This window comes from Pseudophryne corroboree, chromosome 4 (genome assembly GCF_028390025.1).
Source record: "Pseudophryne corroboree isolate aPseCor3 chromosome 4, aPseCor3.hap2, whole genome shotgun sequence".
Taxonomy (NCBI): domain Eukaryota; kingdom Metazoa; phylum Chordata; class Amphibia; order Anura; family Myobatrachidae; genus Pseudophryne; species Pseudophryne corroboree.
The window spans coordinates 485,291,974-485,413,869 of record NC_086447.1 but is presented as its reverse complement, the minus strand read 5'-3'; the positions used below and the strand labels follow the sequence as shown (position 1 = coordinate 485,413,869).

Genomic DNA, 121,896 nt, shown 5'->3' with positions numbered 1-121,896 from the left:
CCCCTGCATTTGGAACACTGCTACACCTTGCCCGGCCGGGCATTGATCAGTAAGCTGGGGGATCTGCACGGTGGTTTGACATACTCACTTGGTGCCGCACCGAAGGGAACGGTTGTCACCTGAATACACCGCTGACGGATGTCTCACCCATGCACAGGGTGATAACAAGCGGCTTCTCAACTACCTATCCCGTGCAGTAAGAGATCACTACGTCTCAGTGAGTAACAGCAATCGGTTGGTTTATTATTCACATTTTGCTCCAAGGAAACAGTATTTCTCGGACGTCCTAAGTGGATGCTGGGACTCCGTAAGGACCATGGGGATTAGTGGCTCCGCAGGAGACTGGGCACAACTAAAGAAAGCTTTAGGACTACCTGGTGTGCACTGGCTCCTCCCACTAAGACCCTCCTCCAGACCTCAGTTAGATTCTTGTGCCCGGCTGAGCTGGATGCACACTAGGGGCTCTCCTGAGCTCCTAGAAAGAAAGTATATTTATTTAGGTTTTTTATTTTACAGTGAGATCTGCTGGCAACAGACTCACTGCAGCGAGGGACTAAGGGGAGAAGAAGCGAACCTACCTAACAGGTGGTAGTTTGGGCTTCTTAGGCTACTGGACACCATTAGCTCCAGAGGGATCGACCGCAGGACCCGACCTTGGTGTTCGTTCCCGGAGCCGCGCCGCCGTCCCCCTTACAGAGCCAGAAGCATGAAGAGTCCGGAAAATCGGCGGCAGAAGACTTCGGTCTTCACCAAGGTAGCGCACAGCACTGCAGCTGTGCGCCATTGCTCCTCATGTACACCTCACACTCCGGTCACTGATGGGTGCTGGGCGGGGCGCCCTGAGGGCAATATATGACACCTTGGCTGGCAAATCTACATCATATATAGTCCTAGAGGCTATATAGATGTAAAATTACCCCTGCCAGTATTCCAGAAAAAGCGGGAGAAAGTCAGTTGAAAAAGGGGCGGGGCTTCTCCCTCAGCACACTGGCGCCATTTTCTCTTCACAGTGCAGCTGGAAGACAGCTCCCCAGGCTCTCCCCTGTAGTTTTCAGGCTCAAAGGGTTAAAAAGAGAGGGGGGGCACTAAATTTAGGCGCAATATATGTATACAAGCAGCTATTTGGGGAAAAATCACTCAGTTATAGTGTTAATCCCTGCATTATATAGCGCTCTGGTGTGTGCTGGCATACTCTGTCTCCCCAAAGGACTTTATGGGGTCCTGTCCTCAGTCAGAGCATTCCCTGTGTGTGTGCGGTGTGTCGGTACGGCTGTGTCGACATGTTGGATGAGGAAGGTTACGTGGAGGCGGAGCAGAGGCCGATAAATGGGATGTCGCCCCCTGTGGGGCCGACACCAGAGTGGATGGATAGGTGGAAGGTATTAACCGACAGTGTCAACTCCTTACATAAAAGGCTGGATGACGTAACAGCTGTGGGACAGCCGGCTTCTCAGCCCGCGCCTGCCCAGGCGTCTCAAAGGCCATCAGGGGCTCAAAAAACGCCCGTTACCTCAGATGGCAGACACCGATGTCGACACGGAGTCTGACTTCAGTGGCGACGAGGTTGAGACATATACACAATCCACTAGGAACATCCTTTACATGATCTCGGCAATGAAAAATGTGTTACGCATTTTCTGACATGAACCCAAGTACCACATAAAAGGGGTTTTATTTTTGGGGAGAAAAAGCAGCCAGTGTTTTGTTCCCCCATCAGATGAATGAATGAAGTGTGTAAAGAAGCGTGGTTTCCCCCGATAAGAAACTGGTAATTTCTAAAAAGTTACTGATGGCGTACCCTTTCCCGCCAGAGGATAGGTCACGTTGGGAGATATCCCTTAGGGTGGATAAGGCGCTCACACGTTTGTCAAAAGGTGGCACTGCCGTCTTAGGATACGGCCACCTTGAAGGAACCTGCTGATAAAAAGCAGGAGGCGATCCTGAAGTCTGTATTTACACACTCAGGTTATATACTGAGACCTGCAATTGCCTCAGCATAAATAGGGCTGCTGCAGCGTGGTCTGATACCCTGTCAGATAATATTAATACGCTAAGACAGGGATAATATTTTGCTAACATTGAGCATATTTAAGACGTTGTCTTATATATAAAGGATGCACAGAGGGATATTTGCCGGCTGGCATCCAGAATTAATGCAATGTCCATTCTGCCAGGAGGGTATTAGAAACCCGGCAGTGGACAGGTGATGCTGCCTGTAAAAGGCACATGGAGATTCTGCCTTATAAGGGTGAGGAATTGTTTGGGGATGGTCTCTGGGACCTCGTATCCACAGCAACAGCTGGGAAGAAAATTTTTTACCTCAGGTTTCCTCACAGCCTAAGAAAGCACCGTATTTTCAGGTACAGTCCTTTCGGCTTCAGAAAAGCAAGCGGGTCAAAGGCGCTTCCTTTCTGCACAGAGACAAGGGAAGAAGGAAAAAAGCTGCACCAGCAGCCAGTTCCCAGGATCAAAAATCTTCCCCCGCTTCCTCTGAGTCCACCGCATGACGCTGGGGCTCCACAGGTGGAGACAGGTGCGGTAGGGGCGCGTCTCGGGAACTTCAGGGACCAGTGGGCTTGCCCACAGGTGGATCTCTAGGTTCTGCAAATAGTTTCACAGGGATACAGGCTGGAGTTCGAGGCGACTCCCCCTCGCCGTTACCTCACATCAGCCTTGCCGGCTGCCCTCGGAGAAAGGTAGTACTGGCGGCAATTCACAAGCTGTACTTCCAGCAGGTGAAAGCAAGGTACCCCTCCTTCAACAAGGCCGGGGTTACTATTCCAAAATGTTGTGGTACCGAAATCAGACGGTTCGGTGAGACCCATTCTAAAATTGAAAGCCTTGAACACTTATATACGAAGGTTCAAGTTCAAAATGGAATCGCTCAGGGCGATTATTGCAAGCCTGGAGAATTTCATGGTATCACTGGACATCAAGGATGATTACCTGCATGTCCCTATTTACCCTTTTCACCAGGAGTACCTCAATATTGTGGTACAGGATTGTCATTACCAATTCCAGACGTTGCCGTTGGTCTGTCCCCGGCACCGAGGTATTTACCAAGGTAATGGCCGAAATAATTATCCCGTACTTGGACGATCTCCTTATAAAGGCGAGGTCCAGGGAGCAGTTGTTCGTCGGAGTAGCACTATCTCGGGAAGTGCTACAACAGCACGGCTGGCTTCTGAATATTCCAAAGTCGCAGCTGGTTCCTACGACGCGTCTACTGTTCCTGGGTATGGTTCTGGACACAGAACAGGATAAAAAGGGTTTCTCCCGGAGGAGAAGTCCAAGGAGTTGTTGTCTCTAGACAGAGACCTCCTAATACGTATACAGGTGTCGGTGCATCAATGCACGCGAGCCCTGGGAAAGATGGTAGCTTCTTACGAAGAAATTCCATTCGCCAGGTCCCATGCAAGGATTTTCCAGTGGGATCTGTTGGACAAGTGGTCCGGGTCGCATCTTCAGATGCATCGGCGGATAACCCTGTCTCCAAGGGTCAGGGTGTCGCTGTTGTGGTGGCTGCAGAGTGCTCCTCTTCTAGGGGGCCGCAGATTCGGCATACAGGACTGGGTCCTGGTGACCACGGATGCCAGCCTTCGAGGCTGGGGGGCAGTCAGACAGGGAAGGAACTTCCAAGGCTATGGAAAAGTCAGGAGACTTCCCTACACATAAATATTCTGGAACTGAGGGCCATTTACAATGCCCTAAGTCAGGCTAGACCCTGCTTCAACACCGGCCGGTGCTGATCCAGTCAGACAACATCACGGCGGTCGCTCATGTAAACCGACAGGGCGGCACAAGAAGCAGGATGGCGATGGCAGAAGCCACAAGGATTCTCCGATGGGCGGAAAATCATGTGTTAGCACTGTCAGCAGTGTTCATTCCCGGAGTGGACAACTAAGAAACCTCCACCCGGGAAAGTGGGGACTTCATCCTGAAGTCTTCCAAATGATTGTACACCGTTGGGAAAGGCCACAGGTGGACATGATGGCGTCCCGCCTCAACTAAAAGTTACAAAGATATTGCGCCAGGTCAAGGACCCTCAGGCGATAGCTGTGGACGCTCTGGTAACACCGTGGGTGTACCAGTCGGTGTATGTGTTCCCTTCTCTGCCTCTCTTACCCAGGGTAATGAGAATAATAAGAAGGAGAGGAGTAAGAACTATACTCATTGTTCCGGGTTGGCCAAGAAGAGCTTGGTAACCAGAACTCCAAGAAATGATCTCAGAGGACCCATGGCCTCTGCCGCTCAGACAGGACCTGCTGCAGCAGGGGGCCTGTCTGTTCCAAGACGTACCGCGGCTGCGTTGACGGCATGGCGGTTGAACGCCGGATCCTGAAGGAAAAGGGAATTCCGGAGGAAGTTATCCCTACGCTATTTGAAGCTAGGAAAGAAGTGAACGCAAACCATTATCACAGCATATGGCGGAAATATGTTGCGTACTGTGAGGCCAGGAAGGCCCCAAAGGAGAAATTTCAGCTAGGTCGATTTCTGCACTTCCTAGAGTCAGAGGTGACTATGGGCCTAAAATTGGGTTCCATTAAGGTCCAGATTTCGGCTCTATCGATTTTCTTCCAATATTGAACTGGCTTCACTGCCTGAAGTTCAGACTTTTGTTAAGGGAGTGCTGCATAGTCAGCCCCCGTTTGTGCCTCCAGTGGCACCGTGGGATCTCAACGTGGTGTTGGATTTCCTGAAGTCGCATTGGGTTGAGCCACTTAAATCCGTGGAGCTATAATACCTCACGTGGAAAGTGGTCATTCTGTGGGCCTTGGCGTCGGCCAGGCGTGTATCAGAATTGGCGGCTTTGTCATACAAAAGCCCTTATCTGTATTTTATATGGATAAGGCGGAATTGAGGACTTGTTCCCAATTCCTTCCTAAGGTGGTATAATTTTTTAATGTGAACCAACCTATTGTGGTGCCTGCGGCTACTTGGGACTTGGAGGATTCCAAGTTACTGGATGTAGTCAGGGCCCTGAAAAGTATATGTTTCCAGGACAGCTGGAGTCAGGAAAACTGACTCGCTATTTCTCCTGTATGCACCCAACAAGCTGGGTGCTCCTGCTTCTAAGCAGACGATTGCTCGCTGGATCTGTAGCACGATTCAACTTGCACATTCTGCGGCTGGACTGCCGCACCCTAATTCTGTAAAAGCCCATTCCACGAGAAAAGTGGGCTCTTCTTGGGCGGCTGCCCGAGGGGTCTCGGCTTTACAACTTTGCCGAGCTGTTACTTTGTCGGGTTAAAACATTTTTGTAAGAGTCTACAAGTTTGATACCCTGGCTGAGGAGGACCTAGAGTTTGCTCATTCGGTGCTGCAGAGTCATCCGCACTCTCCCGCCCGTTTGGGAGCTTTGGTATAATCCCCATGGTCCTTACGGAGTCCCAGCATCCACTTAGGACGTCAGAGAAAATAAGATTTTACTCACCGGTAAATCTATTTCTCGTAGTCCGTAGTGGATGCTGGGCGCCCATCCCAAGTGCGGATTGTCTGCAATACTTGTTTATAGTTATTGCCTAACTAAAGGGTTATTGTTGAGCCATCTGTTGAGAGGCTCAGTTATATTTCATACTGTTAACTGGGTATAGTATCACGAGTTATACGGTGTGATTGGTGTGGCTGGTATGAGTCTTACCCGGGATTCAAAATCCTTCCTTATTGTGTCAGCTCTTCCGGGCACAGTATCCTAACTGAGGTCTGGAGGAGGGTCTTAGTGAGAGGAGCCAGTGCACACCAGGTAGTCCTAAAGCTTTCTTTAGTTGTGCCCAGTCTCCTGCGGAGCCGCTAATCCCCATGGTCCTTACGGAGTCCCAGCATCCACTACGGACTACGAGAAATAGATTTACCGGTGAGTAAAATCTTATTTTAAATCTGGACACCTCTATGGTCATAGACGCTCATTACATCATTTTGCAGGATTTCATTTCCACTTGAACTGTTTGATATGGAATTAATGTGAGAGATTAACCCTATCCTACAGAGACGGGCTCTCCCGTATTTCAGCGTCCCTTTCACATATTAATACACGTTATGTGTGTATTAGAGGCTTATAATACCTCAGTTATATGCTCTGTGGATTGTTGTGGTCTTTTAATGAGTCTGTTATTGTTTTTATGTCAATAAATTGTTTTTTATCAACATCATTGGTACTGTGCGCCTACTTGGTGGTTTGCTCTAAGTTATCTATTTATATTAGAAGGGATTATGTACTTGGTTTGTCTATTAGGAGAGACAAGTATTATTTATATATTTTCTCTTACGTCCTAGAGGATACTGGGGACTCCGTAAGGACCATGGGGTATAGACGGGCTCCGCAGGAGATAGGGCACCTAAAAAGAACTTTGACTATGGGTGTGCACTGGCTCCTCCCTCTATGCCCCTCCTCCAGACCTCAGTTAGATCTTGTGCCCAGAGGAGAATGGGTGCACTGCAGAGAGCTCTCCAGAGTTTTTTGTGGAAAAAGAATTTTGTTAGGTTTTTTATTTTCAGGGAGTCCTGTTGGCAACAGGCTCCCTGCATCGTGGGACCGAGGAGAGAGAAGCAGAGCTGGCTTGTAAAGTTGGGCACTGCTTCTAGGCTACTGTACACCATTAGCTCCAGAGGGAGTCAGAACACAGGTCTCACCTGGGGTTCGTCCCGGAGCCGCGCCGCCGTCGTCCTCCTCACAGATGCCGAAGATAGAAGCCGGGTGAGTATTGAGGAAAAGACTTCAGGCGGCAGAAGACATCAGATCTTCATGAGGTAAGCGCGCAGCGGTAAGCTGCGCGCCATTGCTCCCAGTCACACACACACACAAGCAGGCACTGAAGGGCGCAGGGGGGGCGCCCTGGGCAGCAATAAACCTCAATTTGGCCATAAATACGATGGATTAGGCTGTGGGACAGTAAATCCGCAGACCCCCGCCATTTTATTTGTATATGATGATGGGACCGAAGCCTGCTGTCGGGTGGGCGGGGCTTGATCCTCAGCACTAACCAGCGCCATTTTCTCCACAGAGGCTGCATGAGAAAACGCTGGCTCCCTGTTCTCTCCCCTGCTGAGCTTCACAGGTTGGAAAAAGGAGGAGGGGGGCACTTTGGCGACGCAGTGAGTGGAGATTACAATTATAAACATATAACAGCGCTATCTGGTCATATATTCCAGGGTTTTTAAGCGCTGGGTGTGTGCTGGCATACTCTATCTCTCTGTTTCTCCTAAGGGCCTGGTTGGGGTTTTGTCCCCTTATAGGTAACTCCATGTGTGTGTGGGGTGTCGGTACGTGTGTGTCGACATGTCTGAGGCGGAAGGCTTCTCCAAGGTGGAGGTGGAGCAAATGAGTGGTGTGTCCCCGTCGGTTGTGCCGACTCCAGATTGGATGGACATGTGGCATACGTTGCATGCAAGTGTGACATCTTTACATAAAAGGCTTGATAAGGCTGGTTTAGGGGGGGGACATCAGGCGGTCAATCCTCAGATTGGACCGACTCACAGGGCCCGTCGGGGTCTCAAAAGCGTCCCTTAACACAAGACACTACTACCGACACGGATTCTGATTCCAGTGTCGACTATGATGAAGTAAAATTGCACCCTAGGGTGACTAAAACTCTTCAGTGTATGATTGTGGCAATAAGGGATGTGTTGCATATTGTGGATGAACTCTCTGTCCCCGACACAAGGGTACACATGTTTAAGGAAAAGAAACATATTATTAATTTTCCCATCTCATGAATTAAATGAGTACTTTGGAAAAGCTTGGGAGACTCCGGATAAGAGACCGCAGATCCCCAAAAGAATTTTTATGGCATACCCTTTCACTAAGCAGGACAGGGAGATTTGGGAATTACCCCCCACTGTGGACAAGGCCCTGACGCGCTTGTCCAAGAAAGTGGCGCTACCGTCTCCTGACACAGCGGCCCTTAAGGACCCTGCAGATCGCAGGCAAGAAACTACCTTAAAGGGTATTTATTCTCATACGGGTGCTGTGCTAAGACCGACGATTGCGTCGGCATGGGTGTGTAGCGCAATTGCAGCTTGGACAGATGAGCTGACAGATCAATTTGATACTATGGATAAGGATACTATATTCCTAACTCTAGCCCATATAAAAGACGCAGTCTTATTTATGAGGGATGCTCAAAGGGACATTGGATTGCTAGCTTCTAGGGCCAATGCCATGTCTATCTCCGCGAGAAGATCCTTATGGACTCGCCAATGGACGGGTGATGCGGATTCCAAAAAACATATGGAAGTACGACCCTATAAGGGTGATGTATTGTTTGGGGATGGGCTGACGGACCTGGTTTCCACAGCTACAGCAGGTAAATCAAATTTTTTACCATATATTCCCCAACAGCAAAAGAAAGCAACACCTTATCAGATGCAGTTCTTTCGGTCGCACAAGTCCAAAAGAGGTCGGGGATCCTCTTTCCTCGCCAGAGGTAAGGGCAGAGGCAAGAGAGCACCTGCTTCGGCAGGTGCCCAGGAACAAAAGTCCTCCCCGGCTGCTCCAAAACCCACAGCATGACGCTGGGGCTCCCCTGAGGGAGTCCGCACCGGTGGGGGCACGTCTTCGACTTTTCAGTCAGGCCTGGGTCAGATCGGACCTGAATCCCTGGGTGTTGGAAATAGTTTCACATGGTTACAAACTGGAATTCGAGGAGGTGCCCCCGCGCCGATTTTTCAAGTCGGCCCTACCAGCTTCCACACCGGAAAGAGATGTAGTGTTAGCTGCAATTCAAACGCTGTGTATACAGCAAGTGATTATCAAGGTTCCCCTGCACCAGCAGGGAAGAGGTTACTACTCGACCCTATTTGTGGTCCCGAAACCGGACGGTTCGGTCAGACCGATTTTGAATCTGAAATCCCTAAACCTGTACATAAAAAGATTCAAATTCAAAATGTAATCACTCAGAGCGATAATAGCCAACATGGAGGAGGGGGAGTTTATGGTGTCTCTGGACATAAAGGATGCGTACCTTCATGTCCCCATATATGCCCCCCATCAGGAATACCTGAGATTTGCTGTACAGGATTGTCATTACCAATTTCAGACGTTGCCGTTTGGACTTTCCACGGCCCCGAGGATTTTCACCAAGATAATGGCGGAAATGATGGTGGTCCTGCGCAAGCATGGAGTCACAATTATCCCATACTTGGACGATCTCCTGATAAAAGCGAGATCAAGAGAGAAATTACCGACAGTGTGGCGCTCTCTCTGAGAGTGCTCCAGCAACACGGTTGGATTCTAAATCTACCGAAGTCACAGTTGATTCCGACAACTCGTCTACCGTTCCTAGGTATGATACTGGATACGGAACAAATGAAGGTCTTCCTCCCAATAAAGAGAGCCCAATACATCCAGAACATGGTCAGAGACCTGCAAAAACCGAAAAGGGTGTCAGTTCACCAATGCACTCGGGTTCTGGGGAAAATGGTGGCGGCCTACGAGGCCATTCCCTTCGGAAGGTTCCATGCAAGGACTTTTTAATGGGACCTTCTGGACAAGTGGTCCGGGTCCCATCTGCATTTACATCGAAAAATAACTCTGTCCCCAGGAACCAGAGTGTCCCTCCTGTGGTGGTTGCAGAGTTCTCACCTGCTGGAGGGTCGCCGGTTCGGGATTCAGGACTGGATCCTGGTTACCACGGACGCGAGCCTCTGAGGATGGGGAGCGGTCACACAGGGAAAGACTTTTCAGGGTCTTTGGTCAGACCAGGAGTCCTGTCTACACATCAATGTGTTGGAACTCAGGGCCATTTACAACGGCCTTCGACAAGCGGAGAGTTTTCTTCTAAACCTTCCGGTTCTGATTCAATCAGACAATGTCACAGCAGTGGCTCATGTGAACCGCCAAGGCGGGACAAGAAGCAGAGTCGCAATGGCGGAAGCCACAAGGATCCTTCGCTGGGCGGAAAATCATGTAAGCGCTCTGTCGGCTGTCTTCATTCCGGGAGTGGACAACTGGGAAGCAGACTTCCTCAGCAGACACGATCTCCATCCAGGAGAGTGGGGACTTCATCAAGAAGTCTTTGCAGACGTAACACGTCTTTGGGGAACTCCTCAAATAGACATGATGGCGTCACGCCTCAACAAAAAACTTTGGAGGTATTGAGCCAGGTCTCGGGACCCTCAGGCAGTAGCAGTAGACGCACTGGTAACATCGTGGGTGTTCGACTCGGTCTACGTGTGCCCTCCTCTTCCTCTCATCACGAAAGTGTTGAGGATCATAAGACGAAGAAGAGTACAGACGATACTCGTTGTCCCAGACTGGCCTCGAAGGGCTTGGTACTCGGATCTACAAGAGATGCTCACAAGAGACCCCTGGCCTCTTCCCCTGAGGGAAGACCTGTTGCAGCAGGGGCCCTGTGTATTTCAAGACTTACCGCGGTTACGTTTGACGGCATGGCGGTTGAACGCCGAATCCTAGCAAAAAAGGGGATTCCGGAAGAGGTCATACCTACTTTAATAAAGGCTAGGAAGGAGGTGACGATAAAACATTATCACCGTATCTGGCGAAAGTATGTGTCTTGGTGTGAGACCAAGAATGCACCTACGGAAGATTTTCATTTGGGTCGTCTTCTCCACTTCCTACAGACAGGAGTGGATATGGGCCTGAAATTAGGCTCGGTTTAGGTACAGATTTCGGCCCTCTCGGTTTTTCTTTCAGAAGGAATTGGCTTCTCTTCCAGAAGTCCAGACGTTTGTATAGGGAGTGCTGCACATCCAGCCCCCTTTTGTGCCTCCAGTGGCACCATGGGACCTAAACGTGGTGTTGCAGTTCCTAAAATCACACTGGTTTGAACCGCTTAACAAGGTTGAATTGAAATTTCTTACCTGGAAGGTGGTAATTTTGTTGGCTTTAGCATCAGCAAGGCGAGTGTCAGAATTGGCGGCTCTATCACACAAGAGCCCCTACTTGATTTTTCATGTGGATCGAGCTGAATTGAGGACACGTCCGCAATTTTTGCCTAAAGTGGTTTCGTCGTTCCATATGAATCAACCTATTGTGGTGCCTGTGGCTACTGGTGACCTGGAGGATTCCAGATCCCTGGACGTAGTCAGGGCCTTAAAAATTTATGTAGCCAGGACGGCTAAAATTAGGAAAACAGAGGCTCTGTTTGTTCTGTATGCGGCCAATAAGATTGGCGCTCCTGCTTCAAAGCAGACTATTGCTCGCTGGATCTGTAATACGATTCAGCAGGCTCACTCTACGGCTGGATTGCCGGTACCAAATTCGGTTAAGGCCCATTCCACTAGGAAGGTGGGCTCTTCTTGGGCGGCTGCCCGAGGCGTCTCGGCTTTACATTTTTGCCGAGTGGCAACGTGGTCGGGGTCAAACACTTTTGCTAAATTCTACAAGTTTGATACCCTGGCTGATGAGGACCTAGCGTTTGCTCAGTCGGTGCTGCAGAGTCATCCGCACTCTCCCGCCCGATTGGATGCTTTGGTATAAACCCCATGGTCCTTACGGAGTCCCCAGCATCCTCTAGGACGTAAGAGAAAATAAGATTTTAAACCTACCGGTAAATTTATTTCTCCTAGTCCGTAGAGGATGCTGGGCGCCCGTCCCAGTGCGGAAACTCTGCAAGACTTGTATATAGTTGTTGCTTACATAAGGGTTATGTTACAGTTGACATCGGTTTTGGACCGTTACTGACGTTTGTTCATACTGTTAACTGGTTATGTATGTTCCAGGTTACATGGTATGATTGGTGTGGGCTGGTATGAATCTTGCCCTTAGATTGCTAAATCCTGCCTTGTATTGTCCATCTCCTCTGGGCACAGTTCTCTAACTGATGTCTGGAGGAGGGGCATAGAGGGAGGAGCCAGTGCACACCCATAGTCAAAGTTCTTTTTAGGTGCCCTATCTTCTGCGGAGCCCGTCTATACCCCATGGTCCTTACGGAGCCCCCAGCATCCTCTACGGACTAGGAGAAATAGATTTACCGGTAGGTTTAAAATCTTATTTTTTAAAAGAATATATATTTTTTTTACTGACTAAACTAGAGAGAGCATGGTTTTCAGTGGGAAGGGGTGGGAATGGGTTAAAATAAAATAAAAATAAAAATGCGTGGGGTCCCCCCTCCTAAGCATTACCAGCCTCGGGCTCTTTGAGCCGGTCCTGGTTGTAAAAATACAGGGGAAAAATTGACAGGGGATCCCCCGTATTTTTAGAACCAGCACCGGGCTCTGCGTCCGGTCCTGGTGCCAAAAATACGGGGGACAAAAGATGTAGGGGTCCCCCGTATTTTTAACACCAGCACCAGGCTCCACTAGCTGGAGAGATAATGCCACAGGCGGGGGACACTTTTATATCGGTCCCTGCGGCCGTGGCATTAAATCCCCAACTAGTCACCCCTGAAGGAGTGGGGACCCCTTAAATCAAGGGGTCCCCCCCCTCCAGCCACCCAAGGGCCAGGGGTGAAGCCCGATGCTGTCCCTCCCCCATCCAAGGGCTGCGGATGGGGGCCTGATAGCCTTGTGTCAAATAAAAGAATATTGTTTTTTTGCAGCAGAACTACAAGTTCCAGTAAGCCTCCCCTGCAAGCTGGTACTTGGAGAACCACAAGTACCAGCATGCGGGGGGGGGGGGGGGGGAGAAACGGGCCCGCTGGTACCTGTAGTTCTACTACAAAAAAAATACCCAAATAAAAACAGTACACGCACACCGTGATAGTAAAACTTTATTACATACATGCCGACACACATACTTTCCTATGTTCATACGCCGACCTCTGTCCACTTCTCCAAGTAGAATCCACTGTGTACCTGAAAATAAAATTATACTCACCAAAATCCAGTGTAGCTGTGTCCTGTTCTGTTTTGTAATCCACATACTTGGCAAAAAAAGAAAACGCATTACCCGGACCACGGACTTAAAGGGGTCCCATGTTTACACATGGGACCCCTTACCCCGAATGCTGAGACCCCTCGTGACTCCTGTCACAGAGGGTCCCTTAAGCCAATCGGGGAGCGCCACATTGTGGCACTCTCCTGATTGGCTGTGCGCGTCTGAGCTGTCGGACGGCACATCGCACAGCCGCTCCATTATCTTCAATGGTGGGAACTTTGCGGTCAGCGGTGAGGTCACTCGCGGTCAGCGGCTGACCGCGAGTAACCTCACTGCTGACCACAAAGTTCCCACCATTGAAGATAATGGAGCGGTATGTGCAATCGCGTCTGACAGCTCAGACGTGCAAAGCCAATCAGGAGAGTGCCACGACGCTCCCTGATTGGCTGAAGGGACCCTCTGTGACAGGAGTCACAGGGGGTCCCGGCATTCGTGGATTACAAAACGGAAGAGGACAGATCTACACTGTATTTTGGGGAGTATAATTTTATTTTCAGGTACACCGTGGATTCTACTTGGAGAAGTGGACCGAACCTCGTGTCAACATAGGTAAGTATGTGTGTGTCGGCATGTATGTAATAAAGTTTTACTTTCACGGTGTCTGTGTACTGTTTTTATTTGGGTATTTTTTTTTTGTAGTAGAACTACAGGTACCAGCGGGCCTGTTTCCCCCCCGCATGCTGGTACTTGTGGTTCTCCAAGTACCAGCTTGCGGGGGAGGCTTGCTGGGACTTGTAGTTCTGCTACAAAAAACAATATTCTTTTATTTGACACAAGGCTATCAGCCCCCCCATCCGCAGCCCTTGGATGGGGGGGACAGCCTCGGGCTTCACCCCTGGCCCTTGGGTGGCTGGAGGGGGGGGACCTCTTGATTTAAGGGGTCCCCACTCCTCCAGGGTACCCCGGCCAGGGGTGACTAGTTGGGGATTTAATGCCACGGCCGCAGGGACCGATATAAAAGTGTCCCCCGGCTGTGGCATTATCTCTCTGACTAGTGGAGCCCGGTGCTGGTGTTAAAAATACGGGGGACCCCTACGCTTTTTGTCCCCCGTATTTTTGGCGCCAGGACCGGACGCAGAGCCTGGTGCTGGTTGTGAAAATACGGGGGATCCGCTGTCAATTTTTTCCCCGTATTTTTACAACTAGGACCGGCTCAAAGAGCCCGAGCCTGGTTATGCTTAGGAGGGGGACCCCATGCAATTTTTTTCTGGGGTTTTTTAATCATTTTTGTGTTGTCCAAAAAGTCGAATCCAGGACGCACATATCCGTCAATTGGTCGGTTTTTCGACAGCGGGGCTGTCGAATCCGTTTTTTACTGAATATGTCGAATTGGGGTCCCGGCTGGAGGGTATGTGACTGTCGAATTGTGTCGAATTTAAAAACGGTCGAATTCCAGCTGGAATTCGACCGCAACTGCATATACCCCATAGTGTTCATAAATAATAGCAAAACATTTTTTTTAAATTCAATATATTTTATTCTCTGTAAAGAAATGAGCGCAACTTTTTAGGTTCACAATTAGAACAATGTACAAGAAATATTTTACTGCCTATGATAGTTGAAGTGCTTTGTTTTTTTTTTCTTAGTGCTAGACTCTAATCACACACCAAAAACTTAGAACATAAAGCAGATATTAACCTGAAGCTAAATGCAATGTCATGTGAATGAGCGCTCACTGAATTGGCGCATGTAGTTTTTTTTTTTTTTTTTCATGAGTGATTCTTCTACTGAGGGGTATGGATAATCCAGTCTATACATTTATTTTTTGCCTTTCATTGCCAAGTCACATTTGCCCTTGTTTTAAATACACAATGTCTTCGTTTTCTTGCATATAATCTTTGAATTGAAAATATGAATTCACATAGTTAGGCAACGTGTTCATGATGTCCCATAGTGCTTTGCTACCTTTGTATTATTGCCTACTTAAGTGTATGGGTAGCCATTATGGACTGAACCAATATTCCTGAGGAGCTAGACTATTAATTTTTTAGTAGTAAGTGACATCACTGAGTCCAAAATGCACCTCCGCATCTAGGCCCTCATTCCGAGTTGTTCGCTCGCAAGCTGCTTTTAGCAGCTTTGCACACGCTAAGCCGCCGCCTACTGGGAGTGAATCTTAGCATAGTAAAATTGCGAACGAAAGATTAGCAGAATTGCGAATACACACTTCGCAGTTGCCGAGTAAGTGTGGAGCTACTCAGAAACTGCTATCAGTTCAGTCAGTTTCGTTCCTGGTTTGACGTCACAAACACACCCAGCGTTCGCCCAGATACCCCCCCGTTTCTCCAGCCACTCCCGCGTTTTTCCCAGAAACGGCAGCGTTTTTTCACACACACCCATAAAACGGCCAGTTTCCGCCCAGAAACACCCACTTCCTGTTAATCACATTACGATCACCAGAACGAAGAAAAAACCTCGTAATGGCGTGAGTAAAATTCCTAACTGCATAGCAAATTTACTTGGCGCAGTCGCAGTGCGAACATTGCGCATGCGCAATTAGCTGAAAATCGCTGCGATGCGTAGAAAATTACCGAGCGAACAACGCGGAATGACCACCCTAGTTTGTACTGAACTGATAAACAGCCTACTCTTGGATATTGTCTCAGCACACACAATAGCTGCCAACAGTCTACAGCAGGCATTCCCAACCACGGTCCTCAAGGCACACCAACAGTGCAGGTTTTATTGATATCCAGGCTGCAGCACAGATGGTTAAATCAAAATAACTGAGCTACTAATTAAGTCACCTGTGCTGAAGGCTGGATATCACTAAGACCAGGACTGTTAGTGTGCCTTGAGGACCGTGGTTGGGAATGCCTGGTCTACAGTATATATGTGACTGATACATTTTAGGGATACCTTCCGCAGTTTATTTCTGAAAAATCACTAAAAATGCAATATGTTGCCAAAGATATCTATTAAACTGTAGGCTATCAAACCACTGATTTGTCTTTAGCAATCTGTAGTCACTGATCAAACCCAGCATATAAACATTACAGGTCATTTTGACGGCAAATAACTTAAAAGTGCATGACCGTAACCTATCACAATGTATTTGCTCTTTTGTAACGGTAGTATCTTGCTGTTAAGCTTTTTTTTTTTTTTTCCTTCTGTTCGTGCCATATCTTAAAATCACCAAAAACAATGCTCAATATTCTCAGAGGTGGGAAATTACTGCAGAAAATAAATGTGTCCCTACCATACACTTGTAAAAATGCTACAATTCAATCTGCTAGTTTTGTGGTTTTGTCCAAAATGACACAACTGCATAGAATACATACAAAATATGTATTAAAGGTTATATTTTAAGATTTGATTTTCATAACTTAATCTTTTCAGTAAGAGTGCACCTACACGAGAGTCAACTTTTTTTTTCTCTTCCCCCGTGTTTCTGTATATATTTTTTTTTTACTTTTGGGTGTACCACCAAAACGACAATCACAGAGGATTATATCCTGATACAGGTTGAGTATCCCTTATCCAAAATGCTTGGGACCAGAGGTATTTTGGATATGGGATTTTTCCGTATTTTGGAATAATTGCATACCATAATGAGATATCATGGGGATGGGACCTAAATCTAAGCACAGAAGGCATTTATGTTACATATACACCTTATACACACAGCCTGAAGATAATTTTAGCCAATATTTTTTATAACTTTGTGCATTAAACAAATTGTGTCTACATTCACACAATTCATTTATGTTTCATATACACCTTATACACACAGCCTGAAGGTCATTTAATACAATATTTTTAATAACTTTGTGTATTAAACAAAGTTTGTGTACATTGAGTCATCAAAAAACAAAGGTTTTCACTATCTCACTCTCATTCAAAAACGTCCGTATTTCGGAATATTCCGTATTTTGTAATATTTGGGTATGGGATACTCAACCTGTAGTCAATTTTGGTCTCTTAGATAGTTTATATTTATACTCAAACTATCCAAATACTAATAGACTGGTGCGGAATCATACCACGTCCTCATAGTAGCATACATGGTGCCAAACATTGGGCCAACAGGTGGAGATTGGTAAATGTAATAGTGCTTCAAACATGCTATTACATTTACACCTGGATAATGGATTCCTAATCGAACTGATGTTAAAATAAAAATATTTGCGATTGTTGATTGCTACATTTGTCACTTGGGATTTCACCAGCTGACTAGAATAAATGGACCCAATGAATGTGGTCATATGGCCCTGCCCATACCTGTATCAAGGTGTTCAAGTGTGACTTATAACTATAGAGCTGGTCATTGTGTTGGTAACTATTGGTTCTCAGACTTAGTCTTTGGCTGCATAAGAATTGAGGGAAATTAATTTACCCAAAGTGTTTGAACAACCCTTGTCCATAATAATAAAACTCTCAACGGGCTATGACTTTTCTTCTGTGGCTGTAGGACAAAAAGCAGCATCTTCTGCATTATGATGAAATGTAAGTGTTCAGGGGAGGAAAAAGAAATCTGTTTCTTGTATGTACATTGTCTGTCATGTTATTGGCAATATTGAAAATACATGACTGGTTTCCTTTTCCACTGGATTTGCCAGGCAAAATGGCTCTGAGCACTTGGTGTGGTTCAGTATAGTTTGATAGAGTGCACATCAATATGATGGCTGTTAACAAAATGTTAATTTTCCACAATAATTCTCATTGTTTTATTCCTCAGCAATGTACCGGTCTGTGGTCGTCTTCAAAAGTGAACATTTGAGGGTGTGGTCTCGCTCTAGATATCGCTGGATTTATACATATCTGATAGAAGCCGTGTGATGGGCACATTGCCAATGGTTTTCTTGAAAAACACTTCTTCTATTGTAGATGGGCTTATAGAACGTAAAGCTGGTAGAAGCAGCAAAAGTTTCCCAAAACGACAGGGTTGCGTAGGGTATCTGTGAAATACATAAAGAATTAGTAATTTAACAAGGAACTGGATATTCACATGTTTATATTTCACTGTATTTTAAAATTTATATGACCTATTAAAAAATAGTTCAGGTGAAAAGAGGGATTCCCTCAGTTACTGTATGTGGCTGGAGACTCAAGCCAAGTGACCAAGATGGCCACTGTGGCATGGGAAAAGTTAAACCCTGTTCTGTGGCACCATACACTTAATGGGCCTGAACCTCATTATATGTTTAAGTGTGTAGCTCTCTAAAGCTGGGTACACATGTTGTGACATTTCATCCGATTTGACAGATCGGACCGACATATTTCTCCCATCTTTGTATATTGGGCAGTTTGTATGTCTAAAGGCTTGATGTGCTTTACATTAAACTTGATTATATCACAAGTGACAATATGTATGCCAATAAAGGACAGAACAGTGATCGCTCCGTCCTTCATTAACATCGCTCATTGTGTACCCAGGTTCCGATATGTCGACCCACCAAACAAACATATCGGCTGGGTACACATCGCTCCAGTGTGTACCCAACTTAATAGCGGATAATAGTGATGGGACTGGAACGGTACCTGGTCACCGCAGCACTTGAATTAACTATTGCTTTAAAACTGATTGAAAGCACAGCAGGGATCTCCTGTCCTAACCTGTGTCTATGCTGTGTAAGTACAAGTGTACCCCCAACGGTGCATGTTTAACAGACCTCCTAGGTGTTGCACACGGGATCAGTACTAAATGCCGGCGGTCGAAATCCCGACGCCGGAATCCCGACCACACAATCCCGACAGGGGTGGCGAGCGGAACGCAGCCCCTTGCGGGCTCGCTTCGCTCGCCACGCTGTGGGCACGATGCCTCGCTACGCTCGGCACACTATTATATTCTCCCTCTATGGGTGTCGTGGACACCCACGGAGGGAGAATATGACGGGATTGTGGCGGTTGGGATTCCGGCGTCGGTATTTCGACCGCCGGGATTCCGGCCGGCGGCATCTTGACTGTATCCCGTTGCACACGTATTCCTTACTGGCTGACACATTTTAAAAGTTCAACAAGTGGAGCTCATTTCTTTAAATTGTGATACTGAGGAGAGCAGTTCATAACCGTACACAGTTATCCCCTCTGAGGGCCATGCTTGGCAGCAATAGGCTGCATGGCCCCTGTCTATGTATGGCCCATTCTCCAGTTCACTGACCGCAGTAGACCCTGCAGGACCTGCCTGAAAAGGCAGCAGCTTCCTGGGCACTGCTGTGTGGCTGCAACAGGAGAGGAGCAGATTCAGCAGATGAGCTCTCCAACTGTAACTTTGGGTATGGGGGAATTCCTGGAGAAGAGGAGTGGTTGGGTATAGTTTATGGTATATAATACTAAAAATAAGGGGTGGTAATGGGTTAATTATTTCATTGGGTAAATTAAGATTAAGGTGTTTTTTTTTATGAGACGGATGTTTAATGCTTTCTACATTATATGGCGGTGGCTAATGTCTAATATGTGGCGGTCAATGATACGATCTATATTATATGGTGATCATACAGGTTGAAGGCGAACACTATCAATTGGGACATGACACTTCCCACACCCCACCCCTGTTCACTCCTGCAATTAAAGATGCATACACGGTGAGCTTTGGGCTATCTTCTATTGACTGTGTGCTTGCGATATTGGCTATGTGCGATTTTGACTAAGTACCAATTTTGACTATACTTTAGTACTAGATAGTCAAAATTGACTTGCCTGCACAGTTTATCTAACCTTTCTCTTACGTCCTAGAGGATACTGGGAATCCATTTAGTACCATGGGGTATAGACGGGTCCACTAGGAGAATTTAAGAATTTGATAGTGTGGGCTGGCTCCTCCCTCTATGCCCCTCCCACCAGACTCAGTTTAGAAAATGTGCTTGGAGGAGCCGGTCACGTCGCATGGAAGCTCCTGAAGAGTTTTCTGCATTTATTTTATCTGTCTGTTAATTTCAGGTAGGACTGGATGGCACCAGCCTGCCTGCTTCGTGGGACTTAGGGGGTGGAAACGGCCCAACCTCTTGATGGGTTAATGGTCCCGTTCCCCACTGACAGGACACTAACTCCTGAGGGAGCTATTCGCACGCCCCACCACGGCAAGCGTACATTCCTGCAGAACGCCGCCACCCCAACAGCCAGAAAAAGAGTGGTGAGTACTAAGCCGGTGTCCCGGTTAGCAGGTCGCCGGCCATTATGGTGGCATGAGGGTACAGAAACACACTGCTTCTACGGGGGCGGCAGAGTTTCGAGACTCAGTACACAGTGCGGACACACCACTTCTGAGGGAGCGAACGGAGTCTAAGTACACTACGAGTGTACACAGTACCCAGACTGGCATTACAGACTTAAAAGGTGACTGACTCTATTTTAAGCATTAAAAATGACCTCACCCAGTATAAAGAAGTGGGAAGACCGCGCACCATTGAGGGGATCCAGCAGCTAACCAGCGCCATTTTCCCTCTGCAGTGGACACAGATGCTGACTGACAGGGACGCGCAGCTCCTCCGGAGAGATTCCAGATTACCTCAGTGGTACCCGGGGGTCATAGCAGGGGGGGAGCGCTTACTAGTGTACTAAATCCACAATCTGCGTACTTAGTCTGAGACCCGACTAAGCTTGGCATTAGCAGTAAGGGCGCTGTGTCTCTTTTGAAGAGCTCTTTGTGGGTTAATTGTGCTTTTAACCTGTTCCTGTGTGTGTGTGCGGTCACTATCACAGTATGTCAGACAAAGAGTGTGTTTCATGTAAGGCACAGTGTTTCTCTTCTCCAGGGGGTTCACTACAGTGTACTCAATGCAGTGCACCCTCCCAGGCTAGCGGGGCAGAACCAGCTTGGCTGGGTTCCATTAGGGGAATGATCTCTAATATTTCCACTAAATTGTCCCGCAATGAGAGAGAGACGCAATACTTAAGACAATCGATGACTGAGTTTATGAACAGAGACTCGGTAACCAGCGTCTCATTCCCCTGCCATTTGTCTGCAAAAACGTCCTTTGGCCCATATCCTGCAGTCTGACTCTGATGAGGGGTCAGACATGGAGGAGGGGGAGGCTATTCTGTCACAGGGAATAGAGGCTCTCATAGAAGCTATTAGAGAGGTTCTGCATATCCCTGATAAGGTGACAGAGGAGACTGAGGAATCTTATTTTAATGTAAAAAAGAAATCCTCAACCACTATTCCTGTGTCAAAGGAACTAAATACCTTACTCAGTATCCAGGCTGTCATGGAAAATTGTATTGCCTATCCCTGGTACAGCCTCCCTAAAAGACACGTCTGATCGTAGAATTCAGAATACACTCAAATCTTTGTATACAGCTGCTGGGGTGGCACAGAGACCCACTATAGCATGTGGGTGGATTACTAAGGCCATCACAAAATGGTCAGGCAACCTAATTGAGGGATTAGGTACCTTGCCTAATGGGGAGATTATTTTACTCCTGCAACATATACAGGACTCTGCAAATTTTAATGCACGCATCACTGCTATGGCAGAGGCTTATGTCTACGACAGTGGACTGCTGATGCGGACTCCAGGAAAGGCGTGGAAGTCCACGTATCTTCCTTCTGCAACTCCTCCAGCTAGGAATGCTTACTCAGGACCTAATCTACAGTCCTTTCGGACTGCCAAGTTCAAGGGCAAAACCAGAGGTTCTTCTACAGCCACCAGAGGCGCTAGAGGTAAACCACGAAAACCAGCAACAGCAGGTTCACAGGAACAGAGCTCAAGTTCTGCTTCCTCAAATCCTTCAGCATGACGGTGGACCGCTATGCCTGGAGGACTGGCAGGTGGGAGCCCGACTAAAATTTTTCAATCACGTCTGGACAACATCATGCTAGGATCCCTGGGTCATAGATCTTATTTCCCAGGGCTACAGACTTGAGTTTCAGGCACTCCCACCTCACAGATTCTTCAAATCAGGCTTACCAGTTTCACAGGAAGCAAGTATAACCTTACAGGACGCCATTCAAAAACTGATACAGACTCAGGTCATTGTTCTAGTTCCACCTCACCTGCAAAACAGGCGATATTGGGGGTAATTCCAAGTTGATTGCAGCAGGAATTCTGTTAGCAGTTGGGCAAAACCATGTGTACTGCAGGAGAGGCAGATGTAACATGTGCAGAGAGAGTTAGATTTGGGTGTGGTGTGTTCAATCTGCAATCTAATTTGCAGTGTAAAAATAAAGCAGCCAGTATTTACCCTGCACAGAAATAAAATAACCCACACAAATCTAACTCTCTCTGCAAATGTTATATCTGCCACACCTGCAGTGCACATGGTTTTGCCCAACTGCTAAAAAATGTACTGCTGCGATCAACTTGGAATTACCCCCATTATTCCAACCTGTTTGTAGTACTAAAACCGGACGGTTCGGTAAGGCCGATTTTGAACCTCAAGATGTTGAACCTGTACTTGCGAGTGTTCAAATTCAAGATGGAGTCTCAGCTGTGATCTCAGGTCTGGAGGAGGGGGAATTCCTAGTGTCTCTGGATATCAAGGATGCGTACCTTCACATTCTGATCTGGCCGCCTCATCAGGCTTATCTACGGTTTGCACTGTGGGACTGCCACTACCAGTTCCAGGCCCTGCCATTTGGTCTCTCCACGGCACCAAGAGTGTTCACCAAGGTGATGGCAGAGATGATGTTTTCACTCCGAAAACAGGGAGTGAACATAATTCCATACCTGGATGATCTTCTGATAAAGGCACCGTCCAGGGAGCGGTTGATGGACAGTATTTACCTCTCAACCACACTACTCCTGGATCACGGGTGGATTCTGAACTTACCAAAATCTCACCTGGAACCGATGCAGAGACTTTCCTTTCTGGGAATGATACTGGACACGGAATCTTAGAGAGTGTTCCTTCCTGTGGAGAAGGCTATGGAAATCCAGTCGATGGTTCGGGCTGTCCTGAAGCCAACCCAGATCTCAGTGCATCTGTGCATTCGCTGTTCGTCTACCAAGACTTACCGCGGCTACGTTTAATGGCATGGAGGTTGAATGGCTAATCCTAGCCAGGAGAGGGATTCCTGACAAGGTCATTCTGACTATGATCCAAGCCAGGAAAGGGGTAACGTCTAAACATTACCACCCTATATGGACGAAGTATGTGTCTTGGTGTGAGAACAGACAATATTCTGCAGTGGAATTTCATCTGGGACGTCTCCTGCTTTTTCTGAAGTCGGGAGTGGATGTGGGCCTACACCTAGGATCCATTACAGTCCAGGTTTCGGCTTTGCCTATTTTCTTTCACAAGCAATTGGCTTTTCTCCCTGTGGTCCAGACATTCTTGAAAGGTGTGCATATCCAACCTCCCTTTGTGCCTCCCACGGCACCTTGGGATCTCAATTTGGTGCTGCAGTTCTTCCAATCGGACTGGTTTGAACCGTTACAGGAGGTTGACGTAAAGTACCTTACGAGGAAGACCGTCACACTATTGGCCTTGGCCTCAGCGAGACGTGTCTCGGAACTAGGGGCATTGTCTCACAAGAGCCCCTACTTAATTTTCCATGAGGACAGAGCTGAACTCAGAACTCATCAGCAATTTCTTCCTAAGGTGGTGTCCGCTTTTCACATCAACCAACCTAATGTGGTTTCGGCTGTGACAGACACCTCTGCTACTTCAAAGTCTTTGGATGTTGTGAGGGCTTTGAAGGTGTATGTAAAGAGAACAGCTCGTCACAGAAAATCCGACTTGCTGTTCGTTCTCTATGATCCCAATAAAATTGGGTGTCCTGCTTCAAAACAGTCTGTTGCACGCTGGATCAAGCTCATGATCCAGCATGCTTATTCCATGGCAGGATTGCACACTGCGCTCCAACCTGAATTAGGCCCTAAATCCCGCTTTGATCGCACAAAGACCCAGGATTTTGAAAGTAGTGTAAAAGGGAATTTAACCTGGAGATTGGCATAGGCATGGTGCTATGAATTGCATGATCACATGGCGCCTTCCATCACGTTTTGCTGTGATGATGCAAATCGCATCTTCATGCCCCACTCGCTTCACCGGAGAAATGGCAGAAACCCACACTCCAAGGAGCTGAGAGAACTCCACCAAAATTCTAGGAGAGTAGGCAAGTATGCTATACAGGATACAAGAAAATGGAAATGAAATGGGATGAATTTCTTAATTAACTGTGATAGCTGGTAATACTATCACAGTGTATTTCTAAAAAGAGTATTTCTGTATATGTGTGTGTGTGTGTGTGTGTGTGTGTGTGTGTGTGTGTGTGTGTATATATATACACACTGCTCAAAAAAATAAAGGGAACACTTAAACAACACAATGTACTTAGGAAGCAACACTGATTGACAATTTCACATGCTGTTGTGCAAATGGAATAGACAACAGGTGGAAATTATAGGCAATTAGCAAGACACCCCCAATAAAGGAGTTGTTCTGCAGGTGGTGACCACAGACCACTTCTCAGCTCCTATGCTTTCTGACTGATGTTTTGGTCACTTTTGAAAGCTGGCGGTGCTTTCACTCTAGTGGTAGCATGAGACGGAGTCTACAACCCACACAAGTGGCTCAGGTAGTGCAGCTCATCCAGGATGGCACATCAATGCGAGCTATGGCAAGAAGGTTTGCTGTATCTGTCAGCATAGTGTCCAGAGCATGGAGGCGCTACCAGGAGACAGGCCGTAGGAGGGCAACAACCCAGCAGCAGGACCGCTCCTGCCGCCTTTGTGCAAGGAGGAGCACTGCCAGAGCCCTGCAAAATGACCTCCAGCAAGCCACAAATGTGCATGTGTCTACTCAAACGATCAGAAACAGACTCCATGAGGGTGGTATGAGGGCCCGACGTCCACAGGTGGGGGTTGTGCTTACAGCCCAACACCGTGCAGGACATTTGGCATTTGCCAGAGAACACCAAGATTGGCAAATTCGCCACTGGTGCCCTGTGCTCTTCACAGATGAAAGCAGGTTCTCACTGAGCACATGTGACAGACGTGACAGAGTCTGGAGACGCCAAGGAGAACGTTCTGCTGCCTGCAACATCCTCCAGCATGACTGGTTTGGCAGTGGGTCAGTAATGGTGTGGGGTGGCATTTCTTTGGGGGGGCCGCACAGCCCTCCATGTGCTCGCCAGAGGTAGCCTGACTGCCATTAGGTACCGAGATGAGATCCTCAGACCCTTTGTGAGACCATATGCTGGTGCGGTTGGCCCTGGGTTCCTCCTAATGCAAGACAATGCTAGACCTCATGTGGCTGGAGTGTGTCAGCAGTTCCTGCAAGACGAAGGCATTGATGCTATGGACTGGCCCGCCCGTTCCCCAGACCTGAATCCAATTGAGCACAACTGGAATATCATGTCTCGCTCCATCCACCAACGCCACGTTGCACCACAGACTGTCCAGGAGTTGGCGGATTCTTTAGTCCAGGTCTGGGAGGAGATCCCTCAGGAAACCATCCGCCACCTCATCAGGAGCATGCCCAGGCATTGTAGGGAGGTCATACAGGCACGTGGAGGCCACACACACTACTGAGCCTCATTTTGACTTGTTTTAAGGACATTACATCAAAGTTGAATCAGCCTGTAGTGTGTTTTTCCACTTTTATTTTGAGTGTGACTCCAAATCCAGACCTCCATGGGTTAATAAATTTGATTTCCATTGATAATTTTTGTGTGATTTTGTTGTCAGCACATTCAACTATGTAAAGAACAAAGTATTTAATAAGAATATTTCATTCATTCGGATCTAGGATGTGTTATTTTAGTGTTCCCTTTATTTTTTTGAGCAGTGTGTATGTATGTATATATGTGTGTGTGTGTGTATATATATATATATATATATATATATAATAAAACATTTTTATTTTTTACGTGTGTTTGTGGCAAAAGCAATATTTCCAGTGTTGGGAGTAATTCCAGTAAATTGTTTTACCAAGCATTATGAGTGGTCAGTGCGTTACTCCTTAAGTAGGCTGGACAAGGGATCAAGGAATATGTGAGTGCCACTGGACTCTTGTGAGCAGTTATTCAGTTTCTCCCTATAAGTTACTTGCAATTGCACAGTCCCATACATGATGTTTTTTGTATGTTGCATTTATTTTGCAATTTAAAAGTGAATATGAGTATAAAGTAGAGTACACACTATGTGGTGTGTACCCAGCTGATCCGACGGGCGACAGGACCTGGCATGTGGCAAGTGCTTCCCGTTGTCGGGTCCGAGAGGTGGAGCCACGTGACATGCTGCACAACCGATCGGGGATGTCGCTAGCAATCCGCGGGAGCGCACATATCATAGTTACACACTAGACTTTATACCCGATATGTCGCTCCGACCTGTGGGATCGAGCAACATTGTCTAATGTGTACCCTGCTTAGATTTTTTATAAAATAGCTCTAATTAGTGTATAAGAAGGTGATGGCGGAATGAACATAGTTTATTCATTGAGCTTTTACTGATGCGTATCTCCTTTAAAGCATATAAACACACCTTTTGTTCTGATGCCAGATACGTTTAAGGATAGATTTGATATGGATGTTAAAATGTAAACTTTAGAGGAGGTAAAAGTTTAGTGGCCTCCGTATTAAAAAAAAAAAAGTATAGGAAGGGGTAGAAAAATATATGCTCATTTGAAGTAGGACATAAATATCAAAGTGGTTTAGTTACCTAGTGTGTATGTAACTGTTGAGAGTCAGCTGAGCCTCATCTTGTAGGGCTGCAATGGCAGCAGCATTCCTGAAACTTCTCAGCTCAGAGCCACTGTGCGTAGGTACTGCAAAAGAACAACAGCATGTCTGTATACCACAGCACAAATGATGAATCATGAGATATACTGTAACACATCCATTGTATGGTAAAGCATATATTGGTATGAGTACCTGATGTATCCATATGTTTACTAACTTATCGAGGTTAATTTGACTGAATATTTATAAGATTGGATATAGCTAATGCCTATGAATCTTTTTTATTTTTTAAATAAAGTTTGACATTTACAAAAAAAAAGCATATTCTGAATGAATAAAATTGACTTTTACAACTGCTTAGCACAGTGATGGCTAACCTTGACACTCCAGCTGTTGTTGAACTACACATACCAGCATGCCCTGCATCAGTTTTAGCATGGCCAAATAGCAAAACTGTAGCAGGGCATGCTGGGATGTGTAGTTCAACAACAGCTGGAGTGTCAAGGTTAGCCATCACTGGCTTAGCAAGTCACGGTTTCTAGCATGGTATCTGTATGATAGATCGACCATGTATTGGTAGGCAGTCAATAGGTCAACATCATATGGTTGACATGTTTTTATTTTTTTCATGTTTTCGCAACATTTGCTTGATTTACTATCTACGCGAACATCTATTGGTAATAGTTACCTGTGGCGAGTGTCTATGTTTGTACGGATGGTGGACACAGAATGTGAAATATACAAGATTTGGCCAAAAAAACATGTTGACCTTTGTCATGTTGACTTGCTGACCCTTCATACGTCAACCTTTTGTACTTGTTGACTGTTGCTCTGTTATACCACCCCCTCTAGCATAGCAGTAAACAAGATGAACTTCCCTTAAATTGGTAATGCTCTCTATGCATCTAGTAACAGAAACATCAATGTGTATTTATGCAATTGCTTTAACACAGTAATGCAAATAAGCTCATGGAAAATACTGATTTATAATATAACTATAATAACTAGTGTTGGTATAGGCACTCATGTTCACTCATTTTCAACGCCACCAGGTGTTTTTTTTTTGTTCAAAGCATGGCTTCTACAAGTATTGCCCCTATAAATCCCCCTCCTCCGGTCTGAGTAAAATCCACCTGCATTGGGATTGGGGTGGGGCTCTGGGGTGTGAGAAAATGTAAAACACCACAAGACATAGGAAGGTGGAATAAGGAAGAAGAGTATTTTTGTGATTGTCCCTTTAATCCCACAGCAAAATTGCTGAAAAATTATTACATTTGGTCCTTTATGGCTTAAAAGTAAACCATCTACACACTGTTGGTTAATTGTAGATGGTTTTATTTTTCCTTCCGTGTATGTGTGTATACAGTGTGCGTGTGTGAAAATAAATAAATATATATATATATATATATATATATATAAGGTTTCTAAGGCATTAATTATTACGGGAGATTTCTATCAAAAACATCTGTTTCATCTCTCAAATGCTGTAAGCATCTCCATACCATGCAAACAATAGAGCGGTAGCAGGAATTCTACTACAGAGCAAGAAAGTTTGTTCCTGCATGTGCAGCTTTTTACAGGGAATTTAAATCATTGTTAGAATAGTTGTTCTCTATTGATGATTTTATTCATCCATTCTGTTTTAATACAAGGTATAACTAGTTTTCATATGTTTCTTTACAACCATCTGCTGCTTACCAGCCTTAAAAGTGACAATGCATTTGAGACAGGCAAACTCTGTTGCGTCTAGCCGAAGCTGCCGGAATCTTGCCACCACTTCCTGTAATGACTGAATTTCAGCTATAATTTTATTCAACTTCTGAGAGTCTGTGTTATCGTTGTTCATTCCTGAAATCAAAACATATCTTAAATGTATAATTTTCACACCTTTCATTTCTAATCCCCTTCAAATCCCTGTCGCATCACATGTATCTGTAAGCCTGGTATAAACTATCCTTGTAGATTTTATGAAACTGATAATAAAGCACTCCTTTGGCTCATAACAAACACAGTGATTAGCATTTAAATGACGGTACAAGCAGTTTTGAATACAAGACAACATTATTTGCATTTAAATATAGATTGATAAATGACAGGTATAGTCCATTGTTCACAGGGGATTTGTTATTCTTCACATGTTGTTCATATTCCCAGCAATGTATTTTCATGTTAATTTCAACAACAAAGTCATTAAATTGAGCAGTCCTTACCAGATACAGCCAGTAGTGTGCTAGCATCAATCGGGATGGCCCATTGTGCAATTCCTAGAACAAATAGCTCCCGCCATGCGTCTTCTAGGAGCATCAGCTGCCAAACAACATATGAATGATAGGTTTAAATCATATGAGTCAGGCATACTGCTCCTACATTATAAGCCCCATACACGTTCTTTAGAGCTCTTTACAACAGAATATTTTATCTTAATTATGCTTTTTCAATGATACTTTGTAATAGAGGGGTTTGTAGCACACTATGTTGTATAGATCAGACAAGTTGTTCTCCATAATAAGTCCTCTCAAAACTAAATTGGTTATAAAATATCTAATTTAAACACAATTGAGTATTGGCATTAGATATTTCTGTCACGAACCATATGCATCGATTATGTATACATTTTGTTAGTTACGCCATGGTACTCTATATGGCAGTGGTTCCCAAACTGTGTACCTAGGAACCCTGGGGTGCTGGGGTGCCTTGGGTTGGTGACCAAAGGAAAGTGACAGGCAAAACCAGTGCTAACGGCTGGCACTCATAAAACAGGGTTGGATAGAATATGCTGGCGCTCAGAATTCCAATAGTGTGAATATCGACAGGGGAAGGTAAGTATACTTACCTTCCCCCAATAGCTCCCTCACCTGCAGCCTAAACCTAACCCTCCCTCCCCCGCAGCCTAAACCTAACCCCCCTCTCAGCAGCCTAACCCTCCCCCGCGGCTTACCTCCTGGTGGCTGGCACACGATCGTTCGGGATCCCTATCTGGGATGCCTGTGTCAGGAGCCCTGCGTCTGTATTTTGACTGCTGGAATCTTGACCGGATTCCATAAAACATGTGGACAATCAGAAGCACAACTGTGCACCACCACATAACTGACCCTAAGGATGTCCGGTAGGCACAATTTACTTAACTTAATGTTTATTTTTTTTAAATATCAATAAAAACAAGTTTCATCCTAGGGGTGCTGTAAAATAAATTCTGATACTCCTAGGGTGCCTTGATTCAAGACCGTTTGGAAACCATTGCCATATGTTTTTTTTTTATGGTTTTATCTATAGAGTGAATGCACTCCTAGAATAGTGGATCTTCTAAATATACATATGTGGTTTAATATTGTGCTACACATAATAATGCTCTAATACATTTCCATTATAGAATCTAAAATGACTTGCTAGACCCTATTGAATTACGATAAAATACAATTATTAACAATCCACATTCCTTACTTTCTGCACTAATCTTATGGGGTGTAGTTATGTGAACGGCAGTCGGGAGACCCCATATTAGCGATGCGACAGAGCTTTTACAGACACCCTGAAGCTGGATAGACATTCTCGAGTGTCATCCTGTAACTGCTTCTCTTTCTGCTAGTATAACATTTTGCTATTAAATGTAAAAATAATAGGCTAGCATTTATATCCAATTTAAATTGGTTACAAAATGCAATAATTGATACCATTTCTGAGACAGTAGGACTTGGTGGTACACAATACCAGAAACAGGAAGAAGTCAGCGCATATCATTTCAGAAATTAATAATATAACTTGAGCATCAGTGAGTATGGAAGTTACTATAAATATTGTATCAACTTGTGACTTGAGGTGAGCGCTGGACGGCACCTTTAAGACGAAAAGCACTGCTTATACATTTACTTAAAATGCATATTACACCTAGGAAAACCAGATAAATTACTTAGTAACGCCAAAGCTCCACCTGCCAATCCTGGAGTACCAAGCCAACATTTATAGATAGTAAAACTGAAACGTTTACTGGTGAGGTAAGAAATATTTTTTATTTGCCATACAGAACGTTTGAGCTGTTGTATAGGGGTTAGAAATGCTATAGTTAATTTTTTCCATGTAACCAACAAGCTAACATATCATAAACGTATAGGTCTGTTGTTTGTAGATTGCCGTGATAAGATTCTGTAGTAAGGCAAATACTGTATCTCTAAAATCATCTGCAAATAACACAGTTTCCTTCTCCATGGCTGTGTGCTTTCTAAAATATATCTCTGTGTAAAACATTAATGTATAATAAGAAAGGAAAGAAGACACACATATAGGGGACACTAAAGTGCTCCACTCACCTGATCCTGTAGGGAGAGAGTAGAGAAAGCGGGCACACTCTTTGCCCATTTAATGCTCATGAAAAGAAGCCGGGCTGCAGATTCACAAACTGATTCCGTGGCCACTTCATAGAGGTACAGCGGTGCTCCATTTACTTCATGTGGATACTGCAACAAAATGGAAATAATGTTTTCCTGCTGATATTGCTAATACTAGAGACAAGTAACCACATAGTGCCCATTCCCCCAATGGTGCAGCTTTATATTCTGTCATTGTTTCTGCAAAACACATCAAACTAATAGGTGAATTATGTATGAATGAAGTTAGGCACATGGCTCTAAAACTGAATGCATAGGAGAATTTATCCTGAAACATAGTGTAAGTTTTATCTAGGGCCAAATTATGTCTTTCCTCTAATCGTAAATGATCGGAATCTCACCCTATGTCACCCCATTGTTTGTCCTAAGAACTACAACTGTTGTTCTCCTTAACATTTATACATTAATCTTAGCTACTGTGTCAGTGAACACTTGTGACATGAAGTGAGTACTTCTATCACTGTTAATCTTTACTTCTCTTTGTGGGGGTCACTCAGGTGATAGCGCTGTATGTAAATGCAGCAGAAGGCATCTATTACATGCAGACGCCTCCTACTGCACTAGTGATCCTAGTGGGTTTAGTATGAAATACCTACAGTCACAATCCCGACAACAATTGACCGATGGTCAAAATCCTGACAAGGTCAAAATACTGACATGTAAAATACAGACAAGGTCAAAATACCGACATTTAAAATATCGACAGGTCAAAAGTCGACACGAGTTTGTCATTGTTCTTTGGTGTGTATGCTGACATAGGTCGACATGCTTCGGGCACAGTGCCTCGCTCCGCTCGGCACACTATTCTGTTCCCCCTCCAGGCCACTAGGGGGTCTGGGACTCCAGGTCGACAACAAAAAGGTAGACACACCTTAGGTCGACGTCAATTGGTTGACACACCTTAGGTCGACATGGATAAAAGGTCGACAGGAACAAGGTCGACATGAGTTTTTTATGTTTTTTTGGTGTCGTTTTCTTCGTAGAGTGACTGGGAACCCCAGTTAGTGCACCGCGTCCCCTCGCATGGCTCGCTTCGCTCGCCATGCTTCGGGCATGGTGCCTTCGCTCCACTACCGCTTCGCTCGGCACAGATTGCCGTTCCAATCGTAGTCCACGTGGATCGTTAAGTATGAAAAGTTTCCAAACACAGAAAAAAATCATGTTGACCTTTTTCTACGTCGACCTTGTTCCTGTCGACCTTTTGTCCATGCCGACCTATGGTGTGTCGACCAATTGGCGTCGACCTTTTTGTTGTCGACCTGGAGTCCGGATACCCCACTGGGATGGTAAAGTATGGACAAGTCTGTTTCAATGAAAAACTCATGTCGACTTTTTGACCTTTCGACATTTTAAATGTCGGTATTTTGACCATGTCTGTATTTTAAATGTCGGGATTTTGACCTTGTCGGGATTTTGAACGTTGGTCAATGGTTGTCGGGATTTTGATTGTAGGTAAATTGAACGCATCCCATCCGAGCTGCATCCTAGGATGCAGGTGGATTTATTTTGTTAGTACATATCAGGTAAGGATACGTAGTGTCAGCTAGTGTGACTGCCCTAGGATGGTTCATGATATAAAAAGTTAATCTTACCTTTGGGGTTGGCTGAGCCAGACCAATTAAGGTCTGTCGCTCAGGGGTGGTGGACACTGCTGCTGCTAGCTCTAGGTTATGTGGCTCCAGCTGACTAACAGTGGTGAAGAAGGTAGGTGTAGGCAAAGCTGCTGATGGAAAGTGAGGTGTTGTCCCATTGACATCCTTATGTCCTCTGAAATACAGAGCCACTTGTTTCCTTATGGTGGATGTTCTTGGTCCCCTTTCATGTTGAACAGCTGAAATCAATCCAGTAATCATCTCAGTACTAATCAAACTCATTTGGCAAATGGATGCTAAGAACAGGCTCTTACACACTTGAGTTCATTAAAAGGTTAAAATCACGAAAATCTTCCCTCATACTGTGTCCTTGAGAGATCATTTCTTCCTTATGATTTTCTTTTTTTTTTAAATAACGACACTAATCTATATTTTACCAGAACGGTGTCAATCATTTTAATGTAGGCTTCTGTTCTTAAGCATAATGCTTTTGATTTTGCTTATGTAAAAAAGAAAAAAAGTGACTGTCTCGCTGATTGCTAAGAAAATCTCATAATTGTTTTTTTTTCCTTTTTCTAATATGAGCGACAATAGATGATTGTATATTTAGGCTAGAAATTATCACATTTTCCTATTAATGGGAAGCAGACATTTAGTGAGTATGTTAATTACCATCTTTATTCATGTTGACTTCCAAACATTTCTTCAGACGACATGCTCTGCATTGATTTCTATGTGTCTTGTCCACTGGACATCCACCCTGCAGAGACAACAAATGTACATATAACATCATGTCCTTAAAAACTATATATGTGTGTGTGTGTGTGTGTGTGTGTGTGTGTGTGTGTGTGTGTGTGTGTGTGTGTGTAAGCCACAGTCTCTGTGTCTTTTTCTACATTATACCGGGAGTGCCGCCCATGGTTTCTGTATTGGCATTCCTGCTGTCGTGTGAGGCATCTTTGGAGGGCACCCGGTGTAGCTTACCTTTGATCTATCGAGTGCCGGATTTGGGAGATATATATATATATATATATATATATATATATATATATATATATATATAATTGGACACACTAAATGATTTCCCACCAAACCGAACTCACACCTCCCAGTTTATAGGATAGATACACCACTTTTGGGTGTGCGGTTGCACTCTAATATACGCAAGCCTTGAGTGGTTGAATGCACCAAGGAGCGCGTATATCAGAGCGTGACCACACCCAGGGTCACCAAGAGTGGCCACAGGCCTGGGTACAAAGGAGGGGGGCGGTGGGTAAATCCCCTAAAAAAAAAAGTTAACATTCTTTTCCTGGCGCCGCAAAGTGGTACTGACACCACGCAGGTGGACATTTGTCCACCTCCGCAGTACTTCAAAGGAGGACAATGTCCCCATTAGCAGCTGACCGGGCCCCTCCAACAAGTCTGGGCCTGGGCAATTAGGACTCACCTCCCCCCTCTCAGCACACACCCAAGAGCTTCACACCATTGATCATTGCAACTGTTATATCATGCTTATGTGTGGAATATTAAGGGAAAGGGAGTCTTGTTCCACCACTGGTACGTTTGTAGAAACCTTCTATTTCTTCTTTATATACTGTAGGTGAAGTAACTTAAGGAAAATTCCACTCACATTGCAATCCTTTCCATCAGTGTCCCAGCACTGTGTTTTATAGGATGAAATGGGCTCTGGCACCAGCAGACAGATTGACAGCTTGCTTTGGACCCATTAATACGGGTTACGATCTTTAGGTCAACACAACTTAGGTCGATACTCATTAGGTCGACCACTGAAGGTTGACAATGCCATTAGGTCGACATGGCAGTTGGGTCGACGTACTAGGTCAAAAGCTCGACATGATTTTTTCACTTTTTTTAAATAATTTTTTTGATTTTTTCATACTTAACGATCCTCGTGGACTATGATTGGAACGGCAATCTGAGGACACGGTGCACAAATTTGGGTTCCCCGTCACTTTACAGAGAAAACGATACCAAAAAGAGTCAAAAATCTCAAGTCGGCCTTTAGACCTGTCGACCTAATGGCAATGTCGACCTTCAGTGGTCGACCTAATGAGTGTCGACCTAAGTTGGGTCGACCCAACGACCCATACCCATTAATACATAGCAAGTTGTTCTACTTAGAGATGATAGAAAATACTGTATACAAAAGTAGCTTCTCTAGGACATTAAGCAAGGTTGCCACTGGGCCCGAAGTGTGGTGAGCCCGCAAGAGGACACAATGCGCTCACTGACTGGATCCCAACGTCGATCGCCTGACCGCCGGGATCTCACACTGATCCCAAAAATAATAGTATAGAATAGTCAAATATAACTTTTAATAGTTATTATTAAAATAATTTGCAGTAAACATCCCAACTCACTATAATTATATACATATGTATATAATAATCTAATTTCTTGAAAGCTCTTTCATGCACGTTTATTTCAGTTTATAAATGGTAAAGATAGTGATAGTCCAAAATTGGATAAGGGTAAAATTATCAATAATGGTTTCTAAGATACCATCTTACCTATAGATAAGTTAATCTTGCAGGGTAGGTCAAAATGGCAGCACATATATGTATCAATATATTGTGCTGCCCTGTTGACCTACCCTGCAAGATTAACCTGTTTATAGGTAAGATGATATCTTCGAAACCATTATTGATCATTTCACCCTTGTCCAATTTTGGACTATCACTATCTTTACCATTTATGGACTAAAATAAACATGTATAAAAGGGCTTTCAAGAAATTACATTTATTTTATACGTTCAGTAAATATATACAAAACTATAGTGAGTTGTGATTTTTACTACAAATTATTTTAATAAGAACAATTAAAAGTTATATTTTACTATTCTGTAATTTTTTTTTTCAATTTTCTTCCTAAAGAGTGCACCACAAAGGGAGTCTTCTTTCCTTTTGTATCTGTAGTTGTATACGGACTCTGTGGTGCACCGCCAAGATGACTTACGCAGGAATTGGAACCCCTATGTCATTCGTTACATTTTTTTCTACTCTTATACAGTACTTTGGCTAGTAGTCCCCCCCCCCCCCCTCCCTCCTCCTTTTTTCTATATGTAGTTGTTCTGTGTCAGCAGTAGCTTGTGTCATGCTCTAAAACACAAGCATGTATAAAGGGCTGCCCAGGGGTGTACTAAGAGAGGAGAGGGCCCACGTGCAGCCTCCATTGTGGGTCCCCTCCTCTCTGGCAGCAAGTAGTCTACTACACAGATCTCTGGGAACATGGCGCCTGGAGGCTATTTTCTAAGTGATTTGTATCTGTGGTGCAGGGCCACCACCGTTGTACTCTGGAGGGGTAAGAATAATATATGAATGCAGGGTGTGGGCTCATTTAGATCCAGAGGCACCCATTGTCTACGGAGCTGCCATGTAAATGGAATCTTTTTTTAGTCCCTTCTCCTTTTGAAGACACTTATTTGCATATTTTCCTAGAGAATTTGTGAATATTGTGAATATTATAATATTGTGAATGTTAATATCGCCTTTCATTTTAGGTTTTTCTTTTCTTACCCTTATTAAATAGTTCAGGTTCTACGTACTGTACTGTTATTCCACATTTCTTAAAATCATATAGCTAAATTACCCTCTGCCTTGGACTGCCCCCATTGCCCTCAGCCGCGAATTTGACCTTCGAACCCTGGAATTCTCGTGCACCCTCCATGCAACATGGGTCTCCACTTTAACTCCCTGGACCTCACTTGGCACTGGTAGACTCCGTGTGGTATGTGCTTTCTGCCTGTCCTGCCACTCCAGGGTGATGTGTACTTACCCTCTGTGGTAACTGTGTTTACCATGTTTTTTTACCATGTACTTCAGCACCACTGTATGCTATGCCTGCATGCTGGGGGTCATTCCGAGTTGTTCGGTCGCTAGCAGATTTTAGCAGCATTGCACACGCTAGGCCGCCGCCCTCTGGGAGTGTATCTTAGCTTAGCAGAATTGCAAATAAAAGATTAGCAGAATTGCGAATAGAAAATTCTTAGCAGTTTCTGAGTAGCTCGAGACTTACTCCTACACTGCGATCAGCTCAGGCCGTTTCGTTCCTGGTTTGACATCAAAAACACGCCCTGCGTTCAGCCAGCCACTCCCCCGTTTCTCGAGACACTCCTGCGTTTTATCCTGGCACGCCTGCGTTTTTCCGCACACTCCCAGAAAACGGTCAGTTTCTGCACAGAAACACCCACTTCCTGTCAATCACACTCCGATCACTTCAACGATGAAAATTCTTCGTTCGGACGTGAGTAAATCTACTAAGTTTTGTGCTAAAATACTTAGTGCATGCGCACTGCGTACCATGCGCATGCGCATTTTTGCCTTAATCGCTCCGTCGCGAAAATCGGCAACGAGTGATCAACTCGGAATGACCCACGTTGTCCACTGAAGTTACTGTTCACTGTTTTTTTACCATATTTCTCTAGTATCCATAAGGGATATTGGGGACAGATTAGTACGATGGGGTATAGACGAGTCCAAAGGAGCTAGTGCACTTTAAATTTCTTCAACTGGGTGTGCTGGCTCCTCCCCTCTATGCCCCTTCCCACAGGCAGTTTAGAAAAAAGTGACCTCAGGAGACGATGCACACTCTGCAAGCTCCAGTTTTTCTTCAATTCCTTTTAAACTTTTGCTTACTTCGGTATGCTGTTTGGGCAACAGCATACCTGAGCCATGGGAGTTAGGGGGGGAGGGGGTGGTCACCGGCCTCATGAGGTGCAGAGCTGATTCTCCGCTGCAGGACCACCGTCCTGAGGGGCTGTTTGTTCAGCGGGGCACTGCGCCTTAGCTAACGCAGCCGCAGCATGCCGCACACCCCTAACATAGCCTGAAGATGATCGTCGGTGGTGAGTACAAACTGGGGGCCCCGCTAGGGGGGTCTACCAGTTTATTGTGCAGCAGAGGCGCGGGTGAGGCTCCGACGCCATTGCGGAGGGCGGAGCTACATCAGAGCGGGCTCAACGGCATTTTGGCGTCTTCCTCTGCATAAGCAGCAGCAGCCTCATACAGCTCCTCCAAACGTTCACACGCTTGATCACTGGTACCGGGTGTAGATGGGGAGAGCCGCTATTAGTGCACAGTTTATATTCCTCTGGGGAATTCTCTGTACAGGCAGTATCACTGTTATATAATAGACATAAAATGCTGAGTCTCACTGGGGCTGTACAGTGTTGGGTGCGCTGGTGTCCTCTCTTCCTTACATGCAATAGGGCAGGCTCGTATTGTATTCAGTCTGTGTTGTATGTGTATAGTATCTGTATTTCATAATGGTGAAATAGAAGTTGTGCAGTATATGTAATGTCAGATTCTCCCCTATTTCGTGTGGCTCCATATCATGTGAGCAGTGTAGTCAGTCATCAGAAGATGCTGATAACAATGTGGGGGAAAGTCCAGAGCCTTCCTGGCTGGGGGCTATCAAAACTATGATGTCTGATATGTCATCTCAGCTCACTGCCAATGCCAATAAAACACAAGAACTGCAACAAGCAGTGGCTAGCCTAACTGCCAAGGCTGATGTTTCCCATCCCCCACTGTCTACTACAGGTGCACAAAAACATGCTTTACCTGCAATGCTATCAGATTCTGATGATGTACAGGTTGATGGAGATGATGTGGATCCCATTAGTGGGGATTTGACCCCTAGACAGGGTATTGAACCTCTCATATTGGCTATACGGGATGTGTTAAAGCTCCCCCTGGAGGATGCTACTAATCAACAGTCATTTTTTCTCCCACAAGACAAACTGACAGTCACTTTTCCTGGTTCCAAGGAATTGGATGATTTATTTAAATTAGCCTGGAAAAATCCAGATAAAAAATATCAGGTGTCCAAAAGGTTTTGAATACCTTCCCCTTTGCCCCTGAATGCAGGAATTCTGGGAAGAATCTTCAGCAGTAGACGTCTCAGTCTCTTGCCTTTCTAAAAAGGTGGTGCTCCCAGCTTCGGGCTCTTTTACAGTAAAGTTCCCGGGGGATAGGAAAATTGAGACCACTCTGAAATCTATCTACACTACTGCAGATGTAGCTCAAAGACCGGTCATTGCTGGTTGCTGGATGACACATGCCATTCATACGTGGGCTACTCAAATTCAAGAGGGTCTTTCGGGTGATATGACCTTGGTTACTACTATAACTTTCCTAAAACACATTCAGGACATGGCAGGAGTCTTCTGTGACTCCCTTAAAGAGATTGGCAATATTAATGCTAGGACCACTGCTATGGCTGTGTCTGCACGCAGAGCCATATGGTTGCGTCAGTGGATTGCAGACGCTGACTCCAAACGTAATATGGAATCTCTTCCCTTCACAGGTGAATGGCTCTTCAGAGGTGAATTTGACCGCATGGATCTCCAAAGCTTCTGCTGGGTAATTCACATTTCTCGCTTCAGGGGCTCCGCCTGCTAGGCGTACCTACCTGGGACCGTCTACAAAGTCCTTTCTGTCCTCCAGATTTCAATCTAGGGTCAGGGGTTCCTCCAATGCAGTTAGAGGCTCCAGAGCTAAGCCTAAGAAACCAGCCATTGCCGGCTCTCAGGAACAGAGCACCAGTTCAGCTTCCACAAAGACTTCGGCAGACGGTGCCTACCCACCCCAAGGGAATCTCGTGATGGGAGCTTGGTTACGTCACTACAGCCACGTCTAGGATGGTTCCTGCCAAGATGCCTGAGTAAGAGACCTTATCTCTCAGGGTTACAAGCTGGAGTTCGACGGTGCTCCTCCCCAACGATTTTTCAAATCAAGCTTTGGAAAATATGCCTGTTACGCTTCTACTGGCCATCGACAAGTTGGTCCAGTCCCAGGTAATTGTTCCAGTACAGCAAGAACAAGGTTACTACTCCAGTTTGTTTGTAGTGCCAAAACCAGATGGGTCTGTGAGACCCATTTTGAATCTAAAGTCCTTGAATCCTTACCTGAAGGTTTTCAAATTCAAGATGGAATCTTTGAGAGCGGTGATCGCAGGCCTGGACAACAGGAATTCCTGGTGTCCCTGGATATCAAGGACGCCTACCTACATATTCCAATTTGGCCTCCTCATCAGACCTTTCTGCGTTTCGCCCTCCTGAACGATCACTACAAGTTTCAGGCGTTGCCCTTCGGCCTGTCTACAGCTCCGAGGGTGATGGCGGAAATAATGTTCCAGCTCAGAGTCCAGGGGTTCAGCATTGTCCCTTATCTGGACGATCTCCTGATAAAAGCGAGTTCCAGGGAGCTTCTACTGCTCCATATAGATCGCACTATACAACTTCTGTCTCACCACGGGTGGATCCTAAAGCTACAGAAGTCCCAACTGGAACCGTCTCAACGGCTCCTGTTTCTGGGTATGATACTGGATACTGTAGCTCCGAGAGTGTTCCTCCCAGAGGACAAGGTGAGAACCCTTTAAGAGATGGTTCGCAGGGTTCTCTGACCTGCTCGAGTTTAAATTCATCTTTATATAAAATTGTTGGGAAAAATGGTGGCCTCGAACGAGGCAATACAGTTTGGAAGGTTCTATGCCAGAACCTTCCAATTGGACATCCTGAACAAGTGGTCCGGTTCACATCTTCAGATGCACTGGATGATTCAGCTGTCACCCCAGGCCAGGATTTCACTCCTGTGGTGGCATCAGTCTTCCAACCTGCTGGAAGGTCGACACTTCGGGATTCAGGATTGGATCCTCCTCACGACGGATGCGAGCCTGAGAGGATGGGGAGCTGTCACCCAGGGGGTGCAGTTCCAGGGCAGGTGGTCTGCCCAAGAGGCCCTACTTCCGATCAACATACTGGAACTTCGGGCTGCATACAATGCTCTGCTCCATGCTTCCCCTCTACTCAGGGATCAGGCGATCCAGGTTCAGTCGGACAATGCCACGGCAGTGGCGTACATCAATTGACAAGGAGGGACAAAAAGCAAGGCCTGCATGCGAGAAGTGTCAAAAATCCTTCTCTGGGCGGAAAAAAATGCAAGAACACTGTCTGCAATTTCCATTCCGGGAGTGGACAACTGGGAAGCGGACTTCTTGAGTCGCCACGATCTCCACCCAGGGGAGTGGGGTTTACACCGTCAGGTGTTTCAACAGATCGTCGACAGATGGGGATATCCGCAGATCAACATGATGGCGCCTCACCTCAACAAGAAGCTTCACTGCTACTGCTCACGAACCAGAGACCCTCAGGCGAGTGCAGTGGATGCGCTGACGTCGCCTTGGCCTTGCCGGCTGGTCTACCTATTTCCTCCGATTCCGTTGATCCCAAGGGTGCTCAAGCGGATCAGACATCACGGAGTACAAGTAATCTTGATTGCACCGGATTGGTCTCGGAGAGCGTGGTACACGGCTTTTCTGGACATGTCCATAGACGACCCTTGACCTCTTCCGCTAAGAAAGGATCTTCTTCAGCAAGGGCCGTTCGTCTACCCGGACTTACGGTGGCTTCCTTTGATGGCATGGAAGTTGAGTGGAACATCCCAGCTCATAAAGGGCTTACAAAAAAGTAATTGCCACTATGGTGCAAGCCAGAAAACTTGTGACGTCAAAACACTATCATCATATCTGACGGAGAATTGTTTCTCGATGCGAGGAACGCACATATCCATCTGCAGAATTCCACTTGGGATGAGTCCTTCGTTTCCTACAGACTGAAGTGGATAAAAGCTTACGGCTTGGATCCATTAAGGTCCAGATTTCAGCCCTTTCCGTCTTCTTCCAGGAGAAGTTGGCTAGCCTGTCTGAAGTTCAGACCTTCTTGCAAGGGGTGCTTCACATACAACCTCCGTTTGTGCTGCCTACGGCACCTTGGGATTTGAATGTGGTGTTACGCTTTCTAGAGTCCACCTGGTTTGAACCTCTGTTGACGGTAGAAGACAAGTACCTCCTGTGGAAGACGGTGATGTTATTGGCCCTGGCTTCTGCTACACGTGTCTCAGAATTGGGGGCCTTTTGTGTAAAAGTCCCTACTTGGTCTTTTACGAGGACAGAGTGAAGCTCCGGACTAGACAGCAGTTCCTGCCGAGGGTTGTCTCCGCGTTCCACCTATTGCGTTCCACGTATTGAATCAACCTATTGTGGTTCCATCCTGTTCTGATGCTTCAGCTCCTCCGGAGTCTTTGGATGTTGTGCGTTCTTTGAAGATCTATGTCAGGCGCACAGCTCGGGTCAGGAAGACGGTTTCTTTGTTCGTGCTCTATGATGCACAGAAAAAGGGTTGTCCTGCTTCAAAGCAGTCCATTGCTCGTTGGATTAGGCTTACTATCCAACAGGCCTATGTGTCGGCAGCCTTACCTGTTCCTAATTCTCTGAAGGCCCACTCTACAAGGTCAGTGAGCTCTTCCTGAGCGGCTGCCCGTGGAGTCTCGGCCTTGCAACTATGCAGAGCGGCTACCTGGCCGGGGAAGAATACCTTTGTGAAATTCTACAAATTTAATACCCTGGCCAAAAAGGATACCCAGTTTGGGCAGGCGGTGCTGCAGCAGTTTCCGCACGTTCCCACCCATTCTGGAAGCTTTGGGACATCCACATCGTACTAATCTGTCCCCAATATCCCTTATGGATGCTAGCGAAAATAGGATTTTAATACCTACTGCTAAATCCTTTTCTCGTAGTCCATAAGGGATATTGGGCGCCCACCTCTGTGCGGTGACTTTCTGCAGGTTCTCTGTTATGTGTTTCCTGTTCAGCTGTTGCTGTTTTCTGTTGCCAGCAGTTGCTGGCCAGGTTATGTTATGGTGTGTAAATCTCACCACACTTCTTGTTGTTATGTTCCTTCTCTCAAGTATGTTCTTTCTCTTTCGGGCACTGTTTTACCTATAACTGCCTGTGGGAGGGAACATAGAGGGGAGGAGCCAGCACACCCAGTTGAAGACATTTAAAGGGCACTGGCTCCTTTGGACTTGTCTATACCCCATCGTACTAATCTGTCCCCAATATACCTTATGGACTACGAGAAAAGGATTTATCGGCAGGTATTAAAATTCTATTTTTTTTACCTGGTACTTTCGTCCTCACTATATGCTGAACTTCCAATATTTGCACACCCTGCCAGCAGCAACCTACCCAGTGCGCCCAAGTTGGCTGCATTGAATGGTTCCTCTGTAGGCAGGATGTACTACACATGGATCTCTACATACAAGGTATATAATACTATTACACACATGGGTCCTTGTATGGTTTATCTTCCACAGTGTAACTGTAGTATTGTGCCCAGAATGGCTGCCTCACTTGGGGCGTCATTCCATGTTGATCGCTAGCAGAAAATGTTCGCTGCGCAGTGATGAAGTAAAAAACCGGCACTTCTGCGCATACGTATGCGGCGCAATGCGCACGCGCGACGTACTTTCACAACGGCCGATGCAGGTTTATACAAGGTCTAGCAAAGCTTTTCTGTCGCACTGCTGGCCGCAGAGTGATTGACATGAAGTGGGCATTTCTGGGTGTCAACCAACCGTTTTCAGGGAGTGTTCGAAAAAACGCAGGCGTGCCAGGAAAAACGCAGGCGTGGCTGGCCGAACGTAGGGCGTGTTTGTGACGTCAAAACAGGAACTGAATAGTGTGAAGTCATCTCAAGCGCTGAGTAGGTCTGAAGCTACTCTGAAGCTGCACATAATTATTTTGTAGCCGCTGTGCGATCCTTTCATTCGCACTTCTGCTAAGCTAAAATACACTCCCAGTGGGAGGTGGCATAGCGTTTGCACGGCTGCTAAAAACAGCTAGCGAGCGATCAACTCGGAATGACCACCTTGGTACGTTCATGGATGGGATGAAAAATACATGGAGCTGACTGTTATGTTGGGACCCTGCTCCTAGCATTAGGGTGCTACAACCACCCCATTTTGTTTCATCTCTTCTAGGCGTAACCTATTCCACCCAGGGTAATCCTACATAGTGTGCCCTAGACAGGTGCCTTGCCTGCTACCTTTTGTGGGTGCAATATATAACATGTGGAAATTATTACCCAAAATGTCTGCACAACCCTGCAATATTCTTACAGTGCTCTCTCTGGGGTATATTTACTAAAAATCGTATTTTCCCGATTGAGGTTAAAGTTCAATCACGAATGACATCGAAAGTGTAAAGTTGCAACTTTTTGAATTTATTACGACTAATTTACTAAGCTGTGGTATTCTGCATTTTCGTATTTACCGATGTCGATGTCATTCGTTTTTTTTTGCAGTGTTTTACGTGAGTGACTTGTAAAACACTGCCGACTTTAACACAATGAATCTCGGCCGGATCTGTGAGATCCGTGCTGGGCTTCATTGTGCACCTTTATTAAAATAATAAATCATTGTTAAAATCTTAAAAAAAAATGCGTGGGGTCCCCCCTCCTAAGCAAAACCAGCCTCAGGCTCTTTGAGCCGGTCCTGGTTGAAAAAATATGGGGGGGAAAATGACAGGGGTTCCCCCATATTTAAACAACAAGCACCGGGCTCTGCGCCTGGTCCTGGTTCCAAAAATACGGGGGACAAAAAGCGTAGGGGTCCCCCGTATTTCTGAAACCAGCACCGGGCTCCACTAGCCAGATACATAATGCCACAGCCGGGGGACACTTTTATATTGGTTCCTGCGGCCCTGGCATTACATACCCAACTAGTCACCCCTGGCCGGGGTACCCTGGAAGAGTGGGGACCCCTTCAATCAAGGGCCCCCCCCCCCCTCCAGCCACCCAAGGGCCAGGGGTGAAGCCCGAGGCTGTCCCCCCCATCCAAGGGCTGCGGATGGGGGGCTGATAGCCTTTTTGTAAAAAAATGAATATTGTTTTTAGTAGCAGTACTACAAGTCCCAGCAAGCCTCCCCCGCAAGCTGGTACTTGGAGAACCACAAGTACCAGCATGCGGTGGAAAACCGTGCCCGCTGGTACCTGTAGTACTACTACTAAAAAAATACCCCAATAAAAACAGAAGACACACACCTTGAAAGTAAAAGTTTAATACATACATCCACAACTCCATACACACATACTTACCTATGTTCACACGAGGATCGGTCCTCTTCTCCATGTAGAATCCATGGGGTACCTGTTGGAAAAATTATACTCACAAAATCCAGTGTAGATCGATCCTCTTCCGAAGGCAGTCATTCAGTAGCGATCGCCTCTGCCTGATTAACAGGCAGAGGCAGTCGCTGGGTGGGAGGGGGCTGGACGGCGGTGTTAAGCCGCCGTTTAGGGGGCGCGCTCCGGCCAACGCAGGCATGGCCGGACCATTGGGGTGGGGGAAGGGATGCGGCGGCTGCGTGAAGTCTCGCGAAGCCACTGCGGCCAGTGGTAGTGACGATCAAATTCATTTTTTCCCTCAAAATTCTACACACAATACCCCATAATGACAATTTGAAAAATGTTTTTTTTTTGGGAGATTTTTGCTAATTTTTTTAAAATAAAAAAACTAAGAAATCACATGTACATAAGTATTCACAGCCTTTGCCATGAAGTTCAAAATTGAGCTCAGGTGCATCCTGTTTCCACTGATCATCCTTGAGATGTTCCTACAGCTTAATTGGAGTCCACCTGTGGTAAATTCAGTCGATTGGACATGATTTGGAAAGGCACACACCTGTCTATATATGGTCCCACACTCGACAGTGCAGGCCTGAGCACAAACCAAGCATGAAGTCAAAGGAATTGTCTGTAGACCTCTGAGACAGGATTGTCTCGAGGCACAAATCTGGGGAAGGGTACAGAAAAATATCTGCTCCTTTGAAGGTCCCAATAAGCACAGTGGCCTCCATCATCCGTAAATGGAAGACGTTTGGAACCACCAGGACTCTTCCTAGAGCTGGCCGGCCATCTAAACTGAGCGATTGGGGGCGAAGGGCCCTGGTCAGGGAGGTGACCAAGAACCCGATGGTCACTCTGTCAGAGCTACAGCATTCCTCTGTGGAGAGAGGAGTACCTTTTAGAAGGACAACCATCTATGCAGCAATCCACCAATCAGGGCTGTATGGTAGAGTGGCCAGACGGAAGCCACTCCTTAGTAAAAAGCACATGCCTGGAGTTTGCAAAAATGCACCTGAAGGACTCTCAGACCATGAGAAACAAAATTCTCTGGTCTGATGAGACAAAGATTGAACTCTTTGCCATGCGTCATGTTTGGGGGAAACCAGGCACCGCTCATCACAAAGCCAATACCATCCCTACAGTGAAGCATGGTGGTGGCAGCATCATGCTGTGGGGATGTCTTTTAGCAGCTGGAACTGGGAGACTAATCAGGATAGAGGGAAAAATGAATGCAGCAATGTACAGAGACATCCTGGATGACAACCTGCTCTAGAGCACTCTTGACCTCAGACTGGAGCGACGGTTCATCATTCAGCAGGACAACAACCCTAAGCACACAGCTAAGATATCAAAGGAGTGCCTTCAGGACAACTCTGTGAATGTCCTTGAGTGGCCCAGCCAGAACCCAGACTTGAATCCAATTGAACAACTCTGGAGAGATCGGAAAATGACTGTGCACCAATGCTTCCCGTCCAACCTGATGGAGCTTGAGAGGTGCTGCAAAGAGGAATGGGCAAAACTGGCTAAAGATAGGTGTGCCAAACTTGTGGCATCATCTTCAAAAAAACTTGAGGGTGTAATTGCTATCAAAGGTGCCTCAACAAAGTATTGAGCAAAGGCTGTGAATACTTATTTACATGTGATTTCTTAGTTTTTAATAAATTAGCAAAAAAAAAAAAAAAAAAAACACTTTTTTTCATGTTGTCATTATGGGGTATTTTGAGGGAATAAATGAATTTATTCCATTTTGGAATAAGGCTGTAACATAACAAAATATAGAAAAAGTGAAGCGCTGTGAATACTTTCCAGATGCACTGTATATTTTGAATCAAGGAGAGGGTTGAAGCAAGATCACACCGAAAAGATGATTTACAGGGAACTTAAGATATCGATAGGAGCGTACACCTTAAGCACGCGGTTGATTACATGCATTTAACTCCATACGTAATGTGGGAACAATTGTACACAACTTGAATCAAAATATTTATTGGCCACACTGTGGCTACTATCTGATAGATCGATTGTTGGGTAGTGACTCTCCTTATCAACCCATGCAACGATAGGAATAATAAGTGCAGTCCACCATTTAGTACATGTTTCTAAGGTAGGCCAATTCTTAATAATGTATATGCCATATGACAACTGCAATGCATTTTTATGTTTTCAAAGAACATCGATTTCATTCATACTATTAGAATCAGAAGTATCAGAAGCAGTGCTATTTTTGTAGGAAAATAGGTTCAGGAACTGTGTGCGGGCAAGAAGTGGGTGGTGATGTGGGTGGAGTTACCAAAGGGGCGGGGCATCAATTGGTGCATAAACCATTTTTTTAAACACATAATGCGCCCAGCAGTGCTATAAATACACATAATTCCCTCAGCAGTGCCATATACACACATAGAGTCCCCAGCAGTGCCATATATATACATAATGCCCCCAACAGTTCCATATATATATATATATATATATATATATATAATACGTTGAAGCCGCACAGTCCATTTAATATATAACAATCACCATGAGGCTCCAGCAGGGGCTGTGGTAAAATAAGACCAGCACTCCTCTTAAATCCCATATCACAAGGTATTTAATAACGCCATATCAGAGGCAAACAGCAAGTGAGTCAAAATATTCAATACTTAACACTCCAATTCATGAACACCATCGAAACTGGGGAAGTGAGACTCCTGCCCAGGGTTGACTCCATCAATTTCTGATTTCTATATAAATAGGTATGGTTAAAAGGTATTCACTTACTGATAATATTGAGGAGGTTCAATAAGGGTTAAAATCCCATCCCTATTTATATAGAAATCAGTTCAATTGTTGATGGATAAACTATTGTTTATAGGTAGTGCTATAACATCCAGATCAATTGTGATTTTTCCTCATCATTTGAGGACCTACCGTACTGTATATGGATTGTGCCTTCAACAGAGCTTTTTGTGAGTAAATTAGTGGTGTGGACACACTCTTCCTTCAATGATCTAAGATTACTGTATATTTTAGTAAGGTTGTACCATCATTAATACTAGTGTCAAATTTGTTATACTTATGTATTGAAGGTACACTGTAAAAATTGTAAACAATTGTAAAAAATTGTAAGAATTGTATGATTCTCCTTTTATTTTATTTTTTATTTTTTCATTTGAACTATCCGATTACCATTTCTGACATATACCCACATTTTGGAATTTAATTAATATTATAAATCTGGATTTTCTAAAGTTAAAATAACGTTCTTTACATGATGCTTTTGATGCAAATGTTGTTTTTATCTTTTCCTCCTCACCATACCAGCTTTAAACTGATTTCCCCTGATGAAGTCCATATAAGAATGAAATGCGTCGGGTACAGAGATTAACACTCTTCTTAAGAACGTCAGCCCCCAAAAAATCTGTCAGTTACAAAGGGGTCTGTTTGTTTTATCTATCTGTTTTGAATGTACTATGAATGATCAACTTGAATTGCACAATACATTTTATTGTTATTTTATTCAGTTGCTGGTAGAACTTTGAATTTTAATTAGACATTAATGTGCGCCCTCTGAATTAGTTTTTATCATATCTCCCAGAACCCTATTCTACCAGAAAGGTTATTCTAGAGGTGCAGCCCCAACATTGCGCAAGATAAGGGCAAATTTGTATTTTATTATATATATATATATATATATATATATATACCACTCCCAAAATCCATATAACCACCAGGAAGGCCCATCATATTGGCTGTTAATTCCTTTTTCCAACCAGTGGCCCTTTACCTTGATTCCCTTTTCCAACCGTGTATTAAAACACACCCTCGTTTTTTATTGGATACCAATGCATTGTTGCGTAAGTTGAATTCATTACCCAGATTTGAGGAAGAGGTTATCCTCTGCAGTATTGATGTTCAGAGCCTCTATACTGTGATTCCCCATAATCTTGGGTTGGCAGCTGTACAACATTATCTAGATGGTCACTCCGAATTTAAGGCTCCTAAATTGAAATTCTGTTTGGAATTACTTCACATGATTTTGACTAGGAATTTCTTTTTATTTGATGGTAAGGTGTACTTGCAGTGCACGGGCTGTGCGATGGGATCCCCTGTGGCCCCATCGTACTTGAATATTTTCATGTTCCAGGTAGAACAAGCAGTGTTTTTTGATGATCCTACTATAGTAGAGAATATAGTAACCTACTATCGTTATATTGACGACCTGCTTATTCTCTGGAAGGGCACCCAAGAACGCCTGGAGGGCATCATTAATGCACACAATAGCTGTGATCACTCGGTAAAATTCACCTATTCTATGAGTAATAAGGCCGTCAACTATTTGGATGTGAATATTTTGATTACTGAGGGGTGCATACAGACCACTCTTTAGCAAACCAATAGATCGCAATAGTTTGTTGCGCTATACTAGCTTTCATCCAACATCACTTAAACTTGGTTTGCCTTATTCCCAATTGCTAAGAGTCCGTAGAATTACCTCTGATCCCGTATTGGCTGAAAGCCAGATGAATAATATGATGGACAAGTTTCAGGCACAGGGTTACCCTTTAGACATTTTGGAGCAAGCCAAATCCAAAGTGTTGGCTATGGATAGAATGCAGCTACTATATAGTGAGCCCAAAGTTAAAACTAGTGCAAATTGTATTCCATGGGTTGGACAATATAGTCCTGCCAGTAAGGGTATCAATGGTATCTCGAAAAAATTGTGGCACATTGTCCAATCTGATCAGGAGCTCAATTTGGGCCAAACGAGGTTAATGCCTTGTTATGCTAGACTCAAGAACATTAGAGATATTCTAGTTAAATCTGATATCACTAAATGCCCCACTGTGGCTGTGCAAGGTAAATCTAGAGGTTGTATCAGATGTACATGCACCACGTGTCAGATTCTTATTTGTGGTAATACGTTCCAGCACCCTCTTACGGGCCGTACCATGTTCATCAACTATACACTAAAATGTAATTCCAAATACTTGATATACCAGCTCATATGCCCCTGTGTGCTGTCATACATAGGGAAAACTGAACGCATGTTCAAGGAACGTATGGCAGCCCACAGGTCGGCAATTAAGTCGGCCATTGCTAAGGGTACCAGCGAACAGCCGATCGCTAGGCATTTCCTCCAGGCACGTCATCCGTTGATATCGCTACGTTACCGTATGATAGATCATGTACCTGCTACTAGATGAGGGGGTGATAGGGGACACAAATTACTTCAGTTAGAAACTAGGTGGATCTATCGCCTTGGGACACTCCAGCCAAAGGGGCTCAATGAGCATATGGGTCTCAATTCCTTTATGTAAAACATGAACACCTAGGTCCCATCTCTTCTGTCATCCGGTAACCTTTATGGCAGTTCTGCTAGGCTGTGTTATTGGTACTATGTGTATGCTATATGACGTTATTCATCACATCAACATTAATACTGGCTGTTGTAAACATACTGTATTTCCCATGACTGTTCTATGCATGTTTATGTATTGTGATTGCATTGTATTGGTTTATCATTATACAGCGGTATTTGTGTATGCGTCGCCATGGTGATGGACACTGGAGAATGACGTCTGTTTATCTGACGTCAGGGGATGCGACTACGGACCCGGGCGGGTGATCCGAGTTCCGGAAGTGCACACACGCATGCTGGGTACACTCACTTGGTATTTAGGTAAGCACTTGTTTGTATTTGTTTGACCTGATGAAAATGCCTTATTAAACGGCATTGAAACGTTGCCATTTAAATGACCTGATTCATGTGCGTTTATCCCGATGCCTGGAGTGCCACACCGTTCGTTGTGTATGTTTCCCACTATGTGTGGGCACCCAGCGCAGTAAGGTACTGAAATAGGAGAGCCGGACTCCCAGTTGTCTATATATATATATATATATATATATATATATATATATATATATATATATATAAAAATCGAAAAACCGCACACATTTCAATAATCATCCAGGGTGCTGTAATTCCATATAAATCGCATATTATTCCAATCTCAGCAGTAAAACCAGTTCCAGCCGAAAAGAAATCAGCACACCACCAACTTAAAGTTCATCATATTGCTTCTAATTGCAGCAGCATAATAACAATCAACAAGTATCCATTAAGGATGAGCATATGTCTGGGTACAATACTTTACGTGTCCTTCTGGATAACAAACACGGAGCCTCAGTCCCCTCTGCCCGACAGCTGTTTCGGTGGGCTTCAACCTTCCTCAAGGGCATAAACACAACTAACACCTCCACTGCTTAAATGTAAACGAGTGCCCGTCAATGGCCTCAGCGTACCCACACACACCTGCACTGCAGCCATTATTGCTCACCTGTTTGGAATCCTAATCACAGCCACATCAGTTTCGGTTGGAACTGGTTTTCTGCTGAGATTGGAATAATATATATATATATATATATATATATATATACATAGTCCATATACATAATGCCCCCAGTAGTGCCGGTGACACGCTGCCCCCAGTAATGCCAGTTACACATTGCCCCAGTAGTGCCAGTTACACATTGCAACAAGAAATGCCAGTTACATATTGGCCCCACTAATGTCAGTTACACATTTCCCCCAGCAATGTCAGTTACACATTGCCCCCAATAATGTCAGTTACACAGTGCCCCCAGTAATGTCAGTTACACATTTCCCCCAGTAATGTCAGTTACACATTGCCCCCAGTAATGTCAGTTACACATTGTCCCCAGTAATGTCAGTTACACATTGCCCCCAGTAATGTCAGTTACACATTTCCCTCAGTAATGTCAGTTACAAATTGCCCCAGTAGTGCTAGTCGCACATTGCCCCCAGTAATGTCAGTTACACATTTCCCCTAGTAATGTCAGTTACACACTGCCCCCAGTAATGTCAGTTACACATTGCCCCCAGTAATGTCAGTTACACATTGCCCCCAGTAATGTCAGTTACACATTGCCCCCAGTAGTGCTAGTCGCACATTGCCCCCAGTAGTGCAAGTCGCACATTGCCCCCAGTAGAGCAAGTTACACATTGCAACAAGAAATGCCAATTACACATTGCCCCCCGTAATGCCAGTTACACATGGCCCCCCAGTAATGCCAGTTACACATGGCCCCCCAGTAATGCCAGTTACACACTGCCCCCAGTAATGCTAGTTACACATTGCCCCCATTAGTTCTAGTCGCACCTTGCCCGCAGTAGTGTCAGTCGCACATTGCCCCCAGTAGTGTCAGTCGCACATTGCCCCCAGTAGTGCCAGTTACACATAGCCCCCAGTAGTGCCAGTTACACATTGCCCTCACTAGTGGCAGTCACACATTTCCCCCAGTAGTGCCAGTTACACATAGCCCCCAGTACAGCCAGACACATAATGCCCCTGGTAATAGTGCTCACTCCTCCGTTGCTGCTCTTGCTTCTGCTGTCACTGCTGCCTCAGTGTCTCCTATCTGAGGAGAGGAGAGCACAGCACGCATCTCTCCTTCCCCTCACTGTGGTGGCCATTTGAAACATGTTGCCAGCTTGTGAGTCAATCAAATCTTGCAGGCTGGCAGCCAGTCAGGAGCCGCTGCTGCCAGACCGCAAGCCCTGATTGGCTGGCGGATATGGAACACAGGGAGGGGAGGGAGAGACGCGCACTGCGCTCTCCTCTCCTCAGGCAGACTTACAGACGGGGAAGCAGAGGCAGCGACAGCAGGGAACTGCTGGGCCAAGTCGCAGACCTTCCACAACGCCATTTGTGATTACATAATTTTGGAAAAGACCTTCAGGAGCAGTGTTCTGGAGCGTTCTGGACCAAAAATAGCCCTGAAGTAATACCAGTGACTTGTAGTAGCCAGCATTTGACGTTTAACTTGGCATCTTCTTTTTCAAGCGGAATGAAGCTTTTTAGAAAGTGTAAAGATTATAAATAATGTTGAATAGCTGTGTGACTTTAATGTAGAGATGAGCGGGTTCGGTTTTACTTGGTTTTACTCGGATTTACTCGGTTCTCAAAACGGCATCTTATTGGCTCACGGATGTCACGTGTTTTGGATAGCCAATAGAAAAAATCCGGATAAAACCGAACTGGCGTTAATTCTGGCGTTAAATCCGAACCCGCTCATCACTACTTTAATGGTCACTTGTTGAAGCTACAGCTAATTGGTCTCAAGCTGTTTTATGGTATTACTATTTTGAAGTAATTTGGTACATTTAGTATTACATGAGGGTGGTTAAATACGTAAAGTAACAAGACCTCTCATGTGTGTAATGTTCTCTGTTTCATTCTAAATTCCTGCCAGCCCAGAGCAGATAGACCACTGCATCCCCTCACGACCATTAGACTGCACCTACTGTCCCTACTTCAGCTGTATTAATCAACCACCGTCGTGCTTCTCGGAGCATCCCCAGAGTCTCACGCCTAAAGTGGGATGTAGCCTGATGAGTGCCAGCTGTCAATAAAATTTGCGTTTTTGCAAAACAAGTACAATGTGTGCATTTGGGGACAAATTCAGAAGAAAAATTTAATTTTTTTTTACATTATCCAATTTTTTTTGTAGAAAAATTGTCGCTGTTCAAGCATTGTAACTGCTCCTTTTTCTATGCATCAGTTAATATATATATATATATATATATATATATATATATATATATTTTTTTTTTTTTTTAATGGAAATGACTGTAAAACCACAATTTAAAATAGGGGGTGTAAATGAGTAATTATAATGGCTCTATTCTGCTACTCCTTTTGTATAGCCACTTGTGGAAACAAGGCTGACAATCGTGTCATGTTGTTTTTTTTTCTCACCATTTATCTCATTCAATGTACTTGAAACATGAGAAAAACATATCATATTTACAGCAAAGCAAAGAAAAAAAGCACAGCTCTAAGTGCATATATCACACAGCTTATTGCATTCAGGTCATTTGTCGATGTCTCCTGGGAGATACACAAGACAAGGCGCTTTGTAAAACACTTTTATCTATGGTATTATGCAGTGTTTATCCAAGTATGTATTGCCTTTAGGTTTGTTGTTATGTTATATTCATCATTTTAACTACTAGTAAAATTACAATTGGATCATAAAGCCTTTGAGTAGTGTGAAAATTTGATATGTAGGTTTGTTGTGTGTCGTGAGAAAGTCTAAAAGTTGTTTAGGTAAATCAAGAAGGTATTACAAATATAGAAATGAATGGACTTGACATAAGAAGGATTATAGGAGAAATGCTTGCTGTTTTATATGCCATGGCGCAATGTATTGCTTCTCATTTTACCGGAACAGCTTAGTTTTCTAGATGAATAGATTACCTATCCCCACATTGTACCCCATTCCCAAAATTGTTAATGCTATAAATGTGAGAAAGGCAGTTTCACCTTCTGAATTTACTGTGTCTGTGGCTTGGGATGAGTTAATTTAGTAGCCAAAACACATCAGTTCCATTGTTCTCATTATATAATGAAACCTGTTAATCATCTAGGTAACTCTTTGCAGGGCCACAATTAGGCGATGGCTAAGGGCGCATGGGCACCGGATTTGATGGGTGCTGAGATGGTGCGCCACTACTGATATACAGTACAGCTGTGGCCCGCCCACTGGTAAAAGGAGCACTCGGTGATGGTTGACTGTGTTGCACGTACAGTATATAGCAGACACAATGATACATATTATCAGCTCTCAGCACACAATCCTGGCCGCACACTGCGCCGCCCATCTACAGCAATGCCGACCGTCATAGTGCAGCATGCCTGGGAGCAGCCAATCCTAGTTAATTCCCCTCACTTTGCACCCTGGTAGGACTTGTTTATCTACCACCTTCATTGGTGAGCGAGTGTATTTGTAGACTACCACAGACCTCCAACTCATTACTCAAGGACATCTCTGGTGGCTTAAGGAAGAAGAACAAACCATACTCAGAGATAGATTGGTCTGCAATAGGTCTTATCAATGAATTAATGATGGGCACATTAAAATATAAAAAAACAGTATTCCAAGATATTGTACTTGGTGTATAGCACCCTCTAAGTATTTCATATATATATATATATATATATATATATATATATATATATGTATACACTGCTCAAAAAAATAAAGGGAACACTTAAACAGCACAATGTAACTCCAAGTCAACCACACTTCTGTGAAATCAAACTGTCCACTTAGGAAGCAACACTGATTGACAATCAATTTCACATGCTGTTGTGCAAATGGAATAGACAACAGGTGGAAATTATAGGCAATTAGCAAGACACTCCCAATAAAGGAGTTGTTCTGCAGGTGGTGACCACAGACCACTTCTCAGCTCCTATGCTTTCTAGCTGATGTTGTGGTCACATTTGAAAGCTGGCGGTGCTTTCACTCTAGTGGTAGCATGAGACGGAGTCTACAACCCACACAAGTGGCTCAGGTAGTGCAGCTCATCCAGGATGGCGTGGAGGAGGCCATAGGACGGCAACAACCCAGCAGCAGGACCGCTACCTCCGCCTTTGTGCAAGGAGAAACAGGAGGAGCACTGCCAGAGCCCTGCAAAATGACCTCCAGCAAGCCACAAATGTGCATGTGTCTACTTAAACGATCCAGACTCCATGAGGGTGGTATGAGGGCCCGACGTCCACAAGTGGGGGTTGTGCTTACAGCATAACACCGTGCAGGACGTTTGGCATTTGCCAGAGAACACCAAGATTGGCAAATTCGCCACTGGCGCCCTGTGCTCTTCACAGATGAAAGCAGGTTCTCACTGAGCACATGTGACAGATGTGACAGAGTCTGGAGACGCCAAGGAGAACGTTCTGCTGCCTGCAACATCCTCCAGCATGACCGGTTTGGCAGTGGGTCAGTAATGGTGTGGGGTGGCATTTCTTTGGGGGGCCGCACAGCCCTCCATGTGCTCGCCAGAGGTAGCCTGACTGCCATTAGGTACCGAGATGAGATCCTCAGACCCCTTGTGAGACCATATGCTGGTGCGGTTGGCCCTGGGTTCCTCCTAATGCAAGACAATGCTAGACCTCTTGTGGCTGGAGTGTGTCAGCAGTTCCTGCAAGACGAAGGCATTGATGCTATGGACTGGCCCGCCTGTTCCCCAGACCTGAATCCAATTGAGCACATCTGGGACATCATGTCTCGCTCCATCCACCAACGTTGCACCACAGACTGTCCAGGAGTTTGCGGATTCTTTAGTCCAGGTCTGGGAGGAGATCCCTCAGGAGACCATCCGCCACCTTATCAGGAGCATGCCCAGGCGTTGTAGGGAGGTCATACAGGCACGTGGAGGCCACACACACTACTGAGCCTCAATTTGACTTGTTTTAAGGATATTACATCAAAGTTGGATCAGCCTGTAGTGTGTTTTTCCACTTTAATTTTGAGTGTGACTCCAAATCCAGACCTCCATGGGTTAATAAATTTGATTTCCATTGATAATTTTGTGTGATTTTGTTGTCACCACATTCAACTATGTAAAGAACAAAGTATTTCATAAGAATATTTCATTCATTCAGAACTAGGATGTGTTATTTCAGTGTTCCCTTTATTTTTTTGAGCAGTGTATAAAGTATAATAAGCCGGCACTCCTTGTCTGTGTAAATTAATATCGTCGGTGCCCTCCCTTGTAACGGTCCCCATGTGTTAACCGAGAAACATACAGCATTCGTGGGGCGGCACTCATACGACTTGTAAGAAAACACAGGATCCCGATATGTGGTCAACGTTTCAGAATTTTTACTCCAATTCTTGCGTCAGGATACAAACAATAAGTGCTTAAATACAACAAGTGGCTACACCCCCGGAAACGCAGTCCGTAAGTGTACAAAACTTAATTTTACATTAGTGAAACACAATATCAAAATCACGAAAAAATGACTATATTAAGAACAAAGTTTTTTTAATAAAAACATTGTGTATAAGAACATAAGTCACAAATTTGACTATGTATTAATCATTTGTGTCATTGTGCTAAAAATCGATGTGCTAAAGTTAAAACCCAAATATCAACACATGGGGTGTTAACCCTGTAACTGCTGGTCTTGGTAACTTAATAGAAATGCTCTGTTATCTGTAAAGACAGTTTTATGCAGAGGCAGAACTCTGGGAGGCAACGGAGTCAGCTGCCGCCGGGCTCCTGCTTTGAAGGGGGGCACCTCTCCTCCTGTTCTATGTGTTCAGCGACATTAATCAATTAAGTTAATTGACAGCAGCCGGTATCTCTTCCGTAGCCGACTTCCCCACTAGTCACTACACCTTACAAATCACACCCTCTTTATTATAGATACACTGGAAGCATACTTGCCTACCTGACCCTCTCCATGAGGGAGAAAATGCTCTGTTTCTGGACTTTCCTGGTAATGTATGATTGCCATCACCTGTGGTGAGCTCGTTAATTGATAAGAAAGGTGTTTCACCACAGGTGATGTCAATCATACATTACCAGGGAAGTCCAGGAACAGACTGACCCTCTCCAGGAGGGAGAAAATAGCTAGGCAAGTATGACTGGAAGCCGACAACTTACTGATGAAGCTATTTGCTCCTATAAAGGAAGCATGAGAATTCTAACTATATGAAGTTATTTCTCTGACAATTACAAGTAACTTCATATAGTTAGAATTCTCCCACTTCCTGTGCAAGAGCACATATCTCCATCAGTAATGTGCATGCTTCCAGTGTTATAGGTTGTGGGTTCTAATCCTGGATATGACACTTGCAAATTAATTGTCAGAGAAATAATCAGCATTAGGAGTGACTGAGCAGATCTATGTAGTGTGTGGCTGGACCCCTACATAGATCTGTCTAGTTGCAACGGTTTTGTAGTAGCTTCATATAGTTAGAATCTGTAGGCTTGCTATGCAGGAGCAAATGTGTGAGTGTATATATATATATACATATATATATATATATATATATATATATATATAGACAGACACCAATATTTTCCTTGCCTCCGGGCAGCTGGTTCAGACTTACGCCACTGGTTCTATGTATACTACAAGTGTTACATCCAACACAAACAAATGTTACATTGTATTATTAAACGGAATCCTTGTTAGGTAATTCGTTCTTACACTAACAGCAGTCATCAGCTCCTGAAATGATTCTGCTTTCTCAAGATGTGACTGTGTTTCCGGGGGTGTAGCCACTTGTTGTATTTAAGCACTTATTGTTTGCTTCACTTGTATCCTGACGAAAGAATTGGAGTAAAAATTCTAAAACGTTGACCCCATATCGGGATCCTGTGTTTTCTTGCAAGTCGTATGAGTGCCGCCCCACGAATGCTATATATATGTATATATATATATATATATATATATATATATATATGCCAAATACCACTGACTGACTCACTGACTCATCACAAAATCTCCAGAACCAGGACTAGGTACTTGAAATGTGGACAGTGGCTTTGTTTTGTGACTTAGGCACCTACTAAGAAGGGATTTTTCAAACGTTCACGCCCAAGGGGGTGAAAAAGGGTGACATGTGTTTTTTCATTATCTCTTAATCCAGATAAGATTTAGATTTTGGTTTTGCATACAACGTTACCAAATTAAGTGCCTAAATAGTTTATACATTTTTAGCAGCATGTTAATCTACGTTTAAAAACAATCATTTTTTAACTATTCTTTTTTGTTTCATTTTAAATTGGAGGATTGTTAGGGGCTTCTTTAGCATCCACCCAAAACTGTCTTCATTCCAAGAATTCCTCAGATCCCATCAGACTACTATTTCCAGTTCAAACGGCTGCAGTTCCCGGTAAAGGTCTGCTACGCCATGACCAGTAACAAAGCTCAGGGGCAGAATTTGAAAGTGGCTGGTGTGGATCTGAGGAGTGACTGCTTCTCCTATGCAGGTAAATGTATGAAGCAGTGATAATAGTGGAAAAGTGAGCCAGGGGAGAAGTTGCCCATGGCAACCAATCAGCATTGAAGTAACATTTATAATTTGCATACTATAAAATTATACAGAGCAGTTGATTGGTTGCCGTGGGCAACTTCTCCACTGGCTCATTTCTCCACACTTATCACTGCTTCATACATTTACCCCATGGCCAGTTGTATGTTGCTTGTTCCAGTGTCAGCTCCTTTGACAGCCTGGACATTCTCCAGTCTAAAGGTAAGACTAAAAATGCATATATATATACTGTATATTTATTTATTTATTTACAAAATGGTGTGGTATACTGAGACAGATTTTACCAACATGATTGGACACATTAGATCACATGACCGTGCATTATTTGCCAACTACTGCACACCTTAGGTTTGATGTACTTCCAATTGTCATTTGAAACCACATCACAACGCCACAGCTGTATCACTCCACAAGTGTAAACAGGTCCAGCTCTCACAGAGACACTGCTCACAGGGAAGCAACATATCACTGCCTCACTATGACAAATATTTCTGAAACATTTCCCAAAATGTAAAAATTGACCACATAACTCAAATGATCACACATCAGACCTCATTACACGATACAATTATACACGACATATGACTTGCACAATGATGATCTATTCAAGCAGCCTCTTCAGAATCTGTAAACATCTGTGTCACCCTACATTATCTCCACATATAACTATTTTGTCACAACAGGGACCATTTTATAAGATTGATATACCACTCTTGAGTGTGCCTGCGGCCTCGTGCGTATATCAGAGCGTGACCGCACACCCAAGAGTGGTATATCTATTACATTGCTGTATATATAGAGCCGGCACTCCCTCATATACATCATTGTTACGTGCCCTGGTGCCCTCTGAGGTATTTACAGACCAACATAGTAATCTCCAAATGCAGAGGCACTCATTGGACTTTTAAAGAATTCAGACTTGAGACAAAATTGTTAGGTCAGCTTTTCAGTCACTGGGACCATTTTCAAGAACATGATTCAGTGAGTGTGTGTGTGAGTGTGTGTGTGTGTGTGTGTGTGTGTGTGTGTGTGTGTGTGTGTGTGTGTGTGTGTGTGTGTGTGTGAAGCTACCAGCATAACTGACAACCTAGGTATAAATAGGCACCTAAATGTTGATAAATTGATTAGGTGCCTATTTATATCTGTATTGTTGGGTATAATTCAGAACTACTGGGTCCTTATAACAGCCTACAGTGATGCTGTTATTTACTTCTATGATTTGTAGTGTATCTCTGTGGAGTTGTTCTTTGGAAGGCACCAGGCACAGTAACCATTTACAGGTTTTATAGGCTTGTAGTGCCAGCCCCATGGAACATTATTTTATAGACAGATAGTCTCACTGCCCCCGTGTGGTACCCCCCCCACTCCCACTGAGGTGCGCACCCCAACTCCCACAAACTGAATGCATGCGAGACAGACTTAGACAATTATATAGATATGTATTGCACCAGTTAAACATTTTACACAAATTTTTAAATAAATCTAGCACTTTTCTCTGACGTCCTAGTGGATGCTGGGGACTCCATCAGGACCATGGGGATTAGCGGCTCCGCAGGAGACAGGGCACAAAAATAAAGCTTTAGGATCAGGTGGTGTGCACTGGCTCCTCCCCCTATGACCCTCCTCCAAGCCTCAGTTAGGTTTTTGTGCCCGTCCGAGCAGGGTGCAATCTAGGTGGCTCTCCTAAAGAGCTGCTTAGAAAAAGTTTTTAGGTTTTTTATTTTACAGTGAGTCCTGCTGGCAACAGGCTCACTGCAACGAGGGACTTAGGGGAGAAGAAGTGAACTCACCTGCGTGCAGGATGGATTGGCTTCTTAGGCTACTGGACACCATTAGCTCCAGAGGGATCGAACACAGGCCCAGCCATGGAGTCCGGTCCCGGAGCCGCGCCGCCGACCCCCTTGCAGATGCCGAAAAGTGAAGAGGTCCAGAAACCGGCGGCAGAAGACTTTTCAGTCTTCATGAGGTAGCGCACAGCACTGCAGCTGTGCACCATTGTCACACACTTCACACCAGCGGTCACGGAGGGTGCAGGGCGCTGCAGGGGGCGCCCTGGGCAGCAATGAGAATACCTTGTTCTGGCTAAAAAATACATCACATATAGCCCCTGGGGCTATATGGATGTATTTAACCCCTGCCAGGTCTCACAAACTCCGGAGAAGAGCCCGCCGAAATAGGGGGCGGGGCCTATCTCCTCAGCACACAGCGCCATTTTCCTGCTCAGCTCCGCTGCGAGGAAGGCTCCCAGGACTCTCCCCTGCACTGCACTACAGAAACAGGGTAAAACAGAGAGGGGGGGGCACTTTTTTGGCGTTTTTTATATATATATATTAAGCTGCTATAAGGGAGACAACACTTCTATAGGGTTGTTCCTATATATTTATAGCGCTTGGGTGTGTGCTGGCAAACTCTCCCTCTGTCTCCCCAAAGGGCTAGTGGGGTCCTGTCTTCGATAAGAGCATTCCCTGTGTGTCTGCTGTGTGTCGGTACGTGTGTGTCGACATGTATGAGGACGATGTTGGTGTGGAGGCGGAGCAATTGCCGGTAATGGTGATGTCACCCCCTAGGGAGTCGACACCGGAATGGATGGCTTTGTTTATGGAATTACGTGATAATGTCAGCACATTACAAAAATCAGTTGACGACATGAGACAGCCGGCAAACCAGTTAGTACCTGTACTGGCGTCTCAGACACCGTCAGGGGCTGTAAAACGCCCTTTACCTCAGTCGGTCGACACAGACCCAGACACGGACACCGAATCTAGTGTCGACGGTGAAGAAACAAACGTATTTTCCAGTAGGGCCACACGTTATATGATCACGGCAATGAAGGAGGCTTTGCATATCTCTGATACTGCATGTACCACAAAAAGGGGTATTATGTGGGGTCTGAAAAAACTACCTGTAGTTTTTCCTGAATCAGACGAATTGAATGAAGTGTGTGATGAAGCGTGGGTTAACCCCGATAGAAAACTGCTAATTTCAAAGAAGTTATTGGCATTATATCCTTTCCCGCCAGAGGTTAGGGCGCGCTGGGAAACACCCCCTAGGGTGGATAAGGCGCTCACACGCTTATCAAAACAAGTGGTGTTACCGTCTCTTGAAACGGCCGCCCTCAAGGATCCAGCGGATAGGAGGCTGGAAACTACCCTGAAAAGTATATACACTCATACTGGTGTTATACTGCGACCAGCCATCGCCTCTGCATGGATGTGCAGTGCTGGGGTGGTTTGGTTGGATTCCCTGACTGAAAATATTGATACCCTAGATAGGGACAGTATTTTATTGACTTTAGAGCAATTAAAGGATGCTTTTCTTTATATGCGAGATGCTCAGAGGGATATTTGCACTCTGGCATCGAGAGTAAGTGCGATGTCCATATCTGCCAGAAGAAGTTTATGGACGCGACAATGGTCAGGTGATGCGGATTCCAAACGGCATATGGAAGTATTGCCGTATAAGGGGGAGGAATTATTTGGGGTCGGTCTATCGGATTTGGTGGCCACGGCAACAGCCGGGAAATCCACCTTTTTACCTCAGGTCCCCTCCCAACAGAAAAAGACACCGTCTTTTCAGCCGCAGTCCTTTCGTTCCTATAGGAACAAGCGGGCGAAAGGACAGTCATATTTGCCCCGAGGCAAAGGAAAGGGTAAGAGAGTGCACCAAGCAGCTTCTTCCCAGGAGCAGAAGCCCGCCCCGGCTTCTGCAAAGCCCTCAGCATGACGTTGGGGCTTTACAAGCGGACTCAGGGGCGGTGGGGGGTCGACTCAAGAATTTCAGCGCACAGTGGGCTCACTCACAGGTGGACCCCTGGATCCTGCAGATAGTATCTCAGGGTTACAGGTTGGAATTCGAGAAGTCTCCCCCTCGCCGGTTCCTAAAGTCTGCTCTGCCAACGTCTCCCTCAGACAGGGCGACGGTATTGGAAGCCATTCACAAGCTGTATTCTCAGCAGGTGATAGTCAAGGTACCCCTCCTACAACAGGGAAAGGGGTATTATTCCACACTATTTGTGGTACCGAAGCCGGACGGCTCGGTAAGACCTATTCTAAATCTGAAATCTTTGAACCTGTACATACAAAAATTCAAGTTCAAGATGGAGTCACTCAGAGCAGTGATAGCGAATCTGGAAGAAGGGGACTTTATGGTGTCCCTGGACATCAAGGATGCTTACCTGCATGTCCCAATTTGCCCTTCACATCAAGGGTACCTCAGGTTCGTGGTGCAAAACTGTCATTATCAGTTTCAGACGCTGCCGTTTGGATTGTCCACGGCACCTCGGGTCTTTACCAAGGTAATGGCCGAAATGATGTTTCTTCTGCGAAGAAAAGGCGTATTAATTATCCCTTACTTGGACGATCTCCTGATAAGGGCAAGGTCCAGGGAACAGCTGGGGGACGTAGTAGCACTAACCCAAGTAGTGCTGCAACAGCACGGGTGGATTCTGAATTTTCCAAAATCTCAATTGACCCCGACGACACGTCTGCTGTTCCTGGGAATGATTCTGGACACGGTTCAGAAAAAGGTGTTTCTTCCGGAGGAGAAAGCCAGGGAGTTATCCGAACTTGTCAGGAACCTCCTAAAACCAGGGAAAGTGTCTGTGCATCAATGCACAAGAGTCCTGGGAAAGATGGTGGCTTCTTACGAAGCGATTCCATTCGGCAGATTCCACGCAAGAACTTTTCAGTGGGATCTGCTGGACAAATGGTCCGGATCGCATCTGCAGATGCATCAGCGGATAACCTTATCGCCACGGACAAGGGTGTCTCTTCTGTGGTGGTTGCAGAGTGCTCAACTGTTAGAGGGCCGCAGATTCGGCATACAGGACTGGGTCCTGGTGACCACGGATGCCAGTCTGAGAGGCTGGGGAGCGGTCACACAGGGAAGAAACTTCCAGGGAGTATGGTCAAGCCTGGAGATGTCTCTTCACATAAATATACTGGAGCTAAGAGCGATTTACAATGCTCTAAGCCTGGCAAAACCCCTGCTTCAGGGTCAGCCGGTGTTGATCCAGTCGGACAACATCACGGCAGTCGCCCACGTAAACAGACAGGGCGGCACAAGAAGCAGGAGAGCAATGGCAGAAGCTGCAAGGATTCTTCGCTGGGCGGAAGATCATGTGATAGCACTGTCAGCAGTGTTCATTCCGGGAGTGGACAACTGGGAAGCAGACTTCCTCAGCAGACACGATCTACACCCGGGAGAGTGGGGACTTCATCCAGAAGTCTTCCACATGATTGTGAACCGTTGGGAAAAACCAAAGGTGGACATGATGGCGTCTCGCCTCAACAAAAAACTGGACAGGTATTGCGCCAGGTCAAGAGACCCTCAGGCAATAGCTGTGGACGCTCTGGTAACACCGTGGGTGTTCCAGTCAGTGTATGTGTTTCCTCCTCTGCCTCTCATACCAAAAGTACTGAGAATTATACGGCAAAGGGGAGTAAGAACGATACTCGTGGCTCCGGATTGGCCAAGAAGAACTTGGTACCCGGAACTTCAGGAGATGCTCACGGAAGATCCGTGGCCTCTACCTCTAAGACGGGACCTGCTTCAGCAGGGACCGTGTCTATTCCAAGACTTACCGCGGCTGCGTTTGACGGCATGGCGGTTGAACGCCGAATTCTAAGGGAAAAAGGCATTCCGGAAGAGGTCATTCCTACACTGGTAAAAGCCAGGAAGGAGGTGACTGCACAACATTATCACCGCATTTGGAGAAAATATGTTGCGTGGTTTGAGGCCAGGAAGGCCCCCACGGAGGAATTTCAATTGGGTCGATTCCTACATTTCCTGCAAACAGGATTGTCTATGGGCCTCAAATTGGGGTCCATTAAGGTTCAAATTTCGGCCCTGTCGATTTTCTTCCAGAAAGAATTGGCTTCAGTTCCTGAAGTCCAGACTTTTGTAAAAGGAGTACTACATATACAGCCCCCGGTTGTGCCCCCAGTGGCTCCGTGGGACCTTAATGTAGTTTTGGATTTTCTCAAATCCCATTGGTTTGAGCCACTCAAATCGGTGGATTTGAAATATCTTACATGGAAAGTAACCATGCTACTGGCCCTGGCTTCAGCCAGGAGAGTGTCAGAATTGGCGGCTTTATCGTATAAAAGCCCATATCTGATTTTCCATTCGGACAGGGCAGAACTGCGGACGCGTCCTCATTTTCTGCCTAAGGTGGTGTCAGCGTTTCACCTGAACCAGCCTATTGTGGTGCCTGCGGCTACTAGCGATTTGGAGGATTCCAAGTTGCTGGACGTTGTCAGGGCATTGAAAATATATATTTCAAGGACGGCTGGAGTCAGAAAATCTGACTCGCTGTTTATACTGTATGCACCCAACAAGCTGGGTGCTACTGCTTCTAAGCAGACGATTGCTCGTTGGATTTGTAGCACAATTCAACTTGCACATTCTGTGGCAGGCCTGCCACAGCCTAAATCTGTCAAGGCCCATTCCACAAGGAAGGTGGGCTCATCCTGGGCGGCTGCCCGAGGGGTCTCGGCATTACAACTCTGCCGAGCAGCTACGTGGTCGGGGGAGAACACGTTTGTAAAATTCTACAAATTTGATACCCTGGCTAAAGAGGACCTGGAGTTCTCTCATTCGGTGCTGCAGAGTCATCCGCACTCTCCCGCCCGTTTGGGAGCTTTGGTATAATCCCCATGGTCCTGACGGAGTCCCCAGCATCCACTAGGACGTCAGAGAAAATAAGATTTTACTTACCGATAAATCTATTTCTCGTAGTCCGTAGTGGATGCTGGGCGCCCATCCCAAGTGCGGATTGTCTGCAATACTTGTACATAGTTATTGTTACAAAAAAATCGGGTTGTTATTGTTGTGAGCCGTCTGTTCAGAGGCTCCTACGTTTGTCATACTGTTAACTGGATTCAGATCACAAGTTGTACGGTGTGATTGGTGTGGCTGGTATGAGTCTTACCCGGGATTCAAAATCCTTCCTTATTGTGTACGCTCGTCCGGGCACAGTATCCTAACTGAGGCTTGGAGGAGGGTCATAGGGGGAGGAGCCAGTGCACACCACCTGATCCTAAAGCTTTATTTTTGTGCCCTGTCTCCTGCGGAGCCGCTAATCCCCATGGTCCTGACGGAGTCCCCAGCATCCACTACGGACTACGAGAAATAGATTTATCGGTAAGTAAAATCTTATTATATGTCACTCAAAGACTGTAATATAAATATATAAATCTTATAAAGCCATCAAAGTGATTGAGAAATAGCCTGTGGGGAACAGTTATGGTAACTGCTGCATAGTTACTGTGGACACAACTTGCTGTAGCCCATCCCAACAAGGTAGATGCTAGTGTTCGCCCGTAGCTCCTCCCCCTGGTGACGTAGCTCCTCCCCTCAACACGTCACAAGGTCCCTTCAGCCCCTCCGATATAGAACCAAGATTCAAGTGGCCTAAGGGACCTATGATGTCAGGGGGAGGAGCCACATCCCCAGGGGGAGGAGCTAGGCAAGCGGGATAGTTCTTCTATCCACTCCACTAACTACTACCTTTAGTAACCCGGTGGCGAGCCCACGAGGGTACATTTCGGGTACCATGTTCGGGCGTGGCTCCTCCCCCTGGTGACATCATAGGTCCCTTACCCAACTTGGATTTAGAACCAACCCATGCAGAAAAGGGAATTTGGATGAGTCATCGTAGTAAGTTACTAGGGGCTTGTGCATATATATATATATTTGTGTACAACCACTTTATAAGAACAAACTGTCACTGTTCCAGTTAGATGTATTGTTTTGTTATGCTGTCCTGTTTTGTAAGTAAATTCAGATAGTACCTTACTAGAAAATGCATATATTACAGTCCTATCATAGTGCTCTGGACACTGCCAAACATATTTCCAATCTCTCATCGCTGCACAAGCCTCTAACCCCAAGCGACTTTTTAATACATTTAAATCACTTCTTGTCCCTCCCTCATCCTACCCACCAGCCACTATCAGTGCGCTTGATCTTGCGTCCTATTTCAAGGACAAGATTGATAAGATCCGAAATGAAATGGTATGCTCTTCCATAGACAGTGACCTACTCAATTCCCTTCCTGAACCCTCTAACACCTTCTTTTCATTTGATCCCAAAAATGAAGATGAAGAATCTGCACTCTTCTCATCTGCCTACTCTACTACCTCTCCTCTTGATTCTACACCCTCACAAATCAGTAAATCTCTGTCCCCTGTGCTCATCCCAACCTTAACTAACATCTGTAATCTCTCTCTGTCTAGTGGTATTTCCTTCTCTGTACAAGCATGCAGTGATTACTCCCATTCTGGGGAAAAAAATAAAAAATTCTGACCCAAACACTCTCTCAAACTACCGTCCCATCTCTCAGCTCGCATGCCCCTCCAAGCTACTTGAGAGACTTGCCTACACTCACCTCACACACTTTCTTAACTCACACAGCTTACTGGACCCACTTCAGTCAGGATTTTGTGCTCAACACTCCACAGAGATAGCACTAACTAAGGTAGTGAATGAGCTGGTCACTGCTAAATCTACAGGCCATTACTCACTACTTATTCTCCTTGATCTCTCTGCTGCCTTTGAGACTGTTGACCACTCTCCTCATACAAACACTACAATCCCTAGGTCTTAAGGACACAGCCCTTTCTTGGTTCTCATCCTACTTATCTACTCGCTCCTTTAGTGTTCGTTTCTCTGATTCCACCTCCTCTTTGCTACCTCTCTCAGTTGGAGTACCGCAAGGCTCAGTCTTGGATCCTCTGCTTTTCTCTATCTATAACACATATCTTGGCAAACTAATCAGCGCTTTCGGATTTCAGTATCATCTGTATGTGGATGATACTCAAATCTACCTATCCTCCCCAGATTTGTCACCATCTGTATTGGGCCGTGTCACTGAATGCCTTTCTGCCATTTCATCTTGGATGACATCTCGCCACCTCAAACTTAATATTTCCAAAACAAAATTAATTATATTTCCACCGGCCAATAGTAGTTCCCAACCTGATATCTCTATCACTGTTGATAACTCAGCAATCATCCCTACCCCACAAGCCCGCTGCCTAGTTGTCATTCATGACTCTGATCTGTCCTTTTTTCCCCACATTCAATCTGTCTCAAAATCATGTTACATACATCTAAGAAACATATCCAAAATACGCCCTTATCTTACACAAGACACAGCAAAAACTCTGATCCATGCTCTCATTATATCCCGCATTGATTATTGTAATAGTCTCCTGACTGGTCTTCCCAAACATAGGCTCTCACCACTACAATCCATTTTGAATGCAGCTGCAAGGCTAATCTTCCTCACTAGACGTTCATCATCTGCAGATCCGCTCTGTCAGTCCCTCCATTGGTTACCGGTATTCTACCGTATTAAATATAAAATACTTTTGCTTACATACAAGGCTATTAACCAAACTGCACCAACATACATCTCCTCACTAATCTCAAGATATCTTCCTAACCGGGCTTCACCCACTCTGTGGAATGCCCTCCCACGCACAGTAAGACTCACCTCTAGTCTCCAAACCTTTAAACGTTCCCTGAAAACTCACCTCTTCAGACAAGCCTTTCAAATTCGGGACCCACCCACATAAACCTTCAATGCTTCCCTATCTAATTACATCCTCTCTGTACAGTACACATAACCTCTCATATTTTGTCTTTCTTTACTCTCACACCCTCCTGACCCTTTTCCAAAATTGCTGGGTGATCATACCACACAACCCATTAAGAACCTAGCAATCTGGTGGACCATTATGCAGTATGTAGCATCTATCCTTGTGTATCAATGCCTATTTCACTATAGATTGTAAGCTTGCGAGCAGGGCCTTCCTACCTCTATGTCTGTCTGTTTTTACCCAGTTTTGTACTATTACTGTTGTCTAATTGTAAAGTGCAACGGAATATGCTGCGCTATATAAGAAACTGTTAATAATAATAATAAATCTATTATTTATTAAACCAATCATAGTTAATTTTATTAATTTGTCATCATTAGAAATACAATCCATTTTCACTGTGGTAATAAGACCAGTACTGACCTGATTTCCAGACTTGCAAACATAAGTTCTGTTCCGCCGAATGCTTCTCTTGAAGAACCCAGAGCAGCCATCACATGCATAAACTCCATAATGTTTACCAGAACTGCGGTCCCCGCATACTTTACAAGGAATGTCCAAGATGCGACCTGTAGGCAGTTATATAGTTATATAGGTGATGTCAGTAAAATAATTCATTATGTTGTATACATACAGTGAATTACCAACGTATTGGAATTACTGACATAGGGCAATTGCTACCATGAACCACAAAAACAACTGCAGTGTAAATTTTAATGTTTCAATAAATAATCCTAAATGGTGGAGCTGTGTTTGATACCTTTGTAGCCCTTACAATACTTTTCACTGTAGTACAAACAATAGGCATCTGCATTATCACTAACTACTTAGTAATCGTGCCTGTATCAAGGTTTCTCAACCTTTTCATATCACTTATATCTTTATAAATTCAAATGTCCACTTATAACCTCTTATTGTGTCATAATATCCCTGATACTCCATAAAATGTGTTCATGTATTTAAACAATCATTTAATTTCTGTAAATGTATACCAAGCAACCTTTTACATCTTTAAATATTGTAATAAAGAGTACAGGATTTTGGGTGAACATTAACTTTTTTTTTTTTTTTAAATTTCCCCCCACTTAAATATAACAGAGAACATTGAATAATCTTGATTTTAATCATTAGACCAGTAGGTTTCCAAACTCAATCCTCAAGGCACCCTAACGTTCCAGTTTTTAAGGATATCATACTTGAGCACAGATGGTTTAATCATAATGAATGAGGTACTAATTAAGTCACCTGTGCTCAAGCATATGCATATCCTTGGAACCTGGATCATTAGTGTGCCTTGAGGACTGAGTTTGGGAACCACTGCATCAGGCAGTTGATGAATATAATTAATTGATTAAAGTTACGCAATGCGGTAATAAAATGTTGTCCATGGATTGGGCTGTGAAATTTTAAACAGTTTGCTGCAAGAAAACATGAATGTGTCCAAAGCTGTCATCCAATGCATCTATAGATCTATTGGGGGTCATTCCGAGTTCATCGCTAGCAGAAAATGTTCGCTATGCAGCGATGATTCAAAAAAATGGCACTTCTGTGCATGCGTATGCGGCGCAATGCGCACGCGCGACGTACTTTCACAACGGCCGATGTAGTTTCACACAAGGTCTAGCAAAGCTTTTTAGTCGCACTGGTGGCCGCAGAGTGATTGACATGAAGTGGGCGTTTCTGGGTGTCAACTGACCGTTTTCAGGAACTGTTCGGAAAAACGCAGGCGTGTCAGGAAAAATGCAGGCGTGGCTGGGCGAATGCAGGGCGTGCTCGTGACGTCAAAACAGGAACTGAACAGTCTGAAGTGATCGCAAGCGCTGAGTAGATCTGAAGCTACTCTGAAACTGCACAAAATTATTTTGTAGCCGCTGTGCAATCCTTTCGTTCGCACTTCTGCTAAGCTAAAATACACTCCCAGTGGGCGGCGGCATAGCGTTTGCACGGCTGCTAAAAACAGCTAGCGAGCGATCAACTCGGAATGACCCCCATTATGTATAGGGGTCTCATTACTAAGCCTTGTATGGAGGTAAAGTGGATGGAGAAAAAGTACCAGCGAATCGGCTCCTAATTGTCATTTTTCAAACCCAGCCTGTAACATGACAGGTAGTAGCTGATTGGCTGGTACTTTATCTCCATCCAAGGCTTTGTAAATAGACTCCTCAATGACCCTTATTTAATAGCCTGCAAGTTTTGCCTTTTAAATTAAATTATTGCTGCTTTAAATCTATGAGCTAAATTTCCAGAATCTCACCGGTTTATGCAACTTGCACCTATTACATAAAGACCTATGTTTGATTGAGGTCTGGACTTTTTACAAAGTACTCACACACCAATGTAATGTAAGAGATAGGTAGTAGAGGGAAATGTGGTGACATGTGCTTTGGTTGGTGGCCCTTTGGAAATAGCCATAACTGCAGTATATTCCTCCTAGAATGGACTACTATGCTTCTTGTTTGTAGTACAGGTTGAGTATCCCATATCCAAATATTCCGAAATACGGAATATTCCGAAATACAGACTTTTTTGAGTGAGAGTGAGATAGTGAAACCTTTGTTTTTTGATGGCTCAATGTACACAAACTTTGTTTAATACACAAAGTTATTAAAAATATTGTATTAAATGACCTTCAGGCTGTGTGTATAAGGTGTATATGAAACATAAATGCATTCTGTGCTTAGATTTAGGTCCCATTACCATGATATCTCATTATGGTATGCAATTATTCCAAAATACGGAAAAATCCCATATCCAAAATACCTCTGGTCCCAAGCATTTTGGATAAGGGATACTCAACCTGTATACTATTGTGAAGGAACCAGTGTCTATTGCCCTTAACATGGACCAAAGATGCAACTCCCAAGACCAATATGGGACATGGTCATTGCCATGTAAAAATCCCATAGCAATGTTCCTTTCACAGAATATGCATTTCTCTAGAATAGCTTAGACCTGAATAGGGGGTATCGAACTACATTTATCTTTCCAATTCTAGTGTTTAGACTTGCATGGGTCTTCACCCTGCAGACCTCCAGCTGCTGTGGAACTACACATCCCAGCACGCACACACAGTTTTGCTGTTAAGGCATGTGAAAACTGAGGCAGACCATGCTGTGAAGTGTAGTTCCACAGCAGCTGGAGGGCCGCAGGTTGAAGACCCATGATTTAGAGTGTATATGTTCACTCTATTTTCAGTACTTTTTTTTCAAACACTCATTCATATACTGTTTTGCCACTTCTGACAGCATGAGCAGGAGCAAGCTACAGTATGCATATCATTTTTTATCTTCCAAGTAGGCAGGACAGAATAGTGCAGTGACGGTGCGGTGAGTTAAACAGCATAGGGAGGCACTGGCTAATTAACCCCCTGCAATATGAAGAAGGTAAAAAAAAAAAAAAAGCATGGGACTCCCCCTATTTTCTTAAACCCAACACCAGGCTCAACCAGCAAGGGGGGATAATGCCATAGCAGGAGGGACACTCAGTGTGGGGTCCCCCTGCCATCACATTAGCCACCCCTAAAGCCCAGGGCTGGAATTCCTCAGAAAGTGGGGCAACATCCAGCACTGGGCTGATGGCCCAGTGCTATATGCCACACCCCTTGTGGCCAGGGCCGTCTTTTCATATGGGCTCAATGGGCTCTTGCCCAAGGGCCCCAGGAGTATAACGGCCCTAAGCTGATAGCTAAGGGTCCCCTCTTTCCATGGGAAAAAGATTTTTGAAAATCGGCCCTGGGGAACCGAAGATATCCGACTTGAAAGCAGTGGTCCCCATCTAAGCCTGTTAATTGCTCTTCCCAGACAGATATCTCAGGTTCTGTCTGACTTAGAGTTTTTGTGAGGGTATACTCCAAAAGCTGTGACTCTCCACTTTTGGTGGATACTGGTAGCTTGTCTCTACTATGCCCAGAATGAGAGATATCAGCCTTCAAGCAGCTGGTCCCTGCTCCAGCTCCACACGCCTAATATGCAGTTTTACATTTTCGTTGGTGAATTGCTCTGGCTTCTGAGCTCTGATCCCTAAGTCCCCAGAACCTCCTGAAAGGTGGGACTCTCTAGTTTCTTATACCATTGAAAGCTAAGAAATCTATTTTCAGGAACTTGAGATATCTGCAGTCAAGCAAGCTGCCCAACCACTGGAAAATAATAAATATTAAGCCCACTCCACTATCCACCCCTCCCCTACGTTTTAAACACCCCCTACCACCCTGGAAATCATGTACCAGGGCTTCTTCATTCAGCCCAATGCCCCCTTCTACAGTTTAGCCCCATATGTGCAGTAAAGGAGTAATTAGCAGAAATTACTGCTCCAGGTCCTACATGCTGAGCGGAAGATAGAACACCCCCTACCGCCCGCGGGACATCAAAGCTGCCACCGATAGCACCCCCCACCCCTACCGCTGGAGGATGGGTAGGGGCCCCAGTGCATTGCTGTGCCCAGGGGCCTACACTGCTGTTAAGACGGCCCTGCTTGTGGCGGTTTGTGCGGGGTTCATGGCAGGACAATATTGTTCTTTACAGGTGGCCTACAGGTCCCAGCAAGCCTGCCCAAGCATGCCGGCATACCCGGACATTAAGGGCCCGCTGGCACCCGTAGTCCAACTGTAAAGAAAATATGAAAATAAAAACACCACACCATGCGGGTCATTCTGAGTTGTTCGCTCATTGACGATTTTCGCAACGGAGCGATTAAGGCAAAAATGCGCATGCGCATGGTTCGCAGTGCGCATGCGGTTAGTATTTTAGCACAAAACTTAGCAGATTTACTCACGTCCGAACGAAGATTTTTCATCGTTGAAGTGATCGGAGTGTGATTGACAGGAAGTGGGTGTTTCTGGGTGGAAACTGGACGTTTTCTGTGAGTGTGCGGAAAAACGCAGGCGTGCCAGGATAAAACGCGGGAGTATCTGGAGAAACGGGGGAGTGGCTGGCCGAACGCAGGGCGTGTTTGTGACGTCAAACCAGGAATGAAACGGCCTGAGCTGATCGCAATCTGTGAGTAGGTCTGGAGCTACTCAGAAACTGCTAAGAATTTTCTATTCGCAATTCTGCAAATCTTTCGTTCGCTATTCTGCTAAACTAAGATACACTCCCAGAGGGCGGCGGCCTAGCGTGTGCAATGCTGCTAAAATCTGCTAGCGAGCGAACAACTCGGAATGACCCCCCATATGTTTTAATAGTTTATTGTACGGCATCTTCACCTTCAGCTCTTTTTCATGGCCGCCGCCTACCCAGAGCTTCCAGTGTCTTCTCTCTTTTGGAACTCTTCCCAGCTCCTTCCCCGCTGACGGACTGCCCAGCTGCTGCCTCGCACTGGCTTATATAAGCCAGTCGAGGGGGCGTGGTGATGACATGGTGAGCCGTGATTGGCTTGCAGCGGCCATCTTGAATTAAAAAAATTATGCCGTGGCGCTATTTTTGAAATGGGTACCCGCTGCAAAATGGCTAGCAGGCAATGGATCCAACCGGATCCAGGTCTGCCACCCGCCACACTCTTGATGCCGGGTCCTGCCATCATGAACCCGTCGTGTCCCGCCGCATATGTCCGCTACCCAGTGGATCCGCTGGGCAAATCACATCTCCTGGACTGACGGGCATGTTTCATGTGACTGAATGCACGCCCCAGTCATTGAGGTACCTGTACTGGTGCCGCTATTGTAACATTTTCAATGGGTTTTTACAGCCCATAGCTTGGCCTCGCCCCCTGCCCGACCCCCGCTTGCTGAACTATACTATTGTCAGCGGGAGGTACCGCTCCCAGTGCCTCCCACCCCGCTATGCTGCATCACCACCATAGGGGAAATTATTAGACTAAAACAAAGAAGATAACTATAACACAGACTCTGTTATAAATATCTTCTTTGTATTATTTTAATCATTATGACAGCACGTCCCTGGAATAGTGTGCACTGTATGTGGAGGTAAAAATGATTAGCTATGTTTGCTCCTCGGTCAGCTGCCCCATACAGTACATACCCAAAAATACAAGAGTTTGAACCTCCCTATCAGCTGGCAGCTCTCTCCTTAGCATGCTTTTAATTGGGCCCTAAGGGGTCTATTTACTAAGCCTTGGATCAAGATAAATCCAACGGAGATAAAGTCCCAGCCAATCACTGTCTAGCTGCCATGTCACTGGCTGGGTTTGAAAAATGACAGCTAGGAGCAGATTGGCTGGGACTTTATCTCCGTCGGATTTATCTCCATCCAAGGCTTAGTAAATAGACCCCTAAATCTTTATCCTGATAGGTTTTTACACTAGCTATATATTTTGCTTAGGCTATACAAATGGGCCTGCAGGATTTATGAACTTGTCCTATGTATTCTGTCTCTGGCAGGGTAAGTGAAAACAGTATGCAATGTTATCTCAACTGATGTCCTGCATCCAGTGGCGCTGAGAGGGGATAGGCGGGTTCTAATTGCCAAGACACAAGCTTGTTGAAGAGGCCGGGTCGGGGCTCTGGTCTATGTGCCCCTCTTCTTACTTGTCAGCCAGCAGCAGCCTTTCCCCGTCTCAGCACTCGCCGCTGTGTGCTTAGCTGTGGTGGGTCCAGGGAAGCTGGTGCCAGCAGTTTCCTCTGCCTGCAGGTAGTCGATTGATCGCACTGATCGCATTCCCCTGGATCTTACCCTACAGTAGCTGAGGGGTGCAAAGTGGTCCCCTGTGCCGGTAGTTAAAGGTAGTTTGCTAGCTTATTTTTTAATTTAAGGGGGTGTGGTCACACCTCCATGATTAGGCCACTCACCCCAGCATTACTGGGGCCCAAGCTAGCTGTCTATGGCTCTGCCTGCATCCAAGCATCTAATATATCCCTGTGTAGGGATCACATACTTACATCTGTTTGTTTTTTAAGATTAGTTTCCATACTGAGCATGTGCAAAGCAGCTGACCCCGTAGTCCCTAACATCTACAGTTATGCCGCTAATTAGTAACTACGTAACTTTACAGGTATGGCCGGCCTACTCTGTGCATATGCGCACAGAGTAGGCAGGCAGGCAGCTGGACGCTTCTTCCCATAGAAAGGGTGAGGCTTTGGGAACCAATGCATATCTCGCAACTGTCCTGATTCCAGCGGGACAGTCCCACTATTCAGACACTGTCCCCCTGTCCCACCCACTAACCTCAGTGTACCGTGGGTTCTTTCATCACCAACTGCTCTGCTCTGCAAAGCAATGAGTTATCCTTGAATCCCTAAATAGATGCTGTGTGCATGGCATCTAATCAGTACAGGTATGTGGATCGGGGCTGTCCAGCTGCGCAGTCGAAAACAGATCTGTGCTGCGAGGCCACGGCAACTCCCACATGAGGCCACATGCCCTTTCTAAGGGCAATAAAATTTGGGAGGTATGCCAATGCCATCCAAAGATGGCATAGGTTCCATCTGGCAAAGTCTGAAAACTTTCTGTTGGATTTTGCTGAATATTAGATGGTTCCACTGTGCCCCTAATAATCACAGGGTCACAAATAGACAACAGTGGCCAAGGTCGCAAGTACAGGTTCACAAACAGATAAACAGACAGAGGTCAAGCTCATAAGCACAGGTTCACAAAGACAGAGGTCAGGGTCACAAGCATTGGTTCACAAACAAAGAGGTCAAGGTTCACAAATGGATAAACAGCAAGTGGACAATATCACAAGCACAGAATCATAGGGCCTAATTCAGACTGCAGCGATTGCAGTCTGAAGCCCTTTGAGGAGTGCGCTCGCGCACCCCGGGAGGCCCAGTGAGATGCTAAAAGCATCTCAGGGCTGTAATCGCCTCTGCCTGATTGACAGGCAGGGGCGTTTGCGGGGCAGATGGGGCGCGCCAGCGGCATTTGAACACCGTTGGTGGGGCGCGGTCTGGACAACGCAGGCGTATCCGGACCGTTGCGGGGTTGGGACGGGACGCTAGCTGCGCAGGCAGGGAGCTACTCGGCGGGTGCAAAAGCATTGCCGCCTTGCGTTGTCTTCACACCTGTGCGGGGGGTGGGGGGCAGGGCCTAACATACGTGGCGGACCAGCCCTGTGCTGGGCGTCCCCCCGCATGTCTGAGTAACTAATCGTAGATGTGCTAAATTTAGCACATCTACGATCAAATGTGAATCGGCCCCATAGTCAGGAACACTAGCAAAGCACTGTTGCTCAATACCAAACATTTGAGCTAATTAATAGAACTTGTGGTAAAGCTGGTAATATAGGCAGTGGTGCTGAGAGTGGGGGATCAGATCCCGCTGGTCCCTTTGTTAACATATCAGCAGCGTTATCTTCATGTGCTACAAAGGTGATGCTTATAGACTTTCCACTAACTCACGGATGAAGTGGTGTATAAAAGCAATGCGCTTGGACCGTACATGCTGTAGGAAAAGTCAATTGCGTCCTTGTTGTCACACTCAGCGCCTAATTCAGACCTGATCGCTAGCAAGCGATTTTTGCACTGCTACAATCAGATAGTCACCGCCCACAGGGGGTGTGTATTTGAGCTGTGCAAGTGTGCGAACGCATGTATAGCAGAGCTGTACAAACAGATTTTGTGCAGTCTCTGCGCAGCCCAGGACTTACTCAGCCACTGCGATCACATCAGCCTGTCTGTGGCCGGAACTGACGTCAGGAACTCTCCCTGCAAACGCCTGCTTTTTTCCAGACACTCCCTGAAAATGGTCAGTTGACACCCACAAACGCCTTCTTCCTGTCAATCTCCTTGCGATTGCCCGTGCGAACGGATCCGTCGCACAAACCCATCGCTGAGCGGCGATCCGCTTTGTACCTGTGCGAAAAGGCACAGCAGCGATCAGGTCTGAATTACCCCCGCAGTGTTTACAGACTTATCCTGACTAAGAAGTCTTGGGCCCTCATTCCGAGTTGATCGGTCGCAAGGCGAATTTAGCAGAGTTACACACGCTAAGCCGCCGCCTACTGGGAGTGTATCTTAGCATCTTAAAATTGCGACCGATGTATTCGCAATATTGCGATCACAAACTACTTAGCAGTTTTAGAGTAGCTCCACACTTACTCTGCCTGTGCGATCATTTCAGTGCTTGTCGTTCCTGGTTTGACGTCACAAACACACCCAGCGTTCGCCCAACCACTCCCCCGTTTCTCCGGCCACTCCTGCGTTTTTTCCGGAAACGGTAGCGTTTTCAGCCACACGCCCATAAAACGCCGTGTTTCCGCCCAGTAACACCCATTTCCTGTCAATCACATTACGATCGCCGGAGCGATGAAAAAGCCGTGAGTAAAAATACTATCTTCATAGCAAAGATACTTGGCGCAGTCGCAGTGCGAATATTGCGCATGCGCACTATGCGGAATTTCACTGCGATGCGATGAAAAATACCGAGCGAACGACTCGGAATGAGGGCCTTAATTCACACAAAGGGCCAAATTCAATTAGTCATGGTTAATTACCATGGGGAAATTGATCTGCTGAGGCTATTCAATTATAGCCCACGGCATCCCACAATCAGCCCACAGGTTGCAGTTAAATTCCCTGAACATCGGTGCCACAAAGCTGTTAACCTATAGATTCTATGGTTTGACACGTGAGGAAAAAGGGGTTGTTATTGAATAGACCCTCGTGTAAAAGCCAGAGACTACCACCCTTTTCCCAGCGTGGTAAATTACTGCCGCTAATTTAATTTGTCCCAAAGTCTTTTTACAGCCTAAAGCTTCCTTGGAACATTCAGTAAGGGTATGGGTCGTTGGGTCGACTCAACTTAGGTTTGACAGTCATTAGGTCGACCATGGAAGGTCGACATGCATTAGGTCGACAGGTGCAATAGGTCGACATCGTCATTAGGTCGACATGTACTGGGTCGACAGGTCAAAAGGTCGACATGGGGTTTTGGACTTTTTTTGGTGTCATTTTCTTTGTAAAGTGACGGGGAACCCCAATTAGTGCACCGTGTCCCCATGCATGGCTCGCTTCACTCGCTCACTCCCAATTGTAGTCCACGTGGATCGTCAAGTATGAAAAAGTCCAAAAAATTAAAAGAAAAAAAAAATGTGAAAACCTCATGTGGACCTTTTGACCTAATGACCATGTCGACCTATTGACCATGTCAACCTTCAGTGGTCAATCTAATGAATGTCGACCTAAGCTGTGTCGACCTAACGACCGTATCCCTTTAGTAAGTGCCATATGCTCTGCCTCAGTGGTGGAAAGGGCTACAGTGGGTTGCTTTCTGCTTACCCAGTTGACAACTGCAGCTATCAGCAGGCCCGGCGACAGCGGGGTACAAAGGTCCTGAGGGGCCCCGCGGCCCACAGGTACAAAACGGAGTGGCGCAATGCCAGCTACAAGTGGGCAAAATAAAAACAAATGAGTTTTCAGAGCCCCCTTCCCGATTAACAGGACCGACTGGCTCCCGGCAGCAATGCTGCGATTTGCGGGTGTTCAGGGGGCGTAGTCTAATGAGGAGAACTGCCTGCCCCCATGAGAAACATGTCATTTACTCAGTGCTGCAGTGCAGTTAGGTAATGTCTCTCCCAATTGCTCCCCGTCCCACTCTCTCCCTAACACTCTCTCCCGGACACTGTCTCTCTCACACTCTCCCTAACATGCTTTCTCTCTGATGCTGTGTCTATCTCTCCCTCTCTCTCCCTGACACTGTCTCTCTCTCTCTCTCTCTCTCTCTGACACAAGATCTGTGTCCATCTACTAACATGCTGGGGCCACCCAGCATGTGTGTGGTGCCACCCCGCGATGGATCCGCAATTTAATTGTGGACGCATCGATTAGAGGTTGACCCCTGTCTGCGCAGCCTGGTTGCGCTGGCAGGTGGTCCAGACCCATTTTTTTTCTTGGAGCAGCTGCAAGACATCACGCAGCCGCTCAGAAAATACTCCCGACATGCCCCTGTTTTGCCCGCCACACCCCTCACAATGCCAAAACGCCGCCCCCCTCCCCCCCCCCCCCCCAGCGGCCACCACTGTTAGTCACCTTGCGGCCACAAGGAAAAGGGTTGCGTATGCGCATTGTGACCGGTGTGCGTGCATTGACCAGATGGACGCGGGCTCTGCGTCCATCTCGGAATCATCACCCACTGTCTCTCTCTCCCTCCCTCTCCCTGGCACTGTTTTCCTCACCCTCTCTCTGACAGTCTCTCACTGAATCTCTCTCTTTCTGTGACACTGTCTCTCTTGCTAGCTCTCTCCCTGAAACGGTCTCTTTTCCTGACACTTTCTCTCTCCCTTGTCTCTCCCTCTTTCTTTCTTTCCCTGACACTTTCTCACTCTCTCTTGTTCCCCTCTCTCTCTTTCTCCCTGACACTTTCTCACTCCCGCTCGCTCCCCTCCTCTCTCTCTTGCTCCTCTCCCTCTCTGGCACTCTCTCTCTCCCTGACACCCTTTGTATCACTCTCCCCTCTCTCTTTGTATTTTTCCCTCTTTTTCCATGAAACCCTCTCTCTGACACCCTCTCTTTCTCTTTATCTCTCCTGACCCACCCCTCTCTCTCCCCCACTTTTTCCTCACTTCTGTCACTCTCACCCGGGCACACATTCTTTCTTTCTCCCAGGGGAGGGATGTGTGGGTGCAGGGGTCGAAGGTGGGGGGCCCCAGAGATAACAATGTATACATTGCAGTTGTTTTGATTTTTGTGGCTGGGTCACATGTGCTCATTGCTGTAAACCGTTCTTGATTACGACTGCAATGCTTTGTAGCTCCACAGTCCATGTACTAAATTTGTCCTGCGACAGTCTGTGACATTTAAACAGACTCGTTTATTTTATCATGCTTCTTCTGCACACCATTTCAGTCTCCTTATGTCCCACTTTGTGACATATAAAATACTTGTAATTAGTCCTTTTGGGCTCAGTGTCTTTTATGAGTAAAGCAGAACTCTGAGAATTTGTCTCAACTGGTATGTGTTCCTCCATTGATATCCTAATTTCATTGGATCTCAAAGCCACCACCATGAATCAAATTCAAGCATTAGGTACTGCAGCATCACCATTGCAACCTCATCATGTTTCAAGGGTTATCCTACATATGTCAGTTGCTGATATATGGACAACATCTTGTCAGTGTACTAGTTAATGTCTCTGCATGCAATCAGTTTGGTACTGCATAGTGTACACCTCACGTTTATCCTCATCAGACCTTTATCTGCATACACATGCTGTTCCACAGCAAGGCTTATAGTTCCCATGACTTTGTTCACTTCATCAGGATTAGATTTTCACCTGGATCACTTGAAATTTTCCACATCTTTTCTCACTTCAGATGTATTTCCATAGCAAACTTCCATGTGGAATCATTCTGTAAGCATCCCAATTTAGCAAAGCTCATGTTGGCCTCTGCACTGTGCATTCTCTGTATCTTGATTTAAATGCAGGACTTCTCTGCATTCTTCACATGCAGGGTGCAAAGCCCACAAAACTATTGATATGACCTATTGGTAGAATGTGGGTGGTTACAATAGGCACTGGTGCAATGTGAAATGGAGTTTAGTCCACACAGAGATCCTTAACCAGGCTTGCAGGTTTATTGGTATCAACAGTAACAGCAGTACACATACACACAGTGATAACAGACGTGAACAGCAGTGGTGTCTGGCAGTAACCACAACAGTGGTAATGCAGTAAATATGGGGTCACAACCAAGGAGCTAAGTATTGCACAGCCATGCAGCACTGTAACACTCAAACCGAGGTGTGCACCGGGTCACTGCATACAGAGAGGGTGGGAAGTAGACAGAGCAGAGAAGCCCTCCCCTCTAAGTGCTTGGCACTCATGGGACCGCAAGTGCTGTCGGCCCATCATGCAATCCAATGGATTTGAGCCCAGGGAGAGGAGGATGGCAGCAAGGCAAGAGCATTGATCAACAGACTGAAGAAGGCATGAGAGAAAGCCAGCATGACAAATAGCACATTTAGAATTAGCCCAATCACAGTTACGCCCAGGGTTAAACTCACTGGGAAGTACAAACTTTTGCCAATATCTAGATGCATTTTACTTTATATAATAGCATATTTTCTTATTTTCTCTATTATATATATTTAAGAAATAAAAATCTAAATATTACAGTGTATGAAACTTTCAACATTATTTTGGTGTCACCTAATTGCTAAAATGGAGAAATGAATGACCTGGATGATACATATGAAGGTTGATGCATTTTTATCTTCATGCCACTGACAAGATATGCTTGAGAAATGCTCATTACATTGGGGGTAATTCTGAGTTGATCGCAGCAGCAAATTTTTAGCAGTTGGGCAAAACCATTTGCACTGCAGGTGTGGCAGATATAACATGTGCAGAGAGAATTAGATTTGGGTGTGGTGTGTTCAATCTGCAATCTAATTTGCAGTGTAAAAATAAAGCAGCCAGTATTTACCCTGCACAGAAATAAAATAACCCACCCAAATCTAACTCTTTCTGCGCATGTTATATCTGCCTCCCCTGCAGTGCACATGGTTTTGCCCAATTGCTATCAAAAATTCTGCTGCGATCAACTTGGAATTACCCCCATTATTCGGCCTTATTCAGCTACAGTTGCAGTTTTGCTAAAGTAGCAAAGCTGCAACTGGCTGCGATCGCATGCTGAGGGCTGCCCAGCGCAGGGCAAGGCTGGCCGGCATGCAAATACCCTGCAGCGATACAATCGCAATGTAATTGCGATCGCTTTGTTGATTTGTGGAAGCCCCCTGCCTCCGCAGCCAGGCTGCGAAGACAGGTGCAGAGCCGCCATTTTTTTTGTTGCAATGGCTGCATGTGACGTCATGTGGCCGTCCTGAACCCGTCCCCATTTCTGATGACAGGCCTGCCCAACGCCGAGTCAAAGCTCCGTTCCACCACGTGAATGCCTCTGCCTGTCAATCAGGCAGAGTGGTTCACGTCAATGCGATGTGATCGCATTCTCCCGGCCGTGCACGCACAGAGTGGGACCACAGTGGCCGCAAGATCGGGAGAATGCTAATGCAATGCGACCTGAATAAGGTCCATAGATCATCCCTACTGAGTCAGCACTGTACAGTATGTTGCCTTGTTGTAGTACTGACATGGTACAGGTGTACTCTTCTATCTGAACAGCAACATAGTGTACAGTGCTGATTCTGATCACTGAATGCGTTTCCATCTACACATGCAGGGTGACAACTCTTTAATGTTATAATGTAAGCAGCTGGGTCATCTCAATGAAAATGACAGAGCCACTCATCAAGAAGAGGCAACTTTAAAACCCGTTATTCTAGCTTTCTACTAATAGTGTAAGGAAACATTAGGGAAGATTTGTAATGTGAATCTGGAGTGTTTCACTCAACAAACCAATTACAAGAATGCATGGTGAAATCAAATACATTAAGCAGCAATCTAATAAAGATACCAGGTATCCTGTTACCACTTTTTCAGTATATAACAAAGGAGCATAAAAAGTCACACACACAGCAGGTTGTAGTAATTATTTATATGCACACTAGCACTAGGGCAAGGCCATCTCACATTCCGAGGTCGCCTCCCCCCTGCTGAAATGCGAATGCTTCGCTAAACAGCCAGCTGTAAAGACAGTCGCTGGGCCGCCATGTTTTGGGTCGCAGTGGCTGAGTGTGATGTCATGCAGCCGCCGTGGCCCACCCCTCAAATGGTCTAGACACGCCTCAATTTTTCAGACCGCACCCCCCAATGGCGCGTTGACACCTCCAAAACTGCGACGCTGTCCTGTTGCTGTCCTGTTGCTGCAATTGCAGTTTAAGTCCTCGCACTTTGACGCACCGGCGTGCAGAAATCGTCGAATAGCTGAATCGGGCCCATAGCTGGATGGATCTTGGCAGTGGCATAAGTTCGTCACAGTCGCCCGGAGGCAAGATAAATATTGGTGCCCCCCTATTTCCTATAGTAAGATAAATATATATATGTCTGTGTGTGTGTATGGAGTGTTCTGAAAAAAAATTATATACTGTATTTAGACATTTAATTGTCTTTTATTTTAAATCACACATTTCTTAGCAGTCATACCCAGGAGTAGAACCCATGACCTGTTACAGTAACAGCAGACACTTTACTGATGGAGTTATTTGCTCCTGTAGAGGAAGCATGAGAATTCTAACTATATGAAGTTATGTGTAATTGTCAGAGAAGTAGCTTCATATAGTTAAAATTCTCATATTTCCTATACAGGAGCAAACAGCTTCATCAGTAAGGTGCAGCATCCAGTGTAATAGGTTGTGGTTTCTAATCCTGGGTGTAATACTTTAAAATGTGTATATTCAGTATAATAAAGAGGGTGTGATTTGTAAGGTGCAGGGACTAGTGAGGAAGTTGGCCACTGAAGAGATAGTGCCCCCCTTCAGAGCAGGAGCCCGGCGGCAGATGACTCCGTTGCCTCCCAGAGTTCTGCCTCTGGCAGGTTGGGGGAATGACTAAAGCTAAGATCATCTGTTCAATCTTTCCAGTTGGAGCAAAAATCTAATAATGTGTGGGAGCAAATGATAATCAACCATTTGCTCCCAAAAGTGGGAAATGGGTAAAAACGGTCAGTTAAATTGGTTGAATCAAATGGATTTACCCAATTTCTCTGAATCTCCATTTTTGCCTGTTTTCCAGTGTTTTTGAGCAAATGGGTAATTGTCATTTGCTCCTATAACTTACCAGTTTTTTGTTCCAACCAGAAAGATTGGTCATATAATCTAATAGTGTGTATCCAGATAAATATTTGTTTCCAGATTTCCACTTTTATATGTTGGTGGTAGATAAAATAACAACTTTTTAAGCTGTCTTCTTGTTTCACAATGCAGTTACTAGTATACTGAGAGCGACTACCATAATGGTGTAATTCACACTAGTTACTTTATTTATTACTTTAAGCAGGAATACACCTTGGGGACACTGCAGAAATGTTTTAATAGTCACAGTTCGCTCTAACTGGAACTGACATTTCAACGCCACTTATGAAGTATAATGACGTATAATTATTACAGTTGATCTCACTAATTTTTATTAGTGAGACCAAAATGTAGGTCTTTTGACGCTCCTAAATCGCAGAGGTTTACCGGGAAGCAGGATAAGCTGTTTTCTGGGCAGATGTGATTTTACAATGGCTCCTTCCCACGTCCTTAGGGTCCTCAGCTGTCACTGACAGCCTTGCTCCTGGTGTCTCTGCGTCTTCTATACTCTGTACACTGCAGTTACTGCGCGTAGGGAATATACATTCCCAAATAAACAGTCTTTCTGCGGAGCAAGCTTTAGAACAGCACACAGCCTTCTGAATAGCAATAGCAGCTTGTGATCCACAAACAAAACTATTCATAAATGCTAGTCACTTATCTACTATAGTTAGATAGCCAGAGAATCACAATATATTTTAATATGTCAGTTTTTTTTTTAAATGGGCATTCTTCAATACTTTATTCTGTGGTTTACTACGAGTTATTTGTTTCGTTAGCTCTACTTTTTATTAGCATAATGTTGCTTATTAAGTTGTACTTTTATAATGTTTATTGTTACATTCTACTTTGCACCCCATTTGACAAAAATGGTAATGCGATTAGAATGTGTAGACTAATCTTCCTGCACGCGAGGAACCACGCACACTTTTAGGAAAATCATAATAAAATAACCTAGGGCAAATATGTTTTTACAGCTTTGCATACACTCATTATTATATCATTCAAATGAGCGATAGGTAACACAGGAGGAGGAGATAGAGCAGCAGTGGTGTATTATTTATTACGGCTGCGGAAATTGTTGCTCACCATAGACATTTGATGGGTATACCGTTAGAACATGTGTAACGATTTGCTGACTAATTGCTGTAACCGAATGACGTTTCCTAGACTTTTAGAAGATAATTGCTGATTCTTGGTGTGAAGACATGGCACAGTGACACTTTTGCAGTGAGTTAGTAAATAATCCCCAGTGTGCTACTAAATAATCCCCACTGTGGTTACTAGGCAGGAACCCATTACTTACTGGCTTTACTGCTGCAGTAAATTTACTGACTGCTGCACTGACTTTACTCCTTGAAAGTCGGCGTTATTTCTACTCTATGGGGGAACTCATTGGTGCAGCTAATATGTATCGTCCAGGTCGATATATTTGCAGTTTAGTTACAAACAGTAAATTGTAGATGTATCACTTTATGACTCCTGTAGGTAATATTGTTAAAGTGATCGTATACAATAAATCGGCTTTCAACAAAAATACGTCTGTACTTCATATGTGTACATGTGTTTTATTTCAGGTGCATTGCTATAACTATGCACGATTATTACTTCTGGGGTGTTAGTTTTGTTTGATATGAAATTAAAAACATTCTTCCTGCTCTAAAGAAAATGTACTATTGAAGTGCAAATAGAAGTAAAGTTGGTCACACACAGAGTCCTGGCCAATATTGTCACATGTGAACACAGAAGTAGATAGCCCAACTGGGGAAGAACCAGCTCTGACAATTTCCCTGATAAACACTAATATAAGTCTTCCTTCAGCCACTTTTACCAAAATTCATCATATTCATTTTTATAAGAGCGTTTTCAGACATTTGTCATGGTTGTTTCTAGGCTACGCTACTGCCTTTGTCGATATGGGCTAAGCATAAAAATCAAAAGAATATTGTGATGTGGTTTAAGGAGAACTCTACTATATATGAGGACAGTTATGGTTAACTAGTTCATTGCTGAGCGGATCACTTCTACATGCTACTATATTTCTGTGAACATCCACCCCAGATGACTTGTATCATTAAACTAGAGCCTTGTTCCTATTATTTTATCGCAATATACTGTATACATTTGGATCCTGCTTTTTGAACTTTTATAAAACGGATTTCATAACGAAATGTCACTATATATTTTTTTAGCACACTATCACTTATATAGGGTGATATTTATCAAAGCATGGAGAGAGATAATGTACTAGCCAATCAACTTCTATCTTACCATTTTACAGGCTGTTTTTAAAAAATGAAAGGAGCATGTTGGCTGTATCTCTCACAAAGGTATTGCTCTCCAAGCTTTGATAAATACCCCCCATATTGTGAGACATAATCATTAAATTATAGCTCATACTCAACATCTGAATGAGTACAGTGGATATAAATATGTACACTTTCTAAAGTTCCTATTTATATAATATATTGGGAACTTTGTATGCAGTTCCACTTGAAACACTTGTAAATAGTTATATATATATATATATATATATATATATATATACACACACACACACACACACACACACACACACACATACCATTTCCAAAGGTATAGTATTTGCCTAAATCCACTAACCCCCCCCCCCCCCCCCCCAAAAAAAAAAAAAAAAAAAAAAAAAACGTGCCACCTGTATTTATACCACATATATTCGGTCTATATATAAAGCCTTACCCCATTTGACTACAGGTGAGAGGTGATCTGTAAAAATACAGATTATTCCTAAAAACGTTATACTCTGTATAAATTTGACATTGCAATAACCTTAGTACAGTTTATACTACTCCTGTAGGTAGGTATAGGGGGATATCTAGTTTTACGATTCTCACTTACATTTTGGTCATTTTATGGAAATCATGTAAATATTTTGATATGTTGAATATTGTAGAGTGTGTTGTCAATTGGAGAAAATTAGCTGCAGCTTCATTTATAGAAGCACCCAATTTACAAAAATAATGTTCACCTATTAATCTTGATAAACGGGGCATGTTTTGTTAAGATTTTAATTTATATATTGTCAATGAAAAACTATTTTCAAGCTGAAATATTCTTTTTATATTTCCATTTCATAGTTTTAAAAAAATGTTAAAAATATACAGTTTTAACAAAAAAGTAAATTGCATAACTCCTTTATTTACATTTGCAGCTATCTTTGCCAAATACAATATATATAATGGTTAAAAGTAGCAGTATAGGCAGCTTAGTGAAATGTTTCATTAAATGAGGTGACTTGGTGAAGTTGGTAATCTTTAGTGAACTGTTATATTAACTTGAAATACAGGTTTATGTATAATACATAGCTAATTCAATTATACATGTATTTTACTTGACTGGCATCTGTTTTAAAAAATAATATATGTATGGTTTTCTGTGTACAAATATTCACAATGCTAGAAAACACTGAGTAAGGAACAAACCACACAACTTCTTGCAGTGTCCAGTACTTGCAAGCGAAAATAATTATAGATTGTATTAGTGCTGTATCGGCACCCATGTGATAATTATACATGAAGGTTCAGAACCAACAATCACCTTTGTCTTACTATGAACCAAAACACACCGTGAGCAGAAAATCACACCAGAGTTGGTAGCAGTTATGAAATCGTAAGCTGTTCCATAGGTACTGGGCACAGGCAAATATTCATTTCAGAGCAATTCGTAAATACAATGTATTATTATTGTTATTATTATTATTATTATTGTTGTTGTTGTTATTATTTTGTTTATAGGATTTAAAGAGTAAACACTGTAGCAATTGCTGATCATTTGGGACACGCTGCATGGCTGTCTCGTAAAGTTATGTTAATCAGGACAAGTCATTTACATACGACTGTTAAAAAACACAGATTAGATGAACGGGTCACTCGTACTAGTTTATCAAGGAGATTTTATATGCGTTCATGTGATATGATATGTAGACTATTCAGACACACAAGTAAGTTAAGCACTACATACAAGCCACTGCCATCCTGTACTCACACAAGGCTTGCCCGCTAGGTATCCTGTCAGTGCACATATCTCAGAGAAGGCAGAGGGGGCACTGAGAAGACTGAGTGCCAAGCATTAGAGGTAAGCATCTTTCCACAGGGGCATGGAGTGAAGAGGAGACTGTACCCTTCATCAGTGACTAAGGCAATTCCCAAATCAAGACAAGGGAGACATTAGATAAAGTGTTAACTTAATGATTTCCCCATTGAATTTCGTGTGACTGCCTCCAACAGCACAAGCTGCCACATCTACTAAATGAAACTCGACAGCTGCTATATACAACAGGGCTAGGGAAAAGAGGGATTAAGCTTGGGTGGGAGAGAAGGGGGGGCTGTGAAGTTACTTCATGGAAACTTTTATACCATTAATATCAGTAATAAATGTTTAATAGTAAGGTAAATTTATCATAGGCCAGTTCAATGTACAAGTTTACAGTTAGGCTATGTATTATGCACTGAGAGCATAACTGATCTGTTGTCTTTATATTCATGTGTAACTACAAGCTCTTTTTGCCACCTACCTATTGATTCACCAGTGACCCGTCAAAAAGAGTAGCATGGGAATTCTGGTATCACACAATGCCAACAGGGAGAGCACTCACCCCCCTCCTGCAGGCTTAACTTCTAGCGATAGAAACTCCACCTTCTGAACCCCACACTCACACTACATCATTACTGCTTGTACTGCATGGGACGTCATACTACAAGCAGGACCCTGCCACTGTCACAGCATGGAGTGACCCAGCCCATGCTGATGATAGCAGCTGATGATGAGGGAAAGGTCATCCCGTTACTACAGTGGATGTAGTAGTAAGAATAGTGAGGGATCTGATAGAAAGTTCACCCCATGCGTGGGAACCTGGTATTGGATAAAAAAAAAAACAACTACAACAACAACAACAACAACAACAACAACAACAACAACAACAACAACAACAACATCATCATAATAATAATAATAATAATAATAATAATAATAATAAAAAAAAATGTTAACCAATCACAGAGTTAATGGGGACAACAGATTAATTAGGCTTGGAGGGGTCCTGTGTCTGCGCGAAATCTCTTCCTCCAGGCATTCTGGACTTGACAGTGCACCGAGAGAAAACAGATTTTTATTGAACTGGGAAACCGTTTTTAACATCCCGCAGCGGGAGTGCTTTGGGACTTTTTGTGTGTTATAATTGCTTAAAGATATATGGCAGCTTAGATTACTGTAATTACCATCAGAGGCTGTTGAAAGAAGTTAGTCTGGGTCTAAAGGACTGCTGTTTGGGTTCTTATTACCACCCAAGCAGAGATCAGTTCACATAGCTATACACTCATCCAGCCAGCCTCAATGGCTCTGTACTACGGCACTCACTAATTACTCAATGCACCTGTGTCGTTCCAATTATTTCGTAACAATATTTAATAATCATTGCAATGAAACCCAACAACAGACTTGCAAGCTTCTATCTATCAATCAATCAATCTATCTATCTATCTATCTATCTATCTATCTATCTATCTATCTATCTATCTATCTTCCAATATTTTGGTCACCCATGTTAATATCAAAATAAAATGTGTGAATATTTTGTCTTTTTCTATTACTTGTGTTCCTGCAGAGTGCCTGCATTTGCTTACTCTGTGGTTTAGCACTAGTAATAATAAAAGTATCTCAAATTGTATTTTGATTTGCCTTGTAGGAAAAGGCCTTCTCCTGAGAAAATGGATTGGCCATGTCTGCTTGTGGCAAGGTATCCCCTCTGCCTGCTGTAGTCACAGGGCCCATATTGTATGCCTATTTGTCATACTCTGCTTTATCTCTATTTCTAACAATAATGCACATATATTTATATTTTTGCACTCATTTATAATAATCTTAAATATAAGAATCACGTAATAGTCTAACTTTCAGTTCCATAAAAATGTAGTATAATAACATTAATGAGATTATGAGAATGATCTAGTTTTGCCCTTTTTCTCTGAGCAGTATATAAATCACATTATCTATAATGTCACTGTTTTCTGATTTGCTTCATTAAAAAAAGAGGGATTAATGAGAAACATTAATGAGAAACATTTAATTTCTGATGACTTTTTTAATCAGGTATTTACAAAACCTTCACTGCCTGCGAAACTTTTCTATTTATGTTTAGAGTAAATTGCTTTACCGAGCATCTCAGTTATAAAGAAAGTCAGTAACAATGTAATCCTTATTTCACTTTCACCAGTGTCCAGATACATTTTGCACAGGATTAGCAGCGACATTTGCAATAAACAATCAGCCACACAGAGTCCTTTCCAGTGCTAAAATGCCTACATTCAGGATTAAGAGGAATGTGACTTTAAAGTTGTTGTTTTTTTCTCATTCTGGGATTGTTTGGCATAATTAGCGATGCCGTGTGCAATAGACTGAATTTAAATCGGCTTTCAGTGATTATTATGTGAGCAGTTTTACACTCTTTCCTTGTTCTTTAGAAAACAACGCAGATAAGTCACAGCAAATGTGTATCAAACTTATTCTGAGTACGTTTTAAATGCATATACAGAAGCACGTTTAGGTGACAACATTCTACAGTACAAGAAAATGTAAGAAATATAAAACAGATTATCCAGAGTGGAAGTTTGGCTATCTCTATATAATAGCTTGATCTGCCTCACAGAAAGGTCTACAGTATATTACAAATCAGCAGGTTCATAGTGACTTGTCCTATATACAAACATCGTCCTCAGAAGAAAGCAGAAAGCATTTCTGTTACCCACTTGTTGATCCCGCGGGTTTACTCATCCTGTCAGATCTCTGCAGTATGTCCAGATGAGGTCCTGTGACAGGTGCACGCCAGAGCTCACTGCTCTCCTCGACGGGCCAATCCAAGCATCTTCGCTCAATGGTGATTACTTGAAAAATAGTAGTAAGTCTCACAAGTAAAAAAAAAAAAAGCAACAAAAAACACCTGAAATGGTTTTACAGGTTTCTGTTGTCCTGTCTGCAAAATATTCCCAGAACAGAAAGGAAAAATAATAAAAGATAAATTGTTTACTGGCTTCTTGGAGCCACACAATTGTTGATTATGCCAGTCACTCTCAGCAAAAATACAGCATTTCTTTCCGAAAACCTGTTTGCAGTTGCCTAAGTAGGCTGCAAGCTCTGTGGGTGAAGGAGCAGAGTGTCACACTAGGCAATGCCCGCCTGTGTGGAGAGGAGCCAGGCTTACAGAAGTTCAGTGCTCTGAGTGACTTTGTGCTTTGAGCCGCAGGCTGCAGCATTTAGAATAAAATGGGGATAGGAGCAAGTGACAGGACACTGGGGAGGAGAGAAGTGCCCCCTGCTCTTCCCTAGGCACGGAGCAGCGTGACGTCAGGCCAGCACGGGGAGGCGATTCTAGGAATGGACCTCCCAGAGGAAACCCTTCGGCCAGACAGGGCTGCTCCCTTGGCACCACCACGCTACCTGGGTGAGACCTGTCACACTGGCGGTAGGTACAGTAGTAATGTGATGTACTGGGGTGTACAGTATCTTCCTGCTGTCCTTTGGCTACTCATCTCAGGATAGGAAGTCTGTGGAGCACTTAGATGATGTCTCAGGTACTATGTGACTGTCTGTGCCAGGGTGCCATACAAACCCCTTCTGCCCACTGCCACTACATTTCCAATATTGATGCCATACCGAAGCTCACTACTTTTAACTGGAAGACGGATTGTGCTTTCTTCAACTTTCCAAGACATTTCACCGTACAGACACATTTCCTTATGTGGCATTATTTCTATACACATTATACAGATACTACACTGCTAAAAAGAACTGAAAATCTTTACATATGAAAGAGTCCCTGTAATGTACGTATTGCTAGTGTGCCTGTCACTGCCAAGCACATCTTACCGCCAGGGTACCATCGCTCAGCACCCTGCACACTGTCCCCTATCCTAATACATACCAGCGGCAAGGAAACTTCTCTATGAACTTTCCTATTGAGATGAGCAAATACTGTTAGATCCCTGCACGCGTGCTATACCTGCCCTCTTCCCATATACAGTACTGCATACGCTGTCACCTGTTACTCAGACACACTGACATGATGCATTCTCTACATGTCATTATCAGAGCCCCCCGGATAAGGGGAACCATTGTCACGCTGATCACCTCATTGTATAACACTTGTATTACGGTTGCCTGCGGCGTAGGATGATATATCTGTATCTAGCACTTCATAAAGTGCACATATTAATTATACTCAGTCACGGAGCAGAAACTTGGGCGAAATTCGCCAAAGTGTAGGGAATAATTGTAGGCCCACGGGTAAAAATATTCACACACACATGAGATTTCTTAATAAAATAAAAAAAATAACATCATTGTAAATTGACAGCTATAGTTTTGTTCCTGAAGAAAAAAGTGACTTAATGGGGGACAGATTTGTGCTAAGGTCACTTTTCTTAGTAGACTCCCTAGCATAGCTCATTACTGAGAGGAGACGCAATAACCAGCTGTTATCACAGTGTACGTACAGCTGCATCCAGGTAGGTACTGGCCATTATCAACCCCTTTTATTATATAACGCCAGCATAATATGCAGACATGTACAATGATATGGAGCATGTAACATGTGTCTAACACACAATTACACAACAACAGAAAATATGTTCAGTGTAGATTCATTGCCAAACGGATAGCTTTGTTTTGTAATCAATTCAATGTGGTAATTATAAAGTTTCATCCTTTCTAATTGTGTAAAAACATGGATCATTACATATGCATATATTGATAAATCGTATGGATTAACGACATAGCAGTTAAAGGGTGTTTGGATTCCCTTTTGTTGGTAAACAGCTGCATGCAGAATCAGTACATACTTTGTGGGATCCATGCCCTACTAAGTCTTGTAGGAAGTACTGCAATGTAGTGGAAAAAAACGTAATTAGTTTTCTACAATGTCACCTCTTATAATTAATAGTGACAACATATCTGCAAGAAAACGCGCGCGTGTGTGTGTGTATATATATATATATATATATATATATATATATATATATTTATTTTCACTGTTCGTAGTAACCAAAGATGAATTAAACGTGTGCTGTGCTGTAGTCATTATTCCTTACATTTTAATATAGCCTGGGGGTCAGAAAAGTTTTATACAGTACAAACGCAAGGTACGTGGTGCGGATGATACATTGCTTTGACTGGCACTGGTATGTCACACCTGCCATATGAGAGCACACAAATATATGCGTGCGTGTGTGGGAACTGGACAAAGGGAAAAGTCCTACACATTTAATGGCTCATCTTTTAATAAGGAATTTAGGACAATTTTGTTGGCTGCTTTTGAAGCTCTTTTAGAATAACAATAAAATTTTCTAACTAATTTTGAGATTGTCTCCAAATGTAATAGTTTTTTTTATCCAATGTGATTAATATTTATATGTTGTATCTACATTCTATACAAACAAACGGATATCATGTAAATCTGAATAATTCATAACCATATTTTTTAAGGTAAAAATTAAAACATTACTATCTTTAAGTAGATATGTGAGCAGATAATTTGTGTTAGAAATATAACATTGATATATATATATATATATATATATATATATATATATACACATACATACATATCCTGTGCGATCTAAAGACACATTCAATCATAATCATATTTATCTTAATACAAGTAATAGATTTAATTTAATAGGAACTACCATATGCAAATATCAAATCTAAATGTTAGTGTGCCAATTAGGGGATGTAATTGATATGCAGAGAAGATTATGAACTCTTTGAATATTTTAGCCTCATTACTTAGAAGAATCACTCAGAAAGTCAGACTGTTGTGTGCAGAAATGTGTAAGAACAAAGGCGTATTTGCCAATCCCTGACCAGTAGCTCCTGCGCTGATTAAACTAAACTTTCACAGAAATTCTGCCCCAACATGAAAACAATATATACGACATTTAACACAGTTTGTACGCATCAATTAAAAGGACGCAACGTAGTCAGAGCTTTGAAGCTCTGAACTACAGCAAACTGTGGAATGCGGAATAATAACAATAATAATAATAATAATAATAATAGTAATAATAATAATAGTAATAATAATAATAATAATAATAATAATAATACAATTGATTGGTGCTGCTTCTGCGTGAACAGGGAACACGTCATGCAGAGCAATGTTGCTTAAGTCAGTACATCGATACTTCTCATTAGCGCTACATTATATAGAGCTAATTTATATTACAGTCCTGTTAAATACTGGACATGCACACAACATTCATTCTATCAACATCATTAAACATCTGCCTCTTTATTATATTGTTAATCTGTTTGTGCATTATGGTATAATAGCCATCTCAGTCTGCCCACTGCATAGGCTACTGCCCCCTCCCAGCCTAGGAGCAGCCATGCTACAGATGAATGTCATTAGATGATCAGTAGTAGTGATTTAATTAGCGTTCTCCACACGGAGTACCGCAGAGTATCACAGGCTTGTGCTGATTGGGACAAGTTAATTGGTTACGTGTAGGATGCTAATAGGATTAATGTAATGTTCATTACCCCATGCAGCAATCTATTTATTTCCTACATTTTTTTAATCATTTGTATATATAAACACTGATTTCCCAAACTGGGACAGGCATTTATTTCTATGAGAAATTCTTACCCTGCAATCTGCCCTGTACTGAGGGTTCATTCACCCCAGTGTATTCCTTATTCTTCCATGCTCTACAAAAAGCGAAATTCAGAAGATGAGAAGACTCTGAATGGATAACTGAGTTGTTTAGGACTAGAGAGGTCATTATAACATGAGTGAATAGTTCAAGATACACATAGCGGATTAGTTCTCTCATGAATGAGCAGCTTTTCTCCGCATTTGAGCCCAATACTACATGTGCATGCATGGGTATGTGCAGATCATGTGCCAACGTATGAACGAAACATACACACATTACAATGCTGTTATATTATATAGGAAGGTATCTGGATGTTAAAAGTGATGTGCATAAGATATTCTCCGAGACTCCTTCGAACACAGCAATGCGGCAGCAGGTGAAAGTCAGCTACTGGCATTCTGTACACCAGTGTGTCCGATATACACTGCATTTCTTCCCTACAGGCAGGCCAGCCTCTTACATCTAAGGGAAAGAACAGGATCAATATGATACTACATCAGACAATGGGGGTAATTCAGACCTGATTGCAGCAGCAAATTTTGTTAGCAGTTGGGCAAAACCATGTGCACTGCAGGGGAGCCAGATATAACATGTGCAGAGAGAGTTAGGTTTGGGTGGGTTATATTGTTTCTGTGCAGGGTAAATACTAGCTGCTTTATTTTTACACTGCAATTTAGATTTCAGTTTGAACACACCACACACAAATCTAACTCTCTCTGCACATGTTATATCTGCCTCCCCTGCAGTGCACATGGTTTTGCCCAACTGCTAACAAATGTGCTGCTGCAAACAGATCTGAATTAGGCCCAATGTCTCCACACCTTCAGGAGCTTGTTCTATTAGTGTAAATCCATGCATGAATATGAATGAAATATACATTTTATATGAAGTATGCAAAAAAGAAAAAAATACAATTAAATGTCTGAAAATACCTGTGTGCCTATTAATAATATTGTCTCTTCTCTTTATAATACATATTTGCTGAAAATTTTATATATATATATATATATATATATATATATATATACAATCAGGGGCGGATTGGGAACAAAAAGCGGCCCTTGAAAAATTTGTACTAGAGGCCCCACATGGGCAGCACCAGAGGTGTAAGGTCTAGCCATGGGCCATGGCAGCAGCACCCTCCCCCCAAGACTTTCCAGATAGTGGGCATGTCCAGCATCAAGGGAGAAGTTAAAAATAAATAAAATTAAATATTATGAGCACATTATATGATACGCCTTCAGAATTTAGGAAACTATATAATTATTTAGAAAGATATATTTTCTTGCTTATTACACCAACCGTATCCCAATCACTATTCACTCAATCTTATATGTCAGCCAAGCAGGCAGACAGAGCATACACTAGATCAGTGGTTCTCAAACGCGGTCCTCAGGACCCCACACAGTGCATGTTTTGCAGGTAACCCAGCAGGTGCACAGGTGTATTAATTACTCACTGACACATTTCAAAAGGTCCACAGGTGGAGCTAATTATTTCACTTGTGATTCTGTGAGGAGACCTGCAAAACATGCACCGTGTGGGGTCCTGAGGACCGAGTTTGAGAACCTGTGCACTAGATCATCTGCAATCACAGGCTAAGTGGCAAAGTCATTTTCATATATGCAAATTGTTTGGCATCTTATTCATTATGTCTATAAATAGGACCACATGTCCTCAAACAAAACAGGCCCCACGGGTGCGTCGGCCCACCGGGATTCTTCCCTGTAGCCCCTATGGCCAATCCGCCTCTGTATACAATGCAAGTGGTCTGGCACTCCAATTACATGTGCTAGGTTCCCTGGTGCCCTCACTTTCCAAAAGGTAAATATGGTCAGAGCAATGTGCGGCACTAAGGCTTACAGGAACATTGCTCTGAACAGACGGACAGTGGTGACTCTTTGTTCCTGTAAGCCTGAGTGCCGCACATTGCTCTGACCATATATATATATATATATATACACACACACACACACACACACACACACACACACACACACACACACACACACACACACACACACACACACACCCCTGGCAATCAGTGAACGTCTAGCCACACCCATTTCTGCCTGGCGCAACCGGAAGTTGAATCTAGTACAACAATGTGGACACAATATTAATATTACATATACATTTTCTGTACATGTAATATTGATATTTTGTCCACATTGTTGTACTAGATTCAACTTCCGTTTGCACCAGGCAGAAATGGGCGTGGCTAGATGATCACTGATTGCCAGGGGTATATAAGGGGTAGCTGGCTGTTTGGGTAGGTATACCTGCCTCTCTGTGGGATAGCGTCTCGAGGAAGGTCACTGCCAGTGACCGAAACGTCGACCACCGTAATGGCTTCCACTTTGTGAGGAATAAATCTCTCTTGAATATGCTGCAAAGACCCTGGTGAGTGCCTTTCCTTGGAAAAGTACAATTATGTAGTCTATTGAAAGGCATTGAAGCTGCACCCCAGGCAGATAGATTAAGACTCTAGAGAGTGTGAACCTACTGAATATATACACACACACACACACACACACACACACACACACACACACACACACACACACACACACGTATATTTATATTATTTTTTTCTAGGTGTGCTCTACCTACAGTAACAGTTGCACATTCTGCTGAAGTAGCCATTCTTAGAAATAGAGCACCAGCAGAAATACATGAAGAATATACAAACAAGAAAATACCATGGTACATACTATCTTATGTTCCTTCCATGTTTCTTTACCATCTTAACCATGGCTGTTTCCATTGTGAGGAAAGTGAGCTTTGTTTCACCTTGCTTCCCACCTTATCACCGATATCTTTTTCCCTGTATGCTATGTGCCAGTTGCCATGCTGCACAATCAATGTGAAGTAGCTCAGTGACATACTATTATGTGCTTTCTCCTTCACTCACAGTACAGATACAGAGGAAGTTTCAGGAAGTATAGGTCCTGTAGTGTACCTACTCTACTAGTACTGTAAGTTACCAACACACTTATTGTACAATGGCATACAGCGACTGATCTTTGTGTCGCTGTGCCTTTCTGCATGTAACCAGTCATTGGTGTGCTGTCCAACCAGGACTCATGCTAACATTAGGCTTGTCTAGGTGTTTGCCTTGAGAATCATTGATTAACTCAGTAGTTACCAAACTTTCTTGAATCACGGTGCACTAGAGCAACAGAATTGTTTCCACGGCACCCCTAGTCCAGAAGTTTCTTAATTTAATATTTCTTTCTAAATTTCTCAATAAGTAAATTGTATTTATATGTCATCCTTAGGTTCAATTTGTGTGGTGAGGGACAACATGTGCTTCTGTTTGTCCACATATTTTACGACTAGCAGACACCAGGTTTTGCCTATTACATTATCCACAAATAATTGTAATTGGTCCTGGACTACCAACCCAAGGCACCCTTGCAAGTACCCTGGGGCACACAGTTTGAGAACCATTGGATTAACCAATTTTTGCCTGAGTTTTTTATTTCAAACTTATCTTTTAAAAAATATTTTTAAGTTAGGTTGTTGCTACGTATAACTACTAGGGTTACCACCTCATCTCTTTAATTCTGGCCTCATATTAATTACACAGGTTCTGTGGCTGGTTGACTTCAAGACTCCATTTCACATGGTTTTAATCAGCCACAGATCCTGTGTAATTAATATGTGTCCAGAATTAAAGGGATGAGGCGATAACCCTAATAGCTAGGCAGCCAACTCCATTGTCTCCATCAGTTCTGCCTCTGATTGGGTTACTATAAGTGTACGCGCCAGCATCCTATCCACTACTACACAGGTTCTCAAACTCGGTCCTCAGGACCCCACACGGTGCATGTTTTTCAGGTCTCCTCACAGAATCAAAAGTGAAATAATTAGCTCCACCTGTGGACCTTTTAAAATGTGTCAGTGAGTAATTAATACACCTGTGCACCTGCTGGGTTACCTGCAAAACATGCACTGTGTGGGGTCCTGAGGACCGAGTTTGAGAACCCCTGCACTACTACATACATTGCTAATGTTCCATATGAGTATTACACTGGCAAAGTGGCACGTGTTTATGATGCACAGCTAAGTACCACACTCCCAGTCTACAAACAGAGGCCGTTACCTCCAAATTCCACCTACTAATGTTGGTAGCAGCAGGGGTTGTGGCACTACATTGGCGGGCGTAGGGTAGGGGGCCTAGGGTGCCCCCAGGGATTGTGCCAGATCTGTGCCTCAACACAGTGGTTCTCAAACACGGTCCTCATTACCCCACACAGTGCATGTTTTGCAGGTTACCCAGCAAGTGCACAGGTGTATTAATTACTCACTGACACATTTTAAAAGGTCCACAGGTGGAGCTAATTATTTCACTTGTGATTGTGAGACCTGCAAAACATGCACTGTGTGGGGTCCTGAGGACCGAGTTTGAGAACCTGTGCCTTAACAGGTACAGAGGTATCAGGGAGAATGCAAAGATATAATATGATCATTATGACTTTCCACTTTTATTATATATGAAGAGACACACTGTCCTTTTCTGACTACTATTCAGTGTATCCTCATATGGTATTTACAAGATTTATAAAGGAAATATGCAACTTTTGACTCTTTTCAGCAACAATCTCGATATTGTCCCATTTATTATCGGCAGTATTAACACAACCTTTTTTTTTTCCATTAAACACGCTGTTCCTGCGAAGTTCTAGAAGACTTTGTCTTCGGAGATCCGAATGCTCTGTCATGCTTTTACTTAACAATGCGAATAGTTAAGTCCGCAGTGTGAGGAGCGGCAATTGTATGCCCAGCTCCAGCCTCCCAACAGCTTCTAAATTGATTAAAATGTGTATAGGCTTTATATTACATTTATAGTTATGTGATTTATATAAAAAATGTATATGTAAACCACATATGTATAAATGTACAGTATACAGACTAATGCAAAGCCTATATACACATCAATTTAGAAGCTTTTGAGAGGCTGGAGCACACGTGCTGCTCGTTTCAAGATCCTGCAGAGACTGAAGGGAAAATTTCCCTCGTCCCTGCATTTTTCGTCAGAATTATGGATTTTTTTATATAACACCATTCTGAAATGGCGTTATAGAAAGAAAAAATGATTGGCAAGTTCAAAGTTTTTATGCTAGCTGTATAGCAAACCACAATAGAGATCAATGAATTAATCCCTACTGTGCGATATTCAGCTAAATGGATATGAACTGAGAAGATAATTGTGTAATCCTCTCCATTAACCCTTTGCTGAATAACAGGGTTATATAAAAAATGTGGAAACACTCCTTTCCGCATTTTTAACAAGATAATAAACGTCCTGAATAGAGCCCTTTGTCATACAGGTCTCAGTGACGTTAGATATATTTGGTACTGTTGTATTTTAGATAGTGAATCCACTTTCTAGTAAGATCTTTCAAGTAATTATAATGAAGCATGAGCATATCTGTTTTACAAGTGACAATGTTAAATTCCTTTGTCGTATAAACAACCCTTAATGAAGTCTAAGAACACAGTACGCTGTTTACTTAAGAAGTACCGTAAGGGTGCGCTAGTTGCGTAACGATCGCTCAGCCGTAGGCGAGACGCTCAAGCGTCACGTTCGCTCACGGCCCAGAGATCACAGGACAGCACGTTATTGGCTATGATTAGAGTAATGATTCGCTACGGCGTTGCGGACGCTCGAGACCACGAGGAGATCACCAGCGGCGCAGACGCTCACAACGCTATACCTTTATGACTAAACCTTTATCAATGAAATACACAGAATACCTTAATGTGAATACAGGGTGTAAGTGCAACCTTGTGTAACCTGACTAACTACAAAGCTGCTTGAGCATCACCGACGCTCAAGTGAACACAACACTATGAGAAAATACACAGATACCTGTTTAGGGTCCAAAGCCTATTATCTGTATTATAACTATTATACTTGCAAAAAGAATCACAGTACAAATGATACACTACAATATAACAGAGACTTCCTAACCAAATAACTATACAAGAAATACACTACAATACTATGCTGATCTAATACAATACAATACTAGTCAATGGGAGATACGAGAGAAAGAGAAGAGAGAGAGAGAGAGAGATGGAGAGAGAGAGATTGGCTCACAGTAAGACAATATGATTACGGAGAGAAACTTACGCACAAAGGGTATGATCGCATGCGCCTCGATATCCAGCTCCCGATTATCAGCAGAAAACCGTTGATGAGAGTGAAGTTGGATATGGTCGGCCTGCCTATTTATGCCCCACACACAATGCAATCTCATAGTCCCTACAATCCCATTGTCCATTGGACGAAGGAATTCGGCCCTGCATCATAACAAAAGGTCATAGGTTGATTCATACAGGTGGGCTGTGACGATTTCCAACAGCTCAGGTGGGTGGGAAACTGGGTTTCCCGCCGCATACCTGAGTATGAGTAAATAATAGAAATGGACATAAACTTCTTATGTCCATAACTATCCGCACGAGCGATTTATACGCTCCAAACCAACACCGGAATATTGCTAATTAAATACTCTTCCGATGGGTACCAAACACTGCTGTATGACTCTTGTCAGACCCTTCGTACAATACAAAGAGGAATTCCTCCATTCCGGGACTTTCTATATTAACCAAACTTTCAGAAACTATCAAAGGGATCATGATCTATAAACTACATTAATTGTGAAAATATGTAACGAATGAGTCGCACGCTACGATTACATAAACTCTACCGTAAATACGCATACCGTGCGCCCGCGGGTGCACGCTATTGCGGGTATGCGCCTTCACGGGAGAGCGTACGCATGCGCAGCGCAGACCAGTGTGCGGTGCAAATATGGCAACGTGCATAGAAACATTTTTCTGACTTTGACAGTCCACCCTTTGGCAGTCAATAATAACTGCCACTTTCTAAAACATTTCAAAAGGAGAAAAAATGTAAGTCAGGGGTTAATTGATTTCCATGGTGGGGTAAGGAAGAAGAGAGGAGTAGGTGTGAAGAGGGTATGACCTAGTGAGAAAGCAGAAGCATGTGTGTATGAGTCCATGTTTGGAGGGTCATGTATCATCGTGCCGTACGTGTGGTAAATCAAGCTTCGAGGTATTGCGAAGTATACATTTGAATTCCTTCTTATCCCGTGGTACAGGCCTGTGGATGGGCTGTCAAACTTTACCGAGCTCATTTCGGCTTTCAGTTGTAACAAAATGGGGATGCACATTTTAGTTGGTGATACATGAATGGGGGAAGTATGTGGTTGCTGATATCTGTGCCTGTATTCCCTATCGACTATGTGTGTCATTACCTGAGGGTTGTAGAAATGAAGAAAAGACATAATTACGGTAAATGCGGTGGTATTCTATGTCAGGGAAATGTACATCTGTTGTTGAAGTTTTGTTCGGTATCTGTTGAGAGTCGTCTTCTTTGCGCTGTATTGCTCCTTGGGCATGAGCAAATAGCTTTGTCAGTGCCATCAGATTTACAAAAATCTTGGGCTAGCGTGAGTTTAAAAATACTAGGGAAACTGGGGATCCATGGCAAAGTTCATCAAGTGTCCATATCATAGGTTGTCAAAACTTCATCTTTGGTGCTTGTCTGTTGTCTGTATAGCGTCTCGTCAACTTCCTCGTCCAAGGGGGTCTTTGTATCTTGGAGAAAAGCAGAAAAACAGGTGAAAGAAACGGACCGTATAATCGCATTTTCATCACATTCTGGTTTCTATCATTGGGTCATAAATCAAATCCAGGTTAATTACGGTTTCCTCACTCCTCAAGCTCATCACTTTTGTACTTTGTTTGCACCTCATTAAAGCCTGCCCGCATCTAAATATCAATCCAATCGATATAACGACACCTAAGATACATAGTAGAAACTTTCCAACATCCATTATGACTCCTTGAGCCCAGTCTCCTAAACCGGAGAACCAATTTCGCGGGTTCAACCATGACACCCAACCAGTCAGCTCATTACCTACAGCAGCAAGGGTGAGATTGTGTTTTCGACGAAATTCCCACTTCAATTGGAGAATATCGTCCATCTTTTGGTCTATGACTTCTACCGGATCCTCGGTGCTATTCGTGATATACGTGCAACACTTTATGCCGTACTGTGTTGCCAATGTAACACAATATCCGCCTGTTACTGCTGTAAGATAATTAAGAACCATCCTATGCTGAACTAGTTCTGTTTTATAAGCTTGAAGTTCTCTTCCAGTGTATCTAAACGTGTCATCATACATTTCAGTGATATTATCTAACAAATTGGCGAGTGCGGAAATGTATCTATAATTCATCACTCCCCGAGCGGTGCGAGTGAAATCTAACGCTACCAGAACCTGAATCCCGGTGGATTCATGGATAAGATCAGAGGCCGGATGCTCTAACCTTTCTGAGAGTTGTCTTTTAACTCGGTGCTCGTAATGAGTGTGAGTATAAGGAGCTTGGGCACCACGGTGTATGCCTTTCATTTTGTCATGTGTTACAGTCATCACTTCAGGCAATACTTTTCCAATATAACACAATCCTTCAGAGTTTGGGGCAAGCCACTTGTACGCCTTTCTCCCGCATATGAAATATGCATCATCGGGGAGAACATATGGGACGGAGAAGGACATGACCATGTTACAAACCTTCCAGGTGAAATCTCCTGACCCTAATTCTTCCATCTGTTTAAGGCACGTATCAGTTTGTACGATATGTGCACAGTATCCTGGTGATACCTCTCCAACTCTAGTAATCCTATTTCCTAAGGTATATCGATACCGGAAAGATTTTCCTCTACTGGCTATGTGGCGTACAAGCTCTGTATCTGTAGGCATTCTATCTGCTCTGTGTGAAAAGGTCATGGTAAGGTTGCTCCATGACACTTCCCAATTTCCCGGCTTACGGGGATTGGAGATATTAAAACATAAGAGGGACCTATCCACATGGTATTGGTGGAGCTTCAAACTAGGAGGGCTGGAGATATTAAACCTCCGGTCCACCGGTCTCCCACCACTTAGCTCAAGTACCTCCCCTAACGTTAAAGGAAATGGTACTAGCCCTGATTTGCTATGACCCTGAGGTACTTGAGAGCATACCCAACAATCTGTTTGGTTTAACACGTTACCCACTAAGGAGTGATAGTCACTCAGTGGATGCCGGTCCATATGGATATTAAAACTGGATTGGCATTTCTTTATGCATCCATCTTCAACCAAATTGTCACAAAGCCTACAGATACAGTTTTCTTCAGCTAACAATCCATCACAATTTCTTCTATCGGATCGTTTTCTGATACTCGCCTTTGCTTGTTGGTTTGGTTGATCTTGGAAAACTACGCCTCCATCATCATAATCGGAACCCATTCCAGAACCTCTCTCGACCTCCATGGTACTCTCGCCGGAACAGACTGCTCTGGTCAACATCATAGTTAACATCAAAATCCGGATCACAGTCTCTTGGGGCAAGTCCATCTTTGAGGAGGAAATGGAGAAGAATGAGAAAGGGGAAAAAGAAATTTTAAGGGAGAGGGGATGGGAAGTGGAGAAAAACAATAAAAGGGGGAAGGGAGTCAACAACTGCTTTCGGTCTTCAAGGCTCAGGTGCCGCCTCAGTCCTCCTGGAACAGACACTCCAGTGATACAACCTCTACCGTCTGTTCCTTATCACGGGACCTCTCTGGATCAGCAACCTTTTTGCAGTGGGATGAATGGACCCAAGTCTCTCTCTCAGCAACCTTCAATGCTGTGGTGCTAGTCAATAAGACCTGGTATGGTCCTTCCCATCTATCATTAAGACAACCTGAGCGTAGAAAATTTCGTATCATTACATAATCCCCAGGTTCAATGTCATGACAATTATTATCTGGTAAATCAGGAATCACCAATTTCAGATTATCATTTTGATTCCTCAACTGTTTACTCATGTTAACCAAGTATTTTACAGTTACTTCATTGTTACATTTCAAATCATCCTGAGGGTTAATCATGACATGCGGTTGTCGACCAAACAAGATTTCAAAAGGAGACAGATTAAGAGGGGACCTGGGAGTGGTTCTGATGCTATACAAAACAATGGGTAAAGCTTCTGGCCACGTCAATCCTGTCTCTGCCATTACTTTACTCAATTTATTTTTAATAGTGCTGTTCACTCTTTCGACCTTCGCACTCGCCTGTGGACGGTACGGAGTGTGCAGCTTGCTATCAATACCCATTAATTTACACATTCCTTGAAAGACATCACCGGTAAAATGGGTACCCCTATCACTTTCAATGATTCTAGGGATACCATATCTACATACAAATTCCTGTACAATTTTCTTAGCTGTAAACATAGCGGTATTTGTAGCTGCTGGAAATGCTTCGACCCAATTCGAGAAAACATCTATACAAACAAGTACATATTTCAAATTTCGACATGGGGGTAATTGAATGAAGTCGATTTGTATTACCTGGAAAGGGCCGCCGGCAGGTGGGATATGGGATGGTTCTGTAGGTATTGCCTTTCCAATATTCTTTCTCAGACAGGTAAGGCATGACATTGCTCTTTTACTCGCATGAGAGGAGAATCCTGGGGCGCACCAGTATGCTCTTACCAATTTGCACATTCCCTCCTTGCCTAGATGAGTCAACCCATGAGCTGCTTCAGCCAGACATGGAAGATATGCTCTGGGGGCCACTGGTTTACCATGTCCATCCGTCCAGAGCCCTGAGGACTCCTGGCCATATCCCTTTGCTTTCCAGACTGCTCTTTCCTGTGTGGAACACAAATTCTGCATCTCACACAACTTCTGTGTGTTGATGGTATTAAATACTATCAGTTGTGTGGTGTCTGTCTGTATGGGGGTAGCAGCTGCAAGCTTTGCGGCTTCGTCTGCTCGGCTGTTACCAAGTGACACTGGGTCTTGACTATATGTATGTGCTTTACATTTGATAACAGCCACTCTGTCGGGTTCCTGTATCGCTGTTAGAAGCCTTTTTATGTGAGCTGCATGCGCTATCGGTGTACCAGCTGCCGTCATGAAATTTCTGAGGCGCCATAGGGCTCCGAAATCATGTACTACCCCGAAGGCGTATCTAGAATCGGTGTAGATATTGGCTGACTTGCCCTTAGCCAATTCACATGCTCTGGTTAGGGCGACCAGTTCAGCAACCTGGGCTGAGTGAGGTGGGCCTAGCGGTTCCGCTTCTATGGTGTCTTGGTCATCTACGACTGCGTATCCAGTACACAAGTCTCCCGAGTCTGACTGTCTATGACAACTACCGTCAGTGTAGAACGTGAGTTCTGCATCTTCCAGTGGATTGTCACTGATGTCAGGCCTTGCGGTAAAATTTTGGGTCAAATATTCCATACAATCATGTGTATCTTCCTTTGCATTAAATCCTCCTTCCCCATCACTCTCACCTTCCACCCTTTGTGTCTGACCAGGCACACCTGGGAGAAATGTTGCAGGATTTAATGCGCTGCATCTCCTTATGGTGATGTTTACTGGGGCCATTAATGCCAATTCCCATCTTGTGAACCTTGCTGATGAGACGTGTCTGGTTTGGGCAGAATTCAATAAGGCAGATACCGCATGTGGTGTATGGATTGTGAGGTTGTGGCCTAGCACGACATCTTCGCTTTTTGTCACTAGCAATGCTATCGCAGCAACGCTTCGCAAGCATGTGGGGAGGGATCGCGCTACCGTATCTAGCTGAGCGCTGTAGTATGCAACTGGCCTGCTGGCATCACCGTGTTTTTGGGTTAGTACACCTGCTGCGCACCCAGCACTTTCTGTTCCGTATAGTTCAAAGGGTTTCCCATAGTCTGGCATACCTAGTGCTGGTGCCTGCGTTAGGCATTGCTTAAGTCTCTCAAATGCTGTTTCGGATTCGTCTGTATGCGAAATCCGATCAGGTTTGTTTGAAGAGACCATTTCCTGCAAAGGTAGCGCCAATATGGAAAACCCTGGGATCCAATTACGGCAATACCCACACATTCCTAAAAACGTCCTGATCTGTTGCTGGGTTTGTGGCAGTGTCATGTCTCTAATGGCTTGGATTCTATCAGCGGTCAGGTGTCTCAGTCCTTGTGTTAGACAGTGTCCCAAATATTTTACCTTAGTTTCGCATAATTGTAACTTGTCTTTGGAAACCTTGTGACCTGTGTCTGAAAGATGAAACAGGAGTTGTTTCGTATCCTTCAGAGAGGCTTCCAGTGAATCTGAACACAGCAGTAAATCGTCCACGTACTGTATCAATACTGATCCACTCTCTGGTTGGAAAGACTGTAAACAATCATGCAAAGCCTGAGAAAATATACTTGGACTATCTATGAAACCTTGGGGTAACCGAGTCCATGTGTATTGGACTCCTCTGTATGTAAAAGCAAACAAATATTGGCTGTCAGGGTGCAGAGGTACCGAAAAGAAAGCGGAGCAGAGGTCAATAACAGTGAAAAATTTGGCAGTGGGAGGAATTTGCATTAGGATGACAGCTGGATTAGGCACTACGGGGAACTGACTCTCAACTATTTTGTTAATCCCCCTTAGATCCTGCACTAGCCTGTAACCCCTCCCCCCACTCTTTTTAACAGGGAAGATGGGACTATTGGCTGTGCTGGACGTTCTTACCAGAATGCCCTGTTGCAGCAAGCGTTCTATTACTGGGAAAACTCCTAACTCCACCTCTGGCTTCAGAGGATACTGTGGGATTTTTGGAGCTATCCTACCATCTTTTACTTGTACAACTACTGGAGCTACATTTGCCATTAATCCAGTGTCCTGTCCATCTTTTGTCCAAAGTGACTCTGGTATCTGAGATGTCATCTCTTCTACTTGGGATGGATTCCTATTTGTCATAATGGAATGTGACATTAATTTTGATGGGGAGTCTAACATGTCTCGTACTTCCTGAGCGTGATTCTCAGGAATGTCCAAGAATACACCTTCAGGCGTACAATAAATGACGCAACCCATTTTACATAGTAAGTCTCTACCCAGGAGATTAGTTGGTGCAGATGCAGCCAGCAAAAAGGAATGCTTGGTATGCAAAGGCCCTATTGTAATCTCGGCTGGTTTGCTAACAGGGTAGTGCTGGACTACTCCTGTTACTCCCATGGCTGGAATTGTCCTACCAGTGGTTCTCATGCCCACTGTCGAATTTATCACTGACTTGGCCGCCCCTGTGTCTACAAGAAAGTTTAAAGTTTTACCAGCTACATTGATTGCAATCTCTGGTTCGCTTCCAAGACTGGCAATCAACTTAACTGGCTGCAGATTACAGGTATGGCCACACCCCTATTGGGTATGGTGACCTGCCTGTACCCCGCTGGCAGCGACTACTTGTGAGGGAGTTAGCTGGGAACTACCAGAGGCATGCCAGTCTCTGTTCGGGGGATATCTTTTTGTTTCCCCTGTATGTGGCTCAAAACTCCGCCTTTGTGGACCCTGCTCCCAATGTCGTGTGTCGTGTCGTTGTCTAGGGGTTTGAAAAGATTTTGGTACATTTCTTACTCTACATTCTCGTGCATAGTGTCCCGGTCTGTTACAGGAATAACAAGTTATTACAGTTGACTTACTTACAGAATTCGATGGTACATACGCAGGCTGCTTTGTGGTCAGCGCCTGTATACTTACTGACATCAACTTATCACTTTGCGACTCTCTGTGCCTGGTGATGTTTCTGTCGTGATCAATAGCAGCCTCTCTCAAAGTGGACACCGACAGACCTCGCCAACATGGTTGCGTGGTCTGTACCCTAGCTTTTAATGTTTCCTTTAAACCATCCATCAGTACAGATACTGCTACTTCTTGATGGTTTGGGTTGGTCCTAATGTCTTCTATACCAGTGTATTTTGCCATTTCTAATAGTGCCCGATGAAAATATTCTGTTGCCGTTTCGGACTCCTTTTGCTTAATGGAAAATATTTTATTCCATTTAGCAACGGCTGGGAAATACTCTTTTAGCTGCAAATTTATCCTTTTTACATTATCCTTGTCGTACACATCTGTAAGCGGTACATCTTTATCTAGTCCACAATCAGTCAAGAATTGAACTGAGTCGACATTGGAAGGTAAGCAAGCTCTTAGCACTATCTGCCAATCCTTATTATTGGGCTCTAAAGTGTTTCCTAGATCCCTGATGTATTTTTGGCTTGCCACTAAATCTTTTCTGGGGTCTGGGAATTCAGACACTATAGTCCTCAATTCCATTCTAGTAAACGGGCAATACATGGCAATGTTCCTAACGGGTGTGGCTCCTGATGCATCTGTTTTCCCATTGGGAACTACTATCACCTTAACTGGATTAACTCTAACAACTTCATTCTGTGTAGATTCTACAGCTTGTGGTGAAATTGTTTCAGTGTAATGCATGGTGCCATACTTACCCGTTGACACGACCTCACCTATCCCTCCGCTAGGGGCCTTCACTAATCTCGTGAGAGGTGCAGTTCCTACTGTGGTTTCTGATATGGTGGCCGCTAGAGAGAGCGCTGAAATTGTTGTCGAATCGTCTTCTTGATCACACTCCTGAGGAAAGTTCAAAACAGGGTACAACTTGCACGGGTTAATAATTGCCTGGGTTACTTGGTTAACATCATTGACATTTACAGGGTTACTAAGAGTTTGTGTTTTACAACCCAGTGCGTTTCTCTCCGCAATCAACTTCTCTCCTGCAATGTATGGTGGAGGAGGGGCTGTGGCTATCAGCTTCCTGACTGCCCCAGATCCCGCCGCCAGAGCCAAACCTCTCTGTATCTCACCTTCCTGCTGCCACAACTGTAAATAATCATGATGCTGAATTCGTCTCTTTGTTGATTTTATGAGACATATCCTCCTCCTTAAATTTTGTAACACTTCTGGACTGAAGCTACCTATTCTTGGGAATTTCTCCCTGTCTTGTACAGTCATTCTCTCCCATTCATCACATAAAGATTCTGTGTGACTTCCGTATTTTTCACACATGATGTACCTTGCCGACCCAACTGGTCGGTTCTCTGAATCAACCCGAACCGAGGTTGATCGCCCCCTACCTGAACAATTGGCCCCCATAATCTGCAGGTGTTGCTTACTACTCCTGTGATCTTTATATCACGGTCTTCAGCGAACCCTTACAGCAAACCAAATTATTCACAATAGGCCGGCGGTGGCGGTTTACCGAGTACCCCACTCACTCGCCCACCTCGACCAATACGACCTGATCACACCGATATGGTGCTGGCGTACTCGATACAGGGCCCCTATGGAACCTTCTGTTTACTGGAACATATGAGGGTTACCCGCAGGACACTTACTCTTTCCAGTAAAGGTGGGGTTGTTAGATAGTTCCTGAGTGACCAGCGAACTTCCCTTCCAAAAATAAAAAAATTACACAAATCACGTCAGAATGTACAAATAGCGTTTGTGACCACTTTACTCTAATGGTATTAGGTCAGATTACTAACTACTGCACACAATTACGTGCGGTACAATCGTTCAGTACATAAGCACTACTTGTTATTGTACTGAAAGATCAATGGAATCGAAAATTTCGGCTGCGAATTCCTTCAGCATGAGCTTGTATGGCCTATATGGGTTCTGCACCAACACCCCTGGCGTTGTGCCTCTTGTACCTTTATAGCGGACCTCTTTGTCTATTTTACCTGTTTACCTTATGACCTCCTGGTCTGTTACCTTATGACCTCCTGGTCTGTTACCTTATGGTCCGCTATACTCTAATGCTCAAATATTATTTAACCAGGGATGCCTCCCTAGCCACCGTATATGTCACTTACACGTATGTTCCTTGACGAGTACCCGACTTTCCTTTTGGTTCAACCTCTAAGTTATATAAACTTATGTGATAAAAACACACTCACTCAACACATGTACACTTTGTTTCTATATCTATTTCTGCGCAGAAATTGTCTTCAGCCCAGCTGTGTTACCAATTAGGAGCAGGATCTGTTAAACTAAATTTCAGATTTTTCCAAAAATAGATTTGCGTTATTTACCGCGTCGCGTTATCTACCGCTGTGCGTTATTTATCGCCTTTGCATTAATTATCGCTTTGCGCTAAAATCCAACTTTTCGTGACTTGAGCTACGTGGGCGTAACCGGACGCTACGTTGCGTAATGTACGCTGCGTGCGTCTGCCTCTGGATTGCGTACGCTAGTCTTTGTTAGAGACACGTGTACGCAAAACAAAGATCCACCGTAACACAATTTCTACCTTTATCAATGTAGATGATCCCTGATCATCTACCGCACACCACACTGACTGCCTTATCTCCCAGACAAGCCGTGTGTTGGTCTATATTTTAACTATTACCTCTACTATGAAATAACAGCAAATCTCTTTTAGCACTTTCTATCAACTATAAAAATTGGCAAACAGGAATAGTGATATACGAAATTTGAAAAAGAAATGCAGATATATATGTATGCGTGCGTGTATACGCAAGACAGAAGAGATACAGTTTTAAAAGACACAAGCGTTTTGTTCTTACTTCCGGTTCCCGGATTCCTTCAGCACTCTTTATCTAAGCGAAGCAGACGCTTATCCCGTCAGCACTGCGAGACAACCTCCCACCCTTTGCTGGGGGATAATGTCTGCTGATCCACCTAGTGCAGATATGAGAAGGACAGGACGAGTCCCCAATTGACAATGTTAAATTCCTTTGTCGTATAAACAACCCTTAATGAAGTCTAAGAACACAGTACGCTGTTTACTTAAGAAGTACCGTAAGGGTACGCTAGTTGCGTAACGATCGCTCAGCCGTAGGCGAGACGCTCAAGCGTCACGTTCGCTCACGGCCCAGAGATCACAGGACAGCACGTTATTGGCTATGATTAGAGTAATGATTCGCTACGGCGTAGCGGACGCTCGAGACCACGAGGAGATCACCAGCGGCGCAGACGCTCACAACGCTATACCTTTATGACTAAACCTTTATCAATGAAATACACAGAATACCTTAATGTGAATACAGGGTGTAAGTGCAACCTTGTGTAACCTGACTAACTACAAAGCTGCTTGAGCGTCACCGACGCTCAAGTGAACACAACACTATGAGAAAATACACAGATACCTGTTTAGGGTCCAAAGCCTATTATCTGTATTATAACTATTATACTTGCAAAAAGAATCACAGTACAAATGATACACTACAATATAACAGAGACTTCCTAACCAAATAACTATACAAGAAATACACTACAATACTATGCTGATCTAATACAATACAATACTAGTCAATGGGAGATACGAGAGAAAGAGAAGAGAGAGAGAGAGAGACGGAGAGAGAGAGATTGGCTCACAGTAAGACAATATGATTACGGAGAGAAACTTACGCACAAAGGGTATGATCGCATGCGCCTCGATATCCAGCTCCCGATTATCAGCAGAAAACCGTTGATGAGAGTGAAGTTGGATATGGTCGGCCTGCCTATTTATGCCCCACACACAATGCAATCTCATAGTCCCTACAATCCCATTGTCCATTGGACGAAGGAATTCGGCCCTGCATCATAACAAAAGGTCATAGGTTGATTCATACAGGTGGGCTGTGACGATTTCCAACAGCTCAGGTGGGTGGGAAACTGGGTTTCCCGCCGCATACCTGAGTATGAGTAAATAATAGAAATGGACATAAACTTCTTATGTCCATAACTATCCGCACGAGCGATTTATACGCTCCAAACCAACACCGGAATATTGCTAATTAAATACTCTTCCGATGGGTACCAAACACTGCTGTATGACTCTTGTCAGACCCTTCGTACAATACAAAGAGGAATTCCTCCATTCCGGGACTTTCTATATTAACCAAACTTTCAGAAACTATCAAAGGGATCATGATCTATAAACTACATTAATTGTGAAAATATGTAACGAATGAGTCGCACGCTACGATTACATAAACTCTACCGTAAATACGCATACCGTGCGCCCGCGGGTGCACGCTATTGCGGGTATGCGCCTTCACGGGAGAGCGTACGCATGCGCAGCGCAGACCAGTGTGCGGTGCAAATATGGCAACGTGCATAGAAACATTTTTCTGACTTTGACACAAGATATATTCAGCAATTTATAAATTAAATTGTAAGAATATATATAATTTATAAATTATATTTTCTTCTATATGGTTTCAGTATTATTTTGTATAGTAAATAAAGTTGTATGTTGCTTAATGAATGTTGAAGGTAATGAAAATTGGGGTGTGGATTAACAGATAGATAGTCAAAAGGTCTACAGTCAATAAGTCAACACCATATGGTCGACAGTCAATAGGTCGACAGGTACAAAAAGTCAACAGGGTCAAAAGGTCGGCCTGAAAAAGGTAGACTGTACAAAAGATTGACAGGGTAAATAGGTCAACATGAAAATGTTCGACATAAAAAAGTTGACACTTTTTTTATTTGTATTGTTATTTTGTATGTTTAACCATATATGACCCAAATGAGCAGAAACGCGTCCCCTCATCGACTCGCTTCATGTGCTAAGCTTTGGGTGCAGTGGCTTACTTTGCTTCGTTCACCACAAGCTTACTAAAGCTAATAGTTTGTATCATTTATAGTAAATTCAGCAAAAGTTGTAAAAACATGGAAAAACCCACCAAAAACATGTGTCAACAATACGTGTTTCGACCATTATCATGTCGACCTTTTGACCTAATATACCTGTCGACCTTTTGTACTGTCTATCTTTTACATGTTGACCTTTTGACCCTGTCAACGTGTTGACTGTCAACCATAGGGTGTCATCCTATTGACTGTAGACCTTTTGACTGTCTGTCTATCATCCACCACCCATAGATTGAGCAAACAATGAATATAGCAATCTGATTGGACATTGGATACTTAGAAATTAGGAATGCATGATCTCAGACGCATCCCTCTGGTGAAAGTGCTTCACACTGAAACCCATCAAGGAAATAAATTCCTAGCTACTCCCAGACAATATCAGTACAATTGTTATACTATTGGGACCTTTATGAGGTTACCACTTGGGAGACTTTTGAACTTCACTAACCTGATGATTCTTTTGAGCAAAACATCTACATTGCTGCAGTAGTTAGATCATATATACTGGGTTGACATGATCTAACCAGAGGTACTGTAATATCCCATAAGTACTCCATTCACTCCTAATATGAACTGTGTTCAAACATCATACCCCTCTCCATCTTGACCTGCTACAGTTGGTTATCAATTTAGCACCATCAACACATGTTATACATCTATTCCAGCTTGTGAGAAATTATAGCTTTGGCCCATATATTACTAGAGATTGCATACATGTAATGCTGATCTTAATTGTATTTATATTTATATGCTCACTGTGGTAGACAGTAATACTCATTCTCGTTCATCCCTAGTTTGACCACTTTTTTTCTTAGGAGACCTTGGCTTCATGCAGTTCCTTTAGACTTTGGTGAAAGTTATTATCTCTCAAAACTTCACAGAGGAAGTTTAAGACCTTTTAAATGTGCGCCGACCCCAGTGTTTTGGTATTAACTTTGTTTTTTTATTTCCTAAACCACCCTCATGTGTTTTGGTTTTGAATCTGTATTTTTGGAAAAATTGATAAAAACAGCTAAAATCACATAATTTGGGCTTTTTTGTTCATACAGTATTACTAACTTCAATAACATTTCCAGTCAGTTTTGACCACCTCGCAGCTCACAATTTTGTTTCATCCAGTTTAGACCAAAAGGTTTCACTGGGCTAACTGGCTGACTAAGCTAAGCGACAGCAGTTGGCAGCACAAACACGTGACAGTTCAAATTCAAACATGGCACATCTAGGAAACAGAGTGGTACTGCAGTGGTAGACAGGATGGCAGTTTAATAAACTATGCAACCCCATAAAAAGTAATCAAGAATGTTTTAATTAAGAATCAAAAACTACAGCAGACGGAAGGAAGGATTGATTCATAAATTAATTTAATTTCATTGTTTGATTCTGAAAATTTTAATCAGTGGGGCAAATTGGAGACGGTAACGATCAAAAATTCTTCTTTCATGGCGGTAATGATTGAAAATTCTTCTTTCTCAGCTTTCTCTCTTCTCAGTTGTAAAAGAAAGAAAAAAGCATTATCTTAGAATTTGATGGCAGATAAGAACCACTTGGACCATCTAATGTACACATACACTAGGGTTAATATTTTTGTTGTTAGTCTATTAAACTACCAGTATATTTTTGGATTGTGGGAGGGAACCGGAGCACCCAGAGGAAACCCACGCAAGTACGGGGAGAATATACAACGCCACACAATTAGGCTCATGGTGGGATAGTGCTCTGAGGAAGTATTACTAACCATTACACCATCCCTACTGCTCTAGTTCTTTTAATTTAATGGTTTGATTACAAAATATTTAATCAGTGGGGGTATTGGCGATGGTAATGATTGGAAATTCTTCTTTCATGGTAGTAATGATCAAATATTCTTCTTCCACTGCCTTTTCTCTTCTCAGCTGCTTGTTCAGAAAGAAAGAAAGGCTTATTAGTTTTATAATTCAGTTTAATAGTTTGATTGTCTAAAAACATTTATGGGGGATGGGGGGTCAGGGGCAAACGCAGGATTTAGTAAGGGGGGTTTTCGTGTGCATGTGTGTGCATATAAAAAAAAAATGTGCGTGTGTGTAATATATATATATATATATATATATATATAAGGCCTCCGATGTAAATTTAAAGTAGATTGCAATGGTGATGGCACTCACGGTCATACAAGATACGTGATATTAAATGCATCTACATTTTGTTTTTATTAAACTGTTGTCAGGAATCCAAACATTGAAAATGTCTTACCTTAAAGTGAAAGTATGTGAAAATATGTAAATGTATTAAAGGTAAGACCTTTTTAATGTTTGGATTCCTGACAACAGTTTTTTAATAAAACCAAAACGTAGAAGCATTTAATATCATGTTTCCTGTATGAGCGTGAGTGCAGCCGCCATTGCAGTCTAAAATATATATATAGGCTCAATGACCATGTATACAGACCAGGCGGCACTCCATCGGACTTAAACAAGTGAAGACAGATTTATTGTTCAGAAGCCAACGTTTCAAGGCCCTACGGCCTTTTCGTCAGGGCGTGACAGAGTGACAGTGTATGTCTGTACACTGTCACTCTGTCACGCCCTGACGAAAAGGCCGGAGGGCCTTGAAACGTGAGAGCAGTAGTATATCCGCCTGGGTTACATCGGGAGAGAGCAGTAGTATATGCGCCTGGGATACACCAGGAGAGAGCAATATTATATGTGCCTTGGTTACTCCGGGAGAGAGCAGTAGTATATGTACCTGGGTTACACCGGGAGACAGCAGTAGTATATGTGCCTGGGATACACCAGGAGAGAGCAATAGTATATGTGCCTGGGTTACTCCGGGAGAGAGCAGTAGTATATGTGCCTGGGTTACTTCGGGAGAGAGCAGTAGTATATGCGCCTTAGTTACACCGGGAGAGAGCAGTAGTATATGCACCTGGGATACATCGGGAGAGAGCAGTAGTATATGCACCTGGTTTACACCGTGAGAGAGCAGTAGTATATGCACCTGGGTTACAGTGGGAGAGAGCAGTAGTATATGTGCCTGGGTTATACCGGGAGAGCGCCAGTGGCGTAAGTTTGTCCCAGTTGCCCGGAGGCAAGAAAAATATTGGTGCCCCCCTATATATATATATATATATATATATAGAGAGAGAGAGAGAAACGTATGGTGGCACTCAGAAAGAACGACTGCAGAGGCAACGCTGATGCGGTCAACGTTTCAGGGATTGCTCCCTTTTATCAAGATGTCTTGATAAAAGGGAGCAATCCCTGAAACGTTGACCGCATCAGCGTTGCCTCTGCAGTCGTTCTTTCTGAGTGCCACCATACGTTTCTCTATATGCTCATTTTGAGAGGTTAGGCACCGGACCTGTTGTCACAGCTGCAAGCGTGAGTGCCAGACATTTGTCTTTTTATATATATATATATATACACATACGCACACACACACACACACACACACACACACACACACACACACACACACTTGCTCCTGTATAGCAAGCCTGAAGATTCTGACTACATGAAGCTACTACAAAACCGTTGCAACTAGACAGATCTATGTAGGGGTCCAGCCACACACTACATAGATCTGCTCAGTCACTCACAGTGCTGATTATTTCTCTGACAATTAATTTGCAAGTGTCATACCCAGGATTAGAACCCACAACCTATTGCACTGGAAGCATGCACCTTACTGATTGAGATATCTGCTCTTGCACAGGAAGTGTGAGAACTATAACATGAAGTTACTTGTAATTGTCAGAGAAATAACTTCATATAGTTAAAATTCTCATGTTTCCTTTATAGGAGCAAATAGCTTCAGTAAGTTGTCTGCTTCCAGTGTATCTATAATAAAGAGGGTGTGATTTGTAAGGTGTAGTGACTAGTGGGGGAGTCTGCTACGGAAGAGATACCGGCTGCTGTCAATTAACTTAATTGATTAATGTCGCTGAACACATGGAACAGGAGGAGAGGTGCCTCCTTCAAAGCAGGAGCCCGGCGGCAGCTGACTCTGTTGCCTCCCAGAGTTCTGCCTCTGGAGAGCGCATCAGTATATATGCCTGGGTTACACCGGGAGAGAGCAGTATATACACATAAAGTAGTGATGTGCACCGAAAATTTTTCGGGCTTTGTGTTTTGGTTTTGGATTCGGTTCCGTGGCCGTGTTTTGGATTCGGACGCGTTTTGGCAAAACCTCCCTGAAATGTTTTTGTTGGATTCGGGTGTGTTTTGGATTCGGGTGTTTTTTTTTACAAAAAACCCTCAAACAGCTTAAATCATAGAATTTGGGGGTCATTTTGATCCCATAGTATTATTAACCTCAATAACCATAATTTACACTCATTTCCAGTCTATTCTGAACACCTCACACACCTCACAATATTATTTTTAGTCCTAAAATTTGCACAGAGGTCGCTGAATGACTAAGCTAAGCGACCCAAGTGGCCGACACAAACACCTGGTCCATCTAGGAGTGACACTGCAGTGTCAGACAAGATGGCAGATTAAAAAAATTGTCCCCAAACAGCACATGATGCAAAGAAAAAAAGAGGTGCAATGAGGTAGCTGTGTGACTAAGCTAAGCGACCCAAGTGGCCGACACAAACACCTGGCCCATCTAGGAGTGGCACTGCAGTGTCAGACAGGATGGCAGATTAAAAAAATAGTCCCCAAACAGCACATGATGCAAAGAAAAAAAGAGGCGCAATGAGGTCGCTGTGTGACTAAGCTAAGCGACCGAAGTGGCCGACACAAACACCTGGCCCATCTAGGAGTGGCACTGCAGTGTCAGACAGGATGGCATTCAAAAAGATAGTCCCCAAACAGCACATGATGCAAAGAAAAAAAGAGGTGCAATGAGGTAGCTGTGTGACTAAGCTAAGCGACCCAAGTGGCCGACACAAACACCTGGCCCATCTAGGAGTGGCACTGCAGTGTCAGACAGGATGGCACTTAATAAAATAGTCCCCAAACAGCACATGATGCAAAGAAAAATTAAAGAAAAAAGAGGTGCAAGATGGAATTGTCCTTGGGCCCTCCCACCCACCCTTATGTTGTATAAACAGGACATGCACACTTTAACAAACCCATCATTTCAGCGACAGGGTCTTCCACACAACTGTGACTGAAATGACTGGTTGGTTTGGGCCCCCACCAAAAAAGAAGCAATTAATCTCTACTTGCACAAACTGGCTCTACAGAGGCAAGATGTCCACCTCCTCCTCATCGTCCGATTCCTCACCCTTTTCACTGTGTACATCCCCCTCCTCACAGATTATTAATTCGTCCCCACTGGAATCCACCATCTCAGGTCCCTGTGTACTTTCTGGAGGCAATTGCTGGTGAATGTCTCCATGGAGGAATTGATTATAATTAATTTTGATGAACATCATCTTCTCCACATTTTCTGGAAGTAACCTCGTACGCCGATTGCTGACAAGGTGAGCGGCTGCACTAAACAATCTTTCGGAGTACACACTGGAGGGGGGACAATTTATGTAAAATAAAGCCAGTTTGTGCAAGGGCCTCCAAATTGCCTCTTTTTCCTGCCAGTATCTGTACGGACTGTCTGACGTGCCTACTTGGATGCGGTCACTCATATAATCCTCCACCATTCTTTCAATGGTGACAGAATCATATGCAGTGACAGTAGACGACATGTCAGTAATCGTTGGCAGGTCCTTCAGTCCGGACCAGATGTCAGCACTCGCTCCAGACTGCCCTGCATCACCGCCAGCGGGTGGGCTCGGAATTCTTAGCCTTTTCCTCGCAGCCCTAGTTGCGGGAGAATGTGAAGGAGGAGCTGTTGACGGGTCACGTTCCGCTTGACTTGACAATTTTCTCACCAGCAGGTCTTTGAACCTCTGCAGACTTGTGTCTGCCGGAAAGAGAGATACAACGTAGGTTTTAAAACTAGGATAGAGCACGGTGGCCAAAATGTAGTGCTCTGATTTCAACAGATTGACCACCCGTGAATCCTGGTTAAGCAAATTAAGGGCTCCATCCACAAGTCCCACATGCCTAGCGGAATCGCTCTGTTTTAGCTCCTCCTTCAATCTCTCCAGCTTCTTCTGCAAAAGCCTGATGAGGGGAATGACCTGACTCAGGCAGCAGTGTCTGAACTGACTTCACGTGTGGCAAGTTCAAAGGGTTGCAGAACCTTGCACAACGTTGAAATCATTCTCCACTGCGCTTGAGTCAGGTGCATTCCCCCTCCTTTGCCTATATCGTAGGTAACTGTATAGGCTTGAATGGCCTTTTGCTGCTCCTCCATCCTCTGAAGCATATAGAGGGTTGAATTCCACCTCGTTACCACCTCTTGCTTCAGATGATGGCAGGGCAGGTTCAGGAGTGTTTGCTGGTGCTCCAGTCTTCGGCACGTGGTGGCTGAATGCCGAAAGTGGCCCGCAATTCTTCGGGCCACCGACAGCATCTCTTGCACGCCCCTGTAGTTTTTTAAATAATTCTGCACCACCAAATTCAATGTATGTGCAAAACATGGGACGTGCTGGAATTTGCCCAGATGTAATGCACGCACAATATTGGTGGCGTTGTCCGATGTCACAAATCCCCAGGAGAGTCCAATTGGGGTAAGCCATTCTGCGATGATGTTCCTCAGTTTCTGTAAGAGGTTGTCAGCTGTGTGCCTCTTATGGAAAGCGGTGATACAAAGCGTAGCCTGCCTAGGAACGAGTTGGCGTTTGCGAGATGCTGCTACTGGTGCCGCCGCTGCTGTTCTTGCTGCGGGAGGCAATACATCTACCCAGTGGGCTGTCACAGTCATATAGTCCTGAGTCTGCCCTGCTCCACTTGTCCACATGTCCGTGGTTAAGTGGACATTGGGTACAACTGCATTTTTTAGGACACTGGTGACTCTTTTTCTGACATCTGTGTACATTTTCGGTATCGGCTGCCTAGAGAAATGGAACCTAGATGGTATTTGGTACCGGGGACACAGTACCTCAATCAATTCTCTAGTTCCCTGTGAATTAACGGTGGATACCAGAAACACGTTTCTCACCACCCAGGCTGCCAAGGCCTGAGTTATCCGCTTTGCAGCAGGATGACTGCTGTGATATTTCATCTTCCTTGCAAAGGACTGCTGGACAGTCAATTGCTTACTGGAAGTTCAAAAAATGAGAAAGCGCTAATCACATCTGATGTGGATTTTATTTTTCATTCATTTCAATTTTTACTAAAAGCACATTAAATGTATTCAGTGCCGGCCGGCAATACACAAGAAAAATAATAAAATATTACAATAAAATTAATAATATTCTAGACATAACTTTTCATCTGCATATTGTGAGTATGATGACTCTAATTTATACTATATCTAAGTTTATAACAATGCACATAATATATTAGCCCGAGGATCCTCTTCTTATCCTCAGATATTTTGTTACTATTATGCTCAGGCAGATGGTAATCGTTTGTCTTTGTAACAATATTAGGCAATGCTTATGTCCGTGCGTTCCAAATTAATGGAGTGCATATATGAAGAATAAATTAGACAGTCCTGTTGTTGATTTATAACGGATATTAATTGCAGTTTATGAAAGAAAGCTGATATGAATATGGTCACTGTACCACAGTGTATAATTGAAAAGTACCGTATTGAAACCTCTGTTCAGACGCAATGGTAGAGATGCTTCTCCTGGCTGAATGTATGCCTTTAATTGGAGTTGAACAGGTGTCCGCTCGTATCCACGGTGTGTTTGCTTTTTCCTCCCGGCCGGTGTGCACCACCCTCGGCCTTATCCGGAGTCCGTGTGCGGTTGATGGAGGGATTTTTCTCACCTCCACAGGGACTGTGTTCAGCTGGCCGACTGATGAACTCGGTCTGCAGTGTGCTGTGACCGGAGATGCTGACAGACGCGTTTCTCCGCCTATTAGTGAATATCGGCGGCTTCCTCAGTGTCATAAACTTTCTCCACTAACTTCTCCTCATTAAATACCCATTACATTGGTATGTCCATGTGCATTCAATTAGTTGATTATTCCTTTTCTCCCCAGACACATGTCCTATCTTAATTTCATTAAATATTCCTTTCCATATTACCTGGGAAGCACTTTATATATACATATATAAAAGCATAATATGCAATTCAAATATTTAAAAAGACACATATAAAAACGATTTTTTAGAATACACTATTTTGTATTGCCAATATCACATGTATTGCTACACAGCTATAATAATTACATTCTTTTGCATTTATATTTTTTCATTTCTTTCCTTTTGTATTTATATAAATAAATGATTTTAATTATTATTATTTAGTTAGCATGAAAAAATAATAATGCATTTGTTTCTTCATTTAAAAAACTCCACTGATTTTGTTAGTATTTATAAAGAATTCCTATCAATTGTCAAAATCTCATAAACAATATATATCTCTCCACCATTGTTTATTTATTTATTTAGGTCTATACTTATTCAATAAATATTATACTAGGTCTTCTAGTTCTAATGTATCCTAGGAGTCCCACATGTACATATTCCTTAGTTTGTATATATACACACACATGTGCATAAGTGAACATATAAACACATGTGTGTGCATTTATTAGTGGACAGATTCCTTGTCCTCTCTATACTCCATTTAGTTCAACCGTGTCATTCAGGCCTAGGGGAACCATGGTGTCCAAAAGAAAAATCCAGTAGGCCTCACGCCTACGGAGCCTGTTAAAACGATCACCTCCTCTACTTGTAGTTTTAATGTGTTCAATACCTATCATGGTCATGTTCTCCCATCTTGCCTTTTGACACTGTATCACATGATCTGACAGGGGATGTTTGGCTCCTCTGATGATATTCCTCCTATGCTCCATAAATCTTATATGCAGGGTTCTTGTAGTCCGCCCCACATATTGTTTTCCACATTGACAGGAAATTAAATATATAACAAATGTAGAGGTACAATTAATGAAATCTTTAATGGGATATATTTCCCCTGTTGTATGGGATTTATAATTAACACTTTTTTTAGGTATATTAACACAAGACTGACAGTTAGCTTTGCCGCACTTATGATATCCTATTGGTCGTACGGGGAGCCATGTATTCTGTATTTTGGAAGTAGATGTCCTTTCCTTAACAAAATGGCTGGGTACTAATTTTTTACGCAAATTGTCAGCCTTCCTAAAGATCATAGATCCTTTCGGATTTATAAGTGGCTTCAATACATCATCCAAGAGTAACAAGGAAGTATTTTTCCTTATTACTTGACTGATTTTGTGTGCACAACTGTTATATTGTGTAATGAATGCCATGCTTCTATCATTCTTATTACCTATTGCATGACCTTTTTCTTTCTTGTTCT

The 121,896-nt window shown here is 43.9% G+C and overlaps 1 protein-coding gene across 1 annotated transcript; it reads right to left on the bottom strand.

Moving 5' to 3' along the window:
* Window positions 1-17,488: 17,488 nt before the first annotated feature.
* NR2E1 (nuclear receptor subfamily 2 group E member 1) lies at window positions 17,489-90,655 on the bottom strand. Its single transcript, XM_063919690.1, has 9 exons — window positions 90,185-90,655; window positions 68,249-68,394; window positions 33,049-33,136; window positions 32,377-32,615; window positions 30,707-30,853; window positions 28,613-28,709; window positions 28,101-28,250; window positions 26,383-26,488; window positions 17,489-17,733 (listed from the first exon to the last, which is right to left on the bottom strand). The coding sequence occupies exons 1-9, from the start codon at window positions 90,207-90,209 to the stop codon at window positions 17,571-17,573; spliced, it is 1,161 nt and encodes a 386-aa protein (XP_063775760.1). The 5' UTR covers window positions 90,210-90,655; the 3' UTR covers window positions 17,489-17,570.
* Window positions 90,656-121,896: the final 31,241 nt, after the last annotated feature.

What these genes read in the sequence shown, in the direction of transcription:
- NR2E1 (XM_063919690.1), bottom strand. Translation starts at nt 90,209, where the DNA reads ATGAGTAAACCCGCGGGATCAACAA. An exon ending in AGTCAACATGAATAAAGATG is followed by an intron (nt 32,616 to 33,048) that starts GTAATTAACATA and finishes GATTGATTTCAG; the next exon opens with CTGTTCAACATGAAAGGGGA. An exon ending in CACACTACTGGCTGTATCTG is followed by an intron (nt 28,251 to 28,612) that starts GTAAGGACTGCT and finishes TTTTGATTTCAG; the next exon opens with GAATGAACAACGATAACACA.